Source organism: Oryx dammah, unplaced genomic scaffold (genome assembly GCF_014754425.2).
Source record: "Oryx dammah isolate SB20612 unplaced genomic scaffold, SCBI_Odam_1.1 HiC_scaffold_28, whole genome shotgun sequence".
Lineage (NCBI taxonomy): Eukaryota > Metazoa > Chordata > Mammalia > Artiodactyla > Bovidae > Oryx > Oryx dammah.
In genome coordinates, this window is record NW_024070212.1 from 91517457 (window position 1) to 91661635 (window position 144179).

The 144179-nt window shown below is 42.7% G+C and overlaps 3 protein-coding genes and 2 long non-coding RNA genes across 23 annotated transcripts in view; 2 read left to right on the forward strand and 3 right to left on the reverse strand.

Annotated features, from left to right (window-relative positions):
* Positions 1-2902: 2902 nt before the first annotated feature.
* Positions 2903-10800, reverse strand: LOC120856158. The gene is made up of 2 exons (XR_005719400.1): positions 10059-10800; positions 2903-4925 (listed from the first exon to the last, which is right to left on the reverse strand). It is a non-coding gene; the product is annotated as an uncharacterized LOC120856158 (long non-coding RNA).
* Positions 10801-11825: 1025 nt separating this feature from the next.
* On the reverse strand, positions 11826-41881 carry SHISAL2A (shisa like 2A). 2 transcript variants are annotated; one of them, XM_040231176.1, is made up of 3 exons: positions 41446-41881; positions 27026-27165; positions 11826-12097 (listed from the first exon to the last, which is right to left on the reverse strand). In XM_040231176.1, exons 1-3 carry the CDS (start codon positions 41625-41627, stop codon positions 11853-11855), a joined length of 567 nt encoding a protein of 188 aa, XP_040087110.1. In that variant the 5' UTR covers positions 41628-41881; the 3' UTR covers positions 11826-11852. The 2 variants fall into 2 exon arrangements, with proteins under 2 accessions (XP_040087110.1, XP_040087111.1); XM_040231177.1 differs by lacking the exon at positions 41446-41881 and adding an exon at positions 36183-36356.
* Positions 40666-47206, forward strand: LOC120856153. 3 transcript variants are annotated; one of them, XR_005719396.1, is made up of 4 exons: positions 40666-40752; positions 44835-44966; positions 45247-45293; positions 46110-47206. It is a non-coding gene; the product is annotated as an uncharacterized LOC120856153 (long non-coding RNA). The 3 variants fall into 3 exon arrangements; XR_005719395.1 differs by lacking the exon at positions 40666-40752 and adding an exon at positions 41031-41209; XR_005719394.1 differs by lacking the exon at positions 40666-40752 and adding an exon at positions 41715-41794.
* Positions 47207-57222: 10016 nt separating this feature from the next.
* Positions 57223-64994, reverse strand: GPX7 (glutathione peroxidase 7). Its single transcript, XM_040231178.1, has 3 exons — positions 64676-64994; positions 59697-59958; positions 57223-57991 (listed from the first exon to the last, which is right to left on the reverse strand). Exons 1-3 carry the CDS (start codon positions 64808-64810, stop codon positions 57828-57830), a joined length of 561 nt encoding a protein of 186 aa, XP_040087112.1. The 5' UTR covers positions 64811-64994; the 3' UTR covers positions 57223-57827.
* Positions 64995-127216: 62222 nt separating this feature from the next.
* The window catches only part of TUT4 (terminal uridylyl transferase 4), a 136317-nt gene continuing 119354 nt past the window's right edge, over positions 127217-144179 (forward strand). For all 16 annotated transcript variants that reach the window (XM_040231117.1, XM_040231127.1, XM_040231129.1 and 13 more), the window contains exon 1: positions 127217-127541. The gene's annotated coding sequence lies outside the window, so the exon portion shown is untranslated. The remainder of the gene's footprint in view (positions 127542-144179) is intronic.

The window sequence follows — 144179 nt, forward strand, 5'->3', positions numbered from 1 at the left end:
TAACACATCTCTAGGGCTGCGTGAGAGCCCTGTTGAGATCATGCTCCACTCTGTCATTCTTTATGAGGCTCTCAGGAGAAATTCTTGTCTGACCTTCATACCAAGAATAGTTGTATGTCTCCTAAGGAATACGTGGTTTGTTTTCATCTCATGAACACAATGAACTGTGTAAGTGAACAGGTTTCCGTTTTTGCCTCGGCTCCTGAAAGTCTTAGAGCTAAAAATGTGGGACATGAGTTTAGCTGAATTCGTCCCTAAGTTCTGCACTTTTTGCACCCCAGGCTCCACTTGGTCTCTGTTTTGTTTTTCTCAATCTTGTCTTAATGATCTTGTTTTACTGAAATGTTTTCCTAGATTTTAATATGGGATAAAATTAAACAATTCTTAGAGTCAATGTACCTTGCCAATAGTCATTGAAAATCTGCAATGATCTGCAAAATTTATGTGTACATACTTTTTTTCCCCCCCCTGGGGAGAAGGAGCCATGGATTTTAATTTTCTAAAGGAGTCATTGGTATAAATGAACCAAGAAACAAATGCTTTTACTTGAAGGAGGTTGGAAGATTGAAAGTTTCAAGTGTAATACATAATGGTATTTTAAAATGTTGGAGTGGTGGTTTGGAGGAATGTTAGTGGGGCAGAACATTAGAATGGTCAAAAGAGGAATGCTGGTGGGGTGGAGTGCCCCCCGTAATGGAATGGCAGGGTAAAAGAATGTGGTATGCTGGGATATTAGTGTGTTAGAATATTAGTATTTCTGGAATGTTGATGTGTTTAGGTTCCTAGAACATCTCCTTCTAGAAGTCCTGGCATCCTCCTTGCTTAGTGTACCTTAGGGTTAGGCTTCTCTCTGATTCAGCCTCTAAATCTCCTATGTCCCCTACTCAGTGCCCTACAAGAGGTCAGTGAGGGTTGGTTGCTAGAGCCTTGCACTAACAGGCACCAGGTTGGCTCATGGGGTTCTGTCAATTTTGCACGTAGATGCCTATTCCTTCCTGACTTTGCCTTTCCTTCTTTGAGATATAGCTCAAACACCTTGCAGACTCAGGACCCCAGTAGACCACCTTGTCCATTTCTGTGTTTTCAGTGTTTATCTCAGCGTCTGCCCAGAGGTCACGCCAAGCTTATGGCTACTCTAGGGTAGCCTGGCTAAGCTGCTTCCTGCCCAGTGGTCCATCTGTAGATGGGACTCCTAGGGCTGGAGTTCAACTTCTGGGGATGTTAGTAAAGGCAACTCAGGATCCTTGGAGTTGATCATGAGCAGGGAAAGGCAGGGGAAGCTGTGGGACAATTGAGGCTTCATTACCAGAGAAACCTGATCTAAAGGCCAAATCCGGGATTTGAGCTAGGGCAGAGACTGCTGCCCTTGGCCTGGTGTGAAAGGAAATGGAGCAGGAGTTGGGGTAAGGGTGGGTTCTTAGATGTTCTCTTCTACTTTTTCTCCATTCATTTATTCAATTAGCTAACTTTGCTGAGGCCTCTCTATGAAGACTAGCCTTATCGTACCCTGGAGTTAGACTAGCCTTATCGTACCCTGGAGTTGACAGTCTGTAATGGAGGAGAATGGCACATAGACAGTGACAACCCAACGTGGTCTGGGCTGTGACACGGGGAAGTCATAAGGGCTGTGGGAGTCCAAAAAGATCTTCCTATAAGAATACTGTTTGAGCTGACTGTGGAGTCAGGATGCAATTGAGGGGTATATGCATGGTGGGAAGGCTGTCTCAAGGGCCAAGGCACATGGGACTTCCCTAACATCTAGGTGTGGGCTCAGATCAAGGTGCTAATGATTGCAGACTGTCCAGTTCTTTGGGCTGATGAGTTTGATCTGTCCAGGTCTAAACTAATTGTCTTCAGACCTCTTGCCCCAGCTATTCTAATAACTGACAAATTTAAGTCTCTTGCAATCACTTTCAATCAGGAGGAGGTAATTGGGTCTTAATGTCTGGAGACATTTCCTGATTGTGAGAGAATAGGATGGAGGTGCAAAGCCTCTTACTTCCAGCCGTCCTGCTGCCGTGCCCTTTCTTCTGGGCCCACATCTTAGCCAGGCCCTCATCCCAATAGCTGGGTGGACCATGTATTTGCTTGCTGTCCATCTCTGTTTCCTCCACGAGAAACACCCCTTCCTCATCACAACCACACCTCCGTGTGGCCTTATGCGATTCTATTCAGGGAGGTTTATTTTCTCTTTTTTCTTCTTTCTTCATTGTTGGTAGTTTAACTTTTTGTTCTAAGAAGATTGGAACATGTTCTGACTAAAGCTAAACCGAAAGTCCATCAACTTTAAAATGAGCTCCATGGTGGGGTGGGGAATATCCACTAAACTGGAAGGCAAGGGAACTGCATTCAAACCCTGGCTCTTGAATAAGACTTCACAGATGGCCCTGTGTGAAGTTCCGAAGGGCACTTCTTCCCTCCAGGCCTCAGCTTTGTCATCAGTGAAAGGAGGGAAAGGACGTGCAGATCACTAAGACCTCTTCCTGGCCTGACATTCTGAGTCTCTGTTGAATCAGTGTTCTGCTTTCAGCCTGTTCCTTTGACACAGAGGCCATTTGACAGAGAAGACTCTGGAAACAGGAGATCTAGACATGATTCATGTTCTGACTTGCTCTGTGAGCTTGGAACAATCACTAAGCCTCTCTGAACCTCAGTTTCCTCATTTGGCAAACTGGGGCAATACCTACCTCCCCAGGTTTTGTGAGGCTTCTATGAGCTAAAAGCACTATGACGACGATGACAGTGGTCATGGTGATGATGAAGATGGTGATGATGATCTGTCTGCAGAGCCAATCTCTTGGCATCCTGCCTGAGGTCACACAGCAAGGCCGCAGTGTGGTATGGGACTGACCATGAGCACCTTAGTAGTACAGTGTATTTATATATCATTTGCCATCACACATTATTGTTGAACAGTTTATTGTTGATACACTGGTTCAAAAGCCCACAGGACCAGAATCCTCTCTTTAGATAGAGAGGAAGGTAATACCTCAAAGTAACCGTATAAACAGTAGTGGCCCGTACCCCAGGACCGGTGTTCTGGTGATGTCCACACACATGAGGTCACATGTACATATGCTGCTGCACCCTGTGAGCAGCCCCATGTGAATATGTGAGTACCTGGTACATTGGCCACCTGGGGTGAGTCCGTAGCTGCCTGTGAAGCCAGCAGAGAGGGAACACCATGTACCCGAACCTACAGAAAGGACTACTCCTTAAGCCACTATGCTGATCTGGGGTGTGAGGGAATTAGGGTGTTTAGGGTATAGGGTGAGGAGTTGGGAGGTGGACTCACCCTAAATTGGGGCCTCCTCTGCTGGGCCTAATAATCAAGGGAGGCTTTTATTCCTGCAGTGTTGGTGAAATGGTTTAATTGAATCTAATGGGAGAATATTTGTGATGAAAATGGATAATACAGGCAATGAGCCTCAACAAAAGCTGGCTGGGGGAAGGCTGATGAACTGGAGACAGGTCTGATGGGAACTAGGGGTAAGGCTTCAGGGGTGAGCCCAGAAGGCTGACCTGGGTCTCCATCCTGCCCTGGTCTAATACCTAAACTTCATGCTTATATGGAATCAGAGAAAGTGAAACTCACAGAGTTCTGGGATTCGAATCAGGATCAGGATTCCAGAATCATAGACTTTAGCATCACATATGGTAGTTATAGAAAATTTTGGAAACTAATCATTTGACAATTGGAGACCCTTGGGAAAAATTTACACTATCCTTCTCCAATCTTCTTTTAGTAACAATAAATAATATCTTTGCACATGTCATACCTTCCAAAGTACTTTTACATCACCCCATCACACTGGAGTGGGTGGTATTCTACCTTTAGGTTAAGTAATGTGTAGTTCAAAACGAGCCAGTTGGGACTGGAACTCAGCTTTGCAGAATAAATTCTATTTTTCATATGCCAAAGTTTTTATACCCTTGTCTTCAAGAGTTGTAAAAACACTTTTAACTATTTGGTATAATGTGTCCAAATTTTTGGAAGTTTGTTGAGTAAATTTTGCACGTTCATGTACTGTTTTCTTAATGTCTTCTGGCAAACTGCAGTGCTCTAAAATGTGATTATCCTCGTTGCATCAGCATAATCAGGGCTGGTACATTCTGCGATAGCTTTTTGGCAGGTTTTATCATCCAGCACTATTTTCAGTGAACAAAGGACTTAACATATCCAAGAATAGATTTAAAGTCACTAACGTAAAGACTGAACTTCAAGTCGCTCTAGGTTTAGTCAGAACATGTTCCAATCTTCTTAGAACAAAAAGTTAAACTACCAACAATGAAGAAAGAAGAAAGAGAAAATAAACCTCCCTGAATAGAATCGCATAAGGCCACACGGAGGTGTGCTTGTGGTGAGGAAGGGGTGTTTCTGGTGGAGGAAAGCTTTGTTTATGATGCTGCTGGTAACGTGGGGCAAATCCCTGCGCTTCTCTGGGTCTCAGTTTTCCCCAGTTACAAATGGGATAATAATTCCTGTCTTGGGAAAGTTCGGGAGTTTATCAGCCCTGGGGGAGAGGGGCAGCCACAGAAGAAACGGCTTAAAGACGAGGTGAATGGGGGAGGGGTGCGGAACAGCAGGGAGCTGCGAGGGGCTTACGGTCTCCATGGTAACGCGCGGCAGCCTGGAGAGGAGGCGGGGCTTGGGAACCGGCTGCCTCAGGGTTTGAAATTGAAGGTTTCACAAAGAAAGCTCCCTTCTCCCAGGAGAAAGGTCTTCTCGGAGAGAGAGCTCTGCACTCGGGCAGGCCTCTGCGCCGAGTGCATTCTGCTTTTTGCCTCATATTATAGACACGGAGAACAGGTCCACAGAGAGGTCGAGAGTCTTCAGCAAGTCACTGGCAGGGCAGGCATTCCTGACCTCTGATCCGCGCTCTGGTCTGTACCGGAATGCTGTTTCTCTGACCGCTGGTCCCCGTCTGTACAATGAGACAATTGAAAGAGTAGGTTTCCAAGGACCCTTTGCGCCCTGAGAGTGTTTGATCAAACTATTAGCAAACACAATGGAGGTGGTGAATACTAAGATGAGGATCATGCAATCTGTGAGGCATGGGCTGATTTGTCTCTGGGTCCCCCACCCCAACACGTGGCGAGGCACAGAGGGGACATCTGGTATTTATGGAATGAATGTTTGTGTCAATAGACACAGTCATTCTTTTGTTCCAACAGGTTTAAAGAGCACCTACTAAGTGCCAGGTTAGTTCAGAGAAGGGCTCACTCATTGAGAGCTGAAGCCCTGCTGGCTAAGGAAGCCCTGAGTGCAAGAAATGGCTGCCCAAGCAGGTGCAGGTGAAGGAGAGGATGTCTAGTACCTTGGACTGCCCTACAAATGCGCTGCATTCATGTCCTGGGGCTTCCTGGCCAACCGTGATTTCTCCCAATCCCCAGGCTCCGGAAGGGCAGATTTCATTCCCAAGGATCTTGCTAGACAATGAGGAAGGCAGCCAGGCCAAGACCTTTTCTTGGAAAAGCTCAAAAATTTCTGTGGAAGAAAAGGCTGGGGCAGATGGCCCCTGCTGGCTTCTCCTAGGAGTGCCCATTTTGTTTTTTGTTTTCTTTCCCGACTGGCTTATAGGGCAGAAGGAGGGCATGCCTCTTCCTCACCTGTAGGGCAGAAACAGCACTGCACTGGGAGTCCGAGACTTGGATTCAAATTCTGACTCTACCTCCAGCTCAATGTGTGGGCTTGGGTAGGTTGTTTTTCTTCCTGGTCTTACTTTGCTTAAAAAAACAAAAATATATGGGGATAGTGATCTTCATAGTGGTGTAGTGAGAATCAAATGAGAAAATGGTTATGAAATCCCTCTTAGCTCCCCACCAAAGTCATATTTGTCATTTACTGTGATCCAAAGATTTTACAAACTTTATCTATAATCCAAGCAATAATCCTGCAGTGTTGGTGTTTGTTATTTAGCATATGAGGCTCAGAGGAGTGAAGAAGTTTGCCCGAGCTCACACAGTTAGGAAGCCACAGAGCCCAGATGCAGACCTAGGTCTTTTTGACCAAAGTATAACTATATCAGCAGATCCCTTGGAATCTCATTCCTTCACCAGATGATATTTATTGAGCACATCCCATGAGCTAGGTGGCAGCTGGGGTGGGTCAATAATACACGATCAATCAGGATGTTGGGAGGAAACAGATGGCATTTCTCAAACTGGATACTTTGAGAAGGGTTTTGATAAAGGGATTATGTAATGCAGGGAAGGGGAATAGGGCAGTACTGCAGGGCAAGTAATACTGAGGCATTAGTTACCACCCTTAGGCTTAAAGGAGCAAGGAGGGAGCAGTTACAAGAATCTGGAGTCAAAGAGAGCTGTGGTAAGGGCAGTCTGACAGGAGCTATGTTCTTGGTATAGAGATCAGCCAATCCATGATGTAACCTCAGGGAGGAAGCTAGGGGAATTTATACTCTGCTTGGACTTTAGTTGGCCAAATCCTACTAGAATCCAAGGGCACAGTAATGCCTTAAGGTAAACCATACAAATCCTCCTGTTAAGATATGGATCAGGGTCAAGAAAGGAAGAGAGTGGGTCTAGAGTAGCAAACAGAAGATAACACAAAGACCTTTTTTTAACTCTAAGGAGGAGCTCACCAAATAATGGAGAAGACAGGTATATTCACAATTGTAATGAAATATGTGAAAAGAACTATATCACTAATCTATCCTTGTGTAACAAACTATACCAAGACATATGGCTTAAAATAATAACCATTTATTAATATTTGCTAGTGAGTCTATGAATTGGCTTTGGGCTGGGCTTAGCTGGTGATTCTTCTGCTGATCTCACCTGGGATCACTCAGTAGCTGCAGTTAACTGGTAGTTCAGCTGGGTGCTGGTTGGCCTGGGAGCCTCAGTGGAGAGCTTACATATGTTCAACATGGTCTCTTCTACCAGCAGGCCAGCCCAGGCTTCCTTACATGGTAACACTGCATTCCAAGAGGGTGAGAGAGGAAGCTGCAAGGTCTTTTGAGGCCTAGACTCAAAATAGCACAGTGTAACTTCTGCCACTTGCTGTTTGTCAAAGCAAGTTGCAAAGTCAGCACAGAAACAAAGGATGGGAAAATACATTCCACTACTTGATGGGAGGGGTGGCAAAGTTACATTGCACTAATGTAACACCATGTAAGTTTGTATAACCTATCTTAATGGTAAGCCATCTTTCAACCATTGGAGAAATAACAAAATCATAGCACTTTCCAAACTATTCTAATTGTGTATTAACCTATCAGTCTTCCCCCAATAGCCTAAGAGCTCCCCAAGGATGTGAATTGTGACTGATTGATTTCTTTGTTCCTAGAGCTCAGGGCAAGGCACCCCAAACATATTAAATGTAGTTTGTTAAATGACTATGGCTGGGCGGGGGGGCTGGTGAATGGTCTACTTGTCCAAAGCAGTGGCTCTTCCCCAATAGATGAAGAGCTCCCCAAGGATGTGAATTGTGACTGATTGATTTCTTTGTTCCTAGAGCTCAGGGCAAGGCACCCCAAATATATTAAATGTAGTTTGTTAAATGACTATGGCTGGGGGTGGGGCTGGTGAATGGTCTACTTGTCCAAAGCAGTGGAGCCACAAATGGTACTCTCTTTAAATATAAAGCTGACAATATAGAACACTTCCCTTACCTCACTGAGACCCTTTGAATATTGCCATGGTCCACCAGGGTCAGATTCAATCCCCATATCCTCCATAAAGGTGTTCAAACTACTTATTTCCTCCTGTTTCAGAATCTCTGCAACTCTCATGGTCTATACACCACAGCTTGACATCTGCTTTCAAAATCTTATTGCTCTCTAGGGGTCTCATGGGTCAACCCTACTTTTCGTCTCTAGTGAGTAAATCCCTAAGGGCAGGACTGCATCATGCATCCTTAAGAACTGCTCAACATGGTGGGCCCACAGTGCATCCTCAGTCAACACTCTCTACGTGGATCATGCACTCTGGGCAGGCTAGACCTTATGAGGTATGTAGAAGGCATGTAGGGGGTCATTCACACCCTTGCAAGTGTTCCCAGATCTCTGGGATAGAGCAAGGCACGTTTCCCTTGGCCTCTGACCTGTGGCCTGGGCTTTGTTTGTCCGCACTCTGGCCCCTGGGCTAACTGGACCCAGACCCAGAGGAACAGTGTCCCAGTTGGCAGTGGAATGACCTCCTCCTGACAAGAGGAGAGATGTCCAAGGCTTGAGCCATTTCTTACAGGCAAAAGAACCATCACTATCTGTCAGACTTCTGACATTTCAGGAACCAAAGGGGCAGTTATTGACTAGGTCCCAAAAGCAGAGCTCCTGGGTGGCAAATTTCACTTCAGTGTCACAAAGAACATAAAAAGCTGTCACATAAGGTACCGAGTTCCTTCCAATGCTTTAAATTCTTTCCCAAGTCTCCCCGTTGCCCACAGGATGAAACCCAAGCCCCTCGATATGGCAAGACTTCAGGACTTGGCCCATATACCCCTTTAGCTTCATCCCTTACCATCTCCCACATTATAGTGTCCACCAAACTCAACTACTGATTGTTTCCTTGAAATCATCATTTGCTCTCTCTTAGCTCCGGGTCACTGTGTTTCAGTTCCCTCTACCTTGAATGCTGTTCTCCATCTTGTACCACAAACTCCCTTTCCTTCAAGACTTAATTTACACATCAATTTCTCCAAGAAGCCTTCCCTGAAGCCCTTGGCTTGGTTAGGGATCTCTTGTAGATACCATAGCCATGAACTCCTTGAGGATGGAAACTGGGACTTCCTTTAGCCCAGATTGTGGCAGAGAATCATTGTCAGTGATGCTGAAGGAACAAACAAATGTACATGTTTGAGGAGAGGCTGGAAAACCACCTGACAGGAGTGCTATAAAACCAAGTGGAAGGTTCTAATATTTCCACGTTGTAAGATTCAGTACCTCCTAATTCTTGGTCGAAGATTCAGACTTGGGCTCCACTCCATCTGGAGCCTCCCCTCCCCAGCAAGCCACCTCCACCCCGTGCCCTCTGAGTGTTTGTTCTCAGGTAGGCACACACACGTTTTCTGAACATAACCAGGAAAGCAATTTACGAGAAATAATTGCCAGCCGGTCGATGTGTGCTTGAGAACAGCGGTGACCTCAGACTATTTCTGTCTGTGCGTCAGCCCACCCCGCTTCCTTCCTCTTTGGCTGCCCTGAGGGAGGGGGTTCCTGCTGCACAGGTTAGGCAGCTTGTTTCCAACCCAGGACTGAGGCAGGCCAACACCAGTGTGAGCCAGCTCTGGGGGCTGATTGAATTCAAATGAGAGATGCTGAACAAGGGCGATGGGGAGGAGCCTTACGGGGGCCTGGGATGTGTAGGTCCGCAAAGGCAGCACACAAATCTGTTTTCCACCTATCCCCACCCCACCCACACAGGCTCTGCTGGGGAGATTCCACTAGGCCTTGGGGCCCTGCTCAGTGTGAGGTCTCCTTCTAGCCTCCCCAGCTCTGAATTCTCTTTGTTCTTCCTGGCCAGTCATTCTCAAAGGGTGGTCCCAGACCAGCACTGCCTGGAACTCATTAGGAATGCAAATTTTGAGGACTTACTCCAGATCTACCCAATCAGACACTCTGACGGCAGAGGGGAGGGGAAGAGGGGGGCACGGATCTGTGTTTTAAACTAGCCCTCCAGCTGATTCTGACCTTGTCTGAGGTTTGAGGACCACCACTTAGGCCACTGATGACCATTTGAATTTTTAGAATTTACAGATCCTCTCCCCCTAACAGACCAAGAGCAGTCTAAAAGGAAGGTCCTTATAGGATTCTTCCTTTAACCTGCCAGAAGGTGCTCTGAGAAAAAATCTCTGAGGATTTTCCTGATGTGGATACCAAGGAGACAGACAGGATCTGTCCTATGAAAGGTCACAAAGTCCATCAGTGACTATGCCCCCTACCTGTCACCCATTCCCACCACACATGCGTGCACACATACACACCCTAAGCTCTCTCTACAACAAATGACTTGCAATGCTTAGGCTGTGCTAGGCTTTTGTCTTACTGTTTTTGAACAGATTGTACTCTGGCCATAATTTCTAATGATTCTGTCTTAACCTGGAAACTGACTCATCTCTGATGATTCAGCCCAGACATCGCTTATTCCTCCCTCAAGCTGCATGAAGGGTCCCAGGGGGTCCGTTGCTCTTTTGTGTGCCCATCTCACCCATCATTTGGACTCCCTGAGGGGAGAAGCTGTGGGTAATTCCCTGTTGTTTCTGGTAACCTGAACAGGATAAACACCACAGAAAGTACAATAAGGGGAAAAGGTGCTGGGTTTAGAGTGCTGAAAATTACACATACACGTGCCACATAAGACCACAGATAAAGCAGGACCAGAGCTGAGATCTCTTGGTTTGCAGCCTAGGGCACTTCTGACGGTGACTCACCTGGCCTTTCCACCTGTCATGTGTCCTTGGCTGGTTCAGGCCCCACACACAGAGGTCTAAGAGTGACCATTTCACTGTTGCCAAATCCAGCGGCAGATCATGTCAAGGTCAAAAATGTCAAGAACCGCTTTCCGTGGCTTCTGAGTCTCCCCATCCTTGCCTTACACCCTCAATGAAAAGCCTAAAGCCACTGACAAAATGAAGATAAGCAGCGCAGCTGGGAGAGAGGGGCAGCAGTAGCATCCTACCCCCTAAGGTTCCTTTGTCAGACTAATAATATTTTAAAACCTAATAAGAGCTAACGCAAGGCTTTCCATTTGCCAACCTTGTTCTAATTACATGGTTGAAGTGATTTAGTCCTCCCCCAAGTGTTATGAGGTAAATATTACTGTTATCCCTGCTTGTACAGATGATTAGGTACAAATGTCACTTAGCAAGTAAGGGCAGGGATGGGATTTGGACCAGGCATTGGGCTCAGAAGTCCCTGCTCCTAATCACTATGTTACATTGAAAAATACTCACCTATAATTTTTTAAGTCTTTGTAGCACTTTCAAGTTTAGGAAGAGAGTTCATATACATCATCTCAACACTCACCATAACCCTGCAAGGGAACTGAGGCTCAGAGACTAGGGGACTTTACCAAAGCCATGCTGTGGAGCCTATTAACCATTCATTCCCTCACTCGATTATTTACTCTCTCATTCACCTGAGGAGCTGAACGATATTGAACATGGCTGGGTCCTGTGTATGTTCTCTGTAGTAATATTAATGCTATGCTCAGTCACGTCCAAGTCTTCGTGACCCCATGGGCTGTAGCCCGTTAGGCTCCTCTGTCCATGGAATTTTCCATGCAAGAATACTGGAGTGGGTTGCCATATCCTCCTCCAGGGGATCTTCCTGACGCAGGGGTCAAACCCATGTCTCTTGTCTCTCTTGCACAGGCAGGTGGATTTTTTTTACCCCTGCACCGCCTGGGAAGTCCAGTGAGTATGCTCTATTCCCTCTTATTCCGTTCCTTGGCAAGGGACTCACTCCAGGAGCAATGCTGAGCTGTTGGAGAGGCAGAAGTCCTGCCTCTGAGCCCCAGTCATCTTCCCTGGATTTCCTAAGTACATCTGCTCTGTGGCAGGAAGACTAAGTCAGAATGCCCTGACTCCCCGGTTTAGGTGAGGGGTTTCTCGGAATCTCCACGGGCCCCAGACTTCTCCCTGATCACATGGAGTTGTCATGACCATTTTACTGGGGACCCATGTCTAAACTCCCTTCAGCCCACAGTGGGCCAGGCAGAGCACTGTAGCTGGGTTCACAGTGGAACCTGAGCGGGTTTGCTAGGAAAAGATTGATTTATCCCATTAGGTTTCCAAAGTCCCTTTGATTATCCCCACTCCCACCCTTTTTTTCCTTTTTTAACACCAAAAAGAGACTCCAGAAGAGGATGGTGTAGAGACATTTATTGGATGTTTATGGGGCTGGGTATAATAGGCTGGGGACAGGAACTTCCTCAGGGCTCCCTGGAAGGTCACCAGTGGTCAGTGTAGCCATGAAGCAGGGCTGGAGGAGGCATTTGGGATCCTTAGCCTGCTCCTCATTGCAGTCCAGCCATGAGTTCAGGAAGGGGTGACTCTGCCTGAGAGGGCTCACTCCTGGCACCTCCACCGAGTTGCCCATGTTTCCACCTTGGCAATCAGGGGGTACCTCATCAGGGTCTGGAAAACAGCAAGCCAAGGGCATGGGGCTTCCTCCTGTAAGCCCTTCCTTTCCATCAGGATCATATTATACACGTTGGCTAGCTTCCCTGAGTGCTTACCTTGGACAGGGGTGGGCTCAGAGTCTTAAATGTATCATTCATTTAAACAAATATTCATTAATAATATACCACATTGTGAACTATGAGCTATCAATGTTTCTCATGAACTTAAAGTTTAATGGAGGGGACAGACAATAAACATTTGCTAGCAGATATGAAGACTTCACCTTTACCATAAACTCATAGGGTGCTGCTACTGCTAAGTCACTTCAGTCGTGTCCGACTCTGTGTGACCCCATAGATGGCAGCCCACCAGGCTCCCCTGTCCCTGGGATTCTCCAGGCAAGAACACTGGAGTGGGTTGCCATTTCCTTCTCCAGTGCATGAAAGTGAAAAGTGAAAGTGAAGTCGCTCAGTCGTGTCCAACTCTTAGCGACCCCATGCACTGCAGCCTACCAGACTCCTCCATCCATGGGATTGTCCAGGCAAGAGTACTGGAGTGGGGTGCCATTGCCTTCTCCGAAACTCATAGGGTAGGTACTATTAAAAACTCACTTGTTAAATAAAGATTCAGGCTGACTTCACAGCTAGCCTGCGGGGAAGTGCAGTAATTTAAAAAATACATATTGTTCTTTACTTTAAGAATAGATTTCATGACCCTCTTCACCAACTGCTTGATCTTCTCCTCGTTTTATACCTGGACTTGATAGGAAGCTCACTTGGCTGTATTATTTCCCACTTCCCATTCATGACATTCTGCTGCAACCTACTTGGTTTCTGCCTGTAACACAACTTAAAACTTTTTGTCATTAAATCCCATGGTTACTTATAAATCATCATCTCCTTTGACTTATTAGGAGCATTTGACACAATTAAGCACTCGCTTTTTTTGAATAAAAGGTGTATCAAGTGTTCAAGCTAGAAATTAAGTGTATCAAGTGTTAACTCTCACACCTTCTCTCCCTACCTATTTCCAAGGTCAAGCAATTCACTCCAGGTCCTGTTAATTCCACCATATCACTATCTGCTGTACCCACCCATTCTCTCCATCCTCAAGGCACCACACTAGATCTGGTTTTCATTTTCTTCTGCCCTGACCAAAAGACAGCCTTTGGTTGGGCCATCTTCCAGAGAGATCTTTCTAAGGTTAGGTGAGTCCCTGTACTACTCTTTCTCAAAAGCACTCAGTGTCTTCCCATGACCTGTGATACTTGAGGTGGCATTCCAGGTTCTTTAGGTATGGGCCCCAACCCTTCTATAGCCTTTTCACTACTACTCTTCTCTGAAGAACTCAATGCTTTACTACACCAAAATTTTATTGTTCCCTGAATGGATCCATTCCTTCATATTTCTGAGTTTCTGCTTTTACTGTTTCTTCTGTCTGGAATGGCATTTTATACCTTCTTTATCTAGAAACTCCTATGCTTTAAAACCCATTGATGGAAGAGACCAAGGATGAATGGTGCCTCTGAAAACAAGGAAAGAGGGAATTTCAAGAAGGAAGCTGTGTGGGACACTGGAGTTGGCTACGCAATATCCATTCCACCCTCTTTCCACCCAGCAATTATGTTTGGTTGGGATTGACCCCATCTCAGCTCCAGCAGAGGGGCTTGACTGATATGAGCCTGTCAAGTAATCCTGTTCCTTTGCTACAGGGGTGGGCATTCAGTGTATAGCATTTCCCTGGATATAGTGATTGGGCACATGACCTGAGGTGGTACAATCAGAGTCAGGCCTCCTCCTCCCCCAGGGGAGGGATGAAGGAAGAGAGCACTCCTTCTTTCTTCCCCTGGCTAGATGGGAACAAAAAGAACACAGTCCCACGGACTTCTGAAAGCCAACTTACTACCATGGGAAAAATCAGTCTGAGGAGAAAGCTAACACAAGAGGGCAGAGTTGTGAGAATCTCAGAGGATGGAGCCATAACCCTGAGGACACTGAACTTCCACTTAAACCATTCCTAAAGCTCACCCTACTTTTGGACTTCTCATTTACAGAGCCAATAAAATTTCTTGTTTGTTTTGAACTCTCTGTTTTTGATAATTTAAGACTCACAAAAACTTACAATATAGTAGAGAGTTCCATTGTACCCTTCACCTAGCTTTCCCCAATGATAATATCTTATATAATCATGGAGTAATTTCAAAACTAGGAGACTGACATTAATATAGTATAACTGACTAAACTACAAATTCTATTCAATTTTACCCATTTTTTTAATATTGACTTTTTTGGGGTGTTCAGTGCTATGAAAGTTTATCACATGTATGCGTGTGTGCATGCATGCTAAGTCTCTTCAGTCATGTCCAACTCTTTGTGACCCTGTGGACTGTAGCTTGCCAGGCTTCTCTGTCCATGGGACTCTCCAGGCAAGATTATTGGAGTGGGTTGGTTGCCATGCCCTCCTCCAGGATATCTTACCTACTCAACCATCGAACCCGCATCTTTTACGTCTCCTGCGTTGGCAGGCTCTTCTTCACCACAGCGCCACCTGGGAAGCCCTATCATATGTACAGCTTTATATAATCACTGCCGCAATCAAGACAAAGAACTGTCCCATCACCACAAAGAAACATTTCCTTATGCTACCCCTTTCCGTGAGAACGTCCTCCTAAACCTAACACTGGTAACCACTAACTCCTTCTCCATACGTAACTTTGTCATTTAAGAAATGTTACGCAGATGAATTATACAGTGTACAACCTTTTGAGATGGGCTTGTTTCACTCTGTTTAATACCCTTGCAATCCATTCAAGCTGTTATGTATATTGATAGTTCATTTGTTTTTATGACTGCATATATTCCATTATATGCTTGTACCATTTGCCCACTAAAGAACCTTTGGCTTGTTTCTAGTTTTTGTCTATTAAAAATAAAGCTGTTATGAGCAGTTGTTTATAGGTTTTTGTGCAGACATATATTTTCATTTCTCTAGGATAATAATAATATTGTTTTGAATGGTATAGTGGACTGAATGGTGACCCCCAAATATATTCTGGAACCTGTAACTGTTAACTTCTATGGTTTTTGCAGATGTGATGAAAGTAAGGACTTTGAGATGAGATTAACCTCAATTATCTGGATGGGCCCTAAATACCATCACAAGTGCCTTTAATAGGAGAAAGGCAGAGGGAGATAGACACTCACAGATAGTGATGTAAAGACAGAGGTAGAGACTAGAGTGAGCTACAAGCAAAGGAATGTTGGCAGTCACCAGAGACTGGAAGAGTCAAGGAACAGACTCTCCTGTGGAGTCGTTGATTTCTGCCCAGCAAAACTGATTTTGAATTTCCAGCCCTGAGAACTGTGAGAGAATACATATCTACTATATTAAGCCACCAAGTTTGTGGTAATTTGATACAGTGGTCATAGGAAACTAATATATATAGTGAGGATGATTAACTTTATGAAAACACTGTCTTCCAAAGTGGCTATATATCATTTTAATTCCCACCAAAAATGTGTAAGAGATCCAGTTGTTCTATCCTCCCTTGGAATTGTCAGTATTTTTACTTTAATATTCTGCTAGGTGAGAAGTGGTATCTCACTGTGGCTTTAATATGTGTTTCCTTAATGGCTAATGAAGATGAAACATAGTCTCATGTGCTCCTTTGCTATCTGTATCTCCTCTTCAGTAAAGGATCAGTTCAAGTCTTCTAACAGCATTGTTTGTTTTCTTATTTTTCTGGTTTTTAATTCTAATTAATTAATTTATTTTTGGCTGTGCTGGATCTTCGTTGCTGTCTGGGTTTTTCTCTATTTGTGGCGAGCAGAGGCTACTTTCTAGTTATGGTGCGTGGGCTTTCGCTGCGGGGGTGCTTTTTGTGGAGCAGAGGCTCTGGGACATGCAGGCTTCTGGAGCTGCGGCATGTGGGCTCAGGAGGTGTGTTTCCCAGGCTTTAGAGCACAGGCTCAGTAGTTGTGATGTGGGAACTCGTGTGCACACCTAGTTGCTCTGCAGCATGTGGGATCTTCCTGCATCTGGGATCGAACAAGTCTCCTGAATTGGCAGGCAGATAGATTCTTTACCACTAAGCCACCAGAGAAGCCCTGTTTGTTTTCTTAATGTTGAATTCAGGGGATGCTTTATATGTTCTGGGTAAAAGACCTTTGTCAGATATGTGAATATTATTTCCCAGTCAGAGGCTCTTCTTTTCATCTTCTTAATAGAGTCTTTATCAGCACAAACATTTTGAATTTTGATCTAGATCAATGACTAACATATTTTTTTGTGCTTTTGATGACATGTCTAAGAATTCTTTGCCTAACCCCGGGTCATGAAGATCTTCTCCTGTTTTCTTCTAAAAGTTTTATAGTTGTACAGGTTACATTTTAGTCCATGATTTATTTGGGGTTAATTTTTATATAAAGTATGAGGTTATGTAAAAGGTGTTTTTTTAATCTGTGGAAGTCTAGTTGTTTGAACATTATATATTGAAAAGACTATTCTTCCTCCATTGCATTGCTTTTATACTTTGTCAAAAATCTTTTGGACATACATAGGATGTGGGTCTATATCTTTCATAGGAACAAAGTAGATGATTAAATAGTTAATCTCCCTAGGGGACCGTAAGTAGAAAATATATGAGAGACACCTATAAGTTAATGATCACTCAAGAAAGCAGGTTTGCTTAACCACAAAAATTACATGGTGGATTTAAAAAATATGGGAGACCCCTGTAAGTTAATGATTACTCAAGAAAGTGGGTTTGCTTAACCACGAAACGAAGCAGTCTTGCTTAGCAACAAAACCATGCCACAGAAAGATGAGACATGCCCCGAAACAAGGAAACAAGGGTGGCATGAGCCCCACATCCTGCCCAGTGAGCTCAGTAAGTTAATGATCCCTCGGACATGCTCTCTGCACACATAAAAGACAGTAATTTGTAGACCTAAGCTTGACCATGTGCGGACAAAAACCTCCCCTGCCCAAAGGAGGAGAAGATGATGATGGGAGCGTGACATCTACTCAAGACAGACAAAGTTCTCCCCCTCCCCACTTTTCCTTTGATTATAAAACTGTAGCCCGGTAGGTTCTTGGGGTGAGGCGTTTCTCACCTGCTGGCTTGTAAACCTCACAAGCTTCCTATTCTAATAAATCCCTTCTTATCTACCATTTTGCCTCTTGCTGGATTCTTTTCTGCACTGAGATATAAAGGCCTACGGTACCAGGGCTCTTCACCCCTGAAATGGCACTCAGTCAGTTTTATCTTGATCTAGGTGTCTGTCCCTCCGCCATACCACACTGTCCTCATTACTGTTGCTCTATAACATCTTAAAATCAAGGAGGGTGATTTCCTCCAACTTCATCTCTTTCAATATTATTTTAGCTACTCTATTTCCTTTGTCTTTCCATATAAATTTTAGAATCAGTTTGTCTATGTATACCAAAGAGCTGCTATGGTTTTTATTCTTTACTATGTTGAGTCTTCCAATTTATGACAGTGTGTGTGTGTGTGTGTGTGTGGCTCAGTCATGTCTGACTCTTTGCCACCCTTTGGACTGTAGCCCGCCAGGTTTCTCTGTCTGTGGAATTCTCCAGGCAAGAATGCTGCAGTGGGTTGCCATTTCCTCCTTCAGAGGGTCTTCCTGACCCAGGTATCAAACCTGTGTCTCCTGCATTGGCAGGCAGATTCTTTACCACGGAGCCACCAGGGAAGCCCATGATGTAGTGTATCTCTCCATTTATTTAGGTCTTCTTTGATTTCCTTCACTAGCATTTCGTAGTTTTTATTGTATAGATCCTATACATGTTTGTTAGCTTTGCACCTTATTATTTCATTTTTTAGAGTGACTATAGATGATATTTTATTTTTTAAAGGTCTGTCTTTTTAGAAAATATTTATTTATTTGGCTGCACTGGGTCTTTGTTGCTGCACGCAGCCTTTCTCTAGCTGTGGCAAGTGAGAGCTACTCTCTCGTTGCAGTGGGCAGGGTTCTCATCACCGTGGCTTCTCTTGTTGTGGAGCATAGGCTTTGGGGAACAGGCTCAGTGGCTGTGGCATTAGAGCTCAGGTGCCTCGAGGAATGTGGAATCTTCCCAGAGCAGCAACTGAACTCCTGTTGTTCCCTGGATTGGCAGGCAGATTCTTAACCAGTGGACCTCCAGGGAAGTCCCTATATTTTAAAATTTAGTCTCTAGTTGTTTGTCGCTGATACATATATCAATATAATTGATAGTTGGTTCTGACCTTACGTACTATGACCTTGCTAAGAGCATTCATTAGGTTTAGAAGGTTGTTTCCTGTGTCTCTCTGTGCGTGTTTTGTAGATTCTTGGGGGGGTTTTGTTATTTAAGCTTGCATTTTAAGGCATTCCATTTGGCACAAGGATTTAGTTCAGTTTTCTATTCAGTGCAAGAATCTCCTTCAATGAATCCCACATTTAGCCTTTTCCTGGTTACCTTCCAGGCTTGGGGGTGCTTTTTAAATGGAGAGTTACAAATTGGTGAACCAAATATAGCCCTCATGTAATTTTGAGGGTGCACTTTACGAAAGAATTTCAGGTCTTAGTCTAAGAAAGACCTAGCTTTTTTGAATCAACATCTGCCTCCCTATGGCTTCTCCCACTGATTCAACTCTGTTCTCTGACATCTCATAAAATGTTTCTTCCTCATGCCCCAGGATAGCCTTGCAGAGGCCTGGCGTCCTGGGGTGTGAGCCCTGAGCCTATTTTGCTCAGGGCCAAATGTCCCCAGCTCTTCAGCTATATGCACATAATCTGGTTCTCAGACCAAGCTGGTCACTCACCTCTGATCACCTTCTGACTAATTAGTCAAGGATCCTCTTAAATGGTGGGGCTCTGAGCCACAGGCAGTCAGGGGTTGGGAAGAACCCTTGGGCTTTTAGGAGTTATAAAACCTTGGCTTAAATCCTCATCCTGATATTAAATTATTACACTACCTTGGGCTAACCCCTTCTCCTCTCTGGATCGCAGTTACTATTCTATCAAATGGGGTAGAAAGTAGGGCTGGCCTCATTTTTCTGTTTTCCCTTGAATTCCAAACTGTAAAGAATTCTGTCTCTTTAATGGACTGCCTTTATTAGGTACTAGCCTCCTCACTCTCCATGACCATTTTCTGTTAATCAAAGAGTTCTGATTAACAGGAAAGAGCCCATGCTAATTACCCTCCTTCAGTTCAGGCGCTCAGTTGTGTCCGACTCCTTGCGACCCCATGAATTGCAGCACGCCAGGCCTCCCTGTTCATCACCATCTCCCGGAGTTCACTCAGACTCACGTCCATCGAGTCAGTGATGCCATCCAGCCATCTCATCCTCAGTCGTCCCCTTCTCCTCTTGCCCTCAATCCCTCCCAGCATCAGAGTCTTTGCCAATGAGTCAACTCTTCGCATGAGGTGGCCAAAGTACTGGAGTTTCAGCTTCAGCATCATTCCTTCCAAAGAAATCCCAGGGTTGATCTCCTTCAGAATGGACTGGTTGGATCTCCTTGCAGTCCAAGGGACTCCCAAGAGTCTTCTCCAACACCACAGTTCAAAAGCATCAATTCTTCGGCGCTCAGCCTTCTTCACAGTCCAACTCTCACATCCATACATGACCACTGGAAAAACCATAGCCTTGACTAGGTGGACCTTAGTTGGCAAAGTAATGTCTCTGCTTTTGAATATGCTATCTAGGTTGGTCATAACTTTTCTTCCAAGGAGTAAGCGTCTTTTAATTTCATGGCTGCAATCACCATCTGCAGTGATTCTGGAGCCCAAAAAAATAAAGTCAGCCACTGTTTCCCCATCTATTTCCCATCTAATACAATTCTAGCTCACAACAAAGAAACTTGGTCCCAGTAAAACCTTTGAAATATTGGAAATTGCCCAAGAATCCTCATTGCTATATCTGGGGACCCTTGAGTGATATATTTGGAACCCAAAGTTGTGAACCTGTGGAGTGGATGCTAAAATGTTACTTCTGAGATGTGATGGCCGATATGTTCTAATTCAATTGGGGGTAAAGAAGGACCATCATTCTCTTGCTTCCAGACTCTGTAATTCTGTTAACATGACCTGAGATTTCACTCATATTTTTTTTGGCAGATACATCAAAATGCAGGTTCACACTGAACTTGTGGGCCCAATATGCCTTTTTTTTTTTTCCCCAGATGCCACGGATTCCCTCACATGAGTATCCCAGGGTCTTCAAATCCACAACTCTTCAATCCCCTTCCAGGGAAACCAGCAAAATAGGCAGTTGTCCAACTCTTGAGCACACTGTTTCTGCATCTTCCTCTGGCTGATATATAATGAAAGTTATTAAAGTCCCTCACTGGTGCCTGAAGCCTGGGGGAGGAAGAACCATCTTATAAAGGTGCTAGCCAAGAGGAGAGGAGGATGCCTAAAGGCACATATAAAAGATTCAATTTTCAAGTTACAATAAGAAGATTCATGTTTGGCTAAAACACACTGGCACAATCATCTTATTCGATTTTTCTAACGATTCTCTGAGGTGAATGTTATTATTTCATGTTCTAGACAAACACAGACAGAGAAGGTTACCATTGACACAGCTATTAGTACTGGTCCAGGATACACTTTCAATTCTACTTGATTCCAAAGCTTGGGCTCTTTCCACAGAGCAAGTCTACCCTCAGTATAGGTTAGGAAATCTGCTAGGTGCTGGGGACCCAAAGGCGTTTAAGACACGATTCCTATCTTTGACATATCACAGTCTGAGGCGACTAACGTGTAAAAATCTAATGCCTAACAATAATAAAAATGAGGGTTATTCATTTTTAAAAGCCACCATGTATTAGAAACCGAGCTCCATTGTACACATTTTACAGAGTAAATTAAGGTCCAGGGAGAAGTGACTCACGTAAGGCCACACAGTGAGAGTAACAAAGCCAGAATCAGAGCCAGGTTCTCTGACATCCCAGCAGGGTTGTGCTTTCCCATCTTTTTTCAGGGACCTTTTGGCCAGTCCCCCCCATTGCCTGGGGTCTTAGCCTGTGGTGACCAGCAGGAAAGGAGTTCTCAGATTTTCTCCCTGATTGGAGATGAGTCAAGACTGACTCGGAGAAGGCAATGGTACCCCACTCCAGTACTCTTGCCTAAAAATCCCATGGATGGAGGAGCCTGGTAGGCTGCAGTCCATGGGGTCGCTGAGGGTCGGACACGACTGAGCGACTTCACTTTCACTTTTCACTTTCATGCATTGGAGAAGGAAATGGCAACCCACTCCAGTGTTCTTGCCTGGAGAATCCCAGGGACAGGGGAGCCTGGTGGGCTGCTGTCTATGGGGTTGCACAGAGTCAGACACAACTGAAGTGACTTAGCAGGCAGCAGGCAAGACTGACTCATCTCTGAGGCTTGTTTGGGTCATAGGTACCACCTCCCCAAGTGTGGTTAAGTAAAAAAGCAGTGGGCTCTGAGGAAGTACAACACTTCCTGGAAGGTCAGAGGGCCTGCTATAGGAAAAGATCTTTGGCCCTGGAAGCAAAGTCTTGGCCAATTGGATGGGTGACCTTGGGCATATCACTGTCACTTTCTGGGCCTCAGCAACCCATTGATAAACTGAGAACATCAGGCTCGATTCCCAGGAGCCCTAAGAGTTAGAGGGACTTCCCAGGTGGTGCTAGCGGTAAAGACTTCACCTGCCAAAGCAAGAGACCCAGGAGACCCAGGTACGGTTTCAATACCTGGGTCGAGAACATCCTCTTGAGTAGGAAATGGCAACCCACTTCAGTATTTTTGCCTGGGGGAATTCCACGGACAGAAGAGCCTGGTTCACTACAGTTCATGGGGTGGCAAAGAGTCAGACATGACTGAGCATCAGAGCCACAAGCTAATTAATGCCCAATAGTTCTCTGAGGTGGTTGTTAACTGTATTCAGGTGAGCAATGAATGAGAGAGGTGAGAGATGAGTTAGTGAAAATGATTGATTAATGATATCCCCACCAACATTTTTCAGAGGAGGATGAGTCCCCCCACCTCCCATTTTTTATCTCTTATTAAAGGTACCTAGGTTAGAATACTTACCTCACTCACCCCATCTGTAAAATAGAGTTGATAATAACCTAAAGTAGCTGAACAGGTTAAATGGGATAATGTGTTTAAAGTCCTTGGCATAGTGCCTAGCACAAAAGTAGGTGCTTGGTCAGTCTCTGATCAAGCTAGTTCCTCACAAAGTACAAGAATGAGAAAGCTATGGTCTTCATTGCATCCCAGGTTTGAGGGATGGGTGGGATGGGGTTGATGGGACAGTAGAGAATACCTGGGAAGCAAAAGGAGCCTATCTTCAGAAACTGTTCTATTTTCACTCTGCTCTTGTCAAGGAACTCCCCACTCCACCCTTGCCCCCAGGCTCAGAGATTAGGATCCAAGGTACGGTGTGTAATGATTGTGGGTTTTAGAGTAGGGAAATCGGGGTTGACATCCCCGCATCACAAGCCCACTAGCTGTGTAGACTTGGGCCAATTCCCTTCTCTTGGGTGAGCCTTGATTTCCTCTCCTGTAAAATGGGGCTAATGATCTCTCTATGGGCTTCCCAGGTGGCGCTAGTGGTGAAGAACCTGCCTGCGAATGCAAGAGACATTCGACTCAGGTTCAGTCTCTGGGTTGGGAAGATTCCCTGGAGGACGGCATGGCAACCTACTCCAGTATTCTTGCCTGGAGAATGCCATGTCAGACAGAGGAGCCTGGCAGGCTACAGCCCATAGGGTCGCACAGAGTTGGATATGACTGAAGCAACTTAGCACGCGTGCATGCACACACGATCTCTCTACAGGTCCTACTGTAGAAGGAGACAAAAACAGATGAAAGTCTGTGTAAGGGGGAAAGCTCTGATGAGTGTAAGGTAGTGGCCTGTAAACGTTGATGCTGGGTTTGATCAACCCAAATGTTGGGTTGATGCTGCGGGTTCTGAGGAAGGAGAGGACAGCACTTCATGAAGAAGAAAGGAAGGAACTAAGAGCTGAGTTTAGGCAAAAGACGGAGAGAGCTGAAAGCTGTTACTTAATAAACAGGAAGTGCATTTTCCATTTTAAAAATAAGAAGCAAAAAGCAAGAACACAAGCTGTATCAAACCCTGGTGATTGAATAAGCAAAAACATCTAGCCAGTGGCTGAGCAGTGAAAAGCAGGAGGGTGGTCTTCATTCACAGGACTGCTAGGTGAGCTGTGTTCCATTGATTTGGAAAGGCTGCAGGTGATCGGGTAGGGGGAGATGGGGGGGCAGGGTCCAAGCACCCTACACGCCTGGCCTGGTGAGGTAGAAAGAATAGGACTTCGGAGGCAGAAAAACACACACATTTGAATTACAACTCTGCAATTTACGAACTGTGACCCCTGTGGGCAAGTCATCTGACCTCTTTGAAACAATGGTTTCACATCTGTAAGATGGGCAATAATAATACCTACCTCACTGGGGTAGTTTGGAAAATTAGACAAGATAGTGCATGTAAAGTTTCAAACAGTGTCTGGCATCAAGTAGGGACTTCCCCTGCTCAGCACAGGGATAAGGAGAGGAAGGAAGGTGGAGATGGAGTTGGCTCTATCATTCACTCACTAGGTATGTGGGCCTTAGTCTCCACATCTGTAAAATAGATTTTAATAAGATCCATACACTGCCTGGTTATTATGAGGAGCTGCCGGGAGCCAGCATGGGAGATCCCACCCATGACAAGGTCATGCGGAGGAGACCTGACAGGCAAGGCGGATCAGGACTTGAGGGACTCCCTGGACCTGCTCAAGCATCGACCCCAAACCAAAATCTGTCTGTCTATTGTCTATTATATTATGCCTTTCACCAACTCTTCTGACATTAACAGGGGGCTATCCCCAACCACCTTTCTCTGGAGAAAATCAACTTAGGGCTCTAGTTGATAAGTCTCCTGGGCATGAAAGGAGCATTTCAATTCAACCCCCCCTGTTAGCATTCTAGCTTGCTTGGCAGCTTTATCCAGACTCTTGCAACTACGCATATGATTGTTCACAAACCATGACACGGGAAGCCTAAGCATTCTAAAAATATAGAGCCCTTCAAGGGGTGAAAAGGTTTTATTAAAATAATACTAGTGAAGGGTTTCATTGTTGAGCCAATACTTGCTGCCAAGTTCCCATATCCCTTATCCATTGTGTGCCTGGGAGTGCATTAGTTAATATAGTTGGAATGTAAGGAAAAACAAGTAGTAGCCTTGGTATTAACCACATCAGAACTTTGAGCTAATAAGTTCTTTTTTGTAACCCATTGCACCTTTGCTCCATGAGAATGTAACTCTGTTTAGTACTTTCTGAGGCTGACATGGATTAGAGGTATAAAGAAAAAACACTTCAAGGGAAAACAAGTTTTCTGGTTGAACAACCTTTATCAAAAAAGGGTCATAAAATGTCAACAGGCCTCCAAGGCCAGAAGATAATGTACACAACATAAGACCCTTGTTTATGGGAAAGGTATGCAGAAAAAATCCTGGTTTCAATAAGGGTAAAACTGCTGAAATGTTTGAGCTGACTCTGCATGACCTTGCATCTTTCATTTTCCTCTATGTACAAGTCAGGGTATAAAAGCTCTTTTTGAAAATAAAGTTATGGGCCTCGCTCACTGAAGCTTGGTCTCCCCGGGTCATTCATTCATTCGCCGACGCCATTCATCCTGAGGGTATCCCTGGACTCTCCTGAGGCTGGACCCCAGCAAGGAGCAAATGGAATTGTCTATTTAGAGTTAATGCATTCCTTTTAACGACAGTATTATTTTTCATTCCTCCTGTGTTGATGAACATTTAGTTTATTTCCAGTGTGACAAATTGTCATGGTATCCATCTTTACAAGTCCTCTCCTAGAGCAACTGTCTCTAAGGCAGATAATTAGAAGTGGAATCACTAATAGGCTATATACATTTTCAGTTTAAATGGATAGTGCCACAATGCTCTACAAGTGGTTTTGCCAATTTACCCTTACCAGTGGTATATGAGATTACCCATTCCCCCATGTAACCTTCTCACTATCAATGTGATCCATTTTTTAATTTTTGCCAATGTAATTGCTTTTTAAATCATTTTTTGAAAAGGTATATCATTCTTAAATTGCATTTTCCTGATTATTAGTAAGGTAGAGTATCTTTTTATGTGTGTTGGGCATTTGTATTTTTTGATGGATTATGTTTTTCTCATGTGTTTAAAGGTGCACTTATATATCCTGGATATCAATCTTGTCTCTATTTTATATACAGTTGATTCTCATTATTTATTGTGCACGCATGCTCAGTCACTAAGTCGTGTCCAAGTGTTTGCAACCCCATGGACTGTAGCCTGCCAGGCTCCTCTGCCCATGGATTTCCCAGGGAAGAATGCCTGCCAGGCTCCTCTGTCCATGGATTTCCCAGGCAAGAATACTGTAGAGGGTTGCCACTTCCTTCTCCAGGGAATGTTCCCAAGCCAGGGATCAAACCTGCTATTCCTGCTTGGCAGGCAGATTCTTTACCACTGAACCATGAGGAAAGTGAAAGTGAAAGTGAAAGTTGCTCAGTCGTGTCCAACTCTTTGCAACCCATTGGCCTATACAGTCCATGGAATTCTCCAGGCCAGAATTCTGGAGTGGGTGGCTGTTCCCTTCTCCAGGGGATCTTCCCAACCCATGGATTGAACCCAGGTCTCCGGCATTGCAGGCGGATTCTTCACCAGCTGAGCCACCAGGGAAGCCCATTAGTCACTATTATTTTGTTCTATTAAGTTACCATTAACACTGAGTTAGCAAATACTGAATCAATTGCTCCTCAGGGAAATACAAATTTAGGTTCCTGTGAGCCTCTGATCACATTTTTGTCAACCAATCAATATATAACTTTGCTTTATGTATGTTTCTGCATAATGATACCTTATTTAATATATATTACTAATTGATAACATTTAACTCATGTGTATTGAACACATGTATTTTTTCCATAAGGCACATGACAGCCTTTTTATGTTGAAGAATACTAGAGAGCACTTAAACGTTATATTTGGGGGCCATTTTCAACAATGAAATTGCCAATAAAAACACAAAAAATGCAAAAATGTGACACTAAATATACCATGAAAAGGACACTTGTTCATAGTATGAGAGCTGAAACAAAAAGGCAAGCTTGGCCTTGTGCAGCCTCAGCTGGGCAACCTCAGTGTAACAGGGCAACTCAAAGTTTTTGTTGCTCTGTGCACATCCACGTCTGCAAATGACCTCAAAAACACTGAAAGTATTGATTTTTGAAGTTACAAATTAATTCTAGCAAGTAGACAAATTCACCAATATGGAATCTGCAAATAATAAGGGTTGACTATGCATCTGTATTTACACTATCTTTGCAGTCCACCACTTGTTTTTTTAATTTTATACATAGTCTCTTTTGTGTTATTTGCATCTGTTGGAGGCAAATTTGCTAATATTTCTCTTATTTAAAAAATTAAACATTTTATTCATGTTACTATATTTTAATTAGTCTCTTTCTGGAGGCTTTTTCTTTTCTAAGGTTTCTCAACATCAACAATATTGACATTCTAGGTCAGATAACCTTTTATTTTTTTAGACCTTGTTATGCAGCCTGTGAGACCTTCCTTAACCCGAGATAGAATCTGTGTCCCCTGCCCTGGAAGCACAGAGTCTTAACTGCTGAACCACCAGGGAAGTTCTGAGTCAGATAACTCAGTTGTAGGGTGCTGTCCTCTATATTGCAGGATGTTTAGTAATATCTCCCTGTAACAAATATAGAATTATTTTGATTATCAATGAGCACATGAAGAGTTTGTGATGGAAATGTTCATATCAGAACCTCCTGCAAAATGTGCTGGTGCTTCTTAATATTCCAGAAACACATGTGAGGCAAATAGTCCAAACATCATTTCTAAATATCTCCCCTCTGAAAAGGTGCTAGCCTGCTGAATACAAGGAAATCACATGTCCTCTTTCTTACCTGTAGTCTGTAAGTTTAAGCCTGGGTCCAACTTTGTGTGGGGTTTTGAGCTGATGAACAGGTAACAAAGCACACAGGCAGTGATAATGAAGGCCAGGAGGACCACTGCTGCTATGGACAGGCCCACAAGAGCACCAATACTGGGGACAGAAAACCACAAGGAAGCAGTGTCAGGAAAGGACTTAAAAGGCAGCATGTTACAGGAGAAATGTTGTAGGTGTTATAGGAATCAGCCAGCCTTAACTTTTGTTCTGTCTCTGCTTCCCTTAAACAGACTTTTGGGGCCTAAGCCTGAGAAAGAGCATCAGCTATGTGGCAAGTCCTCACCACGTACATAACTTGATGTGGCTTTATCCATATACATATACAGTGCCATCATGTAGTTGAGACTGAGTTTGTGTTCCCTTTCTTCTCCTCTCCTTTCCTCAACCTGCTGCCACCCCAAGAAGTGAGAGATGATCTTTTTCAGTAATTATTTTTTATTTATGTATACTTCATTTGGCTGCTCCATGTCTTAGTTACAGCATGTGAACTCTTAACTGTGGCATGAGGGATCTGGTTCCCCAACCAAGGAGCAAACCTGGCCCCCGGCATTGGGAGGGCAGAGTCTTAGCCACTGGACCACCAGAAAAGTCCCTAAAGATGATTTTAAAGAGCCCTCCCCATACTGCCATTTCTTAAAAATCAAGACACATAGCAAGCCTCAATTTAATATCAACTGTCCTTCCACCCTCAAGGTAATTTCTGACCCAGACTCTAGTGGGTCATCACTCCCAGGGGTTCCACATCTAGAACCCCTTTTCTGCTGCTGGTCCCTCCCCCCTCAACCTCATTGCCTCGGCACCAAGTCAGGCCCTGGTCATCTGCTCTCCAGACTACTACCTTCTGGCTTGTTCAGGGAGCCACCGTCTTTCTGTTTCACATGATCCCTCCCATCATCTCCCCACACTGGAATTTTACCTGTCCTTGAAGGCCCATCTCAATGTCTCCTCCTCAATGCTTTCCTTGGTCCCCTTTCTCTTTCTTTTCTTCTCCCAGGCCAGGCCTACCCACCTAGAACACCTTACTCGGGGTCATTAGCACTTTCCGCTTGGTCAGGGAGTCTGGTGTGGTAGGGAAAGAGCAAAGAGCTTTGGAACTCTCACAGACCCACCTGGTAAATTTAGGACCCAGATCTGTAACTAACTTGATATGACACCTTGATGAAATTATTCAGCCTGTTGAGTCTCAGCTTCTTTGCCTGAAAAGTGAGAATGATCAAAACACAGCACCTCTCAGGTGGTAGTGAGCCTGAATGGTATCTATAATATTCTTGGCACATAGTAGTTCAACATATTCCTCATGCGTTCTTTGTAGCATACTGAGGCCATGTTTAACCGGCTCTGTTCTCCCCTTGTACGAGCCCTAGCACACAGTGCGCAGTTAGCAATAGTTACTGAGTACCTAATTTGTGTCAGACACCGTGGGATGTTCTCCCAGTGGTAGGACCAGGCTTGGCTGTGTGCCCCTTTTGCCTACGACTCCTTCTGCAGCTTTTCTGCCTTCCCTAGCCCAACCCTGACCCCAGCCTCAGATTCCTGCCTTTGCCATTTCTGCTGGATTTCACTCCCAGCTAGCTGATGGTTATGTTCCAGTAAACAGAAACACCTTAGAGCTTTGGAGAGTCTGCTTTCCCAGGGCTAAATAAATTATTGGTTATCCCTACAATGGAATAGCATAGAGTCATTAAAAACATGTTTTCAAATAAAATTTAAGATCAAGGATAAATTCTGATGAGTTAATGTGAAGTGAAAAAGGCAGGACCCACTACTAAATATATAGTGTAGCCCTAACTTAAATACATAAATATAACATGTACATATATAACATAACAAGGTTATATAAAATTCCAATGTGGGGAGATGATGGGAGGGATCATGTGAAACAGAAAGACGGTGGCTCCCTGAACAAGCCAGAAGGTAGTAGTCTGGAGACCAGATGACCAGGGCCTGACTTGGTGCCGAGGCAATGAGGTTGAGGGGTGAGGGACCAGCAGCAGAAAAAGGGCTCTAGATGTGGATGGAAATACACTAAATGTTAACGGGCTGTCTCTGGGTATAGCACAGGCTGTGGATGACCTGTCCGTGTCCCACTGGATTTTAAAAGTCTGGAATATTCTGGCCAGGGTTTCAATGCCAGCATATGTATCTCTTTGCCTGAAAGCTTTCTTGGGCCCAGAAGAATCTCTGCACACTGAACAGATCAAAAGTATAGGAAAATGGATGCTTCCCTTCTCCCTCCAGCATACAGCCAATGACTAAAAGAAACTGATATGTAAATACCCAGCTTCCTGGCCCTCAGGTGGGATGACTCTGAGATGCATCTTCTAACCACAGTGGCTGGCACAGGATAGCAGTTTAAACGCTGGTGGCCCTTGGTGGTGACTTGCTTGGTAGCACACCATCATTAGCTCCTTCCCTTTCCCATCTCGCTTCCCCACCCTGTACCAATATTTTCTAGGATCGTCTGTCATGTAAACTGCTTGCCTTAAGAGCTTTTGTTTCCCAGTCTTCTAGAATCCTAGAAGACACTGGGGATCTCCCATGATTGCTTTTCTCTTTCTCCTGTCTTTTCTCTTTTTTCCCCCACACTGAGCATGTAGTACTTTGTAGTTCTTTAGTATTTGTTTAATATTTTTTAGTTTTGTATTTTAATTAAATATTATTTCCTTTCTTTAGATCACTCACTGTTTATAAGGCTGTTATCTGTGGCTCAGATCATGAACTCCTTATTGGCAAATTTGGACTTCAGTTGAAGAAAGTAGGGAAAACCACTAAGCCATTCATGTGTGACCTAAATCAAATCCCTTACAACTATACAGTGGAAGTGACTAACAGATCCAAAGGGTTAGATCTGATAGACAGAGGGCCTGAAAAACTATGGATGGAGGTTCGTGACACTGTACAGGAGGCAGTGATCAAAACCATCCCCAAGAAAAAGAAATGCAAAAAGGCAAAATGGTTGTCTCAGGAGGCTTTACAAACAGTTATGAAAAGAAGAGCAGCAAAAGGCAAAGGAGCAAAGGAAAGATATACCCATTTCAATTCAGAGTTCCAAAGAATAGCAAGGAGAGATAAGAAAGCCTTCCTCAGTGATCACTGCAAAGAAATAGAGGAAAACAATAGAATGGGAAAGACTAGAGATCTCTTCAAGAAAATTAGAGATACCAAGGGAACATTTCATGCAAAGATGGGCTCAATAAAGGACAGAAATGGTCTGGACCTAACAGAAGCAGATGATATTAAGAAGAGGTGGCAAGAATAGACAGAAGAACTATACAAAAAAGATCTTCACAACACAGATAATCACGATGGTGTGATCACTCACCTAAAGACAGATATCCTGGAACGCAAAGTCAAGTGGACCTTAGGAAGCATCACTATGAACAAAGCTAGTGGGGGTGATGGAATTCCAGTTGAGCTATTCCAAATCCTAAAAGATGATGCTGTGAAAGTGCTGCACTCAATATGTCAGCACATTTGGAAAACTCAGCAGTGGCCACAGGACTGGGAAAGGTCAGTTTTCATTCCAGTCCCAAAGAAAGGCAATGCCAAAGAATGCTCAAACTACCCCGCAATTGCACTCATTTCACACACTAGCAAAGTAATGCTCAAAATTCTCCAAGCCAGGCTTCAATAGTACATGAACTGTGAACTTCCAGACATTAACTGGATTTAGAAATGGCAGAGGAATCAGAGATCAAACTGCCAACATCTGTTGGATCATCAAAAAAGCAAGAGAGTTCCAGAAAAACATCTATTTCTGCTTTATTGGCTATGCCAAAGCCTTTGACTGTGTGGATCACAACAAAGAAATTCTTAAAGAGAATTACACCCTGTGTGGAAAATTCTGGAAGAGATGAGAATACCAGACCACCTTACCTGCTTCCTGAGAAATCTGTACACAGGTCAGGAAGCAACAGTAAGAACTGGACATGGAACAACAGACTGGTTCCAAATTGGGAAAGGAGTACGTCAAGGCTGTATATTGTCACCCTGCTTATTTAACTTATATGCAGAGTACATCATGAGAAATGCTGGACTTGATGAACCACAAGCTGGAATCAAGACTGCCGGGAGAAATATCAATAACCTCAGATATGCAGATGACACCACCCTTATGGCAGAAAGTGAAGAGGAGCTAAAAAGCCTCCTGATGAAAGTGAAAGAGGAGAGTGAAAAAGTTGGCTTAAAACTCAACGTTCAGAAAACTAAAATCATGGCATCCGGTCCCATCCTTCATGGCAAATAAATGGGGAAACAGTGGAAACAGTGACAGAGTTTACTTTTGGGGGGTTCTAAAATCACTGCAGATGGTGACTGCAGCCATAAAATTAAAAGATGCTTGCTCCTTGGAAGAAAAGCTATGACAAATCTAGACAGCTTATTAAAAGGCAGAGCAACTACTTTGCCAACAAAGGTCCATCTAGTCAAAGCTATGGTTTTTCCAGTAGCATGTATGGATGTGAGAGTTGGATTAAAAGAAAGCTGAGTGCCAAAGAATTGATGCTTTTGAACTGTGGTGTTGGAGAAGACTCTTGAGAATCCCTTGGACTGCAAGGAGATCAAACTAGTCCATCCTAAAGGAAATCAGTCCTGAATATTCATTAGAAGGACTGATGCTGAAGTTGAAACTCCAATACTTTGGCCACTGGATGCGAAGAACTAACTCATTGGAAAAGACCCTGATGCTGGGAAAGATTGAAGGTGGGAGAAGGGGATAACAGAGGATGAGATAGTTGGATGGCATCACCGACTCAATGGACACGAGTTTGAGTAAACTCTGGGAGCTGGTGATAGACACAGGGAGGCCTGGTGTGCTGCAGTCCCTGGGGTCACAAAGGATCAGACACGACTGAGCGACTGATTGACTGACTGATCTGGAAGATTCGTGCTCAGGTTGGGACCACACCCTTTACAAGGGACATCTATGGGTACTTGGCTGGAAAAAACCAGTAAAAGTAGGATCCTTTGAGGAATGGGTGAGAGAGTTGGGGGGATGCATTCCAGATGAGCAGACAGTCAGGTAGTAGGCACTGCACTGAACATCTTCCAGGGGACAGGGGAACCAGCTTCAAGGACAGAGCTGGGAACAACAGGGGAGGGTCCAAGGGGGCAAAATCTGTCCTTAGTATAAGATGAACTCCAGGGAGTTCCCTGGTGGTCTAATGGTTAGGATTCTGGGCTTTTGCTGTCATTGTCTGGGTTCAATCCCTGGTCAAGGAAAGGAGATCTCATATAACATATGATGTGACCAAAAAAATATAAGTTCAAAAAATGAACTTCAAATGATCAGAGTTGTCCCATGGTGAATGTACTGTTTCAAGAGGTGATGAGGGTTTTATTATCAGACAGGTTTGCACAAGACCTGGATCAATCCACCTTTCAATGAAGTTAAAGATTCTTGCTGATGATGGGTAACTGGCCTGAAGAGCCACTAGCCTTCTAGAATTTCACAGACCTACAACTCTGAAAGATAGGTAACCCACTGTGACTTCTGGGAAAGAACTGGAGGGGTGATCTGACATTTGTTAAGGTTTTTGAGTCAGGCAGTTCTAAGTTTGAATCCTGGCTGTCTCACATATAAGCTAAAAACTCCTTCACCTTTTGATCTTCATTTTCTTTCATTCGTAAAAGTCACTATCTCACCAGGTGTCCATACAGATTAAATGAGATAATGTATCTACAGTGCCTGAATGCCAGTTCTGCCCTTCAGCAAGGCTGCAGCCCTTGGGCTCACATCTTAATCAAAAACAGAAACTACTGATAACAGGTGTTTGGAAAGTCTACCGGACACGTGATAACACCAGCTGCTTCCGCACAGGGAATCTTCATTTCCTGAGACATGCTTTTAAAACAGCAGTTCTCCTCTATCACTATCCAAGGAAACAGTCTACCTGAAAATTTTTTAAAGGCCAGCTTTCATGAAAAGGGCCAAATGGAGTCCAGAGCAAAACAAGGTCTCCACCCTGCAATGGTGGGGCTCGACAGGAACATGCCAGAAGGGTTATTTCAGGGTCTGGAGTACGCTGATCACCTAAATGTCCTGAGGACCCCAGTTTCCCTTCTCCACTTGGAAATCGTCTGTGATGTTTATGAACCATGTTCTAGCCAAGCCTAGGGGGCTTCCCTTGTGGATCAGTGATAAAAGAATCCACTTGCAGTGTAGGAGCCACAGAAAACATGGGTTTGATCCCTGAGTTGGGAAGATCCCCTGGAGAAGGGCATGGCAGCCCACTACAGTATTCTTACCTGAAGAATCCCACAGACAGAGGAGCCTGGCGGGCTATAGGATATAGAGTCACAAAAAGTCAGAAACGACTGAAGCGACTTAACAGGCACCCAGGAAAAGTCAGCCCTGCAGGCTGCCCTTGGGGTCATAACCTTTGAAGCACACTGATGTGCAATGTGACCTCATAGCTCACTTCATGCAACCTTCAACCTCACTGTCTGAGCCACTAAAGCACTCCATGCCTCAAGAGGGTTCAAGGCAAGGAGAGGAACCACAGGGGGTGTATGGGGAATCGGGTGGTAGGAGTGGAATGGGATTCTGACTGGGTGCTGAGGGGTTTATTCATTTCTGTATCCCCAAGTGCCACAGCAGTGCCCAGAAGACAGCAGAGTCAGCCAGTGACTTTTCCAGTGATCTGAGTAGAGCAGGTTCAGTTCAGTTCAGTTGCTCAGTTGTGTCCAACTCTTTGTGATCCCACGAACCACAGCACGCCGGGCCTCCCAGTCCATCATCAGCTCCTGGAGTTTACTCAAACTCATGTCCATTGAGTCGGTGATGCCATCTAACCATCTCATCCTCTGTCGTCCCCTTCTCCTCTTGCCTTCAATCTTTCCCAACATCAGGGTCTTTTCCAATGAGTCAGCTCTTCACATCAGGTGGCCAAAATACTGGAGTTTCAGCTTCAACATCAGTCCTTCCAATGAACACCCAGGACTGATCTCCTTTAGGGTGTACTGGGTGGATCTCCTTGCAGTCCAAGGGACTCTCAAGAGTCTTCTCCAACACCACAGTTCAACAGCATCAGTTCTTTGGCACTCAGCTTTCTTTATAATCCAACTCTCACATCCATACATGACCACTGGAAAAACCATAGCCTTGACTAGATGGACCTTTGTTGGCAAAGTAATGTCTCTGCTTTTTAATATGCTGTCTAGGTGGGTCATAACTCTCCTTCCAAGGAGTAAGCGTCTTTTAATTTCATGGCTGCAATCACCATCTGCAGTGATTTTGGAGCCCATAAAAATAAAGTCAGCCACTGTTTCCACTGTTTCCTCATCTATTTGCTATGAATTGATGGAACCGGATGCCATGATCTTCGTTTTCTGAATGTTGAGCTTTAAGCCAACTTTTTCACTCTTCTCTTTCACTTTCATCAAGAAGCTCTTTAGTTCTTCTTTGCTTTCTGCCATAAGGGTGGTGTCATCTGCATATCTGAGGTTATTGATATTTCTCCCGGCAGTCTTGATTCCAGCTTGTGCTTCATCTAGCACAGCATTTCTCATGATACTCTGCATAGAAGTTAAATAAGCAGGATAACAATATACAGCCTTGACATACTCCTTTTCCTATTTGGAACCTGTCTGTTGTTCCATGTCCAGTGCTTCCTGACCTGCATAGAGGTTTCTCAAGAGGCAGGTCAGGTGGTCTGGTATTCCCATCTCTTGAAGAATTTTCCACAGTTTATTGTGATCCACATAGTCAAAGGCTTTGGCATAGTCAATAAAGCAGAAATAGATGTTTTTCTGGAACTCTCTTGCTTTTTCCACCATCCAGCGGATGTTGGCAAGTTGATCTCTGGTTCCTCTGCCTTTTCTAAAACCAGCTTGAACATCAAGGAGTTCACGGTTCACGTACTGCTGAAGCCTGGCTTGGAGAATTTTGAGCATTACTTTACTAGCGTGTGAGATGAGTGCAATTGTGTGGTAGTTTGAGCATTCTTTGGCATTGCCTTTCTTTGGGATTGGAATGAAAACTGACCTTTTCCAGTCCTGTGGCCACTGCTGAGTTTTCCAAATGTGCTGACATATTGAGTGCAGCACTTTCACAGAATCATCTTTTAGGATTTGAAATAGTTCAACTGGAATTCCATCACCTACACTAGCTTTATTCATAGTGATACTTCCTAAGGTCCACTTGATTTCACATTCCTGGATGTCTGGCTCTAGGTGAGTGATCACACCACCGTGATTATCTGTGTTGTGAAGATCTTTTTTGTATAGTTCTTCTGTGTATTTCTTAATATCTTCTGCTTCTGTTAGGTCCATACCATTTCTGTCCTTTATTGAGCCCATCTTTGCATGAAATGTTCCCTTGGTATCTCTAATTTTCTTGAAGAGATCTCTAGTCTTTCCTATTCTATTGTTTTTCCTCTATTTCTTTGCAGTGATCACTGAGGAAGGCTTTCTTATCTCTCCTTGCTATTCTTTGGAACTCTGCATTCAAATAGGTATATCTTTCCTTTTCTCCTTTGCTTTTCACTTCTTTTCACAGCTATTTGTAAGGCCTCCTCAGACAGCCATTTTGCTTTTTTGCATTTCTTTTTCTTGGGGATGGTCTTGATCCCTGTCTCCTGTACAATGTCATGAACCTCTGTCCATAGTTCTTCAGGCACTCTGTCTATCAGATCTAGTCCCTTAAATCTATTTCTCACTTCCACTGTATAATCATAAGGGATGGATTTAGGTCATACTTGAATGGTCTAGTGGTTTTCTCCACTTTCTTCAATTTAAGCATGAATTTGGCAATAAGGAGTTCATGATCTGAGTAGGTTATGAGAGTCATTTAGCCTTAGACATTCGTGGAGCAGGTCAAGCCAGGGCTTGGGACCAGACAGCCCTGAGTTTTCATCCTAGTTCTGATACTTCTTCTCACTGAAGTAATCTAAGATAGTAACTTAACCTCTTACAAGTTTCCTCATCTGTAAAATGGAGAGCAGAAGTGGCAGGGCTGTGAATGTGTAAATGCAGCTAGCCCTAAAATGGTGTGAAGTAATGTTCTTTTACCACCAGACACATGCACAAGTGAGCATTGTTTCCACTTTGGCCCAGCTCTCTTTCTGGAGCTATTTCTCCACTCTTCCCCAGCAGCATATTGGACACCTACTGACCTTGGGGGCTCATCTTCTGGTGTCATATCTCTTTGCCTTTTCATACTGTTCATGGGGTTCTCCAGGAAAGAATGCTGGAGTGGTTTGCCATACTTTCCTTCAGTGGACCACATTTTTTCAGAACTGTCCATCATGACTGGTCCGTTTTATGGATGTCGATGTGGTTATGACTGGTGATGAAAGTAAAGTCCTGTGGTGTAAAGAACAGTATTGCAAAGGAACCTGGAATGTTAGGTCCATGAATCAAAGTAAATTTGATGTGGTCAAACAGGAGATGGCAAGAGTGAATATTGACATTTTAGTAATCAGTGGACTAAAATGGATGGAAATGGACAAATTTAATTCAGATGACCATTATATCTACTACTGTGGGCAAGAATCTCTTAGAGGAAATGGAGTATCTCTCATAGTCAACAAAAGATTCTTAAATGAAGTACTTGGGTGCAATCTCAAAAACGACAGAATGAGCTCAGTTTGTTTTCAAGGCAAACCATTCGACACCATAGTAATCCAAGTCTATGCTCCAACCACTGATGCCGAAGAAGCTGAATAGTTCTATGAAGACCTACAAGACCTCTGGAACTAACACACACAAAAAATGTCCTTTTCATCATAGGGGTTGGAATGCAAAAGTAGGAAGCCAATAGATACCTGGAGTAACAGGCAAGTTTGGCCTTGGAGAACAACAATGAAGCAGGGTAAAGGCTAACAGAGTATTGTCAAGAGAACACACTGGTCATAGCAAACACCCTCTTCCAACAACACAAGAGACAACTCTCCATATGGACATCACCAGATAGTCAATACTGAAATCAGATTGATTATATTCTTTGTAGTCAAAGGTGGAGAAGCTCTACACAGTCAGCAAAAACAAGACCTGGAGCTGACTGTGGCTCAGATCATCAGATTCTTATGGCAAATTTCAGACCTAAATTGAAGAAAATAAGGAAAACTACTAGGTCATTCAGGTATGACCTAAATCAAATCCCTTATAATTATACAGTAGAGGAAATGAATAGAATCAAGGCATTAGATCTGGTAGACAGAATGCCTGAAAACCTACGGATGGAGGTTCATAACACTGTATAGGAGTTGGTGACCAAAACCATCCCCAAGAAAAAGAAATGCAAGAAGGCAAAATGGTTGTCTGAGAAGGCCTTACAATAGCTGAGAAAAGAAGAGAAGCAAAAGGCAAAGGAGAAAGGGAAAGATATACTCAACTAAATACGGAGTTCCAGAGAACTGCAAGGAGAGATAAGAAAGCCTTCTTATGTGAATAATGAAAAGAAAGAGAGGAAAACAATAGAATGGGAAAGACTAGCGATTTCTTCATGAAAACTGGAGAAAGGGAAAGTTTCATGCAAAGATGGGCTCAATAGAGAACAGAAATGGCAAGGACTTAACAGAAGCAGAAGAGATTAAGAAGCGGTGGCAAGAATACACAGAACTATATAGAAAAGGTCTTAGTGACCAGGATAACCATGATGGTGTGATCACTCACCTAGAGCCAGACATCCTGAAGTGTGAAGTTAAGTGGGCCTTAGGAAGCATCACTACAAACAAAGCTAGTGGAGGTGATGGAATTCAAGATGAGATATATCAAATCCTAAATGATGATGCTGTGAAAGTGCTGCACTCAATATGTCAGCACATTTGGAAAACCCAGCAGTGGCCACAGGACTGGAAAAGGTCAATTTTAATTCCAATCTCAAAGAAGGGCAATGCCAAAAAATGTTCAAACTACCATATAATTGTACTCATTTCACTTGCTAGCAAGGTAGTGCTCAAAATCTTTCAAGCTAGGCTTTAGCAGTACATGAACTGAGAACTTCCAGATGTAAAAGCTGGATTTAGAAAAGGCAGCGAAACCAGAGATCAAATTGCCAACATCCACTGGATCATAGAGAAAGCAAGAGAATTCCAGAAAAACATCTGCTTCATTGACTACACTGACTCCTTTGACTGTGTGGATCACAACAAACTGTGGGAAATTCTTCAAGAGACGGGAGAAACAGACCACTGTCTCTTGAGAAACCTATATGTGGGTCAGGAAGCAATAGTTAGAACTGGACATGGAACAACAGACTGGTTCAAAATTGGGAAAGGAGTACCTCAAGACTGTATATCATCACCCTGCTTATTTAACTTATATGCAGAGTACATCATGCAAAATGCCAGGGTGGATGAATCACAAGCTGGAATTAAGACTGCTGGAAGAAATATCAATAACCTGAGATATGACACCACCCTAATGGCAGAAAGTGAAGAGAAACTAAAGAGCCTCTTGATGAAGGTGAAAGAGGGGAGTGAAAAACCTGGCTTAAAACTCAACATTCAAAAACCTAAGATCATGGCATCTGGTTCCTTCACTTTATGGCAACCAGTTGGGGAAAAAGTGGAAACAGTGACAGATTTTATTTTCTTAGGCTCCAAAATCACTGCTGATGGTGACTGCAGGCATGAAATTAAAAGATGCTTGTTCTTTGGAAGGAAAGCTATGACAAACCTAGACAGCATACTAAAAAGCAGAGACATCACTTTGCCAACAAAGGTCTATATAGTCAAAGCTATGGTTTTTCCAGTAGCCATGTATGGATGTAAGAGTTGGACTATAAAGAAAGCTGAGTGCCAAAGAATTGATGCTTTTGAACTGTGGTGTTGGAGAAGACTCTTGAGAGTCCCTTGGACTGCAAGGAGATTCAACCAGTCCATCCTAAAGGAAATTGTGGGGCCCTAAATGGGAAACCTTAAAAAAAAATGGGCTAGCTTTGCAGTCAGAAACTAAAATGGCGCCTGGCGGAAGAGATAGGGGCGTGGTCTATGTTAAAGTTTTTGATTGGCTCTCTTGATTTCCATGCACGTGGACAGCACGTGATCACCATACACTCCTGTTATAATGAAGGCACATGGCAATTTGACCTTTAACGTGATTGGTGCAACTATGGAAAGTCCCTGGCAAAACCCCCCTGCTTGCCTATATAAACCAAGAGCTTGTGGCAATAAAGCGGAACTGCTCATATGGAACCCCTGTCGCGTCTGATCCTCTCTCACCTCTCCTCGGGACCCCTTGGCTTTGCTGAGGGAAGTTCCACTGCCTCTCTCTTTCTGCGGAGCGCCCCCGACAGAAACCAGTCCTGAATATTCATTGGAAGGACTGATGCTGAAGCTGAGACTTCAATCCTTTGGCCACTGGATGCGAAGAACTGACTCACTGGGAAAGACCCTGATGCTGGGAAAGATTGAGGGCAGGAGAAGGGGACGACAGAGGATGAGATTGTTGAATGGCATCACCAACTCAATGGACATGAGTTTGAGTAAACTTGGAGTTGTTGATGGACAGGGAAGCCTGGCATACTGCAGTCCATGGGGTCGCAAAGAGTCAGACACGACTGAGCGACTAAACTGAACTGAACTGATGGTTTTTTCAGTAGTCATGTATGGATGTGACAGTTGGACTATAAAGAAGGCTGAGCGCTAAAGAACTGATGCTTTTGAACTGTGGTGTTGGAGAAGACACTTGAGAGTTCCTTGGACAGCAAGGAAATCAAACCTGTCAATCCTAGAGGAAATCAACCCTGAATATTCATTGGAAGGACTGATGCTGAAGCTGAAACTCCAATACTTTGGCCACCTGATGTGAAGAGCCAGCTCATTGGAAAAGATACTGATGCTGGGAAAGATTGAGGGAAGGAGGAGAAGGGGGTGACAGAGGATGAGATAGATGGCATCCTCAACTCAGTGGACCTGAGGGAGATAGTGAAGGACACACTCAGGAAGATAGTGAAGGACAGGGAAGCCTGGCTTGTTGTAGTCCATGAGGTTGCAAAGTGTTGGACACGACTTTGCAACTGAACTGTGCCTAGCATAGCACCTGGCACAAAGACAAAGCTATAATCAACGAACGAAAATATGGATGAACAGAGAATATATGAATATAATTCTGTAGGTGACAGCTGCCAAATGTGCAGGATTTGAAAACCTGGCCATTTAAAAATCCTTTGAAATTACAAACCGAGCTGTCTAGAAAAAGCAATGATATCTGTAATTGTTAGTGGCATATGCCAAGCTGATTTTACCTTGATCTTGATCTCATTTGGCCCTTGCCCTAGTCAGCATCATCATCCCCATCTGATAAGTGAAAAGACAGTGGCTCGAGAGGGTTTGAGGCACTCAGAGGGCATGCAGCCTCCAGTCACATACCTCCAGGGACAGGAAGATCAGGGTCTACAGAGACAGCCCACCCCATTTTTGCTGATTCCTGTTTTCCAGAGCAAACTCAGGATCAAGTCCTGTTTTGTGGGTGAGGCCTTTGGAGACCCGGAGAGACTGAGATCTATTATCTGTTGCCCTCTCAGCTCCACACTTAGGTTCCAGGAATGTCAGCACTGGCCTTATCATCTCCTTCTCTGAACAAGTGAGGAGACTGGGGTCGTGTGGGTGGGGGTTCCCCACAAATACACTGATCTGGCTTCTGCTGAGGCACTATGTCATTGTTTACTAATGAACTTGAAGGCAACTCTGACCCTCTGGTCATCTGCCTTCGCTCAGAACTCACCACAGGACCTGACATGTAAGTTCACAGGCAAGGGTGGCTGAAAGAATGACTACATATGAGCAGACTGAGGTTGGGCTGAGACTTGGGTTGGGCTGAGACTTGGGTTGAGCTGGGGAATAGCATCTGATGAGGTATTAAGGCTTGTGAGTGAGGTCTAGATAATGTCTGGAGTCAGGGTGGGGAAGGAGAGCTAAGGTGGGGTTGCAGGGAGGGTGAAGGAGGAGATCAGGGCTGCTGATAGAGTAAGGGCTTGGATAGTACTGGGGAGTGGGTAAGGTCAGGGATGAGGCTGGTGATGCTATCAGGAAGGGAACCCTGCTGGGCCCACAGATAAAGGAGGAGTTATCCTGTGAATGGTGCAGGATAGGAGTCTGCTGTTAGGGTGGGGGTTCTTATGTAATTTGTGTTGAGGGTGGTGGATGAGGACATTTGGAGTGGGGAGGAAATGAAGCTTTTCCAGGGTGGAGTTGCGGTAAGGTTCAAGGATGGATCTGAATAACGGTTGAGTTAAAATGGGGGAATGGAGCAGAGAAGCGGCTGCAGTGGGGATCTGGGCTGGTGAGAGCCTGAGGGGGTAAAGGCGGGGTGGGGGTCGATGTTGACTTTGGGGTGCGCACTTGGATGAGGACTGAGGGTTGGGCCGAAGATGGAGCAAGGGGGCTAGGACAGGAGCGGGGTTTTAGGTGGGGTGAGGGCCAGGGCTGGTACCTGAGCCACCACATGTAGCTGTGCTCGTAGGGGAAGAAGCTGTGCGGGTCGTCGCAGCAGTACTTGTGGTCGCGGAAGCCGCAGCAGAAGACCGCGGCCGCCTCGCCCCCCGGCCGCGGGCAGCTGAAGCCACGCACCACCTCCTGCTCCGCGCTCACGTAGCTCGTGCAGGCGCCGCTCATCGCGACTCGCGCGCGGCCCGCCGCCACCCCGGGTCCCCAGACGGACTGATGGACTGACGGACGGAGACAGCAATGAGCCCGAGAAACAGGCACACAGAGAGGCAGAGATAAGCAGACAGAGACTGACGCAGAGACGGAGAGGCACGAAGATGGGCGCAGACGGAGCGGTGAGACACCCAGAGCCCCGGAGACTCTAGAGAGGATCGAGGGAGGCAATCGCGTGCGCGGACAGGTCTTGCCAAGAGGAGGGACTGAGGAGGGAGAGAGCGGAAGGAAGGAGGAGGGCCGAGGAGCCGTGGGAGTGGAGAGGGGCGGGAAGGCGGGCGGGGGATCGCGCCCGAGCGCGGGGCGGGGGGCGACTCGCGGAGCCGGGAGGAGGGAGTCGCCGCTCGTCGGGGCCCGCGTCTCCCACCGGCCCCACTCCATTCCCGGTGGACGCACTCGGGCGCTGGGTGCTCAGAGAGACAGCCCATGTCCAGAGTGGTGAAATCGAAGTCACCGGCTTGGATTCCACACCTGTGCTGAGCACCAGCCATTGTGCTAGGTACGCACTGTGAGGGTCACTGGGAATCCCGGGGCAGTTCCAGGCTAGTGTAGGACACGGTCGAGGGACATGTCATCGACCCCACAGTAGGGTCAGTACAGGTATGATTAATACACGATCTCACTTAACCTTCACAACAACCCAGAGAACCAGGGATTTTCAAACTTGTTTTATAAATGAGAGCTAAGGGTGAGATGAAAGTCATTTTCCTGAGCTCTTAAGCCCATGGGATTTTAACCTGGGTCTTTCTCGTTGCCAAGCCCTTGATCTTTCTGGCGTTCCCACAGCGCCTCTTTTTCAGTGACTTTTACATGTTGTCATCCTTTGGCTTCCCTGCCTGCAACTTCCTTTCTCTGAGCAGCTAGCTCATGCACTGACATGTTCACACTCTCTTTTTTCCCACACTGGCCTAGGATAAGGGGGCTAGTGGATGTTCAGATGGTAACTCCACCTACCCAGGAGCAAAGCCAATAGACCTGACCATTCTCACATAACTTTTCCAGATCACAAGGTTAGTGTTCTTATTAGGATCAGAAAAAGCTCCTTCCTACAGTCTGAAGGAGCTATAGGAAGCCTTTGCAGATTGTCTGTCTGGTCAGGGTACACTGGGGAGACCCAGGCTCTAAGTTAAGGTGCACACTTTGGCCCAGTTACACTGAACCAGGACTAGGGACTGTTGGGCTTTAGTTGTCAGTAATTCCTATTCAGTCATCACAGAGTGCTTAGGCTGAGAAGGACCTGTGAGTCATGTAATCAGTGGATGAGTTACAGCAAAGAAAAAGTATAGTGCAGATAGTAAAGCTAAGTATTCTTTCATAAAATGTTTCAGTTACATATGTCTGTATGTACTGTGGTCCAGATCACAATGTCAAAAGGATTTCTCATTTTGAGTCAGGTCAAAAAGGTTTGAAAGCCACTGAATCTGACACCTCCCATTGTTCTGATGAGCAGGGACTCGCACATGATTACAAAATCTTTAGCTCTCCTGATTTCTTACAGCAGTGGGGAGAGTAGGAAATAGCTGATGTGATGCCTTGGGAGTCCCCAGTTCCTCTATCTCTTGCTTTCGATGTGAATGGGATAAATAATGGGCCTCAGGGGATCTCAAGCCCTAGCTCTACTCCTTCTCTGCTTTTTTTCTCTCTGTGCTTCAGGTTGCGTTTCTTCATCCAGGCCAGCTCCTCAGATGCTGAGATGTGCCATGCCCTTGACCTGGGCACTGGGCCCCGTGAGAGATCAGATCTGGGTCTGCCCAGAAACACAGTACAGAATGGGAGCCAGACAGATGATCTAGGACAGGGCAGGGAAAGGGGAAATGCAGGGACCATGGCCACAGAGGGATCACCATCTGAAAGCGAAGGGAGGAGTTTGGAGGGGGTAGTACCTTCAAGGGCCACTGTAAGGTCAAATATGAAAGCTGGAAGGAATTGTTTTATCCTCTAGAAAATTCTTCCTGTGAATCTCTGGAAACTGGAAACTGGATGACACACTCTAAGGGAGGTGCACTTTGGCCTCTTTATCAGGTAGAGATTAAAGAGGAAGGATTTGGAATCCTGTGGAAAGGAGCAAGGTCTCCTGAAGACATGAGATTCAGCTATGAGATACGAAGCACTCTGCTCTGGCTTTTGGCAAATTGGGAAGCTGCCAACAGTTTCCAAAGCCCTTTCCTGCCAAGAATTACTTTCTCCAGCAACCCTGTGGAGTGAACCAGGTAGGGATGATTATGCCCCCAAGAGAGATAACAAGCCCAATGTTACAAAGCAGCCAATGGCCCAGGAGAGACTAGTACCATGTCTGTCTAGCCAACAGTCTTCTTTGGCACTGATGAAGACTATGGTCCCCTATTCAGAAGAATATTTTTAACTACAAAAAGTAAATTAGAATTACAAAGTATACCAATTATATAGAATCATTATCGAAATAGTTATTTTGTGAATTAGTTCTTTTTTAACATATTAAATAATAAGATATAGAGATTTATTTATTAACTATTGTTAATTTTGAGGTGGTGAATGAGTATAAAAACAATATTTCAAGATATTGCTACTGTAATGCAATACAAAAATAACTATGATTTCTATTGGTGACAGGTCTTCTCTAGTGGCTCAGATGATAAAGAATCTGTCTGCAAAGCAGGGGATGCAAGAGATGTGGGTTCGATCCCTAGGTCAGGAAGATCTGGAGGAGGGCATGGCAACCCACTCCAGTATTCTCTCCTGGAGAATTTCATGGGCAGTGGAGCCTGGCAGGCTAGAGTTCAGTCAAAGAGTTGGACATGACTGAAGCGACTGAGCTCACATACACCACTGGTGACAAAGTCACAGGTTCTGCTAATACTATGTGACATTGCTTATGTGCATGATAGAAGGAAATGCTAAGTTTGACTTAGAGGTCGTAAAAACAAGGATGTCACTTTTTTCAATCCAGGTTCACAGACCTCTCCCGTGCTGAGCTCTATCTGTGGACCCCTTGGGCTCTTTGGAATCTATGCTAGAATCTTTGATCTCTTCTGGTCTAGAACCTACTGTAATGCTTGTTCCTTTATCATGTGCATCATGTTCCTTCCTACAGACACTGCAGACCTACTGTATGCCAGGCAGTTTCCCACCTTGTATGTCATGTAGTCCTTGAAAACTTCCTTTGTTTTTCTTCCCATTCTGCAGACAAAGTAACTGAGACTCAGAGAGGTTAAGTGATTTATCCAAAGCTACACAGCTAATAAATAGAATTCTGTACCACCACACGTTCTTCCCAACCTGAGGTCTGGGGGCCAGAGTCTCCAACCAGAAGGGCAGGTAAGTGTAAGAGGGAAGAGTGAGCAGGGAGAACTCACATTTATGGGACACGCTGTGAACTAGGAATTGTGCTCAGTGCTTTTCACGGTCTCTTTCAATGCTTACAGTTCTGTGCTGTTGCTCTCTTCATAAAAATAACTAGATACATATGTATTCATTATGAAACAACAAATTAGAAAATAAGGATAAACCAAAACCTCACCATGTAGAAATATCCACTGATACTTTGGTATGGAGTCTTCCAGATACACACACAACTTTTTACCCACTCTACCCATAGGAAAACTGGACCCAGAGAGGTGAAGTAACTTGCCCAAGGATATACAAGTATCAAGTTTCAATCACCTGCGGTGTGACCTTAGACTGGTCACTTTCCCTCTCTGCTTTAGGGCAGTAGTTGATGGTACCAGGCCAACCGCGCAGTAACTGGAAGCCTCTTGTGCGTGGTTCTCCTTGCTCCGGAGCCCGATCCTCAGGGGTCTGGAAAGACATGCCCCTTGCTGTTAAGGGCTGCGCAGCTCAGTGACTGAAGTCCACAAGGAGGCTGAGAATCTGGGCACAGCCCGCGGTGAGGGTTCGATTCTGCTCTCTGGGTGGTCCACTACGAGTCCCTGGACTCTGGACACCGCGGAGCAGCCCCATCCTCTAGCCCTACTGCCTCCAGCTGTGCCGGCCCGACACCCCTCCCCCAGGGTTCCCCCATCCCCTACCCAGTTCCCCTTCAGCTTGCAGGTCACTGCATTGGAGAGGCAAAGAAAGGATGCCGAGAGGGCGAGGGTGGGATGATTTGGGAGAATGGCATTGAAACATGTATATTAACATATGTGAAACGAATCGCCAGTCCAGGTTCGATGCAGCATACAGGATCCTGGGGGCTGGTGCACTGGGATGACCCAGAGGGATGGTATAGGGAGGGAGGTGGGAGGGGGGTTCAGGATGGGGAACACGTGTACACCTGTGGCGGATTCATGTCGATGTATGGCAAAACCAATACAATATTGTAATTAGCCTCCAATTAAAATAAATAAATTTATATTAAAAAAAAAAAAAGGATGCCGACATGCATTAATTCCCTTTGAGTGCTGGTTCTAGGCACGACCATTCTTCTGATGCCCACGATGGATTCTTACCCTTTGTTTCCAGCATGAGGCTCCTGCCTCTCATCCTGAAAGAAGTGGCTTTGCCAGGTTGGAACATGAAGTCCGAGGACAAATTGGACCAAAGCTCAGATCTCCTGATACCAGCTAGACGCTCTCCCAGCTGGAGGTGGGCTTTGGGTTTAGGTTTTTGTTAGTTTGTTGTTTGTTTTCCTGTGAAATCTTTAAAGCACACAAACAACATAAAGAATCATACAAGAACTGCCCATGCACTCTCTACTGGTAAGAAATTGCTTCCACTCACAGTTACTCTCCTGAATTTGGTGTTTATCATTTCTACGTTCTTCTTCACGCACTTGTCATGTACGTGTGGATCTTTGAGTAATGTATAAAATTGCTTTACATGTGATTATATCTCAAATAACATCACATTAATGTATTCTTCTGTGATCTCCTTTTTTTTTTTAACTCAATCTTATGTTTTTGAGCTTTGTCCATACTTATGTGTATGCTCAATCTGGTTCATTCATTTTTACTGCTGTATAGTTCCCCAGTTACTGAATATATGATGGCTTATTATCCATTTCTTTAACATTTATATTCCTTCCAATTTCTTTTATTACTATACAACGCTGTTTCTCTTGAGATTTTTTTTTAGATCAATTTTACTGAGGTGTATTTTACAAACAATAGAATATACACATTTCAAGTGTACAGCTTGGTGAATTTATACTCATGGAGCTACCACCGCAGTCAAGATACAGAATATTTCCATCACCTGTCACCGTCCGTTGGGGTGCAATCAACCCTCCTCCCCACCCCTAGCCTTGCCTGAGACAACCTGCTTGCCCTCCCTGTAGATTAGTTCTATCTGTTTTTGAGTTTTTGTCTTAATAGAATCAGATAGTATGCCCTCTTTTGTGTCTGATCTCTTTTGCTCACCACAACGCTTTTGCGATAAACAGAAACTGTTGCATGTAACAGTAGTTGCTTCCTTTTTATTGTCAAGTACATGGAAATATACTCTTTATATGAAAAACTGAAATTTGTTCATTCAACAATTCTTGGGCATTTGAGTTGTTTCCAGCTTGGGACTATTGTGAGTAAAGTTGCTATAAAATTTTTGCATATATGCTTTTTTGGGGTGCCTATGGTTTCATATACCTTGGGTGAATCCTAAAAGTGGAATTTTGAGGTAATAGAATAGATGTATGTTTAACTTTGGGCTTCCCAGTGGTGCTAGGAGAAGGCAATGGCACCCCACTCCAGTCCTCTTGCCTGGAAAATCCCATGGACGGAGGAGCCTGGTAGGCTGCAGTCTGTGGGGTCATTAAGAGTCAGGCATGACTGAGCGACTTCACTTTCTCTTTTCACTTTCATGCACTGGAGAAGGCAATGGCAACCCACTCCAGTGTTCTTGCCTGGAGAATCCCATGGACGGAGGAGCCTGGTGGGCTGCAGTCTGTGGGGTCGCGAAGAGTTGGACACAACTGAGCGACTTAGCAGCAGCAGCAGCAGTGGTGCTAGTGGTAAAGTGCTTGCCTGCCAGTGCAGGGCGCGCAGGAGACGGGGGTGCGATCCCTGGGTCAGGGGGTCCCCTGAGAAGGGAATGGCACCCACTCCAGTACTCTTGGCTGGAGAAGCCCGTGGACAGGGGTGCGATCCCTGGGTCAGGGGGTCCCCTGGGAAGGGAATGGCACCCACTCCAGTGTTCTTGGCTGGAGAAGCCCGTGGACAGGGGTGCGATCCCTGGGTCGGGGGGTCACCTGGGAAGGGAATGGCACCCACTCCACTATTCTTGGCTGGAGCCTGGCGGGCTACAGTCCACAGGGTCGCACAGAGTTGGACATGACTGAAGCGACTTACCGTGCGTGCATCCTTGGCACATCACACAGTTCTCTGATCAGAACTCAGGCATCCGCACTGTAAGCACCAAATCCTAACCATTAGACCACCTGGGAACTTCCTTATCTTTTCTCTACTGAATTAACATCTTTGGTAAAACTCAGTTAATCATGTATGGATGGATTTATTTCTGGATTCTCTATTCTATTTCATTGAACTTATCTGAATCTATCCTTATACCAGTTCCACTCTGTCTTAATTACTGTAGCTTTCTAAGTGGGTCTTGAAATCAGGTAGCATAAATCCTCTTTGTCCTTATTTTTCAAAATTGTTTTAGTGCTTCTGAGTCCTTTGCATTTCCGTATCAATTTTAGAATCAACTCATTGATTTCTGCTCCCCCAAAATCCTGCTTGGATTTTGCTTAGGATTACATTGAATCAATAGATCAATTTGAAGAGAATTAACATCTTAATATTGAGTTTCCCAATCCATGAACATGGTATATATCTCTTCTTTTATTTTGTTCTTAATTTCTCTCAGCAGTGCTTTATAGTATTCTAGGTACAGGTCTTGTACACATTTTGTAAAACTTTTCCCTTTTTCTTATTTTTGATGCATTGTACATGATATTTTTTGAAAATGTGATTTTCCAATTGTTTGTTGCTAATTTATAGAAACACAAATTATTTTCATATATTCATCTTGTATTCTTATCTTGTATTCTGGGATCTTGTTAAATTTACCTATGAGTTCCAGCATTTTTATAGGCTGCTTAGGATTTTTTTTATGTTAACATGAAAAAATTTCCTCACAAGCAATATATTTTAAAGGCAGTTTTACTTTTCTTTTACAGTTGGTGCTTTTTCTTTCCCTCTTGTTCTGTTACACTCTCTAGGATTTCCAGTATAATGTAGAAGAGAATTCATTTGACTTTTGAGGCAGAGTTATATGATTCTTTTTTCTCTGCATTTTGATTCTCTCCCATCACACACTTATCAACAGAGAGATCCTCTGAAGGCTTGACCTGAGCTGTTTAAGCAGCCCCAGTGGCTCTAGTCTGACCTCTAAAATATGAAACTGTCCATACCTCTCCAACTATACCTGCCTCTTCTCTCCTACAGGAAGCCTCTGTTTCAGCCAATCTGACCTGGGAAAGGGGCCTCCTTTCCTAAGTTTTGCCTGTGTTGTTCCCTTCTTCTGCTTATCTTATTCCTCTATACTCTCCAAGGTCTGTCTTGAAGACCACCCCCACCCTATCCCACAGAAAGCCCTTCTGTGACCAACACTCAGAGTACTGTTCTTTTTTTTTTTTTTTTTGCAGTATCTGCTGTTCTGTCTGCCATTCATTGAACACTTCCATGTGCCATCATCATATCACTTAGGAACCACAGCTTCAGACTATGGGCTCCTCTAGTATAGAAACTGTACCTGCTTCAGGTCTGGTTTCCCCACACTTAGTCTAAGGCCTGGTTCTCAATGGCAGGGGTGCCATTTTGTGTCACCTGGTTTTTTATGTGCTTTTGTGCAAATGAAGAAAAAAAAAGTACCCCTTCCTCTGGCCTGATATAGCTCTATGCCAAAGGCAAAGCTGGGTAACTAAAAATTCAGGCTAGATTTCATCTCCTTCTTGTTTCTTCTGCTGGCCACCTTCAAAATCTGCATAGCCATATGGGTTAAAGGGAGAGGAAGAATTAATAAATTCCCCTTAATAAGAGAACAAATGATTCTATATATAGGTATTTTATACATAAAGATATTGAGTCTCAGCAAGGTTTGTCTCACCCAAGGACCCAGCCAGGAATGGTAGAAACTAGGATTTGGCTGTATATTGTCACCCTGCTTATTTAACTTATATGCAGAGTACATCATGACAAACGCTGGGATGGAAGAAGCACAAGCTGGAATCAAGATTGCTGGAAATATCAATAACCTCAGACATGCAGATGACACCACACTTATGGCAGAAAGTGAAGAAGAACTAAGCCTCTTGATGAAAGTGAAAGAGGAGAGTAAAAATGTTGGCTTAAAACTCAGCATTCAGAAAACTAAGATCATGGCATCCAGTCCCATCACTTCATGGTAAATAGATGGGGAAACAGTGGAAACACTGGCAGACTTTATTTTCTTGGGCTCCAAAATCACTGCAGATGGTGATTGCAGCCATGAAATTAAAAGACGCTTGTTCTTTGGAAGGAAAGTTATGACAAACCTAGACAGCCTATTAAAAAGCAGAGACATTACTTTGCCAGCAAAGGTATGTCTCGTCAAGGCTATGGTTTTTCCAGTAGTCATGTATGGATGTGAGTCAAGTTGGACTGTAAAGAAAGCTGAGCGCTGAAGAATTGATGCTTTTGAACTGTGGTGTTGGAGAAGACTCTTGAGAGTCCCTTCCAGTCCCCGAGAGACTCTTGAGAGATCCAACCAGTCCATCCTAAAGGAGATCAGTCCTGAATACTCATTGGAAGGACTGATGCCAAAGCTGAGATTCCAATACTTTGGCCACCTGATGCGAAGAGTTGACTCATTTGAAAAGACTCTGATGCTGGGAAGGATTGGAGGCAGTAGGAGAAGGGGACAACAGAGGATGAGATGGTTGAATGGTATCACCCACTCGATGGACATGAGTTTGGGTAAACTCCGGGAGTTGGTGATGGACAGGGAGGCCTGGCGTGCTGTGATTCACGGGGTCGCAAAGAGTCAGACAGGACTGAGCGACTGAACTGAACTGAACTGAGCAACTGAACTGACTGATTGACTGACTGAGGATTTGTCTTGGGTCTTCCAGTCCTCACAGTTCAAGGAAAGAAACCCTGCCTTTGTCTACGTCCTTCTTTGGTTTTGACATGAGTCCAGCACTCTATTTGTTTTCAAGCATTTTTCATATTCACAGTTATTTTTCAGCCTGAGAGTAGCCACCTCTGCAATTTACTTCAAGACTGCTGTACCCTGGAGTGAATGGCTTTCTCTCAGAATAAAAGTCTCCAACCTTAGACCCTCCCCATCCCTGCTGGAGTGTTACCAGAGCCTAGAAAGCAGAGAATAGAGGGAGAGGGCAAGGACTTTGGTATCACGTCAGCCTGAATTTTTTTAAAAAGTTGGTCATTAATAAGGACAGTGAGTTTATTAAAAAATATATTTTTTAAGTCTTTACTGAATTTGTTACAATATTTCTTCTGGGTTTTTTGTTTTTTTCTTGGGCTACGAGACGTGGGACCTTAGCTTCCCAACCAGGGATCCAACCTACATCCCCTATATTGAAAGGCAAAGTCTTAACCGCTGGACCGCCAGAGAAGTCCAAGCCTGGATTTCAATTGCTGCTTGGCAATTGACTTGCAGGGAGACTTTAGACTTCTCATAGTCTCATCTGTAAAAATGGAAATAATAATACCTATCTTAAGATATTAGATATAGGAATGTGAACACTCAGTAAAAGTTCTCCTTTTCCTTCCACTTTCCTGAGAGCAAGCTTGGTGTCTCATCTTAGGTCCACACACAAGAAAACTGCAGCCTTTGTCAACAGAAGATTCTTGGTGATGTTTGTCAATCCCATGAGTAGAACTGCTTTTTCTCTTGACCTTAGGCAAGTCTGTTCCTCTTTCTGAGTCTCACTTTCCTATCTTTTAAACGGGGATATGTGTGCGTGCATGCTAAGTTGCTTCAGTTTTGCCCAACTCTTTGTGACCCTATGGACCATAGCCCGTAGGCTCCTCTCTCCATGGATTCTCCTGGCAAGAATACTAGAGTGAGTTGCCATGTTCTCCTCCAGAAGAACTTCCCAACCAAGGGATCAAACTGGCATCTCTTACATCTCCTGCATTGGCAGGCAGGTTCTTTACCTCTAATGCCACTTTGGATGCCCTTAAATGGGGACAGCAGTACCCAAATAACTGTAAGAACTATGATTTACTGAATGTTTACTAGGTATCAGGTACTCCAGTGATTTATGGGCATATTTTCATTTAATCATCATAATAGGCCTATGAGGCCAGGGCTATTAATATCCCCAAGGTCTCAGAAGAGGACACTGAGGCCCAGAGAAGTAAAGTCCACGAGTCAGCCAGCTGCTAAGTGGCAGAGCTGGGATATAAATTCTGTTCCTCAGTACTCCAGACTATGATTTCTCAACCAGATGACATTTTAAGCCAGGTAATTCCTTGCTGTAGGGGACGGTCCTGTGTACTATAGGATGTTTAGCAGCATCCTTGGTTCTACTCACCAGATGCCAGCAGTACCATCACCCAGTTTGACAACCAAAACTGTCTGCAAACATTGCCAAATGTCCCCTGTGAGCAAAATCACCCTTAGTTAAGAATCATTGCCCTAGACACCAGACCCCAGACAGTGTTTTTTCTCTACAATAACAGCAAGCCAGGGAAGCTTCTTTCCCTTCAAGTTTTCAGTAAAGAAAATCAGCTGCAGATAGCTATTACACTAATGCTAATACTATTTCATATTTTACAGTCGACTTCCACTTCAGTTCAGTTCAGTTCAGTTCAGTCGCTCAGTCGTGTCCGACTCTTTGCGACCCCATGAATCGCAGCACGGCCAGGCCTCCCTGTACATCACCATCTCCTGGAGTTCACTCAGACTCACGTCCATCGAGTCCGTGATGCCATCCAGCCATCTCATCCTCTGTCGTCCCCTTCTCCTCCTGCCCCCAATCTCTCCCAGCATCAGAGTCTTTTCCAATGAGTCAACTCTTTGCATGAGGTGGCCAAAGTACTGGAGCTTCAGCTTTAGCATCATTCCTTCCAAAGAAATCCCAGGGCTGATCTCCTTCAGAAGGGACTGGTTGGATCTCCTTGCAGTCCAAGGGACCCTCAAGAGTCTTCTCCAACACCACAGTTCAAAAGCATCAATTCTTCGGCACTCAGCCTTCCTCACAGTCCAACTCTCACATCCATACATGACCACTGGAAAAACCATAGCCTTGACTAGGTGGACCTTAGTTGGCGAAGTAATATCTCTGCTCTTGAATATACTATCTAGGCTGGTCATAACTTTTCTTCCAAGGAGTAAGCGTCTTTTAATTTCATGGCTGCAGTCACCATCTGCAATGATTTTGGAGCCCCCCAAAATAAAGTCTGACACTGTTTCTACTGTTGCCCCATCTATTTCCCATGGAGTGATGGGACCAGATGCCATGATCTTCGTTTTCTGAATGTTGTGCTTTAAGCCAACTTGTTCACTCTCCTCTTTCACTTTCATCAAGAGGCTTTTTAGTTCCTCTTCACTTTCTGCCATAAGGGTGGTGTCATCTGCATATCTGAGGTGATTGATATTTCTCCCGGCAATCTTGATTCCAGCTTGTGTTTCTTCCAGTCCAGCGTTTCTCATGATGTACTCTGCATAGAAGTTAAATAAGCAGGGTGACAATATACAGCCTTGACGTACTCCTTTTCCTATTTGGAAGCAGTCTGTTGTTCCATGTCCACTTCCACTTAGAAAGTGCTTTTTCAGACACTAGTTTGTCTGAATATTCCAGGGGAGACAGCACACACACAGAAGTGTCTAACACTGCATCCAGCACATATTATGTGAAATCTTGGTTTTCTTTTATTGGCTAGATGAAATAATGGAGGTTCAGGGAGATTAAGTGACTGTCCCAATGTTACACAGCTAGTAAGGGGATACTGTCATTTGTTATATTGATTAGCCAGTTAACTGTATACTCAATTCTTGGACTTTCATTCTGAGTCTGCTTTCATTGGGAGTTACAAGGTAGATCAGAAGGCTATATAGTTCAACTTCCTATTGTGTGGTATTCAATCCTGGATTAGCATTGCCAGATAAAATGCAAGATGGCTAGTTAAATCTCAATATCATATGAAAAATTAGTAATTTTTAAAATATAAGTATGTCCCATGCAACTGTTACTAATACCAGGGATGAAATGGCCCTGGGACCCTCTCTGGAGAATAAACTGCAGGGTGCAATTGGTCATGTGCTCAGAGGGGAGCACTCGTATTCCAAGATATTAGAGGAAAGGTCTTCTGACCAGGCTTTCCCATCTAACTGAGACTGGTCAGCTCTCTCATGGGAGGACTTGAGACTTTTACGGGGAACCCAGCTGAGGCAGGGGTTGAGACAGTCTCTAGGACATTCAGAAATAGATGCAGATGACGACAATGAGGCCTAATCAGGCAATATATGCCTTTTGAACACCTACCATGGGCCCAGCTGCAGAGGTAGGGGTGCCTCAGATGGTAAAGAATCTGCCTGTAATGCAGGAGACCTGGATTCGATCCCTGGGTTGGGAAGATCCCCTGTGGAAGGGAATGACCACCCATTCCAGTATTATACATGGTCACAGTTTCTTGTACTTCTTCCTAGTGCTCATCATAATTGTAATCGTATAATGATTGGTGTAATTATTTAATGTTTGGATTTTCTTTTATTCTCTTAGCACATGACAGCTGGGACATGGGTGTTTTGTTCACTGATGTACCCCTAAAACCTAATGCAGAACTTGACACACAGGCAATGCCCCAGAAGTATTTGTTGATGAACAAATGTCCCTTCCAACCATAATTTTATAGAAATTCCCCTGGCACATGCTTTCCTCCCTCCATACTCTAGCCCAGCTCAGAGAGGTAAAAAGCAGTCAGGAGGGGTCCACTTTTTCTCTGAAACCTGGACCAGTTGATAGTGAATGAGAATCATCCGAGGGTGAAAAGAGAGTTCAGCAAAAGACAGAGGCCCTTACTGTATCCACAGCCAGAAATGAATCCTTCTCCAACTAAACTGTGAAGTGCAAAGATATAACCTAATAAATACAGTATTTGGCTTACAAGTAAAGTGTTACAAGATAATGAAGGCATTAGTAGAAAATCAAATATTAACTATTTAAGTGTTAGCTGATAACCAGGGAATTAATTTAAAACTAAGTTGTTAGCAGATATTGATTAACCAGTGACTGAGGTAACAGTTGATAACTTAAAATGAGATTTTTCCTAGGGGCACCCTTGCCCATTGGAGGGGGCTTGGGAACAGCAGAAAACTGACAAAACCTAGGAATGAAGGTCTAGTAGGGGCTGCAAAATCCTCAGCCGGACTCTAAACTTCTGCAGGAAACTGTTGGCTCATCTGTGGTTTTCCAGATAGGGTCTAGGCAGAGACGGCATGGAGCCAGTGCTCAAAATGCTTCCCATACAATTAAGTTTAACCTGCTAAGGGCCAAGCACTGTGCTGAGGAGAGAAGGGAAGGCAGTTGCATAAAGAGTGAGACTGCGATAAATGAGCAAGTGAGTGATGTGTGAAAGGAAGGGCTTAAGGGGTTCATGAAGGCTGTGGAGAAGGGAGAGAGGTGTGTCAGGGAGAGGTGATGACCTTAGTTCTGGAGACACTGAATTGAGGTGTCTCTGGTCATGCCCAACAGGCGAGTGGCTATGAGTCCAGCGTAGATACAAAGTAAAGATTTAGGTATCATCAGGGTGTGGATAGGAGAAGGCAATGGCACTCCACTCCAGTACTCTTGCCTGGAAAACCCCTGGACGGAGGAGCCTGGAAGGCTGTAGTCCATGGGGTCGCTGAGGGTCAGACACGACTGAACGACTTCACTTTCACTTTTCACTTTCATGCATTGGAGAAGGAAATGGCAACCCACTCCAGTGTTCTTGCCTGGAGAATCCCAGGGACGGGGGAGCCTGGTGGGCTGCCGTCTATGGGGTTGCACAGAGTCAGACACGACTGAAGTGACTTAGCAGCAGCAGCAGCAGCAAGGTGTGGATGGTGGTCAAGATCTTGAGAAAAAATGAGATGGCTGTGGCAGAGCATATGAAGTGAGAAAAGGGACCAGCCTAGAAACCCAAGGAAGACCAACGGGAAGGAGTGGGCAGCGGAGGAAGAGTCACCAACAAACATCCAGAAGGAAGGAGCACCGGGAGAGATGGGGGAAACCAAGAGAAGGCAGGGGCAGGAAAGCTGAGGGAAGAGAACGTGTCAGGGAGAGGAGCAGTACAGTCAGCAACGTCAGATGCGACCGACAGGTCAAGCAGGGTGAGGTCAGAGAGATGTCCATTGAGAATGTGGTTCTGAGATGTTCATCACAAACATTTCTGTGATAGCTGGGTTGCCCTGTGTATGTGTGTGTATGTGTGCCCGTGTCTCTACAGAAATGATCACGTGGCAAGCCAGAGCATGGAGAACAATATGCAAGGACAGGCTGGAGGCCACCACGGGGTGGTTTGTGGTCAGCCCACAGAAAGCCTTCATTTACTCTAAGCTTTGGGGAAGGAATATTAAAGTAGGCTTTGAGGATTGTGAGCGCAGATCAACCCTTTCTCTGTCCAGTGGTAAAATGGAAGACAGCAGAGAGGGAACCATTTGCTCAGTCTGTGAGTCAAGGGCACAAGCAGAACTTGAATCCGAGTCTCCTGCTTCTAGAAGAGTGACTTTGGGAGAACTGTACATGAAATCCTCATTGGCCAATAAATTATAGATCAGTGACTCTGCTCATCACCTCAGTTTTTAGATATCTCTTTTTTAGATTTATATAAAAGTGAAATACATATTTTACATACAAAATGTACACATTAAAAAAATACCTAACAAAGAAAGCGAATGACTCCTGTTATCCCACCCCATACCCTTAGAGACAACAACAATTAACAGTTTTGTCCATATCCCTCCCTCCCTCTCTCACACGCTTAACATTGAAATTTTTAATAAAAATATTATTCTTGTTTATGCTGGATGTTGTTTTGTGTGTGTGCACCTGTTCATTACAACTTGCCTTTTTTCACTTTTGGACAACTTTCAGCATAGAAATTAATTTATTTGAACAACCGTGCTAGTGGATCGTTTGGTTTTGTGTCATAATTTGCTACAAAACCATACTGATAGACACAAGGTTGCATAAAATATTCACTATAATGAACAATGTGCATATATATTATTGTACATACATATCTGCACAGTTTGGGAGTCTTCTAAAAGGAGAAATGATGGAGCAAAGCATGTAGACATTTTGTTTTAAAAGATACTGACAAGTCATCCTCTAAAAACCTGTACCAGTTTGTCCCACCAACAGCTTATGTGAATGCCCATTTTCCCACATCCTTACCAACAACAGGTATTATCATTTAACAAAATCTTTCCAACTTGAATGAAGCTGAACATCTTTTCATATCTTCATGATCCATCTCTATTTTTCAGTGAATTACCTATTCCTATCCTTTGCCTGTAATTGAAGTGTATTTTTGGTCAGTGAATTCTTATCAGGCAATAATGATTGGTTTGATTAAAATACGTCTGAGAAGACTTTGCACCAAATTGCTAAAAGTTTACCTCCAGGGACCAAGAGTACAGAAAATGAGGGAGATACTTTCATTTTTTATTTTGTATAATCTTGTATTATTTTACAATGAATTGTGTTACTTTTGTAATTAAAAAAAAATACATAGGAAAACAGTTAACAGCTACAAATGTTTGGCCTGGATTCTCATGGCTATAAATTCATGTTGAGTTCAAGTTTTTATTGATCACAACTTAGTTTTTGGTACATATGTAAAAACCACTTATTGAATGCCTCCTGGTTAGCTGGCACTGCCCTTGGCACTTTCATAGGCTTTTCATCCTCATCCTCACAACAGCCCTGTGAGGTAGGAATTGGTCCTGCTTTATAGGTAGGAGATTATTGCTTGAAATGCTTCTATTTGCCACACATTTTCATGGGCTAGAGGTTCTTATCGGCTGGTGAGTCATTGGTCAAGAACTCTCACTGGTCAGGAGTTCCTAGAGGTTGCTCTAAGATTCAAATAATCAAGCTACGAGAATTCTCCCCCAGTAGGAGTGATGGGGTAGAGGGGACGAGAGTGGAGGAGAGTCAGTGGTCTCTCCCTTTGTAGCACCATTTCATTTTGCTTTGGTCACTCATGCACGGTCGGGGGAGGGGATGGGGGAGAGGAGGGAAAGTGGTTATAAGTCTTCTCGCTTCTTCAGGATGAGCTTCCTCACAAGTGCTGTAACCTGGGGCCTGATTTCCTCCACCGACACGGTTGGGTCCCAAGCTCCTACCACCTTTCCATCTGGGGCCACCAGGTACTTCCAGAAGTTCCAGGTAGGCTCCTTCCCAGAAGTCTCTAGAGAAAAGGAAGGAGAGCAAAGTGTGCTTCTCTGTGTCCCGTCTCTTAGAAGTCCATTAGCGGTAGCCATCCCTCCCTTGAAGCACTGGTTCTATTAGTTAGAATGAACTGCAGAACTTTTAAAGGTCCTGATGTCCAGGCCATAACCACACACCACTTAAGGAAGAATCTCTGGGGGTAAGACTCAGGCATCAATATTTTCTAAAAGTTTTCCAGGAGATTCCAATGTGGTGCCTAGGTTGAGAACCATTGCTTTAGAATTCCGTCAAGTGCCTGATAAGGCAATATCTGACCTTCCTTTATTAATGATCTCAGAGACTTCCCTGGCAGTCTAGTGGTTAAGATTCTGCCTTCACTACAGGGGGCACAGGTTCAATCCCTGGTTGGGAAACTAGGATTCCACATGCTGCATGGTGTGACCACAAAAAAACAAAAAGTTCTAATGATCTCAAACTACTGCATAGTCTATAACCTCCTCTCTGATTTAATCCTTTTTTTAGGAGTATTTTATTTAACTTATTGTAACACTGTTTCATGTTTTGGTTTTTTGGCCAGGAGGCATGTGGACTTTTAGCTTCTCTCACCAGGGACTGAACTAGTGCTCCCTGCACTGGAAAGGGAAGTCTTAACCACTGGACCACCAGGGAAGTCCCTGATTTAATCTTAATGGTTCCCGTATATTAGTCCTTGGACTGGCTGCACCTGAATCATGGTGGTGGTGGGGGGGCGGGTGCTTATAATTAAACAGGTTCTTAGGTCCTGCTTCACTAGGTCTCAGGCTAATGTATTTTAAAGAGCTCCCCAGGTGCTTCTAAAACACGGCCAGGTTTGAGCTATAACTATGGGAACTGGGAAGGAACTAATAAAAACACACAGAGGGGGAAAAATATTAGGACTGACCCACAGAGCAAAATTCAAATTGCCTCAGTAAGGGACCTTTGGTTTGCAACACTGCTGTTTGTCATTTACTTTTCCAGGTGAATGGGTTCTGGGGGAAGGCAGTGAGGGATATGAAAGCAACCAGAAGCATGGAGTGGGAGGTGGGAGAAGGCAAAAATGGAGCCCCCAAAGGAAGGGAAAAGCCTGAGAAAGGAAACAGGATTTAATGACAAGATTGGCTAATGACCCCGTTTTGTGGTTCTCAGGCTTCTCGGAAGGGATCTGTTTCTCAAATACTAAGATCTGTTCTTTTTGTGTGTATTTTGGAGCTTTTTTTTTTTTGGCCATGCCTGACAGCTTGAGAGATCTCAGCTCCCTGACAAGGCACTGAACTCAAGCCCTGGAAGGCAGTAGAAGTGCTGAGTCCTAACCACTGTACTGCCAGGGAATTCCCAAGAGCTGGTATTTTAGCTTTCCCTCCTGTGGTCTACAGACTGACTGCCTCTGCCTCAGGACAGGAGATACCTGTCAGCCTTCTCCAGGAATGTGGTGCCATCTGTTTGAAGCTAAAATCTGAGAGTCCAGTTTCCTTCTAGGAGCCCCTGTGGATGGTAACAGGAGTGGAGAGAAGCCTGCAGAGTGACTCTGGGGGAAACTGCAAGGCAGTAAGGGTGGAGATATTCTTAGGCAGGAATATTCTTCAGTTCATCCTCACAGATTTGTGCTAGAATAGACCATCAACCCAGCTAGGGGCATGAAGAAAGGGCCCCAGGTCACCCAGCCAGCCAGTAGCTTCTGCTGCCCAGCCAGCTGAGGGACTCACCAGTCAGGTACTTGAAGGCAGGGTGGGCACCAGTGCCGGTGACGGCAATCTTGCTAAACATGGGGAAAGAGACACTGTACGTGCGCCGGGCAAAACTCTCGATCTCCTTGTTGCTGTCGGGCTCCTGCTGGCCAAACTGGTTGCAGGGGAAGGCAAGCACATTGAAGTGGTGCGGCCCCAGGTCCCGCTGTAGCTGCTGCAGGCCCCGATAGTGCTGGTCTGTGAAGCCGCACTCACTAGCCACATTTACCACCAGGGACACCTGGGCAGCAAAAACAAAACCCAAACACATACACAACGCAGAGAAGAGGCACATGCCCTGACATGCCCACACGTGTGACCCCTCAACAATAAAAGCATTCTCTCACATATGCAAGAACACAACGTATGCTCATGTAAGCAATGCTCTCACATATACACAAACTCAGATACACAGGCACAAGTGAAATCAGACACGCAGGGGCTTACAGATATGTGTGCATACACGTACATAAACACTCAGAATAAGCACACAATAGACATCAATGGGTCTGCCTATGGCCCAGGACGCAAAGATACTTTAGCACACATCACTCATGCCCACAAACACAGAAAGAACATCATCACAGAGAGAGGCACACATACTAGTGAACTCCCATCAGGAGGTGATACAGGAGACAAAAAAGGCAGACCTGCGTTTAATTTCTGGCTCAGTCAACTAGCAGTCATCATTCTATATTGGAGTTGCCTATATACCTGTTGGTCCTCCCTTCTAGAATGTGAACCTGCTGAGGGCAGGAGCTATGTTCACTTCACTGAGGCTGACACATGGAAAAGTCTTAGAATGTATGTGCTGAGTGAATGAGTAAGTGTGCATATATAAATGATTGCCTATGTAATGGGTACATAGACAGACGTGGTTTTCTTGATAAAAGGATCTCAAGAACCTCGGGGTAATCCTTTTTTGCCCTTCTCCCTCCAGCAAAAAAATACCACTTCCTTCTGTCACTAGACTAACCTTTAAATGTATAATTGCCTTATAACACATTTATTCATTGCCTTCAGGTGATAAATATAAAGCTGGCTGATGGAACTCGACTATATGACTGCAATTACAATTTTGGCACCAATGCCCTATTTTTCAGCTTCTAGTTACATATTATTGCAGGATTTAAAATCTTACCCTGTATCTGGGCAGCCAAGTCCTATCAATCTGGCCACCTGTTAATACAAGTGGCGGGATTATACCAGTTGGCTCCGTAGAGAGCCAGGGGCAGCTCAGGGCACTAGACATGCTCAGGCTGGGCAGGGTTTCTCGACCTCAGCACTACTGACATTTAAGGGAGGGTAATCTGTGTTGTGAGGTGGCTGCCCTGTCCACTGTAGAATGTTTAGCCACATCCTTGGCCTCTACCCACTAGCTGCCTAGTCTTACTAATCAAAAATGTCTCCTCCAGACATTCCTGAAAGTCCCCTGGGGAGAAAGATCACCACCAGCTGAGAACCACTGGGCTGGATGATGAGAACCATTGAGCTGTAACTCCCTCACCCATTTCTTGGGGCCCCAGCCTGTGGCCATTTTGTCATCATATGGCATATTGTGAGACCCCTTTAGCTCCCTTCACTAGTTAGAGGTCTTCCTGTTTCTTCTCTGCTGGATCCCTGGGGGTGCTGAGAGCATTAAAGGTTGTTTATTTCTAACCTACATCTTGTGTGCCTGCCCATACTTTTAGAGAGAGGAAAATTCCACTTCTATTTCTATGCCTGAATCCAAAAAGCTTATCTTTAAGTGACCAAAACACAGACATGCCTATGTACTCAGTCACGTCCAACTCTTTGTGACCCCACAGACTATAGCCCACCAGGCTCCTCTGTCCATGGGATTCTCCCAGGCAAGAATACTGGAGTGAGTTGCCATTTCCCCTTCCAGGGGATGTTTCCAACTCAGGGATTGAATCTGTCTCCAGCACTGGCAGGCAGGTTCTTGACTATTGAACACTGGGGAATTTCGAAAATACAGATACACCCAAATACACACAGTTAATTTATATATATACATATATAAGTACAGATGCAAACTCACATGTGTATGCAAAATAAATAAACCGTTTACACTGGGGGGGGTTTCCCTGGTGGCTCAGGTGGTAAAGAATCCGCCTGCAATGCGGGAGACCTGGGGGTGATCCCTGGATTGGGAAGATCCCCAGGGGGAGGGCATGGCAACCCACTCCAGTATATTCTTGCCTGGAAAACCCCCTTGGACAGAAGAGCCTGGCAGGCTACAGTCCATGGGGCTGCAGAGTCAGACATGACTGAGTGACTAAGCAGCACACATACAGTATACTCAGGCCTACATGTACATAACCTCACAGCACAGGCGAGGGCATTCCGAGTGTCACGCATTCATCTGCACTCCACACTGGTCTAAAGGACTGTCTCCCAGCTTGTGCCTGAGGACACAAGCCACTCAACTTTGCCCATGGCTATGTCTCCCTGTGGCAGGCACGTAGTACTTGTAAGGAAGCCAGTGTTTTTTTTTTCTTCAAATTAAAAAACAAACAAAAAAAAACCTGTAGTAAAATACACATAATGAGCCAGTAGCTGTTTGCAGGTGAATGAATGACTATACTGCCAAAGGAGCAGACCAAGCTTGGGTTAATTCATAGTTATCATTTACAGCTTCCTGGCCTGACTGTTCCTGGTTTCCCTCTAAAGCTGGAGATTAAGACATGGGCTCTGGAACGGGACTGCCTGGCTTCAAACTCTAACTCTACCTCAGCAGCTGGGTGAGTTTGTGGATTTTTTGTTTTTGTTTTTAAATATCTTTCTGATTGAATTCTAGGCCTCTCACTCCAATGCTTTTTAGGATTTATCAATGACCTAGAGGATGAAAACATTCAGAATTCTGGGACCACTTTCTGGGTTTTTTCCAGGATTTCTGTTCCTCACATCCTGGATGCCTTATTACTTCTAAAAATAAACAGTCTGTGTCTGTTTTTGCCTTACTACCTTTTACTGTTAGAAATTATATTGTTCGTGTCTCTGTTCTTTTCTTGTCTGTCTCTCTCGACCTCATATAACCTCTATTAAAATTGAAACTTAGCCACTTTGTTCACCGTTGCATCCCCTGTACCTCAGGGCTGGCATGGTACTTAGTATATAGTAGGTTCTCAATAATAAATGAGTTAACAAGTAGCAGAGCTGGTCAAGTGTTAAACCTGGGCTCTCTCTGATGAGCTGCACTAGAGGGAGGGGAAGGCCCGAACGGAACGGGTCCTGCTCTGACTGGCTATTTCCCTGAGTCCTGGATGAGATTTCTGCTGGGGCCCAAGAAGCGCAAGCACACAGCACTCTACCAAGGGTTTCCACACTGCACGTCATTTGAACCTCACAGTACCTTGGGGGGGGGGGACCCTGGACAAGGGCTACTATCCACAGGACTCCCAGCATAATTGAGAATTTCAAGGGATAGAGAGTACTTTCTTCACTGAAGATGGCCTTGCTCCTGGAAGATTGCTAACAGCCATTTTCTTGTGTGGTTCATCCAAACCTGGAGGCTGGGCCTACCGGTCCATTAGAGACCAACTCCTTATCCTTTTCACACACAGCCCCCGGTCTACCTTGAGAAATGACCTTGGAGGGCTCTTCGTTTCACACAGTGAAACATTTAGGTCCCTGAATAAAGTGTTTAAGGCCCCTTTTGATCATTCCCTACCCTCTTCAGCCTCATCTTTCAGCGTCATGCTTTATACTCCTTCAAGCAGAACAGCTTGAGGACTTCACTACCCCTCGTCACCATTCTTGCTGTTTATTTCTGAGCCTTGCTTCCCTGGTGGCTTAGATGGTAAAGAATCCGCCTGCAATGCAAGAGACCTGGGTTCAACCTCTGGGTTGGGACAATCCCCTGGAATAGGGAGTGACTACCCACTCCAGTATTCTGACCGAGAAAATTCCATGGGCAAAGGAACCTGGCAGGCTACAGTCCATGGGGTGGCAAAGAGACCGGCTGAGGGACTCCCACTTGGTACTGACAGTTCTCTTTGCCTGAAATGCTCTTCTTGGTTTTGCTAAAACTCTCTCTTGTTTCAAAGACTCACCCAGGCACACTTCCTCTCTCAAGTCCTCTCTGAGCTGAGATGCCCCCTCTGTAAGGAGGTAGCGATTTTACTGGATGACTTCCATCTCAATCTGAGCTGCCATCTTAAAAGTTTGCCTAGAGGAGACCACGATGGATGGGCGGTTCTCCTCCAGGCTCCCTGCTTTCTAGCGCTGTGTGACCCTCCATCTCTGGGTCTTAGTGTACTCTCTAAAACTGGGCTCCCCAAGTTTTAGAGAGTACTCTAAACTCTGCACTCTCCTCTGAGCTCTACTGCCTGATGACCTGAGGTGGAGCTGATGTAATAATAATAAAGTTCACAATAAATGTAATGCATTTGAGTCATCCTGAAACCACCCCACCCTCCCCACCCTCTGAAAACATTGTCATTAATGAAACCAGTCCCTGGTGCTAAAAAGGTTGGGGACCGCTGTTCCAAAAGACGATGTGTAAGGTCCCGGAGCATCTGAAGTGATTACTTCCTCTGCACCGAGCTTTCATTTCCACAGTGTTCTCACTGCACTTAATATCGCCAACTGCCTCTGTTCCGGTCGCGGAAACTGGGGATGGGAGAGGCAAAGGCTGCTACTGTTAATTTTTAAACGGGTGCGTGACTGGCTGCGCCCCACTGCCCAAAAGCGCTGGGAGGGAAATCGGCGCGAGCAGCTAGAGTTTCGGGTTTCACCGCGCACGCCGGGCCCTGCCACGTAGTCATGGCACAGACCCGGCCGAGGATCTGGGGGCGCCACGCCCGGGGGGGATGCCTGGGTGGGGGCGGGGAGCCAGGGCTGGGTGACCGAACGCCCCGAGACCCACGGAGCCCCATCCGGCAGGGTCCTGGGCGCTCGGCTCCCCGGCCTGGGTCCGGCGGGGCTGCGCCGAGGCCCGGCGGGCGGACACTCACCGAGCCTCGGTACTTCTCCAGCGACACCAACTTGCCCCGGATGTTGACGGCCTTGAAGTCGTAGAAGTCCTGCTCCCGCGGCGCGCAGGCCGCCGCAGCCAGGAGCAGCCACGCCGCCGCCCGTGCCGCCACCATGACTCGCTCCGCAGCAGGCGGCGTGGCGAGGGCAGAGGCAGGGCAGGGGGCACAGGCGCAGCGGGGGCGGGAGGCAGGAGGGGGGCGGCCCCGGCGCCACGCGGCCCTCCAGGGAGGACGCGCCCCCTTCTTCCCCGCGGGCGGTGGAGCGCCGGGCTCTGGACCTCCGCCTCCCCATCTGTACTGCAGGAGTGAGGGGCTCCGCGCCCCTTCCCCGACCCCAGAGCCGCGGTTTCAGGATTCTGACCACTGAGATCCGAATTCGTTTCAATGAGGTTTCTTCTTGTTCCAGGATGCACGGAAAGGGAGTGGGGAAACTGCGTCTGGGAGCTCCCCTTCTGATTAGTGCCCTTTGGCTGGTCGCTTCACCTTTCTGGGCTCCAGCTTCTCGTCCGTTCCCTTCCTCGCACACCTAGACAGGACAGAATCATAGCAATAGAAAAATGGATGTGAAACGTTCTGAATGGTGCCTGTGAACTTTGGGTGAATGAATGAACATTCCCTAAAAGTGATGAGACAAAGAAGACAAGCTGCTGCTGCTGCTGCTCAGTCGCTTCAGTCGTGTCAGACTCTACAGACGGCAGCCCACCAGGCTTACCCGCCTGGGATTCTCCAGGCAAGACCACTGGAGTGGGCTGCCACTTCCCTCTCCAAAGCATGAAAGTGAAAAGTGAACGTGAAGTCGCTCAGTCGTGTCCGACCCTCAGCGACCCCGTGGACTGCAGCCTACCAGGCTCCTCTGCCCATGGGATTTTCCAGGCAAGAATACTGGAGTGGGGTGCCATTGCCTTCTCTGAAAAAAGACAAGACAGAGGGCGAATTTCAGGTTGGATTCCTGGGAAGCAGATTCTGAGATGGAGATTTGCAGTGCAGGGTGTTTGTGGGGGAGTGCCCTTGGGGTGAACACCTGTGGAGGGAGGGGAGGAAGTGAAGTGGGCAGAAGCCCAGAGGGCCATGCAGGCTCAAGGACAGTCATGGCTGACCCCGCAGGGGCTCTGGAGCTAGAATGGCCGGTCAGAGTTGTCCCCAGGTGAGCCAAGATGACCAGACCAGGCCTTTATATCCCTGCCTTCATCGGACTAAGCACTTCTGCAGTCATTCAGCAAATGCTTCTTCCGGTTCTATACCGGGTCCTGCTCTAGGTTCTCTAGGTGCCTCTCATACAAAGGATAAGAAGAAAAGACAGAGAGGCAGGTACGTGAGGTCACACAGTCCCGACAGGCCACAGTGAAAATTATGATTCTTAAGCCAAGAAATAAAGCTGCTTTTTCTCAGGCCCCGTGGGTTTGGGTATTTTTTATTCCCTGACCAGGGACTGAACCCGGGAGCTCAGCAGTGAAAGCCGAAGAGCCCAAACCACTGATCCTCTAGGGAATTCCCTGAAGCTTCTTCCTTTTTTTTTTTTTTTTTTTTTTTTTAAGCAGGGGAGAGACGGTGAGTCCTATGTTGCAGAAAGAGTCCTCTGGATAGAAAGGGGCAAGAGCAGATGTGCTCCACACGCTGCAATAGAGGAAATTCTGGGGTTTTGAGACCATCGCTAACCTAGCCACCAGGGAAAGCCTCCTGGAGGTGGTTAACACCAGGATCATGTCTTCAAAGAAGAATGGGAATTCTCCAGCTTGGAAAGGAGGAGGGGAAAGATGTCAACCGAGGTAGCTGTCTGTGGAGACACAGAACCCAGAAGAAGTACTTGGCTGTTAGTTGAGAAGGGGTAAGCGACAGATGAGGCTGGAGGGGTCATCAGGGGCCAGAAGAAGAAGGGTCTTGACAGCCAAGGAGCTTGGACTTCATGCTCTAAAGTATGGCTGGCAAAGGTTTTGAAGCTGGGCATAAGGTTATACAGCTGATAGGACTCAGACCCGGGCCTTCAGATTCAGAACATGAGCTCTTTCTGTACACCAGGGCAGCTTCTCTCAACATTTTAAGGAGGTGTGGAGAATAGGAAAACAGCTGCTCTAGGCAAGGGCCAAAGCAAAAATAAAGTACTCCTGCCTTCATACTCCTCCTTCCCCATGTCTTGTGGGAGTCTTGAGGCTGTGATGGGTCCTGTGGAATAAAATGATCCCCTCTTCTCTGCCCTGCCCTTGTGAATCTTTTGGTCTCACTTCCTGCCATCCTTCCCTTTCACTCAGCCTTTCCTTGCATGTCCCAATCACCAGGAGTTCTCAAATTATGCCCCACAAAACTTGGGAGTTTTGCAAGCTTGGCCAACCTATTTCCTGTTACAATCCAGATACCTAGGCATTTCTAGTAAGCAGAGAGGGGGAAAATTGTAGTGAATTTGTAAATTTCGCTTGTAAATTTCTCACTGGGCATTTCCCTCCTTTCTGTTCATGCTTCAGAACCCAGCTCAGATAACATCCGCCTCTGCGGTGGCACCTAATCATCCTGTCCTCTCTGTTGCCTTTGTACTTAGGAGATTTTCCTGTTAGTGAACTGATGATATTATTGTGTAGTTGTCTGTTTCCATGGTCTATCACCCCATCATACCCAAATCATCTTTGTGCCCCGCTGGCACAAGCTAGCTATTCAGTAAGTACTCATTTTTCTTAAATGTTCTGGTGACTTTTCACTCCTTGTCTATACTGGAATCTAATATGAAATGTTGATTTTAGCCAACAGTATATATTTTATCAGGTTTCCCAGGTGGTGCTAGTGGTAAAGAATCTGCCTGCCCATGCAGGAGACATAAGAGATGCGGGTTTGATCCCTGGGTTGGGAAGATCCCCTGGAGGAGGGCATGGCACCCTGGGTTAGGAAAGTCCCCTGGAGGAAGGCAAGGCAACCCACTCTTGCCTGGAGAATTCCATGGACAGAGGAGCCTGGCAGGCTACAGTCCATAGAGTTGCAAAGAGTCAGACACGACTGAAGCAACTTAGCACACACGCATATATTTTATCATTTTATTTTCAGTCCACTGTATAAATTTTTGGTGTTTCTGAAAGAGCACAGCTGTTTCTAGGTTGTCCATTGACACAAACATGAGACCTCCAGGCAGAGACAAATGCACCCATAGTCTCAGCTGAGCATCTGGAGGAGTAGAGGACTCAATCTGGATCCCCCATACTCCTCTTTCCTATAATAAGCTCAAAGAAGCTTTTTATGGGCATTTAGAATACTTACTGGGTTTCCCTGGTAGCTCAGCTGGTAAAGAATCCATCTGCTATGAAGGAGTCCTAGGTTCAATCCTGGGTTGGGAAGATTCCCCCGGAGGAGGGCATGGAAACCCACTCCAGTATTCTTACCTGGAGAATCCCCATGGACAGAGGAGCCTGGTGGGCCCTGTCCATGGGGTCGCAAAGAGTCAGACATGACTAAGCGACTTAGCATAGCACAGCCCAGAATACTTATTAATGTTTCGTTTGTTGGACAAATTGTTGAATACCTGCTATGTACAAGACATTAATTTCATTGCCAGGAATATAGTAGTTAATAAAACAGATTAAAAAATTCTTGAACTTACATTCTAATGGGAGCAGGAAAGGATAATAATTAAAATTTATAATATGGAACATACAGTACATTAGATGGTGACAAGCAAGAGAGAGGGATAGAGAGTGTGGTGGTGGTGGGAGGGGATTACAACGTTATTTCAAAGATCAGGAATCCTCACTGGAAAAGTGGTTTGGGCAAAGATTGCAAAACAAGAGAGCAAACAAGAGAGAAAACTTGAAGAAAAGTGACATTCCAGGTAGAGAAAACGAGTAAAAGGCCTTGAGGCAGGAAATGATGTGTTTGGAAAACAGCAAGGAGGCCAGTGTGGCTGCGGTGGAGAGAGGGAGGGGAGGAATAACAGGGCATGAGGTTAGAGAGGTAATGGGATAGGAGTGGGGCAGAGACTTAATAGCCGCCGTAAAGACATAGGCTTGGAATCTGAGTGAGGTGGGAAGTCACTGAAGAGTTTTAAGCACAGGAATGACATTTCTATTTTAACAGAATCAGTCTGACTGCAGTATTGAAATAAGGAGACTAGTCAGAAGGCTATTGTAGTCATCCAAGAGGGGATGGGGTGGGCAAAATAGTCTTAGACCAAAGTGATAGCAGCAGAAGCAGTGGGATGTAGTCCAGATTCTGAATGTATTTTTGAAAGTAGAGGCAAAAGGATTTCTTGACAGGTTGGATGTAAGGTTTGAGAGAAACAAGAGTCACAGATGATTTTAAAGTTTTTGGTCAGAGGCACTGGAAGGGTGAAGTGGCTATTCATTGAAATGAAGACCTCCTCATTATGCAGGGACAACTGGTTTGGAATGGGAAATCTAAAGTTCAGTTTTGGACATGTGAAGTTTGAGTTGCCTGTTAGTAGTGGAGAAGGCAATGGCACCCCACTCCAGTCCTCTTGCCTGGAAAATCCCATGGACGGAGGAGCCTGGTGGGCTGCAGTCCATGGGGTCACGAAGAGTCAGACATGACTGAGCAACTTCACTTTCACTTTTCACTTTCATACATTGGAGAAGGAAATGGCAACCCACTCCAGTGTTCTTGCCTGGAGAATCCCAGGGACAGCGGAGCCTGGTGGGCTGCCGTCTATGGGGTCGCACAGAGTCTGACACGACTGAAGCGACTTAGCAGCAGCAGCAGCAGCAGGAGTGGTATGCTGGTAAATGTTTAACAACTGGCTCTCTTGGGAAAAAAAGCCATGTGTAAGTGTGTGTGTATGTGTGTATGTATCACATATCAGTTTGTTAAAAGTTTTCTGGTATAATTGATGCCTAGCAAATAATTGACAAATAATAATAAAATATACAATACTCCTTATTGTCAATTCCACATGGCCAATTTATAGTTACAGAATGCTTTATTCAATTTTTGCCAAACTTGTATTGGTAGCCAACTAATGGCCGAACTGCTGAATGAGTATAGTTCTAGGATGAATGTTTGCTGATATTTTCATTTGCATTTATGTTGAGATGAAAGAGAAACAATAAAGACATGTTGGAATTCACTACAGAGACATAAGTGACTTCTATGCTGAATGGGTTAATAGTTTTCCAATACTAAAAAAAATATTTCCTCAAGTTTTGAAGTTATTTACAATGTAATAGCTAGACACAATACACTGTAAATTTATTTTGCATTATTAATATTTTCTTGTCACTTAAAAGTTATGTCTTTACGTTTAGCTGTGCTGGGTTTTCACTGCTGTGCGGGCTTTTCTCTGGTTGCAGAGAGTGGGGCTGCTCTCTAGACGTGCTGCAAGGGCGTCTCTTTGCCGTAGCATCTCTTGTTGTGGAGCTTGGGCTCCAGATCGTGTGGGCCTCAGGAGTTGCAGCACCTGGTCTCCGTAGCTGCAGCTTCTGGGCTCTAGAGCACAGGCTCAGTAGTTGTGGTGCAGGGGCTTAGTTGCTCCACAGCATGTTGGATCTTCTTGGACCATGGATCAAATCTGTGTCCTCCACATTGGCAGGCAGATTCTTTCCCACTGAGCCACCAGGGAAGCCCTTTCCATCACTCTTAAGTCTAGGCAGTCAACAAAGCAATAAACTAACCTCTCACTGGTAGCATTTGTCAATTTCTGTTGTATAATACTCTCACCATTGTTGATTTCAAGCTACCAACTTGATGTCATTGAACATGGAGTTAGGAAGGGATGCAAGACTAGCACACCATTATACAGTATTTCCATAATACAAGGAGAATAGATGAAAATAACCCCAAGAGGATAAACATAATAATAAAATATACTGAAATAATTAGAAAGCAATTAATTTTTATTTTTAATATAATTTATTTTATTTTTAAAATGTACATAATTTAAATTTTTAGTAATGACTATGTTTAATACTCAATAATACTCTGATACCTGTTCAGATCGTATGACTCTTTCACCCTTTTCAAGAGGGTTTGACAAGAGGCTGAAAAAATTCCTTAAAATGTAACAATTGGTATGGGGGGTCAGCTCCAGACACCACTCCTATCTCTAGTTAGGTTGGATATATGAGTCTGAACTTGGAGGAGAGATCTAGGTCAAAGATAGAAACTTACTGGATGATGATGGAGACTTAGTATTGACAAGAGAACCAAAGATAGTCCTTGGGACTCCAAAATTCACCTTCAGGGAGATGAAGACATCAGGAAAATAAGAGAGAACCAGAAGAGAAGACTGAAAAAGAATAGCCAGAGGAAGTTATCGTTTAGTTGCTAAGTAGTGTCCAACCCTTTTGAGACCCCATGGACTGTAGCCCTCCAGGTTTCTCTGTCCATGGGATTTCCAGGTAAGAACACTGGAGTGGGGTGCCATTTCCTTCTCCAGGGGATCATCCCCACTCAGGGATCAAACCCTCGTGAACCTGCATTTCCTGTATTACACGCAGATTCTTTACCACTGCACCACCTGGGAAGCCCTAGCCAGAGGAAAAATAAAAACCAAAAGAGCTCAATGTCATGGAGGTCAAGTGACACATTTGTCCCAAGAAAGAGAGAGCAATAAGTTGGTTAAATGCTGCTGATAAATCTAGTAAGAATAGGACTGAGAATGAAACATTGGATTTAACAATATGTCCTTCACCAATAAAGGGAATTAAACAAAAATATAATATTTTCATGCCTCTTTTTCATTGCTCATGCTGCTCCCTCTTCTTGAGTTTGTTTTTTTCCCCCTTCCTTATCCTTAGAGCAAGCTCCCATCCTGCTTCTAGGCTTTATCAGTCTCAAAAGGAAACAGGTGACAAACTCAGATTAGGATAATTAGACAAAGGTTTATTCACAAGGAGTTCATGATCTGAGCCACAGTCAGCTCCCGGTGTTGTTTTTGCTGACTGTATAGAGCTTCTCCATCTTTGACTGCAAAGAATATAATCAATCTGATTTTGGTGTCGACCAACTGGTGATGTCCATGTGTAGAGTCTTATCTTGTGCTGTTGGAAAAGGGTGTTTGCTATGACCAGTGCATTCTCTTGGCAGAACTCTATTAGCCTTTGCCCTGCTTCATTCTGTGCTCCAAGGCCAAATTTGCGTGTTACTCCAGGTGTTTCTTGACTTCGTACTTTTGCATTGCAGTCCCCTATAATGAAAAGGACATCTTTCCTGGGTGTTAGTTCTAAAAGATCTTATAAGTCTTCATAGAACTGTTCAACTTCAGCTTCTTCAGTGTTACTGGTTGGGGCATAGACTTGGATTACCATGATATTGAATGGCTTTCCTTGGAAACGAACAGAGATCATTCTGTCGTTTTTGAGATTGCATCCAAGTACTGCATTTCGGACTCTTGTTGACTATGATGGCTACTCCATTTCTTCTGAGGGATTCCTGCCCACAGTAGTAGATATAACGGTCATCTGAGTTACATTCACCCATTCCAGTCCATTTTAGTTCGCTGATTCCTAGAATGTTGATGTTCACTCTTGCCATCTCTTGTTTGACCACTTCCAATTTGCCTTGATTCATGGACCTAACATTCCAGGTTCCTATGCAATATTGCTCTTCACAGCATCGAACCCTGCTTCTATCACCAGTCCCATTCACAACTGGGTTTTTTTTTTTTTGCTTTGGCTCCATCCCTTCGCTCTTTCTGGAGTTATTTCTCCACTGATCTCCAGTAGCATATTGGGCACCTACTGACCTGGGGAGTTCTTCTTTTGGTGTCCAATCTTGTTGCCTTTTCATACTGTTCATGGAGTTCTCAAGGCAAGAATACTGAAGTGGTTTGCCATTCCTTTCTCCAGTGGACCACATTCTGTCAGACCTCTACACTATGACCCGGCCATCTTGGGTGGCCCGGCCTGGCATGGCTTAGTTTCATTGATTTAGACCAGGCTGTGGTCCATGTGATCAGATTGGCTTGTTGTCTGTGATTGTAGTTTCAGTCTGTCTGCTCTCTGATCCCTTAGCTGACTGTGGCCTGGATCATAAACTACTTATTGCCAAATTCAGACTGAAATTGAAGAAAGTGGAGAAAACCACTAGACCATTCAGGTATGACCTAAATCAAATCCCTATGACTATACAGTGGAAGTGAGAAATAGATTCTTAAATCTAGAGACTAGATCTGATAGACAGACTGCCTGATGAACTATGGACGGAGGTTCGTGACATTGTACAGGAGACAGGATCAAGACCATCCCCAAGAAAAAGAAATGCAAAAAAGCAAAATGGCTGTCTGAGGAGGCCTTACAAATAGCTATGAAAAGAAGAGAGGCGAAAAGCAAAAGAGAAAAGGAAAGATATTCCCATTTGAATGCAGAGTTTCAAAGAATAGCAAGGAGAGATAAGAAAGCCTTCCTCACCAATTAATGAAAAGAAATAGAGGAAAACAACAGAATGGGAAAGACTAGAGATCTCTTCAAGAAAATTAGAGATACCAAGGGAACATTTCACGCAAAGATGGGCTCAATAAAGGACAGAAATGGTAGGAACCTAACAGAAGCAGAAGATATTAAGACGAGGTGGCAAGAATACACAGAAGAACTATACAAAAAAGAGCTTCATGACCAAGATAATCACAAAGGTGTGATCACTCATCTAGAGCCAGACATCCTGGAATGTGAAGTCAAGTGGGCCTTAGAAAGCATCACTACGAACAAAGCTAGTGGAGGTGATGGAATTCCAGTCGAGCTATTTCAAATCCTAAAAGATGATGCTGTGAAAGTACTGCACTCAATATGCCAGCACATTTGGAAAACTCAGCAGTGGCCACAGGACTGGAAAAGGTCAGTTTTCATTCCAATTTCAAAGAAAGACAATGCCAAAGAATGCTCAAACTACCACACAATTGCACTCATCTCACACGCTAGTAAAGTAATGCTCAAAATTCTCCAAGCCAGGCTTCAGCAATACATGAACCATGAACTTCTAGATGTTCAAGTTGGTTTTTGAAAAGGCAGAGGAACCAGAGATCAAATTGCCAATATCTGGTGGATCAAGGGAAAGCTAGAGAGTTCCAGAAAAACATCTATTTCTGCTTTATTGACTCTGCCAAAGCCTTTGACTGTGTGGATCACAATAAACTGTGGAAAATTCTGAAAGAGATGGGAATACCAGACCACCTGACCTGCCTCTTGAGAAACCTCTATGCAGGTCAGGAAGCAACAGTTAGAACTGGACATGGAACAACAAACTGGTTCCAAATAAGAAAAGGAGTACGTCAAGGCTGTATATTGTCACCCTGCTTGTTTAACTTCTATGCAGAGTACATCATGAGAAATGCTGGGCTGGCAGAGGCACAAGCTGGAATCAAGATTGCCAGGAGAAATATCAATAACCTCAGATATGCAGAGGACACCACCCTTATGGCACAAAGTGAAGAAGAACTAAAGAGCCTCTTGATGAAAGTGAAAGAGGAGAGTGAAAAAGTTGGCTTAAAGCTCAACATTCAGAAAACTAACATCATGGCATCTGGTTCCATCACCTCATGGCAAATAGACGGGGAAACAGTGGAAACAGTGGCTGACTTTATTTTTCTGGGCTCCAAAAGCACTGCAGATGGTGATTGCAGCCATGAAATTAAAAGACGCTTACTCCTTGAAAGGAAAGTTATGACCAACCTAGATAGCATATTCAAAAGCAGAAACATTACTTTGCCAACAAAGGTCCATCTAGTCAAGGTTATGGTTTTTCCAGTGGTCATGTATGGATGTGAGAGTTGGACTGTGAAGAAAGCTGAGCACCGAAGAATTGATGCTTTTGAACTGTGGTGTTGGAGAAGACTCTTGAGAGTCCCTTGGACTGCAAGGAGATCCAACCAGTCCATCCTAAAGGAGATCAGTCCTGGGTGTTCATTGGAAGGACTGATGTTGAAGCTGAAACTCCAATACTTTGGCCACCTGATGCAAAGAACTGACTCATTTGAAAAGATTCTGATGCTGGGAGGGATTGGAGGCAGGAGGAGAAGGGGACGACAGAGGATGAGATGGTTGGATGGCATCACCAACTCAATGGACGTGGGTTTTGGTGGACTCCGGGAGTTGGTGATGGACAGGGAGGCTTGGCATGCTGCGGTTCATGGGGTCGCAAAGAGTCAGACCCGACTGAAGGACTGAACTGAACTGAACTTATTCACAAGGGGATTAATTTCAAACATAGGATGGGTATACAGAAAGACAAAGGATAGTTCAGAAACCTATCTGGGCTGTTAATACTCCTTGACCTGAACGGTGGGGATAAAGGGGAGAGATTATGGAATCTGAAGAATCCTATTCATCAAGCCATCTTGAGAGTGGAATTACCTTCAAAGGAGGGTCATAGCCAGCCATAGGCACTTACCAGGACATAGCTAGGGAATTACTACCTGCCTGCCTCTCACCAATCTCGTGCTAGGGTGTTGGCTCATACTTAAGCTGAAGCCAGTGAGCAATGGAACCCGTTCACTTACTCTGCACAGTTTCAGTGTATTGGGCAGAGCGTGGATCTAAAGGATCAAACAGAAGGTATTCAGTGCACAAAGTCAGCTCAGAAAACAACTTCTCTTTGAGGCTTTTCTCAATACCTTTAGATAGTTAGATGCTCCTATATTATGCTTCCCTTTAATGTAGCGCTTATACTTTATTGCACTGATCCTCAGACCAGTTTCACCTTAGAATCACCTGTGGAGCTTTTGAAAAATACCAATATCCAGGGAAATGGGAGGAATTGGGAGATTGGGACTGATACATATACACTATTAATATTACATGTAAAATAGATATCTAATGAGAACATACTGTATAGCACAAAGAATGCTATTTAATGGACCGGGTGATCTGAAAGGGAAGGAAGTCCAAAAAGAAGGGGATATATGCATATGTATAGCTGATTCATTTTGCTATACAATAGAAACTAACACAACATTGGAAAGTGACTATATTTTAACAAAAACTAGGTAAAAGCAAAACAAAATTAAGCAATGAGTGTATAATGAGGTTCAGGGTCCACTGGAAGTCTATTACTTCACCATCATGGATCTACCTAGTTGATTCTCACTAGTTTACATCATATCCTATGGCTGTGCCCTGCCTCCCTCCCTCCTGTTTCAACTCTGGAACCCAAGAAGTAAAAGAGTTTCCAATGTGTTTTTCCCTCATAATGTTCCCTGTTATCAATATACGTGCATGTCTAAATAGCAAAAATAAATAAATAAAAATATAAATATCCAGGTCCCATCACAGACCAACTGAATCAGAAAGTCTGGGAACAGAGACTCAACACTAATTAGTGCTTTAAAAACAAATCTTCTGAGTGATTCTAAGATGCAACCAGGATTGAGAACCACTGCTGGCTGTCTTTGCCTACGCACCTATACTTAAGGAGGCTGTGAATGGTTTGAGTGCAGGACTGTGTCTGATTCAAGCCTATGTCTTTAACCTGCAGCATGGAACCTGATACGGGGCATTAAAGAGTATGACAACCTCACATTTTGTGCAGTTTTGTTAGGGCTGTGGTATATATGTTGACTAGGGCCTTGTTTTTCAAACTATGTGTTTCAAATCATTAGTAGGTCCTAGAATCAATTTAGTGAGACGGCAATGGCAACCCACTCCAGTACTCTTGTCTGGAAAATCCCATGGACAGAGGAGCCTGGTAGGCCGCAGTCCATGGGGTGGCTAAGAGTCGGATATGACTTCACTTTCACTTTTCACTTTCATGCATTGTAGAAGGAAATGGCGACCCACTCCAGTGTTCTTGCCTGGAAAATCCCAGGGACGGCAGAGCCTGGTGGGCTGCCGTCTATGGGGTCACACAGAGTCAGACACAACTGAAGCGACTTAGCAGCAGCAGCAGTGGCTCAGAACAGCATGAAAACAAAACAAAAAAAAGAATAGAAAGTGTTGAGTGTGTCCCCCATAGTAAGGATTAGTATAATATTGTGAAACAGGTATGTGTAATCTAAAGTATAAGGTAAACTATGTTTCTGCTATGTTCGGTTCAGTTCAGTTCAGTCACTCAGTCGTGTCTGACTCTTTGTGACCCCATGAACCGCAGCATGCCAGGCCTCCCTGTCCATCACCAACTCCTGGAGTCCACCCAAACCCATGTCCATCGAGTCGATGATGCCATCCAACCATCTCATCCTCTGTCGTCCCCTTCTCCTCCTGCTCTCAATCTTTCCCAGCATCAGAGTCTTTTCAAATGAGTCAGCTCTTTGCATCAGGTGGCCAAAGTATTGGAGTTTCAGCTTCAACATCAGTCCTTCCAATGAACACCCAGGACTGATCTCCTTTAGGATGGACTGGTTGGATCTCCTTGCAGTCCAAGGGACTCTCAAGAGTCTTCTCCAACACCACAGTTCAAAAGCATCAATTCTTCGGTGCTCAGCTTTCTTCACAGTCCAACTCTCACATCCATACATGACCACTGGAAAAACCATAACCTTGACTAGATGGACCTTTGTTGGCAAAGTAATGTTTCTGCTTTTGAATATGCTATCTAGGTTGGTCATAACTTTCCTTTCAAGGAGTAAGCGTCTTTTAATTTCATGGCTGCAATCACCATCTGCAGTGCTTTTGGAGCCCAGAAAAATAAAGTCAGCCACTATTTCCACTGTTTCCCCATCTATTTGCCATGAGGTGATGGAACCAGATGCCATGATGTTAGTTTTCTGAATGTTGAGCTTTAAGCCAACTTTTTCACTCTCCTCTTTCACTTTCATCAAGAGGCTCTTTAGTTCTTCTTCACTTTGTGCCATAAGGGTGGTGTCCTCTGCATATCTGAGGTTATTGATATTTCTCCTGGCAATCTTGATTCCAGCTTGTGCCTCTTCCAGCCCAGCATTTCTCATGATGTACTCTGCATAGAAGTTAAACAAGCAGGATGACAATATACAGCCTTGATGTACTCCTTTTCCTATTTGGAACCAGTTTGTTGTTCCATGTCCAGTTCTAACTGTTGCTTCCTGACCTGCATAGAGGTTTCTCAAGAGGCAGGTCAGGTGGTCTGGTATTCCCATCTCTTTCAGAATTTTCCACAGTTTATTGTGATCCACACAGTCAAAGGCTTTGGCAGAGTCAATAAAGCAGAAATAGATGTTTTTCTGGAACTCTCTTGCTTTTTCCATGATCCAGTGGATGTTCTGCTATGGGTTGCACTCAAAATGCTAGAAATCCACTGACCTAGGGCAAGTAATATAACTCCCTTGGCTTCTGTTTTGTTATCTTTAATATGGGGATAATGTTAGTACCTCCTGCTTCATGGGATTGTAATGAAGATTAAATAAACTAACATATGTAAAGTACTTGGTGTCTAGGACAGAGTAAATAATCAACAGCAGCTGTTTTATTGTTCAACACAAAAAACATTTTTGAAAAGCAGAATATAAAGTTGTTTATCCTACGATTACTGCTGTCTAATTAGGCACAGAGATAGATAATGGTATTCTGTCTATTTTAGATCTGTTATTATTGGTACATGCTAGCAATAAATAACCTTTTACAAATAGGAAGCTGTGTACCTAACCTCTTTCCTTTTCTTGAGGCCAGGAATGTTATGGGGCCTGACTGGGGTGATGGAATTACTGCCTTACATTCTATCTGAGGCTCCGTCCTATTAATATCTCTACTGCATCTGACCAGTTCCCACAAGCTATCTCTGCAGCTGCTCTTGGAAAATTAACACAGCTCTGTTTAGAGGCCCTGAGAGGAGGAACTCAGCAGGGCTTATTTATTTAAATATCCGAAGCACTTAGCATCATGTCTGGCACTCAGTAAATATGGGATAAATTGAATTGAACTATTGATAACTATTTTGTGACCTTGATCAAGTCACTCCCACTCTGGACTGGAGTTTCCTGTATAAGGTAAGGAAGGTTGCATGGAAGGTTAGATGTAGAAGGCAACTCTGATTTTATAAGTGAGGAAGCTAAGATTCAACTAGGAAAAGGGACCTGCCCAGGTTCACACCACATGTTAGTAGAGGGGCAGGGGCTATAGCTGAAGTCTCTCCACTCAATGATAAAGCACTTTCTATGGCATTGTATTGTCAATCTAATTCTTTAATTCTAGGAAGACAATAGACTAAAAATAAACATGTAGATCTTGAAAAATATAATGTGGTGTACTGAAGTAAGTTACAGGGACTTCCCTTGTGGTCCAGTGGTTGAGAACTCACCTTGCCGTATGGGAGATGTCAGTCCCATCCCTCGTCAGGGAAATAAGATGTCACATGCCTCTAAGCAACTAAGCCCAAGTGCCACAACTAGACAATCCGTGTGCCTCAACAAAATATCCTACATGACACGGTGAGGATCCTGTGTGTCCCACTGAGGACCCAACACAGCCAAATAAATAAATAAATAAATGTTTTTTTCAAAAGTAAGTTACAGAAAGAGATACATAACTCGGCACCATTTGCCTGGATGTAAAATACGTTCAAAACAATATGAAAACACATATTTGCAATATAAAGTTACACAATAAATACATGAAAGAGTTTACCTATAGGGTTTGGGAGAAGGAAGAGGGTAAAAGGGAATAAATAAGTAGATAAGACAAAGACCAAAGACAACCGAGTAGTATGTTTAACTCAACTGTCTGCTTTTGCAGTCGAAAAATAAAATAACTTCTGCTTTCTCGTGGATCTTATTTCTAGCAGTATGTGTAAAGCTCATAGTCTTTGTCATTGATTTCTAAAAATTGTCCTCCTCTCCCTGGCCTCTACTCTTATGTGGGCCTCGGCTTCTCTCACCGGGACTCCTGGAGCAGCTTTCTTCTTGGTCTCTCTGCCTCCACTCTTGCCCCATTCAACCCAATCCAAGCCAATCTGTAGAGCAACCAGGATAATCCTTGTCACACAAATATTGGATCCTGGGATTTTCCTGTTGGTCCAGTTATTGGGAGTCCACCTGCCAATGTAGGGGACACGGGTTCAATTCCTGGTCTGGGAGGATTCCACATGGCTTGGAGCAACTGAGTCCAGTTGCCACGACTACTGAAGCCCACATGCTCTAGAGACCATGGTCTGCAACAAGGGAAGCCACCATAATGAGAGGCCTGAGCATCACAGCTTCAGAAAGCCATGCGCAACAGCCAAAGCAACAACAACAAAATGATCCTGGTTCACTACTGTTTAAATACCTCCAGTGGCTTAGTCTGTGACCAAACAACCAAGGCAGCGTGGAGCAGTGATCAAGCATGCTGGAATTATCTTCATTGGTGTGTTCTGTCACATTCTGTGGGATTTTAAGCAAGGTAATTAACCTCACTGTGCCTCAATTTCCTCATCTATAGAATAGAAATAAAAGCACCTACTCATTGTGTGGTTGGTGGATTAAATAAATGTAAACATGTAAAGTATTCCAAACAATGTCTGTCATACCACAAACATTTAGGTATCATGATTGTTACTCTCAGGCCCTTGACAGTTTGGGCCCCATGTAACCCCTCAGTCTCATTTCCTGCCTCTTTCTTCTGGTTTCTGATGCCTGTAAGGCCTTGCCTCCTCTCCCTTGCATGGTAGACTCCCACTTGATTAGAAATCGCCTTCTCCAGGAAGTCATGCTTCAGTCACTCCGGAAGCCCTGCTCATGCCCCCTTCTAGTCACTACCTCCCAAGTCCTCAATCTTGACTTTTGGCAGTATAGATGACTTCTTCCTGTTTTTGTACTTTAAGTGTAATCACACAGAATGTACTCTTTTCTGTCTAGCTTTTTTCACTCGTCATATGTTTCACTCAGTCATCAATATCTCATATCTTTGTGTATAGCTGTAGATTGTCCATCCTCTTACTGTGTGCATACTATTAAGTTGTATGAACATGCTACAACGTTATCCATTCTACTGTTGCTGTTGATGGGCACTCAATAAATATTTCATGAATAAATGAAGAAATCTGTCCATTCTGCTACATTATGAATTACTTGAGGAAAGAGACTAGGTTTTATTTATTTCTAAGTCCCCAGTACCTAGCACAGGGCCTGGCACTTGGTGGGAGCCCAGTGAATATTTAAGAAATGAACTGATGCATGATTCCCCTGAGAATTTGTAATTAAACTGGTCATTTCCACATCCTCTGTGGGGCCCCAGCTTCAGATCCCTGGGTGATGCAGGTGAGTTGCTAGGCAACAGCATGAGGTTGGCTCTGGGGTCACAGTGGAGAGTGTGCTGCGGGGGAGGCTGAGGCCGAGGTAATTGGAAACACTTCTATTCAGCAGCCTCGGAACTGTCTCTGGTTTCACCCCTCCAGCCCATCCCCCACACAGCTGCAGGAGGGATCTTTCTAAAGTGGGCATGGACACAGCACTTCTCTAATCCAAGAACTTTGGGGTCTCAGTTGAGGGAACTAAGGTTCTGAGATTTGAAGTAACTTGCCCAATGCCCACCAAATAAGTAAAGTGCAGAGCTAAACCCAGGTTTGTCTGATTTTAAAGCCCAAATTGTCTCCAGTATTTTGATTTTGGACAAGTTGGATCTGGATTGTCCGCAGATCTTCAGGAGGAGTGATTCAAGAGTTTGTGGGTCACACTGATGCCTTCCTCATGAAGGTTTCAATGGGGTAAGTGCTTCAGCAATAAGCAAGAACTAGAAGGCTGGGAGATCAGTTCCATGTAGGAGAGAGATGACCTTGATGGTTCCCTCCAACTTAGTACTGGGGGTCCCAGTTGGTGGACTTTGATCCAGAGAGCAGCAACATCAGAACCCCAGAACTCTCTGCCTAAACTCTCTGCCTAAACTCTCTGATGCCAGAAAGGCACAACAGAATGGTAAGTACTTGACCCAGACTGAAAGGACAGAGGAGGGCTGCCGGAAAAGGATTCTGGGACAAAGGGAATTCCCTGGCTCTTCAGTGGTTAGAACTCTGCACTTTGACTGCTGATGGCCTGGGGTTCAATCCCTGGTTAGGGAATTAAGATCCCACAGGCTGTGTAGTCAAAAATAAATAAATAAAGTTCTTACAAGCATTCATTCATTCATCCATTCCACAAATATTTCTTGGTTGAGCCCTGTGCCCTATGCTTTAATCATCCTGAACTTCTCACTGCTCCTAACACAATAAACAAAAGCTCTATCCTCATCCAACCTTAACATATATACACAGTTCTATCGGAAACCATGGCAATAAGTCAGTTTAGGTGTGGGATGGAGAAAGGGCTTGTGAAGGAAGGCTTCCAGTAGGAAGTGTTAACTGAGCTGTTACCAGAGACATGTATAGAGTTAATTGGGTCAGGAACAGGAAATAGGGAAGTGGTTTAGGTAGAGGAACAACATGTGTAAAAGTTCAAAGGCAAGATAGCATGGTGCGTTTGGATAACTGGAAGAAGCCTCTCACAGCAGATTCTTACATGTTCTTCAAATATGTCCTCTCTCCTTATGGAGCTGTTCCCAGTTATTCCAAGGAGACTTGCGTCCTCTACTGTTTCCTGAAGATTTACAATGTCTCTTCTTAGTGGACTCATTATATTGTCATTTATCTGGATTGTAATATTTTGTGTGTACTTGTCTTTTCTCCTAAAGACTATAAGTTCCTTGAAGGCAGGGAACTATGTCTGATTCTGCTCTGCAACAGCAACTAGTAAATACTGCTACTATCCCCTGCTGTTGCCAAATGAAAGCGGATATTTTTTCTGCTCAAAACTGAGAGAAGACTGGAGTGCTGTCCCTTCCACTCAGGGACCCCAAATTATAATTTAGACCCCACTATCTCAGTGTTACATGCTTAGTTTCCCTTAGACCTTCCCACTTTCCCCTTTCTTTTGTTCACTCCCTTGTACCATCTGTGAGTACCTGTCCATCTCCCCAGTCTGGAAGTCCTGGGAGAGCATGAATCAGGATGGATTAATACCCTGGCTCCTCAGGGTCCTAGTACAATGCCTGGCACATGAGGAGTGCTTCTCCTTAATCACATGGGAAGGACAAATATGAAGAACAATGAATCTGAATAATACTTTCAGGGTGATTACAGACTAATTTAACTCAAAGACATCCCATTAAAAAATTCTTTCCTGGTAGCAATTTTCTATTTGGGGCCAGTGACTTGGTTTATTGAAAGACCTTAAAGTGCTGTCAACTTGAGCCAAAGAAGGTTCAGAAAGCCTTTTCTTGGCAGGGACTCAATCCTTTCCTTCTATTATGTCAGTTGCTTTAAACAAAAAGGGATTTAAAAAATCTTTTTTAATTGATTCTCTTGTAAACACTCAAAGAAAGAATGTGTGTTCTGTGGCTGGGCTGTGATTGACTCGAAGAATAAACTGGAGGTCTCTTAATTGTAAAGACACGAAATGTCTGAACCTTTCCTCCTACATATTGAGTGTAATTGGCAATAATTCCCCCCTCCCCCACTCCCTGATTGAGAGACAGCTCACTTCCTATTAGAAGAAAACCAGATCACTAACCTGGGAACCTGAGTCTTGGAAAGAGTTTACTTTACTAGAGCATGCTTCCAGAGGGAGTAGAAAGCAGGAAGCCTGCATTTTCTCTCTGCTTTAGTTCACCTGGTACCTGGACTTATCACCACACTTAGGATTGGCTTCAGCTTTCCCTCCTCCCTCTTGGGACACTTCACAGCCTTCGAAATATTTGGGCAGATGTTTCCTGTGGAAAATATTCCAGAGGGCTGCCCTCTGTTATGTGAGTTTCTGGTAGAAATATCAAAGGTTTGAAGCTGGGCTGTGTATCGAGATCCTAGGAGGTATATTGTGCTTCTAAAAGATCTGTTGTAATAGTAGAAAATTCCTTCTTAGAAATTTCTTCACATTGCCAACAATCAAACCTCTTTTCTTCAGCAGGCATACTTTGAAATTTGTCATCCTCCTGACCCCACCATTTATTGACTATATGGTTTGGGACAAGTTGCTGAAACATCTCCAAAACTCAATTTCTTTTTCAGAAATAAAAGTTGCTTTTGAAATAACAAAGTCATTATGAGGTGGAGAAATAGGCATGTGAAAAATCCTGGCACACAGTAATCACTAACAAATTATAACTATTATTAGTGTTATACCTTGACACCAAAGGATCAGTTGGGTTCCATATAAACACTTCGACTGGAGTTAGAGTATTCCTCTAGGCTTCCCTTCCTGCCTGCTGCTTTGTACCACCTAGTCTATTCTTTCCTGGGGTCCTGCTTGGCTTCCCATCTTAACTCTTCCTTCTCATCTTGCTCTGTTCACATGTAGTAATCTTGTTCCAATGCCTGGTTTGTAACTGACCAGACAATATTTGATCAATCACTAAATGTATTTAGAGTTTGTATTAGTTTGCTAGGACTGCTTAAGAAAACACCACAGACTAGATGGCTTCAAGAATAAAAATTTAGGGACTTACCTAGTGGTACAGTGGTTAAGACTTTGCTTTCCAGTGCAGGAGGGTCCAGGTTTGATCCCTAGTTGGGGAGCTAAGATCTCACATAGTTTGCGGTCAAAAACCAAACATTAAAAAAAACTCAAAAAAACTAGAAGCAGGACTGTAACAAACTCAATAAAGACTTCAAAAAAAGGGTCCACATCCAAAAAAAAGAACAGAAATTTGTTTTCTCACACTTCTGGAAGCTAGAAGTCCAAGATCAAGGTATCTGTAGGGTCTGGTTTCTCCTGAGGCCTCTCTCCTTGGCTTAGAAGTGGCCACCTTCTCATCGTATCCTCACGTGCTCGTCCCTCTGTCCATATATGCCCCCAGTGACCGTGTGTCCAAATTTCCTTCTCTCAGAAGGACAGATTGAATTAGGCCCAACTTAACAAACTTATTTTAACTTAACCATGTCCTTAAAGGCTCTGTATCCTAATATAGTCACATTCTGAGGTACTTCAACATAGGAAGTTTGACAGAAGACAGAATTCAGCCCATAACAGGGTTCTAAGCAGCAAGCAACAGAAACTGACTCATTGATTTCAGCAGAAAAACAAATGATTAAAAGCACATTAAAAAAGTGGAGGTGGGAGGGGCATTGAGGATTTCACAGAATCACAGCAAAGGCACGGAAAATACACAGCAGCGCAAAAGGTGAGGCAGAGAGTAACTAGCCCAGAGTGCCAACCACATCACCAAGCCAGTCTGGTGAGAGCACTGCTGCTGGGACCAGTGGATCTCTGGATCCTGTGTGCTGCCATGGGCCCCACCCCCAGAAACTCGGCATGCCCGCTGCTGCTCCCAATTTGCCACTAGAATGGATTTTCTGTGGCCCCCCCTCCTCTGGGTCACCAGCCCCGGATTCAAAGTTTGGGGTGACTATGTCTGATTGGAGGACACAAGCCCTTACTTAGTTGCAAATGAGGCTGGGGAAGCAATCATCTTGTGTTTTCTGACTCTCTATAAGGCTCTGCCTTCCACCAAGACTCAAGGAGTCTCCCAATATAAAGAGGAGAATCAGAGGTGAGAAATGGCCTCCTGATCTAAGGACAGAGATTGGACACAAGATTCCACCACACAGAGGCATACCCCCACATACACTGAATTCATTTGTTCCTTCACTGATATTCTCAATCTCTTTTGGAAGTTTTTTAAACTGCCCAGCCCTGTGCTAGGCAGAGGTGGGAGATGAAAAAGGAGAAGCCATGTCTGTGCTCTCTTTCTTTTTTTGCTGCTTGTAGGATCTCAGTTCCCCCAACAGGGATCCAACCCAGGCCACAGCAGTGAAAGACCAGAACCCTAACCAGTGGGTCTGTGTTCTTAAGAAGCTTATAATCTGGCTCTGGAGAAAAAAAGGCCTGCAGTGGAGCTAAGAATGTGGTCCCAGGAAAGGTCTACTGGTCACCTGGATTCATTTTCATGGAATGGTACATTACCAGGGTCCAGCATCCTGACAGGCTCAGGACCTTGATGTTTATGGCGCTTGACAGTGGCTACATCTCTCGGATTAGAGACGTATCTCAGACCCACATTAACAAAGATCACTATAACTGATGCATAAACCAGGAGTCCATTTATTAATCTGCAAAAAGAAAGTGCTATTTTCAAAGCCAATTTAATTCACAAAACAGACCAGAATATTCACATCAGACGATCCATGCATTTTCTAATGGGGAGCCAAGTATTAGAGGGTAGCCTGGTGGTAGGTCTGAAATCAGAGGAAAGGGTGTGAGTCAATCTCAAGAGAGACCTCTCCATCGGTAAGTTAGACACTCTACTCATTTTAGCTGTTTCTCAACCCTGATTGCACTTTAGAAGCATCTGGGGAGATTTCTTAAGCACTCACGCTTGGGCCCTCTCTTCGAGATTCTGATTCAGTTGGTTATGCACTGTGCTGTGCTGTGCTGTGCTGAGTTGTGTTCAACTCTTTGCAACCCCCTGGACTGTAACCCGCCAGGCTCCTCTGTTCATGGGATTTCCCAGACAAGTATACTGGAGTGGCTTGTGATTTCCTCTTCCAAGGGATCTTCCTGAACCTGAAATCGAACCTGCATCTCCTATGTCTCCTGCATCGCAGACGGATTCTTTACCGCTGAGCTACCAGGGAAGCTCTTTCAGTTGGTTATGGCAAAGCCCAAATAGGAATCTTACTTTAAAAGTAGCTGAGGCAAGTCTAACGTGCAGCAAAGGGCTGTTTTCTAGGTCTTGTCAAGAAAATCATATTGTTAACATTGCTTAGCTAAAATTTCTTATCCCTGGGTAGTACCTGGAGAGACACCTGTGACTTTACCTTTTCAGGTTTCCGTAGTTGACCATTCGTGTTTTTCTGTTCACACAGATGTTCTCCAAACAGAATATATTACAGTTGATATGATTTCCACTCATTAAATTGCAGTCAGTTTCTAGGGAACACTTCCAGATCACCTTGGCATCTTGATCTGAGAGTTTTGAGTGTTTCCAAACTTCTCTGACAGTTTTACACACAGGCTCTTAGTTTCCTACAGATGTTTAATTTCACTTATGGAGAGTGGATTTTATTTCAGGGACAACTTTATTCTCTGTCTTTTTGAGGATGCCTCACTGTTTGTCATCAAGTATCCAGAGAATAATCTAAGGCTGTGGAAATTCAAATAGAAAGTTGAAGTACAATGAATTAACTCTGATTATTATGCACATAGTGGTGGCTCAATGGGAAGAATCAGAGAGGTTTTGATCTTTTGGGGGTTTGTAACTTTGGGCAAAAGGCTTTATCATCCTGAGCTTCATCTGTAACCTAGCCTTTAGAGTTGTGGTGAGCAATAAAGATACTGTATGAAAAATCCTTAGCATGATGTAGGCACTCAATTGTGCCTACATAACTTTAGGTACAAAGTTAGGCACAAATTTAGGCGTAAATTTAATACATAATATTAAAATAACTTTTAATATTGATATTATTCGCAGGATCTGTTTTTCAAAAGTTAGAGAGTATTTCCTCAGAACCAAACTCCCTCTCCAGTTTTTTAGAACAGTAATTTTGTCATGATTTAAAAATAGTAATATATGCTTATAAAAAATTCAAGCAATACAGAAAAAACACCAGGAAGAAAGTAACATATCACTCTTAATTCTAACACTCAAAATAACATCTTTAACTTATGCTGAAAATCATTCTGAACATCTCTATATGTATTTATACCAGATAATTGGCATAGAGAAACCATTTTAAAGGGCTCACACTGAGCAAGATGTTTTAAATAAAATATTTAATTAAAAAGCCTTATGGAAGTTAATTTAACAAGTAAAATGACTAATGGATTTATGAATAAGTTATAAAAGATTATGAAAATAATTGGAGTTATGTTTTAAAACTACACATTTTAATGTTAAACAATATTGACTATTGTCTATCATAAAGATGATCAGTAGTCTATGCTTCTCTCATCTCCTCTACTACACCTAATTTTTGTTATTCATTATTTTAACTATGGGCTTTTCTGGTGGCTCGGTGGTAAAGAATCTGCCTGCCGATGTGGGAGACGCAGGTTCAGTTCCTAGGTCAGGAAAATCCTCTGGAGGAAGAAATGGCAACTCACTCCAGTATTCTTGCCTGGAGAATCCCCTGGCAGGCTACAGTCCACACGGTTTCAAAAGAGTTGGACACAACTTAGCAACTAAACAGCAATAATTTTTACTTTACAAATATTCATAATATTTACATTTTAATTTACAACTATAATTCCTCTAATTGTTTAGGCTAAGTTCTAGATTTAAATTTAAATAGATGCAATCTTGGTGTTGGAGAAGACTCTTGAGGGTCCCTTGGACTGCAAGGAGATCCAACCAGTCCCTTCTGAAGGAGATCAGCCCTGGGATTTCTTTGCAAGGACTGATGCTAAAGCTGAAACTCCAGTACTTTGGCCACCTCATGCGAGGAGTTGACTCATTGGAAAAGACTCTGATGCTGGGAGGGATTGAGGGCAGGAGGAGAAGGGGACGACAGAGGATGAGATGGCTGGATGGCATCACCGACTTGATGGAGTGAACTCCAGGAGTTGGTGATGGACAGGGAGGCCTGGCGTGCTGCGATTCATGGGGTCGCAAAGAGTCGGACACGACTGAGCGACTGAAGTGAACTGAATCTTCATCACCAATATTTCATAGTAACTTCTTTTATTTACATTCACGTTTTGATTTGCGGATTTCAGCATCAAGCTTTTTTTTTTTTCAAGAAGGATTCTAGGTTCTTTAAATTCTTTCAATTTTAATAATAGTTTAAACAACTTTAAATTGTTAAAGTACCTGTCATTTTTTTATTTCTCTGACAACATAGTTGGGTAAAATATTCCTGGGGTTACACTTTCCCTCAGAATGACATAAACTTTTGCTGTGGACAAGTCTGATTTTATTCCTCCTTCTAGGTAACTTGCTTTTACTTCTTGAAGAAAGAATTGTTTCTTCGTCTGTGAAATTCAACAATTTGACCAGGATTAATCTCTCTTTTGATAGTATCACTAGAGAATTTATTATGTCCCTGTAATTGGCTGAGTGAACTTGGGTTAAGACCCTGTCACTCTCTGGGCCTCATTTTCCCCAAATGAGGGAGATAATGAGTACTTTCAGCTTTGGCAGTCTATGCTCCTCTGATTGAATTTGTGAATGAGCAAGCAGGTAGTTTTTCTTTTGGGGGCTGTTAGAAAAGAGATATGTAAGAACTGAGTTGAAAGAGCTGCTTCTGGAGGTTATTGTAGGACTTCAAGTTCTTGTGAGAAAATGGACTAGAGCACTAGATGGTCCTTTTCCATCCCTAGGGTGAATACCGATGCTCTGATATGCTTCTGTGACTAGGGGCCAGTTGGCTAAAGTCTGATGTTTCATAGCAGTTTAGAGTAGGAATGTATCTTTAAGCCCTTCTAACCCAATGCTTTCATCTTACGTATTAGCAATCAGATGCTCAGAGTTAGTGGCACAGCAGGGACTGGAACTCAGACTTTATAATTCTCAACCTATACTTTCTTCTCTGCAGTGCAGTACAATGACGAAACTTAGAACAGGTCTAGACCCAAGATGAACCCATGATCTTGACTCTGCCTTGCCATTGTCAACTGACACCAATTGGTCCTCATTTTAGTGGGAACATCTGGATGCTTAGGGGCTCCCCTCATAGTTCAGTTGGTAAAGAATCTGCCTGCAATGTGGGAGACCTGGGTTCCATCCCTGGGTTGGGAAGATCCCCTGGAGAAGGGAGAGGCTACCCACTCCAGTATTCTGGCCTGGAGAATTCCATGGACTGTACAGTCTATGTGTTTGCAGAGTCAAGACATAACTGAGCGACTTTCACTTTCCTTTTCCTTGGAAGAAAAGTGATTTTCACTCACTTCACTTCACCTCTGGACACTTAAAGTGAGGGTGAGGAGAAAGATGAAACTTAAAGATGTCCTTCTTTTTCATCAATTCCTTTCAACTCCTACCCATCCTTTAAACAACAGTTTCCAGGTCCTATGAAGCCTTCTGATACCAGAGTTTGAGGAGATCTTGCCTACATCTCCATCCATCCATTTATCTATCCATCCAACCAGTCATCCATTTACTTAACAGCTACTCATTGAACATCTTCTTGTATAAGGCTGTTAGCTGGGGACTCATCAATGAACCAGTCATATCTACATTTTCATGGAGTTACCAGGGCAAGAATAAAGGTAATTATGATGTATTGCGATAAACAAAACCCCACACTCTCAAAGAAACCAGTTTTTCATTTTGAAGCTTCTCATAGCTACTGTCATCCACACTGAGAGTGATAGATTTTACTAATAGTTAGAATTGTTACTGAAAATGCAAGTCTGTATGCCCAAAGCACAGTGAGACCAAACAATACTAAAACATAGGTATACCTATGGCTGATTCATGTTGAGGTTTGACTGAAAACAAAATTCTGTAAAGCAATTATCCTTCAATTAAAAAATAAGCATATTTTTTAAAAAGATTAAAACATTAGCGTCTGGAACTGAGAAAGGCTTGTTGCAAGGCCCTGTAAGATGAGTGGCTTGTATCTTATAAACCCCAAGCTCCTGAAAGCTTCCAGCAAGCCCCTTTATAGGAAAGGCAAGGGAGGAATGTGGTTAGTTGTTGCAAGCTTCTTGGTGTCAGATCCTTTGTCCTTGAAGTCAGATCACGGTCTGGTAATGATGTTCCTATAAATCTCTACCAAGTGAATGTTATTCTCTGTTATGACAAGAAAGGGCTTCTCTGGTGGCTCAGATGGCAAAGAATCCGCCTGTAATGCAGGAGACCGAGGTTCAGTTCCTGGGTTGGGAAGATCCTCTGAAGAAGGAAATGGCAACCCACTCCAGTATTCTTGCCTGGAAGATTCCATGGACAGAGGAGCCTGGCAGGCTATTGTCCATGGGGTCACAAAGAGTCAGATATAACTGAGCAACTAACACTAAATGACAAGAAAGGGCAAGGTCCAAGACACAACTTTCACCCTCCAAGTTCCTGATCCTGGCTGAGAGGAGGCAGATCTCAGTTGGCGGCTTCTTCAGGACCAGGTTCCCAGACCCTGCCCAGCTGTCATCTCTGAGGGAGCCAGGTGCCCAAGCCAACTGGCCCTCAAGACTCAGGCTGCCCAAACTGAGGGGGTGGGGAACCAGGTCCCACAGACTGTGACCCAGGCCAACTGCCACTGCTATTATGTTGCAGAGACAGAGATGGGGAAAAAGCTCACTGCTGCCTCAAGGCCTGGACCAAGGCTAGTGAGTGGCTTTGCGGGGGGTTCTGGAGCCCTGTAGGACACAGCTCCCAGCCTGTTCCCTGAGCCTCCCAGCTCACCCCTAGCCAGAGTCCAGGAAACAGGCTGGAAGGCCTCAGGGAGAAGGCCAGGATCCACCTCTTACCTCACTCTCCACCTGATGACCACCCCCCAACTAACCACTGGCTAAATCAGTGGGAGGAATGATGCACAGTAATGGCTGCATGCCGAGGACTGCCCTTGATGCATTCTGTTATAGAACCGGGGGTTAAATGTTTGAATAAACAATAAAGTGACAAATTATAAAACTATTAAACTATGAATAGGAAAATGTTGAACTACTGTTTCTGTGGTTCAGTCACTAAGCATGTCCAACTCTTTGCAACCCCATGGACAGCAGCACGCCAGGCTCACCCATCCTTCACTACTCCTGCAGTTTACTCAGATTCATGTCCATTGAGTTAGTGATGCTATCTAACCAGCTCATCCTTGCCACCCCCTTCTCCTTTTGCCTTCAGTCTTTACCAGCATCAGAGTCTTTTCCAATGAGTTGGCTCTTCGCATCAGGTGGCCAAATTATTGGAGCTTCAGCTTCAGCACCAGTCCTTCCAATGAATATTCAAGGTTGATTTCCTTTAGGATTGACTGGTTTGATCTCCTCGCAGTCCAAGGGACTCTCAAGAGTCTTTTCCAGCACCACGGTTCGAAAGCATCAATTCTTCAGTGCTCACCCTTCTTTATGGTCCAACTCTCACATCCATACATGACTACTGGAAAACTATAGATTTGACTAGATCTTTGTCAGCAAAGTGATGTCTCTGCTTTTTAATACACTGTCTAGGTTTGTGACAGCTTTCCTTCCAGGGAGCAAGTGTCTTTTAATTTCATGGCTGCAGTCACTGTGGTGATTTTGGAGCCCAAGAAAATATATCTGTCACTACTTCCAATTCCTCTCCTTCTATTTGCCATGAAGTGATGAACCAGATACTATGATCTTAGTTTTTTGACTGTTGAATTTTAAGCCAGCTTTTTCACTCTCCTCTTTCACTTTCATCATCAAGAGGCTCCTTTCATCAAGAGGCTCTTTAGTTCCTCTTCGCTTTCTGCCATGAGGGTGGTATCATCTGCATACCTGAGACTGTCAATGTTTCTCCTGGCAATCTTGATTCCACCTTGTGACTCATCCAGCCCAGCATTTCACATGATGTATTCTGCATATAAGTTAAATAAACAGGGTGACAATATAACAGCCTTGACCTACTCCTTTTCCAATTTTGAACCGAGTCCATTATTCCGTGTCCTGTTCTAACTGTTGCTTCTTGACCTGCATACAGGCTTCTCAGGAGGCAGGTAAAGTGGTCTAGCACTCCCATTGCTTTAAGAATTTTCTGAAGTTTGTTGTGATTCACACAGTCAAAGGCTTTCATGTAATAAATGAAGCAGAAATAGATGTTTTTCTGGAATTCCCTTGCTTTCTCCAGGATCCAACCAGTGTTGGCAATTTGATCTCTGGCTCCTCTGCCTTTTCAAAACCCATCTTGTACATCTGGAAGTTCTCCGTTCATGTACTACTGAAATCTAGCTTGAAGGATTTTGAGCATAACTTTGCTAGCATGTGAAATGAACACAATTGTATGGTAGTTTGAACATTCTTTAGCATTGCCTTTCTTTAGGATTGGAATGAAAACTGACATTTTCCACTCCTGTGGCCACTGCTGAGTTTTCTAAATTTGCTGTCATATTGAGTGCAGCACTTTAACAGCATCATCTTTTTAGGATTTGCAATAGCTCAGCTGAAATTCCATCACTTTCACTGTTTTTGTTTGTAGTAATGCTTCCTAAGGCCCACTTGACTTCACACTCCAGAATGTCTAGGTGAAAACCCCACTATCATGGTTATCTAGGTCATTAAGACCTTTTTTGTAGTTCTGTGTATTCTTGCCACGTCTTCTTAATCTCTTCTGCTGCTGTTAGGTCCTTACTGTTTCTGTCCTTTATGGTGCCCATCCTTGCATGAAATGTTCCTTTCATATCTCCAATTTTATTGAAGAGATCGCTAGACTTTTTCCATTCTATTGCTTTCCTCTATTTACTAGTACTTAAATTTCTATAATATGTACTAGATTTACTGTTTTACCTTAATTATTTTCTGAATAAGGTCTAAATTTAGAAAATTCAGAGTGAATTTGAAAAATAGCAAATGGCAAATTTCTCAAACGGCAAATAAAACTTTAGGGATGTTAAAAGATTACCAAATGACCTCAGAAGTAAGTAACTACAAAGGACAATTATTTTTAAGCAGGTTAGAAACTAAGAAACATAAAACTGGAATAAAGGAATAAACTAAAAGAAGACAACTCACCATGCCAATGCAGCTACAAAATATGCAGGTATAATCCATAAAGAACTGTTAATAGAAGAATAGAGTGGCTGGCTGTTCAAAAATAGTCTCCTACTGTGCTCTTCAAAAAAGAGTCACCACAAGAATGTAATAGTTATAAAGTGCCTAAAATGTGAGCTAGGCAATCAGCTTTGCTTTTTCATAAGTAAACTGCCCACCATCTTTAAATAGCTATATGCCTGTATGCATGCTTACTTAGTCATGTCAGACTCTTTGTGACCCCATGGGCTGTGTGGCTCACCAGGCTGTTCTGTCCATGGGATTTCCCAGACAAGAATACTGGAGTGGGTTGCCACTTCCTCCTCCAAGGGATCTTCTGGACCCAGGGATCAAACCCATGTCTCCTGCATTGACACACAGATTCTTTACCACTGAGCCACCAGGAAAGCACATAAATAATTACAAATGACTGACAATAATCTTACAGTTGGCAACAGTCTATGACTCTTAGCAAAAAAATGCACATGATTTATCATACAAAAGGCTACTATTAAGATAAATGTTGAAATGAACAAACCAGAACTATACATGTCAATATGATTACATCTCAAAAATAATAAAATTGGGACTTTCCTGGTGGTCCAGTGGTGAAAACTTTGTGCTCCCACTGCGTTGGGCATGGGCTTGTTCCCTGGCCAGGGAAATAAGACACTGCATATTGGTGGCACGGCCCCCCCAAAATGTCGAACAAGAAAACTCAAATTGTAGAAATATATTTTATATGACACTATTTATATAAAGTTAAAAAACATGCAAGTTATCAGTATCAACTCTTGTTTTTAAAAAATATGTATCAAATAGATATATAAGTATAAATGTGTATATACACATGAGTTAGTATACATACAAATATTTCCTAGCTCTGTCTGCTTAGAGGGCCTATAAACAATGATACCCCAGTAGCAATGATCATATCCAGTACCCAGATCTTGGTTTCTAATAATTGCCAGTGTTTAATAAAAAGAATCAGTGCTCCTTCGAGAAGTGACTGATTCCAGGGCTGGGAAAATAGAAGATGAGCCTGGAGCATCTTGTGGTACCAAGACAGAAACATGTCAAAAAGACACTGAAGCCAACCAAAAGAGCTTCCAATGGCCAAAGCTTAAACAACTTGAGCAACAAAATAAATATTCACAGTTTGGATTATAATCCAAACAATGAAATAAATATTACTAAGTCCTTGCTCATATAAATAAATGAATAAATAAAAATGAGTAAGAAGTAAAAAGTCTTCCTTACAGAAGAATTTCAATGAATAAAAATAGAAGGAATTAGGCTTCCCTGGCGGCTCAGTGGTAAAGAATCCGCTTGCCAGTGCAGAAGACACAAGTTCGATCCCTGATCCGGGAAGATCTCACATGCCGTGGAGCAACTAAGCCTATGCACCAGTTATTGAGCCTATACTCTGGAATCTAGGAGCAGCAACTACTGAGTCCACATGCTGCACTTCTGAAGCCCTCACTCTAGGGCCCATGCTCCACAACAAGAGAAGCCACTGCAATGAGAAGCCCTCGCACTGCAACTAGAGTGTAGCCCCTGCTCACTACAACTAGAGAAAAGCCTGTGCAGCAACGAAGACCCAGCACAGCCAAAAATAAAATCTAAAAATGTTTTTAAAAAATAGAAGGGGGGCTGGCCATAGCTCAGCGGTTCCTTCGACTACAGAGTGATCAAATTACCTTCTCTGAGGCTAGTTCGAGACCCTCAGGCGCTCTCCAGTCCTTAAAAAATAATAATAATAAATAAATAAATAGAAGGAATTAGGGAATTAGAAAATCAGCATTAGAACATCATAATATTAATTGTATCAGGCAAGATCTACCTATAAATACTATAATTAGTGAATGAAGATTTAAGATAAAATAGGATATTTGCATAGTTTCAAATTATATCTCCCCAAATATTATTTTTACAAAAGAAAAAACAGTGTAATTTCACACTGGAGAAACCTGGCAGCCCCACCTTAATCAAGTGATCAAGATAAATATTTTAAGTAATAAGATGTATCGGTGTTGTGTATGACTGAGCAGATGCATTGAAAAGGGCACATAGCTTCTGTGATACTTTTCCTCCAAATCCATAGACTTAATCAAATCATAAGAAAACCTTGGACAAACAAATTGAGGAACATTCTACCAAATACCTGTCAAGTACTCTTTCTAAGTGTCAAGATCACGATGGAAGAGGGAAGGCTAAGGAACTGTTACAAATAGAAGGATACTAAGGAGACGCAGTAACTCAGTGCCACGGGGTCCTAGACTGGATTCTAGAATAGAAAGAGGACATAATGGAAAACCTGATGAAGTCTGAATAAAGAGTTTAGTTTAGTTAATAGTATTGCATTCATGTTAATCTCAGTTCAGTTCAGTTCAGTTTAGTAGCTCAGTTGTGTCCAACTCTTTGCAGCCCCATGGACTGCAGCATGCCAGGCCTCCCTGTCCATGACTAAGTCCCGGAGCTTACTCAAACTCATGTCCATTGAGTTGGTGATATCATCCAATTATCTCATTCTCTGTCATCCTCTTCTCCTCCCACCTTCAATCTTTCCCAGCTTCAGGGTCTTTTCCAATGAGTCAGTTCTTCGCATCAGGTGGCCAAAGTATTGGAGTTTCAGCTTTAGCATCAGTCCTTCCAATGAATATTCAGGACTGATTTCCTTTAGGATGGACTAGTTTGATCTCCTTGCAGTCCAAGGGACTCTCAAGAGTCTTCTCCAACACCACAGTTCAAAAGCATCAATTCTTCGGCACTCAGCTTTCTTCACAGTCCAACTCTTAGATCCATACATGACCACTAGAAAAACCATAGCCTTGACTAGACGGACCTTAGTTGGCAAAGTAATGTCTCTGCTTTTCAATATGCTATCTAGGTTGGTCATAACTTTTTTTTTCTTTTTTTTTTTTTGGGTCATAACTTTTCTTCCAAGGAGTAAGCATCTTTTAATTTCATGGCTGCAATCACTATCTGCACTGATTTTGGAGTCCTGAACTGAACTGAACTGAACTGAACTGTGATTGTGCAGTATGTTAATATTAAAGTTTAGTATATATAATTTTCTATTCCATTCAGCTATAAATTTAACTTAAAATTGGACTTTAAATTAGACAGTTAAAATGAAAAATAATACTATATATTATTTATGGGCAAAAATATGCACTGAAAATATAAAGGAGTGAAAAACACCAAAATCACAGTGGTAAATACCTTGAGATGCTAGGGGAGGAGATGAGAGAAGTAGGCAACTGAGGAGTATATAGGGGATTCAGTATTTTATTTCTTAAATGGGCCATGGGAATACAAGTATTTGTTACATTGTTTTCCTATAATTTTTTGGTATATTTGAAATATTTCATTAAAAATGAAATATATAGTTCAATGTCAAATTGAACAACTGTGATAAGGACTTACCCTCTTCCTTTATGATCAGGAACAAGACAAGGATGCCCACTCATGCCACTTTTATTCAACAGAGTTTTGGAAGTCCCAGCTTAAATATCAGACAATAAAAATAAATAAAAGAAATCCAAATTGGAAATGAAGAATTAAAACAGTCACTGCTTGCAAATTACATGATACTATACATAAAAAATCCTAAAGGTGCCACCAGAAAACTATTAGAGCATTTCAGTGTATTCAGTAAAGTTACAGGATAAAAAATAAATATACAGAAAACTGTTGCATTTCTATACACTAACAATGAACTATCAGAAAAAAAAATTAAGGAAATTATGTCATTTACCATCTTATCAAAAAGAATAAGATACATAGAAATAAATCTACGTAAAAAGGTAAAAGACCTGTACTCAGAAAACTATAAGATGCTGATGAAAGAAGTGAAGATGACATAAACAAATGGAAAGATATATTAAGTTCTTGGATTGGAAAATTAATACTGTTAAAATTGCCATACTACCCAAGGTTTTCTACAGCTTCACTGTAATCCCTGTCAAAATACCAATAACAAATTTCACAGAACTAGAACAAATAATTTAAAAATTTGTATGGAAACACAAAAGACCCTGAATAGCCAAAACAATCTTGAAAAAGAATAACAGAGCTGGCGGAATCACACTCCCTGACTACAGATTCTCTCACAAAGCTATATAACCAAAACGGTATGGTACTAGCACAAAACAGACACATAGATCAATGGAACAGAATAGAGGGCCCAGAAAGAAACCCATGAGCTTATGGTCAATTACTCTGTGACAAAGAAGGCAAGAATATGCAATGGAGAAAAGAAAATCTCTTCATTAAGTGGTCCTGGGGAAACTGGACAACTACATGTAAAAGAGTGAAATAAGATCATTCTCTAACACCATACCCAAAAATAAGCTAAAAATGGATTAAAGACCTAAATATAAGACCAGAAACCATAACGCTTCTAGGGAAAAACATAGGCAGAGCATTCTTTAACATAAATTATAGCATTTTTTTTTTTTGGATTGGTCTCCAATAGCAAAGGAAATAAAAGCAAAAATAAACAAATGGGATCTAATTAAAACTTAAAACCTTTTGCACAGCAAAAGAAACCATAAACAAATTGAAGACAACCAACTGAATGGGAGGAAATATTTGCAAATGATATGACCATTAAGGGGTTAATATCCAAAATATATAGACAGCTCATACAACTCAACTTAAAAAAAAAAATCTCAATCCAATTTTGAAAATGGGCAAAAAAAGAGAGCAGGAGAACTGAATAGACGTTTCTCCCAAGAGGACATGCAGGTGGCCACCAGGACCATGAAAGGATGCTCAGCGTCACTATCATCAGGGAGATGCAAATCAAAACCACACGGAGATATCACCTCACATCTGTTAGAATGGCTATTATTAAGAAGAATATAGATACCAAATATTGGCGAGGACATAGAGAAGAGGGAACAGTCATACACTGTTGGTGGGAATGAAATTGGTGTAGCCACTGTGGAAAAGAGTATGGAGGTTTCTCAAAAGACTAAAGTTAGAACTACCATATGATCCAGCAATTCCATTCCTGGGTATAAATTTGAAAGACAAAAATACTAATTTGAAAGGATACATGCACATCAGTGTTCACGGGAGTGTTATTTACAGTTGCCAAGACATGGCAGTAAACTAAATGCCCATCAACAGTTCAGTTCAGTTCAGTTCAGTCGCTCAGTCGTGTCCAACTCTTTGCGACTCCATGAATTGCAGCACTCCAGGCCTCCCTGTCCATCACCAACTCCTGGAGTTCACTCAGACTCACGTCCATCGAGTCAGTGATGCCATCCAGCCATCTCATCCTCTGTCATCCCCTTCTCCTCCTGCCCCCAATCCCTCCCAGCATCAAAGTCTTTTCCAATGAGTCAACTCTTCGCATGAGGTGGCCAAAGTACTGGAGTTTCAGCTTTAGCATCATTCCTTGCAAAGAAATCCCAGGATTGATCTCCTTCAGAAGGGACTGGTTGGATCTCCTTGCAGTCCAAGGGACCCTCAAGAGTCTTCTCCAACACCACAGTTCAAAAGCATCAATTCTTTGGCACTCAGAACTTCTTCACAGTCCAACTCTCACATCCATACATGACTACTGGAAAAACCATAGCCTTGATTAGACGGACCTTTGTTGGCAAAGTAATGTCTCTGCTTTTGAATATGCTATCTAGGTTGGTCATAACTTTTCTTCCAAGGAGTAAGTGTCTTTTAATTTCATGATTGCAGTCACCATCTGCAGTGATTTTGGAGCCCCCCAAAATCAAGACTGACACTGTTTCCACTGTTCCCCCATCTATTTCCCATGAAGTGATGGGACCAGATGCCATGATCTTCGTTTTCTGAATGTTGAGCTTTAAGCCAACTTTTTCACTCTCCTCTTTCACTTTCATCAAGAGGCTTTTTAGCTCCTCTTCACTTTCTGCCATAAGGGTGGTGTCATCTGCATATCTGAGGTTATTGATATTTCTCCTGGCAATCTTGATTCCAGCTTGTGCCTCTTCCAGTCCAGCGTTTCTCCTGATGTACTCTGCATAGAAGTTAAATAAGCAGGGTGACAATATACAGCCTTGACGTACTCCTTTTCCTATTTGGAACCTGTCTGTTGTTCCATGTCCAGTTCTAACTGTTGCTTCCTGACCTGCATAGAGGTTTCTCAAGAGGCAGGTCAGGTGGTCTGGTATTCCCATCTCTTGAAGAATTTTCCACAGTTTATTGCGATCCACACAGTCAAAGACTTTGGCATAGTCAATAAGGCAGAAATAGATGTTTTACTGGAACTCTCTTGCTTTTTCCATGATCCAGCAGATGTTGGCAACTTGATCTCTGGTTCCTCTGCCTTTTCTAAAACCAGCTTGAACATCTGGGAGTTCACGTTTCACGTATTGCTGAAGCCTGGCTTGGAGAATTTTGAGCATTACTTTCCTAGTATGTGAGATGAGTGCAATTGTGCGGTAGTTTGAGCATTCTTTGGCATTGCCTTTCTTTGGTATTGGAATGAAAACGGACCTTTTCCAGTCCTGTGGCCACTGCTGAGTTTTCCAAATTTGCTGGCATATTGAGTGCAGCACTTTCACAGCGTCATCTTTCAGGATTTGAAACAGCTCAACTAGAATTCTATCACCTCCACTAGCTTTGTTCATAGTGATGCTTTCTAAGGCCCACTTGACTTCACATTCCAGGATGGCTGGCTCTAGATGAGTGATGACACCATCATGATTATCTGGGTCTTGAAGATCTCTTTTGTACAGTTCTTCTGTGTATTCTTGCCACCTCTTCTTAATATCTTCTGCTTCTGTTAGGTCCACACCATTTCTGTCCTTTATCGAGCCCATCTTTGCATGAAATGTTCCCTTGGTATCTCTAATTTTCTTGAAGAGACCTCTAGTCTTTCCCATTCTGTTCTTTTCCTCTATTTCTTTACATTGATCGCTGAAGAAGGCTTTCTTATCTCTCCTTGCTATTCTTTGGAACTCTGCATTCAGATGCTTATATCTTTCCTTTTTTCTTAAGCAAGGTGTGGTGTATGTATACACAACAGAAATTTGTTCTTGTGTTGTTTTTCAGTCATGTGTCCGACTCTTTGCGATCCCATGCACTGTAGCCTACCAAGCTCCTTTGTCCAGGTGACTTTCCAGGCAAGAATACTGGAGTGGGTTGCTAGTTCCTTCTCTAGGGGATCTTCCTGTGTTTCCTGCGGCTCCTGCAGGGCAGGTGGATTCTTTATCACTGAGCCACTGGGAAGCCCACTACAGAATACTATTTAGCCATAAACAATAATGAGAATTTTGCTATCTGCAACAACATGAATGGACTTGGAGAGCGTTATGGTAGTGAAATAAGTCAGATAGAAAAATGCAAATACTGTGTGATCTCACTTCTAGGTGGAATCTAAAAGTACAACAAACTAGTGAACATAACAAAAAGAAACAGACTCACAGATATAGAGGACAAACTAGTGATTATAGGTGGGAAGAAGGAAGGGGGTGGGACAGTATAGGGGTAGGGGATTCAAAGGTACAAACTACTACATATAAAAAAAGTTATATAGGTATATTGTACAACACAGGGAATATAGCCAATATTTTATAATAACTATAAATATGGTACAAACTTTGTGAATCACTATATTGTACACTTTTAACTTACATAATATTGTATATCAGCTACACTTCAACAAAAAAAAACTAATCATAGATAAGGGGAAAAAAGAATATGATTCTGGCTACAATAGAGAATGAATTGAATGGGGGTTGAGAATAGAAGCAAAGAGATAAACTGGGAGGCTGTTACCATAATCCAGAGGAGAGTATATGGGGTCTAAACCAAGGCGATGGTGGTGGGAAAAGTGAGAAAGGGAAATATAGAAGACCTATCTTAGAAGAAGCTATCCTAGAAGAAGGAAATAAAAGGAACAATACTTGGAATATGATCAGATGTGTGGTAAGTAAGAAGGAAGATTCAAGGATGATGACTTCTCTGAACTATCTCACAAATGCTCTCTGTACATTCACATTATTTGACATTTAAGCAAATACAGTATGCTATGGTTGTTTTGCTTTTTGTGTTTATCTTTGTCTCTTCAACAATCTCTTCTGTGGCTCAGATGGTAAGGAATCTGCCTGAAATGCAGGAGACCTGGGTTCAGTCCCTGGGTCCGGAAGATATCCTGGCAAAGGGAAAGGCAACCTACTCCAGTATGCTTGCCTGGAAAATCCCATGGACAGAGGAACCTTGTGGGCTACAGTCCAAGGGATCAAAAAGAGCTGGACAAGACTGAGCAACTAACACTTTGTCTCCTCAATAGACTGGGAGCTCATTGAGGGCAGAAACTCTTTTCTTTGACTCTTCCACACCACCCAGTCCTTTACCTTGTGCCAGAGCTTTTGAGAAAGGCTTGGTAGGAGCTGGGGAGGTGCTGAATAGGATGGTTTGGGGCCAGAAGCAATAACATTCTGATGCTCTGGGCAAGGCTGTTGAGGAAACAGGAATCCTCTGGCTGGCTGGAATCAGATGAGCCTTTGAAGAACCAGGAAGGAGAACTTGGATCAAGAGATGAGTTGAAATCTAGTATAGGAAAAGAAGCTCAGGAGATTTTGATAGCAAGGAAGGGATTACTAGAAATGATTCAAGAGCAGAGGGGAAAAAAAAGTGGTGTGCATAGAGGTCCCTGTAAATTGTCTTGGTTAAGACTTTATTCTTCAACTGTTTGCTTGGCAGAGCAACAACCCTGATTCTTAATGGTGCATTGGAATTATGAGTATTATAATACTAAAGGGTTATTTGATCAATTCTAATCTATCATAGAGCCTCCTGAAAGCTAAGCCACTAAAGTGAAGCAAAAGTCACGAGTCGAGTCTGACTCTTTGCGACCCCATGAACTATACAGTCCATGGAATTCTCCAGCCAGAATACTAGAGTGGGTAGCTGCTCCCTTCTCCAGGGGATCTTCCCAACCCAGGGATGGAACCCAGGTCTCCCACATTGCAGGTGAATTCTTTACCAGCTTAACCACCAGGGAAGCCCAGGACACTAAAAAATCATATTAAAAATGAATTATAGCACTTTATTCATTTATTCAGTAACTTATTCAAAAGAGTTTTTTTGAGCACCTGTTATCTTATATATTCTGTTCCAAGTGCTGAATTATGAAACTTCTGCTCCACTGGAGAGACAATGATTAAGTATTTACAAGTGTGATAAATGACACTAATGAGAAATTTACCATTTTATAAGACCATATAACAGGAAGGTCTAAACTTGTCTCTGGGCCCTGGGAAGCTTTTTCGGGAGTGATGTTTAAGTTGAAGCCTCAAGGATGAGTAGGAGTTAGCTGGATGATGAACTGGAAAAATGAACATGAAGAGACAGTGGGAGTGCCATTGGCATGTGGGGAGGTCCACAGACCTTAAGAGCCTAGTGTTATTAAGGGAACTGAAAGGTATATATTGACTGGAGCATGTAGTATGGGACATGAGACAAAGCTGAGAGACTGCTGGAGGTCAGCTCATCTAAGACTTCATAGTTGTGTTGTATTCATAGACCTTCTTGCTGGAATGGCTTTGTTCTGGTACTGGGGAATATACAGAATTGAATCAGACTTTTAAAGGACTTTAACCCTAGGCCTTAAATAGCTCATCACGTGGGTAGAACCACTCTGCTAATGACAGTGCAGCGTGATAAATATGATGATAGCGGTAAAAAGAGATTTTCATGGGGATTCACAGAACAGCCACTTAAAGAATAAAAGTATCTCGTCATATTGCCTTTTATGTTATGGCATATTGTCTCCAAACTCATATTAGAACAACCAGTTGTAGAACTAAGTTTAGTTTAGTATTCTTTTCAGACACACAGAAAAAATGGTTTAGCCACTTAGGCAAGCAAACAATTTATACTATAGTTTTTGCTTATGACCTATTTCTTTCCTTTTCATAAACTCTCACTATTCCTTTAAGACTCTGCTGAACTGTCCCCTTTCTGGTTTACTCTAGATTGAGTCAGAAATCTTTCCCTCTGTGTCCCTGAAGGATCCTGGTATATAATTTATTATAATATATTCTTTTCATTTTCTGTATCCCCACTAGACCCTTTTTACCCCAAGTAAACTTCTTAAGTATAGAGATTTTGTCATGCTCATCCTTAAATTGGTCATTCGACAAATATTTATCAAACACCTACTATGTGCTGGTCATCAGGTTGAATGCTGCATATTCAGTGATAACTCAGATAAGACTCAGTCCTTGGTCTCACAAAGCTTCTAGTCTAGTGCAGAAGGCAGATAAGTAAAGGGGCAAGAACAGTAAGTATACAAACGCTATGATAAAAAAAATGCAAAGTGCTGTGGGGAGCTCAAAGCAAGGGCATGTAAATTACTTGAGGTGGGGATGGGGGGAGGCAGGGGGCGGGGATAACATAAGGTTTGCAGAAAGAAGGGCTTTCCAGGTGGTTCAGTGGTAAAGAATCTGTCTGCCAAGGCAGAAGATGCGAGTTCAGTCCCTGGGCTGGGAAGATCCCCTGGACGAGGAAATGGCACCCCACTCCAGAATTCTTGCCTGGTCAATCCCATGAACAGAGAAACCTGGTGGGCTACAGTCCATGGGGTCACAAATAGTGGGACACAACTACGAATGCACACATGCAAGCACGCAAACAGAACTGAAGGATAAGCATGAGTTAACAGGGCAAACTGAAGTCATGGTTCCAAAGCTGAGACACAGAGAGTACAACAAATTCAAGAAACTGAAAGAAGTTCGTAGAACAGTGGAGTTTCGGGGCAGATAGAAGTGATTAGGTGGAGGGGTGATAGGGGAAAGGAGGGAGCAATTAGAGATAGGTGCTCAACATCATGGGTGTACACATAGAAAGCACTATGTAAATATTTGCTAGATGAACGTCTCGTTTGCCTGAAAAAGTGAGACCTTTGGGAAAGCCAAGCTTGCAAGCAATTATTTGTTCTCTTGTTCTCTAGGAGACATTGTACTGGGTGAGTTAAAAGCCTGGTTTCTGATACCAACTACTTAGATTAGTATCCTGGCTTTGACAATTTGCCTGTCTAGGCAGAGGTGACCTAGACAAATTACATAAACTCTTTTGAGTCATTTATTCTTATCTGTAAATTAGAGATGATAATAATACTTCATATGATTGTTGTCAAGATTAAAGTTAATATTTGTAAAGCATTGGAACAGAGCCTAGAACTAAGCACTGTGTGTTGGCTGTTATTATTCCTCCATTCATCAAAACATTTATTGAAGGACAGAGGCGGTGAAAATAAGATGTGGCTCCAGCCATGGAGGAGGACCATAAGTCTGGTAAGGGGGAAGATTCATAAATAAGTAATTACAATACAATATGATCAAGCAGGGTGATAGCAGTAAAGTGCTGAAGAAGACGGAGTGACTCATTCTCTCCAAAGAAGCCCCCCAAAAGACAAGGGAAACTACAGAGAGGGAGGATGCATTTAAGTTGGGTGAAGAATGAACAGTTTGCCAGCAAAGAAAGGCAATAGAGTTTATCATGCCAAGGAAGTACCATGTTGCAAAGGCTTAGTAGGATGCAAGCCTAAGGTATGTTTAACAAAGGAAAAGGGGCACTAGAAATCTTTTCTATTCCAAGGTCTATGCCTGACACTTTTTAAAAGTTACTTCTTTTACTTTTCATAAGAACTATTACCAGTGTACCCACTCTACCTGATACTCATATAGTACCGACTGCTGCGGTCACTTTATGTATACAAACCTTATGAAAATTGTATGAAATAGGTACTATTATTATCCCTGTTTTACAGATGAGGAAACTGAGGCAGAAAAAGGTGAAGTACCTCAATCAAAGACATACAGCTAGGAACTGGCAGAGCCAAAATTCAAGCCTGTAGTTTGACACCAGAATCTGTACTCTTCACCACTGACCTATTCTGCACCCCCAACTCCCACCCACTAGTTGATGATTTTGATCTGCTATAGTTATGGAAACTAGATATCCAAACGAGTTGGAAGTGCTTGTAAAGTAAGAGTTGAAGGTCACTTCTGGGAGAAAAGTGTGTGAACTCTCCAGTATGTGCAGTCTACACAAGACTGTACATAAAATTGCTTGAACATAACTCCTTCTCCTCTCTGACTCTCACATTTGCTTTAGCCAGCAAATATGGGTTAAGGGTAGTGTGGATATTCATTGAATTACACAGGATGCCTCAAGCCATACATGTTTCTCTGGGGGTCCATTTTAAACTTGGATCCTCCAACCAGCAAGTTGCTCTCCCTGGAAACAAAAATGTTTAAAATGCCCCCTTCACTGTAGGGGTGGACAAAAGTGCACAGAAAATGCAACACAGACAAGAAACATGACAGAAAGTTAGGATTTAATCTAGAACTAGGCAGAGCCATATTAATTCACAAAGAGTAACATCTCACGGGACAATCAAGAATAAAAAGAGAGAATTTTGCAGGCTTATTGGAGGAAGCAAACTTCCTCAGGAATATGATCCATTAAGATTGTACTTAAACTGAACCTTGAGCCAGCACAGTTATGGAGATTTAGATGAAGGGCTCCAGGCAGAAGAGAATTTATAAAATTTGGATAGTGCCAAAAGGAAAGTCTAAACTGAACCTGAGGAATTCACTTTGATTAATAGTTTCCCCTAATTTTCTTAGAAAGGAGGAGCTGAAGTTTAAACCAGAACCTACTAAACCACCTTTGAAGATCATTAAATAGATTTATCTGTATAAGTCAATGGGCGATAAACTGTACATTTCCATTTCAGAGCATGGACTTGGTCTTTGTCAGTGAACCCTTTTGTGACCTTTGTAAAATCTCCAGTTAAAGAATCCCTCTGTGTATGTCCTATAAAAAGCCATCTTGGAAGGTTAGACCTAAGTTGACGTGTAGTCAAAACTCTATCTTCCAGAGTGGACGAAAAAGAGAACACTTCTTTTTAGTCTGAGTGTAATATATAGAACACGAACTTCCAGACAACTCCGAGGATGTTCAGGTTTCTCCGTGTGTGTGAAACTGCTGGAGAGCTGGGTACTGCAGAGGTGGAATTTATAGCAACATTATGTCCCAGATTTTTGAGGACAGTTCAGATTTCAAATATCCTATCTTGTTGCAAGTGTAAGTATGCTTATAAACTTGCACTCTCATGTATCCTAATTTGAATAGAGGAAAATATGAGCATAATGTGATTCCTTCTTGGACTTTATAGTCAAAGCTATGGTTTTTCCAGTAGTCATGTACAGATGGACAATAAAGAGTGGCTCGGATCATGAACTCCTTATTGCCAAATTCAGACTTAAATTGAAGAAAGTAGGGAAAAACCACTAGACCATTCAGGTATGACCTAAATAAAATTCCTTATGATTGTACAGTGGAAGTGAGAAATAGATTTAAGGGACTAGATCTCATAGATAGAGTGCCTGATGAACTATGGACGGAGGTTCATGACATTGTGCAGCAGACAGGGATCAAGACCATCCCCATGGAAAAGAAATGCAAAAAAGCAAAATGGTTGTCTGGGGAGGCCTTACAAATAGCTGTGAAAAGAAGAGAAATGAAAAGCAAAGGAGAAAAGGAAAGATATACCCATTTCAATGCAGAGTTCCAAAGAATAGCAAGAAGAGATAAGAAAGCCTTCCTCAGCGATCAATGCAAAGAAATAAAGGAAAACAACAGAATGGGAAAGACTAGAGATCTCTTCAAGAAAATTAGAGATACCAAGGGAACATTTCATGCAAAGATGGGCTCAATAAAGGACAGAAATGGTATGGACCTAACAGAAGCAGAAGATATTAAGAAGAGGTGGCAAGAATACACAGAACTATACAAAAAAGATCTTCACGACCATGATAATCATGATGGTGTAATCACTCATCTAGAGCCAGATATCCTGGAATATGAAGACAAGTGAGCCTTAGGAAGCATCACTATGAACAAAGTAGTGGTGGTGATGGAATTCCAGTTGAGCTGTTTCAAATTCTGAAAGATGATGCTGTGGAAGTGCTGCACTCAATATGCCAGCAAATTTGGAAAACTCAGCAGTGGCCACAGGACTGGAAAAGGTCAGTTTTCATTCCAATCCCAAAGAAAGACAATGTCAAAGAATGCTCAAACTACTGAACAATTCAGTCATCTCACATGCTAGTAAAGTAATGCTCAAAATTCTCCAGTTCTCCAGAGTACATCACGAGGAATGCTGGTCTGGAAGAAGCACAAGCTGGAATCAAGATTGCCGGGAGAAATATCAATAACCTCAGATATGCAGATGACACCACCCTTATGGCAGAAAGCGAAGAAGAACTAAAAAACCTCTTAATGAAAGTGAAAGAGGAGAGTGAAAAAGTTGGCTTAAAGCTCAACATTCAGAAAACTAAGATCATGGCATCTGGTCCTATCACTTCATGGGAAATAGATGGGGAAACAGTGGAAACACTTTATTTTGGGGGGCTCCAAAATCACTGCAGATGGTGATTGCAGCCATGAAATTAAAAGATGCTTACTTCTTGGAAGGAAAGTTATGACCAACCTAGATAGTATATTCAAAAGCAGAAAGATTACTTTGCCAACAAAGGTCCATCTAGTCAAGGCTACGGTTTTTCCAGTAGTCATGTATGGATGTGAGAGTTGGACTGTGAAGAAGGCTGAGCGCCAAAGAATTGATGCTTTTGAACTGTGGTGTTGGAGAAGACTCTTGAGAGTCCCTTGGACTGCAAGGAGATCCAACCAGTCCATTCTAAAGATCAGTCCTGAGTGTTCTTTGGAAGGACTGATGGTAAAGCTGAAACTCCAGTACTTTGGCCACCTCATGCGAAGAGTTGACTCATTGGAAAAGACTCTGATGCTGGGAGGGATTGAGGGCAAGAGGAGAAGGGGACGACAGAGGATGAGATGGCTGGATGGCATCACGGACTCGATGGACGTGAGTTTGAGTGAACTCCGGGAGTTGGTGATGGACAGGGAGGCCTGGTGTGCTGCAATTCACGGGGTCACAAAGAGTCAGACACAACTGAGTGATTGAACTGAGCTGAACTGAGTGCTCAAGAATTGATGCTTTCGAATTGTGGTGTTGGAGAAGACTTTTGAGAGTGCCTTGGACTGCAAAGAGATCAGACTTGTCAATTCTAGGGCTATGGTTGCCGCAGGCCAGCGTGAGGAACTCCACCCATGGCAAAGGTCATGAGGAAGGAGGCTTCAGCATACGCAAAGGCGGGATCGAGCCTCAGGAAACACTCCGTTCCCGAGCATCTACCCCCACAACCAGAGTCTGTTTTATGCTCTCACCTACACCTCTGACTTTACAGGGGCTCTCCCCCATCACCATTTCTCTCGCAGAAGGGGTTAACTTGCAGCTCCAGTTAATAAAAATTCCTGGGCGTGACAAGAGTGTTTCAACTTACAAACTCCTCTGAAGGTTCTCTAGCCTGCCTGTAAGGATTCGTCCGGCCACATGTGATTGTTTACAGCCTCCCAACTGTGAGAGGCATGAGATGTTTTAGACTTACTAAAGGCAGATTCTTTTGGGAAGTTAGAAATTATTAGTATAGTGCGTTGGTTAGGAATTATATTGGTGAAGGGTTTTTCATTTGTTGTGCCAACAATTGCTGCTAATTCCCTGCCCTGGGTGTGACAAGGGTGTCTCAGGTCAAACCTCTCTGCAGACTAGCTTGTGTGACAGGATTATCAATACTCCTGCCACTACAACATGATTGTTTACTACCTCTCAACCATAAACAGCACAGAGAGTTTGGAGTATTTTGAAAATCTTAATTAGCATAGGGCTTTTCTCATTGTTGAGTCAATGATTGCTGCCAGGCCTCCATATCCTTAGGCATCTGGGAATATATTAATGTATTTGGAATATAGAAAAGGAAATATAGTAGTTTTTGATGTTAGCAATACTAGACTCTTTGAGTTAATGAATTTACTCTTTTGTTATAGATCACTGTACTTTGTTATAAATCACTGTGTCCTTGCTATGTAAAAATGTAACTTTATCACTATCTTAAGACTAAATAGATCTTAAGGGGAACATTGGTGAAGGGTTTTCATTTGTTGAGCCAATATTTGCTGCTAAATCTCCATATTCCCTGCCCTTATAATGAATATAACTAGCATATAGGAGAAATAAGTATTAACCTTTAAGAGTAATCATGTTCAACCTTAAGCTAAGTAAATTCCTTTCTTGATTGTAACCCACTACACCCTCACCCTATAGGAATGCAACTTTATCAGGAGGGTGGCTCTTGGTTTAAGAAAAAATCACCCCTGGAAAAAATAAGTTTTCTGGTTGACTGACCATTATCAGAAAGGGCCATAAAATGTCAGCATGCCTCATGGCTAGAAGATGATGTAAAACCCCTAAGACCTTTGTATAGTTTTACATGAAGCTCCTGACTGTGACAAGGGTCAGGTCTGCTGACCCCCGCATGACTCTGTATTCATCCCTATGTATAACAAAAAGTATATAAGCAAACCTGAAAAATAAAGAAATCGGATCAGTTTCTGGAAAGACTGATTCCCCCGTGTCATTCTTTCTTTCCCCTTCTGGCTGAATTCCCATCTAGAACGTGGGTACTCACCAAGCCTGCTAATTTTGCCTGGGCTTCTAAGATCGGACTGGGGAGGCCTCAGTGCCTCCTCTCTTTCGGGAGAACAGAAAGACATCTGTGGCCTACGTAAGTGGTGATTGGTATTCCATGTAAACCAATTTATTCAGCCTCTTTTTCTCCACTAATTTTCCTACTACACTATCCGTTTCTAATCTCTCTATATATCTGTAATTAAATAAGTTTTTTCCTAGGACGCTGACTCCGTCTCCCCTTCAAATTACCCTGGATCCACCGGGGCTGGACCCCGGCAAGGGTTTTTCTAGTAGTCGTGTATGGATGTGAGAATTGGACTATAAAGAAAGCTGAGCACTGAAGAATTGATGCTTTTGAACTGTGGTGTTGGAGAAGACTCTTGAGAGTCCCTTGGACTGCAAGGAGATCCAACCAGTTCACCCTAAAGGAGATCAGTCCTGAGTGTTCATTGGAAGGACTGATGTTGAGGCTGAAACTCCAATACTTTGGCTACCTGATCCGAAGGGCTGACTCAGTGACAGCTTGAAAAGACTCTGATACAGGGAAAGATTGAAGGTAGGAGGAGAAGGGGATGACAGAGGATGAGATGGTTGGATGGCATCACCGACTCAGTGGGCATGAATTTGGGTAAACTCTGGGAGTTGGTGATGGACAGGGAAGCCTGGCATGCTGTGGTCCATGGGGTCACAAAGAGTCGGACACGACTGAGTGACTTAACTGAACTGAAAGGAAATCATCCCTGAATATTCATTGGAAGGGCTGACAATGAAGCTGAAATTCCAATACTTTGGCCACCTGATACAAAGAGCTCACTTGTTGGAAAAGACCCTGATGCTGAGAAAGATTGAGGGCCGGTGGAGAAGGGGGCGGCAGAAGATGAAATGGTTGGATTCATTGACTCAATGAACATAAGTTTGAGTAAACTCCAGGAGATAGTGAAAGACAGGGAAGCCTGGTGTGCTGCAGTCCATAGGGTTACAAAGAGTCGGACATGACTGAGTGACTCAACAACAACAATGATAAGTATAAGTAGCAGAAGGAGGTCATCTTTGGGTTAGAGGGATAACAGTGCTCTTCAAAGAGTATTTCTTGGTAACAAGGTGAATGAAAGCTGTCTTAGGTGTGAAAGAGGCTGGGAGAAACTCCTGCAAAACTGAGACTGTGTATGCCATTTTGAGAGAACAGAAAAGTCGAGGGAGAGAAGTCAGGGGACAAAATAGAGAGAGGCGGTTCCTAGTTAAGGTCAGCTGTGTCCCTGTTGAAGAGGAGGAAAGGGCTGAAAGTTTGAGAAAACAAGGACAGAGAGGGAAAGGGAGAGCATTAATAGAGAAGTTTAGAGAGAAACTTAAGACTCAGGAGAGTGAGGAGAGAGAAGGAAAAGATTAGGAAGATCAAGAGCACAAAAATGGAGTGAGAATGGGTAGAAGGGAACTAGAATAAGCAAGCATACGTGGGCCAGAGAGACAAAGGGAAGTCTCAAGATTTCTCTCAAGGTTATAGATATCTGGAGGGCCTTCGGAGGAATGAGTGTAGGGAGAGATCTAAGGCTGGGCAAGGATTCTGGAACTGGACCCAGGGTTGTCTAAACAAGAAAAATTCAGAGCTGCGTATAAGATCTGCTTGAACTGCTAATCCCTCCAACGATCTCTTTAACAGTCTCCTCTCTAAACTGCAAGTGATCTTGGGTCATATTCTCTGGGGAACTTTGGAAATGCAGCAAGATGTTTCATTGATGTTGCCTAACCTTTAGGTAATCTCTGTCTAAAATATTGTTGGCTTGCAAGGTAGGGGTACTTCACTATTTAGAAGGTGTGTTTTCAGACTCCAGGAGGACGTCAAAGTAACAAAAGTGTGACAAGTCCCGCCTCCCCAAAGCTGGCACTCCTGTGTTTTTAGTCAGTATTTTTTTTTTTTTAAGGAAACTGTTTGTGGATACTATAGCCTTTATTCAGAGATTCTGAGAAACCTGTCATTTTTAAAGCTTGAAAATATTTAGTTTGTTTTCTCTCTCACGTAGTAAGGAAGTAGAATTTAGGACAGATCTTTTAAATTAATTTGGTAATACACATCAGGAAGCTTTAAAAATTTCCCACTACTTGATATAGAAATCCTCCATCTTAGAATTTTCTCGGAGGAAATATCTTTTTTATTTTTAATTTTATTTATTTTTGCCTGTGCTGGATCTTCGTTGCTGTGTGGGCTCTTCTCTAGCTGCAGCAAGCAGGGGCTCCTCTCTAGTTGCAAGGCACGGGCTTCTCATTGTTGTGGCTTCTCTTGTTGCAGAGAACTGGCTCTAGGGGGCTTGGGCTTCAGTAATTGTGGCAGTGGAGCTTCAGTGGTTGCTCTGTTGCATGTGGGATCTTCCTGGCCCAGGGACTGAACCTGTGTTTCCTGTATTGGCAGGCTGATTCTTTACCACTGAGCCACCAGGGAAGCCCTGAGGAAATAATATTATAGTACTTTATACATTAATGCAAAAAGCATTATTTAGAATAGAAAAAAATTAAAAGTGACTTACATGCCTAACAATAAGGGACTGGTTAAGCAAACTATGGCACCTTTTATATAAAATTTTACAGCTGCTAAAGCTGTATTTACAAAGAATTCTTAATGATGTGGAGAAATACTTATGATAAAAGCAGTCAATAAAGGAAATCAATCCTGAATAGTCCTTGGAAGGACTGATGCTGAAGCTGAAGCTCCAATACTTTGGCCACCTGATACAAAGAACTGTCTCATTGCAAAAGAGCCTGATGCTGGGAAATTCTGAGGGCAGGAAGAGAAACGGGTGACAGAGGATGAGATAGCTGGATGGCATCACTGACTCAGTGGACATCAGTTTCAACAAGCTCCAGGAGATAGTGAAGGACAGGCAAGCCTAGCAAGCTGCAGTCCATGGGGTCACAAACAGTCAGACACAACTTAGCAACTGAACAACAATGACAAAACATTAAACAAAAAATATATTATGTGCAAAGTGTGATCTCAACTGTTAAAATGCATTAAAATTAAAAAAAAAAAAGGCTGAAAGGAAATATGCCCAAAAGTTGTTTAGATTATCTTAAGATAGTGGGGTATGGTCTATTGCTATTGTTATTTTCTTCTTTGTATGCTCAGTCACTCAGTCTGATTCTTTGTGACCTGATGGACTGTAGACCTCCATCCTCCTCTGTCCCTGGAATTCTCCCAGGCCAGAGTACTGGAGTGGGTTGACATTTCCTTCTCCATTTTCTTCTTTATTTTTTCCTAAAATTTCCAAATTTTCTGAAAAGAGCATGTAATTCTATTATAATCAGAAAAAAAATTTTCATTTTAACAGTTTAAGAAAACAGGGAACTAAATATTGGGTTGGCCAAAAAGTTCATTGGGATGAAATTTTAACTTTTCACCCAACCCAATATTTACAAACATAAAAGTCATTTATTAGAAAATAATTTTAGGAAAGATTTAGGAGTTGTAAAATACACATTAAAAGAAATAAAGCAATATTGTTAAAAGGAATAAAATAAAACTTTTACTTTAAAAATTTATTTTTAATTTTTATTCTATGAAAAATAAAACTTAACCTCTGAAAATGCAAACAGTTATGAAGACTATATAGCAACATGAAAAATGCATATGATTTATGGTTGAATGAAAATAAGACAAAATTATTAAGATTACAACTATCAAGCAACTACATACAGCTCACAAAATACAGTAGGCACACAGTCAAAGGAACTTCTGTACACATATAGTGGCTAACACTTGAACCTTTCCACCTTTGCACTCTAGCCCTTTGCTGTTTTGTTTTAGATATGTATTTCTGACGTGGTTTACTTCTAGATTCTGCCTTGCTCCTGCCAAAATACATTCAGAGACAATTTTTCGTTATGCTTTTCCAAATCTGACCTAGTCTCTGGTACTGGACTTATCTTGAAGAGCTGTTTTGTTTTTTTTTGTTTGTTTGTTTTTAAAGAAGAAAGACTGTTATGAAATCCATATATGAAAATGCTAACAGTACTGTAGTAGAATTATCCACAGTTCATGTCCCCTTTCTTTAGGTTTGAGACTTTGCAATGTGGTTATGTGAGGTCTATAATAAAAAATATTCAAAGTTTGAATTAAAGACACTTGCCAGGTACTTTCAGAGGTAATTGGATTCTCTTCCCTTTTATGATTTCCAAGGATGGATATAAAATTGATAAACCGTTAGCCAAGAGGATACTGGCTCTGAGATCCAAGCTGGGTCAGAGAAACTGTTCTTCACCTTTTTCTCTCCAAAGGAGACTGTGCACAGCCAAAACAGAGATATGGGAATATCCAAAGCTTTATATACTCCCCAAAGGGTGTAGGAACAAGTCCAAGCTCTTTAATGCGTGTGTGTGTGCTCAGTTGATTCAGTCGTGTCAGACCCATGGACTGTAGCCCGTCAGAATCCTCTGTCCGTGGGATTCTCCAGGCAAGAATACTGGAGTGGGTTGCCATGCCCTCCTCCAGGGGATCTTCTTGACCCAGGGATGAAGCCCATGTCTCCTGTGTTGCAGGCAGATTCTTTTACTGCTGAGCCACCGGGGAAGCCCACACTCTAAAATGGTCCTCCAAACCCTTCACTATTTATTGCCATTCTATTATTTCCCCAACTTTATCTCCCAGTAATCTGCTAACCTTTTTCTTTCTTCCTTACCCTATACAACATCCAACTATTTGCCATTCCTTAAACACATATTCACTTTTTTCATTTTTAAAAATTGATATATACAATTCATATAGTAAGAAGCACAAAACTTAAGTGTACCACTTATTGGTTGTTCACAGATGTATACACATGTGTGACCACCACCCAGATCAAGATCTAGAAGATTTCTAGTACTCTAATAGGCTCCCCTGTACCCCTTTCCAGTCCATATCTACATCCTCACACAGAGATAACAACTATTTTGACTTCCATCAACAAAAATTAATTTGGTCTGTTCTTGAATTTAAAAAAATGGAAACACACCATATGTATTCTTTAAAACACTCAGTGTATCTTAATGTTTCCTCTGCCTGAGAGTGGAATGTTAAATATCTGTCATGTGCTAGTGCTTTCCCATTCAGCAGACATTCCTAATTCATCATTTAAAAAAAAAAAACAAACAATGTTCTATTTATTTGGCTGTGTTGGGCACAGGATCTTTAGTGTGGCATGTAAACTCAGTTGTGGCATATGGGACCTAGTTCCCTGATCAGGGATCAAACCCAGGCCCCTGCATTGGGAGAGCAGAGTCTTAGCCACTGGACCACCAGGGAAGTCCCCATCACTCTCATTGTCCCTAGACTGAGTTTTTAGGCTCACTTTCTAAACTGCATACCAGCAGTCGCTACTGGTTGTTCAGAGCTGGTGATAGTGAAACCTCCCTGAACAGGAACAATCTCTTCTACATGAGAACTTTTGTCTGTACCATGAACAACACATTTAATAAACCATTTGGGTCTTGTTATTCTAACACTGTACACGTTACATCTTCCTGATCTGTCCCTTTATTCTGTCCTACTTCTTCTGCTTATTTCAAGCTTTCATAATCTCTCACTTGATTTTCTACAACAATCCCTAACTGTTTTCCCTGCCTTCAGTTTTGGCTCCTCTATTCTTATCTATGCATTGCTAATTAATCTTTTCTAATATCCAAGTATGACTACATCATTCTCCTGGTTGAAACTCTTTAAGGACTACCTTTCAGGTACAGCCAGGTGCTCAGCCTGGTACTGCAGTCCTCATGATCTGGCCCTCCAGTATCATCTGTACCCTGCTCTCCAGTGTGCCAACTAGTTGTAGATTCCTGTAACATGCCCTACACTTTTTCTTCTCTATATCTTGAATGCTTTTCCTCTCCTTTAGATGGCTATTTCACTCACCTTTTAAAGGTACTTCAAGAATATTTATTTTCCAAAGTTTTGTTGATCATTCTTTTCTAACAAATTAATATCTCCCAGACAAAATTAGTTATCCCTTATTGGTGTTTTCATAATGTTTATACATACCATTATGGCAATTATTACATTCTGTTAGTATTGGTTTATGTTTCTGAGAGCTCCTTGAGGAAAGAGAGATTTGCAGCTCCAGAACTCATCAGAGCATGTCTTTTTTTTTTTTTACAACTTTTTAAAAGTTCTGGTAAAGTACACATAACATAAAATTTATTATTGTTACCATTTTAAAGTGTACAATTCAGTCAGCATTAAATGCATTCATAATGTGCAACCATCACCACCATTCATCTCTGCCACTCTTTTAATCTTGTAAAATTGAAACTCTTTCTTCATTCTCCCCTCCCCCAGCCCCTGTCTTTCTACCTTCTGTCTATGATTTTGACTACTCCAAGTATATAGAATCACACAGTATTTTTTTTTTGTAACTGGTTTATTTCATTTAGCATAGTGTCATCGAAGTTCACCCATGTTGTAGCATATGCAGAATTTCCTTTCTTTTTAAGGCTGAATAGTATGCCATTGTTTGTATATACCACATTTTGCTTATCCACGCATTCATCAGTGGATATTTGCATTGCTTTCACTTTTTAGCTATTGTGTGAACAATGTTGCTAAGAATATGGGTGTACAAATATCCCTTTGAGATTTAGTTTTCAAGTCTTTTGAGTATATGCCCAGAAATGTAATTGCTGGGTTATATGGTATTATAATTCTATGTTTAATTTTTTTGGAGGAACCACTTACTGTTTTCCACAGCAGCTGTATCATTTTGTATTTCAACTAGCATTGCACAAGGGTTCTAATTTCTCCACATTCTCACAAACACTATTTTCTAGTCTTTTTTTGTTTATTTGTTTGTTTTATGGCAGTAGCCATACTAATGAGAGTGAGATACAATGATATCACATAGGTTTGATTTGCATTTCTTTAGTGATTGGCAACGCTGAGCATCTTTTCATGTGCATATTGGTCATTTGTATATTTTCTACAGAGAAATGTGTATCAGGTTCTTTGCCCATTTTGAATCAGGTTGTTTGTTTTTTTTGTTGTTGAGTTTTATCACTTCATGGGAAATAGATGGGGAAACAGTGGAAACAGTGTCAGACTTTTATTTTTTTGGGCTCCAAAGTCACTGAGGATGGTGATTGCAGCCATGAAATTAAAAGATGCTTACTCCTTGGAAGAAAAGTTATGACCAACCTAGATAGCATATTCAAAAGCAGAGACATTACTTTGCCAACAAAGGTCCGTCTAGTCAAGGCTATGGTTTTTCCTGTGGTCATGTATGGATGTGAGAGTTGGACTGTGAAGAAAGCTGAGCGCCGAAGAATTGATGCTTTTAAACTGTGGTGTTGGAGAAGACTCTTGAGAGTCTCTTGGACTGCAAGGAGATCCAACCAGTCCATTCTGAAGGAGATTAGCCCTGGGATTTCTTTGGAAGGACTGATGCTGAAGCTGAAACTCCAGTACTTTGGCCACCTCATGCGAAGAGTTGACTCATTGGAGAAGACTCTGATGCTGGGAGGGATTGAGGGCAGGAGGAGAAGGGGACGACAGAGGATGAGATGGCTGGAAGGCATCACTGACTCGATGGACGTCAGTCTTAGTGAACTCCAGGAGTTGGTGATGGACAAGGAAGCCTGGCGTGCTGTGATTCATGGGGTCGCAAAGTCCCATGTGAAGTCCAATTTGTCCATATTTTCTTTTGTTGCCTGAGCCTTTGGTGTCATATCTAAGAAGTCATTGCCAAATCCAATGTTGTGAAGTTTTTGCCTTATATTTCTGTCTAAGAGTTTTATTATTTTAGGTCTTACACTTAGGTATCAGATCCATTTTGAGTTAATTTTTTATAAGTTATTAGGTAAAGATATCACTTCATTCTTTTGCAATATGACTGTCCATGCACTATTTTCCCAGGCAAAAAGACTTTTTGCCTTTGAATAGTCTTAGCACTTTCATTCGGAGAAGGCAATGGCACCCCACTCCAGTACTCTTACCTGGAAAATGCCATGGGTGGAGGAGCCTGGTAGGCTGCAGGCCATGGGATCGCGAAGAGTCAGAGACAACTGAGCGACTTCACTTTCACTTTTCACTTTCATGCATCGGAGAAGGAAATGGCAACCCACTCCAGTGTTCTTGCCTGGAGAATCCAGGGATGGGGGAGCCTGGTTGGCTGCTGTCTATGGGGTCACACAGAGTCGGACACGACTGAAGCGACTTAGCAGCAGCAGCAGCAGCAGCACTTTCATTAAAAATCATTTGATCATATATTATCTGGGATGTATTTCTGGACAGAACACATGACATTTTAGAGGATTCAAAGATGAATCAGAGTATAGATTGTCCTCAGTTCAGCTGAGTCGCTCAGTCATGTCTGACTCTTTGTGACCCCATGAACCGCAGCACGGCAGGCCTCCCTGTCCATCACCAACTCCTGGAGTCCATCCAAACCCACGTCCATAGAGTTGGTGATGCCATCCAACTATCTTATCCTCTGTCGTCCCCTTCTCCTCCTGCCCTCAATTTTCCCAGCATCAGGGTCTTTTCCAATGAGTCAGCTCTTCACATCAGGTGGCCGAAGTATTGGAGTTTCAGCTTCAACATCAGTCCCTCCAATGAACATCCAGGACTGATCTCCTTTAGGATGGATTGGTTGGATCTCCTTGCAGTCCAAGGGACTCTCAAGAGTCTTCTCCAACACCACAGTTCAAAAGCATCAATTCTTTGGCGCTCAGCTTTCTTTAGAGTCCAACTCTCACATCCATATGTGACCATTGGAAAAACCGTAGCCTTGACTAGACGGACCTTTGTTGGTAAAGTAATGTCTCTGATTTTGAATATGCTGTCTAGGTTGGCCATAACTTCTCTTCCAGGAAGTAAGCGTCTCTTAATTTCATGGCTGCAATCACCATCTGCAGTGATTTTGGAGCCCAGAAAAATGAAGTCAGCTAACACACCAGAATTGGTCATAGGGAGATTATTAGAATGGGAGTCGGATCTCATTTTTGTTTTGAAGGAAAAGGGAAAAAGATATGATTTAGAGGAAGTAAAATAGCTGACTTAAAGGGAGTTTATATCAGAATTATAGACCTTTAGACTCCTATTCAGCTTTAGTTCATCTAGTTCACATCCTTGTTTTTATATATAAAGAAAAAGAGGCCTGGTGTTACTCTTGAGGTAAGAACTACAAAAAATCAGACATTATAGTAGAAAGATTTCATCTCAGTAAAGGAAGAATTTTTAACATATAGACAAACATGGGAAGAAATGAGCTCTGTATTAAGTACAAATATTCAAACAGAAGTTGTGTTACTGAATTAGAAGCAAGGCCCCCTCTTGGGACCCTAGCTGAACTGAAGATCCCCTGGCTCACTCAGGGAGTTCTTTCTCAATCAGCTTTGCACTGCCAATAATGGCTGAGTTTGGTACAAGCAGGGCAGGCTTTTATTCAATGGCCAGAGAATGGAGAAGGGGAGTCATGCTCTAAAAGCACTTTTTAAGTGAACAGGTCAACAGGGCTCTAGGAAAGGAGCAGAGATTTTCATGGGCAGCCAGGGCATGCACAGTCTATCATGTTCCTTTGCATGCTGCACCAGTTGTGCCTAACAGAGTACAAACCTCCACTATGGGTGGAGATCTTAGCAAGGTAATGAAGCAAAGGTAATTTTCAGATACCTCTGGTTTCATCTGAGCAGGAACATTCCTGTGATCACGTCAGAGCTGGTTGGGGGTAGTTGACCATTGTATATTTCTCAAAGCACTTATCTCTTAAAGTACAGCTGCAAGGCATCTCTGCCAATACTAGGAGGTAACTTGAAACAAACACAGAGATAAATCAAGGCAAGTGTATTTCAGCTTTCAGGGGTTGGTATGGAAACAAAGAGATAAATCAAGACAAGGAAAGCAATGACCTTTAGCTTACTTTATCCACCATCTTGGATCTAGTTGTTTCAGTCTCATTTTATCGTGGTCCTTTGTGGCATCCTGTTGATAAAATACAACTTACAGTACCTATATAGTAAAAAAAAAAACAAACAAAATACAATACCTATATAATAAAAAAAAAAATCAACCAACAGTTTCTATGCCTGGGACCTGAGCTGTGTAGCATGTAAGTTTTGCTGTAGCAGGTAGATCTGATGATCTCTCTACCTTGCTTGCAAATGTTTTGTGATATTAACTTCATTTTAACTTTCATTGTAAAAAGGCTGCCCTTTAAAATGGCACACATGGCCCTTATGATATGGTCCTAGGTTACAATTGCAGCACCATCTCTTGGTCTGTATTTAAGTATTTGATATATACAACTATATGAATTCCAATGTCTTTTCTAATTCTCACTTCTTATTTACATTAAGGAAGAAAGCCACCCTGAAAAAAAAAAGAAACATCATTTTAACACACTTCAAGCAAGTACACTAAAGGGTGTGGCTGTAGTTAAAAATTCCACACGTTGAATCTTCCGAACAAATTCATTTCAGTTCAGTTCAGTTCAGTTCAGTTCAGTTCAGTCGCTGAGTCGTGTCCGACTCTTTGCGACCCCATGAATCGCAGCACGCCAGGCCTCCCTGTCCATCACCATCTCCAGAGTTCACTCAGACTCACATCCATCGAGTCAGTGATGCCATCCAGCCATCTCATCCTCTGTCGTCCCCTTCTCCTCCTGCCCCCAATCCCTCCCAGCATCAGAGTCTTCTCCAATGAGTCAACTCTTCACATGAGGTGGCCAAAGTACTGGAGCTTCAGCTTCAGCATCATTCTTTCCAAAGAAATCCCAGGGCTGATCTCTTTCAGAATGGACTGGTTGGATCTCCTTGCAGTCCAAGGGACTCTCAAGAGTCTTCTCCAACACCACAGTTCAAAAGCATCAATTGTTCGGCCCTCAGGCTTCTTCACAGTCCAACTCTCACATCCATACATGACCACAGGAAAAACCATAGCCTTGACTAGACGGACCTTAGTCGGCAAAGCAATGTCTCTGCTTTTGAATATGCTATCTAGGTTGGGCATAACTTTTCTTCCAAGGAGTAAGCGTCTTTTAATTTCATGGCTGCAGTCACCATCTGCAGTGACCTTGGAGCCCCCAAAAATAAAGTCTGACACTGTTTCTACTGTTTTCCCATCCATTCCCCATGAAGTAATAGGACCAGATGCCATGATCTTCGTTTTCTGAATGTTGAGCCTTAAGCCAACTTTTTTGCTCTCTTCTTTCACTTTCATCAAGAGGCTTTTTAGCTCCTCTTCACTTTCTGCCATAAGGGTGGTGTCATCTGCATATCTGAGGTTATTGATATTTCTCCCGGCAATCTTGATTCCAGCTTGTGTTTCTTCCAGCCCAGTGTTTCTCCTGATGTACTCTGCATAGAAGTTAAACAAGCAGGGTGACAATGTACAGCCTTGATGTACTCCTTTTCCTATTTGGAACCTGTCTGTTGTTCCATGTCCAGTCTAACTGTTGCTTCCTGACCTGCATACAGATTTCTCAAGAGGCAGGTTAGGTGGTCTGGTATTCCCATCTCTCTCAGAATTTTCCACAGTTTATTGTGATCCACACAGTCAAAGGCTTTGGCATAGTCAATAAAGCAGAAATAGATGTTTTTTCTGGAACTCTCTTGCTTTTTTGATGATCCAGTAGATGTTGGCAATTTGATCTCTGGTTCCTCTGCCTTTTCTAAAACCAGCTTGAACATCAGGGAGTTCATGGTTCACGTATTGCTGAAGCCTGGCTTGGAGAATTTTGAGCATTACTTTACTAGCATGTGAGATGAGTGCAATTGTGTGGTAGTTTGAGCATTCTTTGGCATTGCCTTTCTTTGGAATTGGAATAAAAACTGACTTTTCCCAGTCCTGTGGCCACTGCTGAGTTTTCCAAATGTGCTGGCATATTGAGTGCAGCACTTTCACAGCATCATCTTTTAGGATTTGAAACAGCTCCACTGAATTAAATGGAATCAATGGATAGCAAGTATTCACATGTGCTAGTGTGAGTCTGGGGCAGATGAGAAGAAACTTGATTTTAAGGATAAAGGGAATTAATTTTCATTGAATGTTTACTAAGATAGGCATTTTAACATATTTTAGCTTATTTAATTCCAAGAATGCAAAAAGATAAAAAGAAATCAATTCTTTACACTATCTTTGAGGTGAGCATTAGAGGCTCTGGTATTGCATGCTGCTTTTAAGAATCACAAAATTTTAAACTTTGAACCTACCTTCTGCTTTACAGATGACTTAGAGTGTCAACAAGCAATTTCTAGGTACTTTCTGAGTATCAGAATTGTTCTGGGTGCTGGAATACACAGGTGAAGAGGACATATTAGGACCATATCATGGGACTCTTTTTGACTTGAGAGTATCATCAGCCAGAGTCTATAAAAGGTTACCAAGCACTGAAGTCTCTCTCCTTGAAGAAATCAGGTTATTTGGGAGAAAAAAAGGAATCTTAGGAAAAAACTTTAGCAGATCTGATTGTATCTTTCTCTTACTTATGAATGTTCAGTAAGTTTCCATTAACTACAGGATAAAACCTGTTTTTTAAAAATAACATACATGCATGGCCTGTTATGATTTGTTCTCTTTATGATTTACCAGTAGATCTTAGTTTTAGCAGACTTATCTCTAAGGAACCTTTCTTGTTCTGATATAATTTACTCATCAGATCACCTTTTCACTCAATATGATGAATGATTTTTGCATTGGGTTTTCCTGTCACCTAGGAAACAAGAATACACAGAAGAACAATATAAAAAAGATCTTCATGACCCAGATAACCATGATGGTGTGATCAGTCACCTAGAGCCTAATATTCTGGAAAAGGAAGTCAAGTGGGCCTTAGGAAGCATCACTACGAACAAAGCTAGTGGAGGTGATAGAATTCCAGTTGAGCTATTTCAAATCCTAAAAGATGATGCTGTGAAAATGCTGCACTCAATATGCCAGCACATTTGGAAAACTCAGCATGGCCACAGGACTGGAAAAGGTCAGTTTTCATTTCAATCCCAAAGAAAGACAATGCTAAAGAATGTTCAAACTACCACACCATTATGCTCATCTCACACACTAGCAAAGTAATGCTCAAAATTCTCCAAGCCAGGCTTCAGCAGTACATGAACTGAGAACTTCCAAGCTGGATGTAGAAAAGGCAGAGGAACCAGCAATCACACTGGCAACATCTCTTGGATCATAGAAAAAGCAAGAGAGTTCTAGAAAAACATCTACTTCTGATTTATTGACTATGCCAAAGCCTCTGACTATGTGGATCACAACAAAATGGAAAATTCTTAAAGAGATGGGAATAGCAGACCACCTGACCTGCCTCCTGAGAGATCTGTATGCAGGTCAAGAAGCAACAGTTAGAACTGGACATGGAACAACAGACTGGTTCCAAATAGGGAAAGGAGTCTGTCAAGGCTGTATATTGTCATTCTGCTTATTTAACTTCTATGCAGAGTACATCATGTGAAATGCTGGGCTGGATGAAGCACAAGCTGGAATCAAGATTGCCGGGAGAAATATCAATAACCTCAGATATGCAGATGACACCACCCTTATGGCACAAAGTGAAGAAGAACTAAAGAGCCTCTTGATGAAAGTGAAAAAGGATAGTGAAAAAGCTGGCTTAAAACTCAACAGTCGGATACCATCACTTTACGGCAAATAGATGGGGAAACAGTGACAGACTTTATTCTTCTGGGCTCCAAAATCACTGCAGATGGTGATTGCAGCCATGAAATTAAAAGACACTTGCTCCTTGGAAGAAAAGATATGAGGAATCTAGACAGCATATTAAAAAGGAGAGACATTGCCAACAAAGGTCCATCTAGTCAAAGCTATGGTTTTTCCAGTAGTCATGTATGGATGTGAGAGTTGGACCATAAAGAAAGCTGACTGCCGAAGAACTGATGCTTTTAACTGTGGTGTTGGAGAAGACTCTTGAGAGTACCTTGTACTGCAAAGAAATCAAACCAGTCAATCTTAAAGGAAATCAGTCTTGAATATTCATTGGAAGGACTGATGCTGAAGCTGAATCTCAAACTTTGGCCACCTGATATGAAGAACTGACTTATTAGAAAAGATCCTGATGCTGGGAAAGATTGAAGGCAGGAGGAGAAGGTGACGACAGAGGATGAGATGGTTGGACAGCATCACCAACTTGATGGACATGAGTCTGAGTAAGCTCTGGAAGTTGGTAATGGACAGGGAAGCCTGGCATGCTGCAGTCCATGGACTCATGAAGAGTTGGATATGACTGAGTGACTGACCTGAACTGATAACCTAAGAAGATAATAGAGTATGAATATTGATCCACTGGGCAATTATATTTCTAATTACTTATGATGAAATAAGACTTTTGCTGTAAGTAATTTTCATCTGAGTTTGGGTGAAACTGAGCTCGCAGAACTTCCGAACTGGAGACTTAACCACAAGCATGAGGTCTTTCTTGCAAATATCAGATGTAAGTCCTTAGAGTATTTATATAGAGCAGTTAGATATTTACCATTTAATTTCTCATTAAATGGGTGATTCAATGGAAAGGACACATAATTGGTATTCTAGGACTGCCTGTGACTTCCTGTGTGACCCTGGCCACTAATGAAGTCTCTTATACCTTAACTTCCCTCATTTTTCACATAGAAATACCTGTGTTATATGTGTTTTATTGTAATGATAAACAGGAATATAGTTGCCAGAGGTTTCCTTCAACAAGTATGTAGGCATTATAAGGAATACAAATGTTAAGTATTTGCACTCAAGCTTATAACTTATTGGAGTCTGACTCATAAAAGCAATGTGTAAGGATTCAGAGAACAGAGGAATCTCATTCAGTGGCTTGTGGGGGTGGTGCTGATGATGATTTAATAAAGGAGGTAGAAGTTGAACGGATCTTGAGTAATAGGCAAAGTGTTACAAGAGAGTTATCTGGAAGGGATAAGAGCAGAGAGGCACTGGGATTCTGAGTCTGGCCCCTACCTTTGTTTTCAGAATCATTATTTCCTTTCCACTCCAGACAAAACAGTGTTCTCAGGATCACAGATATGTGTCTAGCACATAATAAGCAAACTTTTAGGGTTCAGCTTCTACCTCTTCCATTAAAACTTTACGCAAGTGGGTATTAGTCCAGCTCTTGATAAGACCTGTTGCCTTTATTGTAGCGCGATAGTAAACTTCCTTGCTCAATGGTGAACTTTTTTGGAGACAGGAATCTGGTTTGGCTTTGTATAACTCTTAGTGTTTTGCTCTTATTAAGTAATTGGGAAATTTTATTCAATTGAACTTGCTCCAGGGAACTTGATATCACTTACCAAAGAGAAGGGCATGTTAGTATCATCTTAATGTCTCTACAGGTTTTAAATTTGGAATCTGCTATTTTCCTTACATTATCTCTGTGAAGTAGCTATTTTGTCATTGAAAACTTACATATAAAGAAACACAGAGAGTATTTGGCTAAAATCAAACAACTGACAAGTGTTGAAGCTAGGTAGAGTTCTTTTAACTTGAAACGGTAACCCCCTCCAGTATTCTTGCTGGAGAATTTCATGGACAGAAGAGTCTGGCGGGTCGCAGTCCGTGAGATTGCGGAGTAGGAATGAGTGAGTAACACACTTACTCTGTGCACTATATCTGGGCACCTTGGCATGAAATGGGGCGTGGGGGATAAAATGTATTAATATTTAATTCTCAGAGATCTGGTTTTCTCATTTATAAATGGGACCTCATGGGATTGTTATAATTTTTTTGCTGGGGGGCTGTGCCGCTTGTGGGATCCTAGTTCCCTGACCAGGGATCACACCTGAATCCCTTGCATTGGACGCTCAGAGTTCTAACCATTCATCAGCAGAGAGAATTCTCTGTTATATGAATTGAATGGAAAAACATATGAAATCTCTAGCTCAATGACTAGCACTTAGTGGTCTCTTCTCATCAAACTTCAGATTCATATACATATAAACAGATAAATAAGAAGTAAACAGTTTTGGAGTGCAAAGAAGATGGATCCTGCAGAGAGGAAGGCCCCCTCTGTAAACTTTTATAGGTTCCAGCCTCTAAGTCACATCATGAGAAATTTTATTAGGCAATATCCGAGGTGGCTCAGTGGTAAAGAATGTGCCTGCCAATGCAGGAGATGCCAGTCCATCTCTGGGTGGGGGAAGATCCCCTGGAGAAGGAAATGGCCACCCACTCCAGTATTCTTGCCTGGGAAATCTCATGGACAGAGAGCCTGGTGGGGTTCACGGGGTCACAGGATAGTCCGACACGACTTAGCAAATAAATGACATCTTGTAAAGACTTAAGATTTTGCATCTTCCCTCAGGTCCACCCTATCATATCCTTTTCCTGCCTTAGCATGTGTCACCTGCAAGCACTATAGTTGTGTGATTTGTCCAGCTTTGAGGTTAGAGGTTGGGTGAATAATCTCCAAGGCTGGGACCTTAAAAAAATTAGGACCTGGGCTTCCCAGATGGTTCAGCGGGTAAAGAATCCACCTGCTATGCAGGAGACATAGGAGACGCCGGTTCAATCCCTCCGTGGGTAAGAGCCTCTGGAGGAGGAAATGGCAACCTATTCCAGGATTCTTGCCTGAAAAATCCCGTGGACAGAGGAGCCTGGTGGGCTACAGTCCAAAGTGTTGCAAAGAGTTGGACACGACTAAAAAAATTAACCAAACCATAAATCCTTTCCTATCGGGACTTTAAATAACTACGTGGAGGAACCTATATTAAAAGCGAAAGGGGGAGGAGGCTCAGGGATGGTAGTTGGTTCTAAAACCATGTAAAACTAAATAAGTGATTTCTAAAATCTTTTCCGGGCGGCGCGCGGAGCCGGTGGGTACTCTTGAAATTTCTCTTTGGCTCCTAACTCCAGAAACTGGCTGCATTGTAAAAGAAAAGGATTCCAGCTTTGGTGGGCTGGTGGCAAAGGTGAATGAATAGACGGGGAATGGTGGAGGAGACCCAGAGGATTCGATTCCTCTGTCTGCCTACTCGCTGGTGGTCAGAAGCTCGGGCTAACCGCCAAGGGTCCGCGGCGGCCGGGGCCAGGCCAGGTCAGTACACAGGCCGGAGGGTGCATGTCCAAGGCCGGGGTTTCCGACCCCCGGGGGTTGGCTTTCGGGCCCTCTTCACGCTTGGGGGCCTCCGCGGGGAGGTCCACAGCCCAGGAACCAGACCTAAGCAGGGCGGTAGTGCCCGAGACCCCGACCTCCGCAAGCAAATAGAGGTCCTCCCGCCGCTCTCCGGCGGGGCCCCGGCGGGGAGCTAGACTTAGCGACCCCCGCTCGGGGTCCCGCCCCGCCCCGCCCCGCCAGCCCGCGGTGACTTCAACCCTCCCCCAACGCTGAGGGGCCCCGCCCCCTCCTCGCGGGCTAACGAGTGTCCTCGCGCGCTCGCCCCTTCCCACAGCGTGAGTGTGAGTGAGCTATCCTCCCACCTCGGCCTCTCACCATTGTTTCCCGTCTCCACCACAAGCCCCTGAATGTAGCACTTCTCCCATTGGTGTTTACTACCTCCCGCCCCGGTTTAACCAGTGCCCTGGGGCCCCTAGAACGAAAGGAAGGGGCACCCCCAAACCCTCTCCTCCGCGCCTCCTACCCAGAGTCTCCTGTGCGTTTGTTCCCTACCCCCGCCCGGGTCGGGACTCCATTCAGCGCTCTGTCCCTCTCTCCCCTCCCCCCTCCCCTGGCTCCCTTTCTCCCTCGGCCCCCTCCCCTCAGCGGGTCCTCCTCTTTCTCTCCCCCTCTCTCCTCCCCCTCCCCATCCCTTCCCCCCCACAATGCAGTTCGCGGCGCGGCGGACATGGCGGTGGAGCCCTGAGCTCGTCGTGTCCTGGCCTCCAGCGGCGGCGGCGGTGACGGCGGCAGCGGGAGGCGGAGGGGGAGCGGGAGCCACTGAGATGAGGAGGCGCCGCGCGCGCCTGTAGCTCGCGGGCCTCGCAGGTACGGAGGTTCCGGCCGCGGCATCGCACCCGGCGCCCGAGGGGGTGTGCTCGAGGCAGGCCGGGCGGCCCCCTCTTCGCCCTCAGGTGCCGCGCCTCGCAGGTGTCGCGGTCCCGGCCCGAGCGCGTATCAGCCGCCCTCTTGGGGCCTGACACTTCTTTCTTTGCTGGATTGGGCATCGGGTGTCCCAGGGGAAGGCGGAGATGAGGGAGGTAGGGGCGGCGGCCTGGGCTTCCTGAGCAGGGCACCGGGGCGCTTTGGGACCGAACTCCACGGTGAGGTTGGGGCTCTCGGCCCCGAGCCGAAACCTGTAGACCCAGGCGGCGGATTTTGAGTTAACGGGATAGGAGTGAATATTCTCTGGGGTTCAGTAGGATTCCCTGTCCTGTGTGCCTTTTCTTTCACCCTGGCTTTGATATAGACTACGTATATAACTTATAGACACACACACGCATATAATACATAATAAATATTTATTCCGGGATCGCCCTTGTCGGGAGGAGAGAAGGCAGAGGTGTCTGTGAGGATTTCGTTTCTTGCTTGCCCGCCTTCTCTCTCCCCCGCCCCCCAGTCGAATGGTGGTAATGAACGCTTTTGACGTGGGAAACTGTGAGATTCGTATTTGTAAACAGATAGCACTCGCCGAGTGTGTTGTACGCCTCCGCGAGAGGTTTCAGGTCCTTTTGGTATCCGGATTGCAAAAGAATGAGATATTTAGACCTGAAAGAAAGACCTCATCGGGATTTCAAGTCGTATGTGGATGGGATGAATTACTGTTATTTTAACAACATTGATTAAATTCTTTTTAGATGATCAACTTTTTAATCAAATAAATTTTGTACCTTGCGCGAGATCTTAGTTTCGGTGTACCATGTTTCTTCGTTTTGATATATTTTTAACACAAAAGTAGTTCCTTGCACATTTGACGTTCTACTCCCTTTGTGATCTTCTTAGTGTCCAGAAGTGCAATTCGAATTTTGTATTGTTGGTATGCATTTAGTAATTAGCTGGAATGGATCAGGTTACCTTTTGTTTCCAAAGATCGGCGCCGCCCCCCCACAAGTCTTGTAGTCCCGAAATGTGTAACTCTGGGTTAAACAGAACATACACTGTTTCTGTTTTAAAGTGATGAGAACTATTAGTTATTAAGCTTGGGTAATCCCACCTGGATATGATAATTTAGAGAGAATGATATATCAGGGTGGTGAATTGTGGGATAGTTTTTTAAAAAATTTTTTTGGGGGGGTTACTATCAGCATGTTCTGTATGTGAGTAAACATACGTTCAAATTTTCTTTAGGCTCAGAACCCTTGTATATATGTCTGCTTAGAAATTGTTGCACTACACTGCATCCTAGTATTGATCAGTCACAACTTGTAAAATTATGAAATATTGATTCATTTAGAAAACTGCTTAAGACAATGAATTTACTAGTATCTAGTGTACTGTGATCCTTTTATAAACAGGTTTTAGAGTACATCTTAAAAACCGTATACTTTGGGGCAGATAAGAATTTTAAGTTGTTTTAGGCTTTAAAAAGATGATATTTAATGAAAAAAGAAAGCTTCCTTGAAATAATACAGAAAAGGAAGTGAAAAGTTTTAACATTTAATGTTTTAAGTCTAGCAAAATCTAAATACAAAAAAGAAATTAAAATGTGCCCATTGCCCTAGGTTGTTAGTAACAGATAAACTAACAAGATGTTATCATGCACATAAGTTTAGTTCAGTATTGTAAATGACTTCTAACATTACATTTAATTTTAATTAATGTAACTGGAACAGAACAGTGTCTATATTATAATTTTAGACTTTTTAAAATAAAAATTTATATTTGTAACTATAAATGTCTCTGATTAATAAAAAGCTGTTTAAAGAGAATTTTTTTTAGTTTTGAGTAATGGCACCCCACTCCAGTACTCTTGCCTGGAAAATCCCATGGACGGAGGAGCCTGGTGGGCTGCAGTCCATGGGGTTGCTCAGAGTTGGGCACGACTCAGTGACTTCACTTTCACTTTTCACTTTCATGCATTGGAAAAGGAAATGGCAACCCACTCCAGTGTTCTTGCCTGGAGAATCCCAGGGATGGCGGAGCCTGGTGGGCTGCTGTCTATGGGGTTGCACAGAGTTGGACACGACTGAAGCGACTTAGCAGCAGCAGCAGCAGAGTCATTTTAGTAACAGTAATTGGAGAACTTTTTGACCTTAAAGTTAACCTTGACATGCATAATAAGCAGGATTAATTATGTTGTATTCTTTATATAATGTCAAATCAGGATCTTTGGGTGGGAAAGGTTATGAATTTTATTTTTGCAGCAAGTTTCTGGTGTCAGAAAAGCTATAAATAAGACTTACCTATGAATGCTGATGTCAATAAATTTTATCCTTTTTCTTTAAAAAAAGACCATTTTGATAAATTCAGTGAGATATATTACTTCCTAATGTAAACTGCAAATGGTTGAATTAAGTTGTTACTGCAGATAGAAATATGTTCTAAAAAAGAACAATTCTAGAAAGACTAACAGGCAAGGGGAAGGGATACTGTAGTAAAGCAGGATGTGTAGACTTTTTCTCGTCTTAATGTTCGAGGAATTAAGATTGCTTTTGTTGAACTAAGTAAATTAGAATTTTTTTCACACTAAACTAAGTTTATACCTGTTTTATTTCAGGCATTGTGCTAGACATGTCCATGTATTTTTTTTATTTGTTCTATGTAACACCCCCATGAAACCTGTTTTCTTTTTTTTTTTTTTGAAACCTGTTTTCTAAATGAGGAATCTCTGACTCAGATGTTGGTTAATTTGCTTAAGATCATAGAGTTAGAAAGATTGAAAGCAGCTCTGCGTACTTTTTTTATAACATATGCCATGTTGCTTCTCAGATGTTTCAAGTGTTCTCCCAGTTTTATAGGAGGAACTGCCTCAGGTTGCTCATTCATTCATCATTTAATCATCAAACGTTTGTGTTTGTACTTTATGCTAGACATTGCTACATTTTAGAGGTATAAACTTATTGAAGATAGTCTCTTGCTTCAGGGAATTCATTCATATAATCAGTTCAGTTGCTCAGTCATGTCCGATTCTTTGCGACCCCATGGGCTACAGCACGCCAGGCTTCCCTGTCGATCATAGCTCCTGGAGTTTGCTCAAACTCATGTCCATCGAGTCAGAGATGCCATCCAACCATCTCATCCTCTGTCCCCTTCTCCTGCCTTCACTCTTTCCTGGCATCAGGGTCTTTTCTAATGAGTCAGTTCTTTCCATCTGGTGGCCAAAGTATTGGAGTTTTAGCATCAGTCCTTCCAATGAACGTTCAGGACTCATTTCCTTTAGGATTGATTGGTTTGATCTCCTTGCTGTCCAAGAGTCTTCTCCAACACCACAGTTCAAAAGCATCAATTCTTCAGCACTCAACTTTCTTTATAGTCCAACTCTCACATCCACACATGACTACTGGAAAAACCATAGCTTTGACTAGAGGGACCTTTGTTACAAAGTAATGTCTCTGCTTTTTAATATGCTGTCTAGGTTGGTCATAGCTTTTCTTTCAAGGAGCAAGCGTCTTTTAATTTCATTGCTGCAGTCTCCATCTGCAGTGATTTGCAGCTCCCCAAAATAAAGTCTGTCACTGTTTCTACTGTTTCCCCACCTATTTCCCATGAAGTGATGGGACCAGGTACCATGATTTTTGCTTTTTGGATGTTGAATTTTAAGCCAGCTTTTTCACTCTCCTCTTTTCACTTTCATCAAGAGGCTCTTTAGCTCCTCTTAGCTTTCTGCCATAAGGGTGGTATCGTCTGCATATCTGAATTTATTGATATTTCTCCCGCCAGTCTTGATTCCAGCTTGTGCTTCAAACAGCCCAGCATTTTGCTCGATGTACTCTCCATATAAAGTAAATAAGCAGGGTGACAATATTACAGCCTTGACAAACTCCTTTCCTAATTTTGAAGCAGTCTAGTGTTCCATTTCCGGTTCTAATTGTTGCTTCTTGCTGCTGCTGCTGCTGCTAAGTCGCTTCAGTCGCGTCCGACTCTGTGCGACCCCATAGACGGCAGCCCACCAGGCTCCCCCATCCCTGGGATTCTCCAGGCAAAAACACTGGAGTGGGTGCTTCTTGACCTGCATACAGATTTCTCAAGAGGCAGACACATAATAGTCTGGTAGTTTTAAATGGGTATTTGATTTATAATGATAATAAGTAACTTACTGCATAGTTACTATTTGTTAATTTCTTTCCAAAGATCTTAGACTATTAACTCAGGCCTCACAACAGTTTATAAATTATCAGCATTTATAGGTGAGGAAAGTAGCTGCAGAAAGACTAAATAGCTTGGATAAGATCTAGTTTGCTGCTGAGCCAGGAATTGAACTCTGGGTGTCTAAGTCTAGAGTTAGAGCTCTTAACACTATGCTGTGTTGCACCTCAAGCTTAGGTTGTAGTATGCAGAGAGTGTTAAATTCAAAATAGCCACATGGGTTGTCAAAAACTATCTTTTAAGAACATAAGAGTGTGAATTATACATGACAATGAAATTTAATTGCATTTTGTTAGTCTTAGCTGTACATTGTAGTTTAAATAATTTAATTATCATTAAAATTGATTGGTCATTAACTATTTAAGCTCAATCTTGTGCTGAGTGTTAGGTTTAGGTCAGTGGTATTCGAACTATGTGTTGGGAATCTTTGGAGTTTCTGAGTCATAATTGTTTTCATAGTAATGTTAAGAAGATATTTCCCTTTTCCCTTTTCATTTTCTCACCTGGAATGTAGAATGATAGAAACATATGAAAACATTATTGCTTTGATGGCTATTGGAATGTGTAATTGTGGTTTTGTTTTGTTTTTTGCTTTTGCTTTGAGATACAATTTTCAGTAAGGTAAAACTCACCCTTTTAAAGCATGTAGTTCAGGGACTTCCCTAGTGGTCTAGCAGTTAAGATTTCATGCTTCCAATGCAGGGAACACGGGTTTGATTCCGGGTTGGGGAACTAAGATCCCGCATTCCACGAGGTGTGGCCAAAAAAAAAGCATGCAGTTTTCAGTGTATGTTCATAAGCTTATGTAACCATCACCGTTATTTAATTCCAGAACATGTTCATCTTCCTCCAAGAAACCCTGTGCCCTTTAGCAATCACCCTGCATTCCCCTCTACTCCCACCCCCTCAAGCTTTTGGCAACCACTGAACTGCTTTTCTGTCTTTGGAATTGCCTACTTTGGACGTTTCATATAAGTAGAATCATATAACATATGTATAATCATATGTTAGTAGTATAATCATATAACAGGCTTTTTGTGCCTGGTTTCTTTCACTGAAGCATAATGTTTTCAAGATTCATCCATAATGTATTGTGTATTAGCACTTCAGTCCTTTTTATGGTTGAATAATACTACATTGTATGGAATGTATTCTATGGAGATACCACATTTTGTTTATCCATTCATCATTTGATAGACATTTGGGTTTTTTTCCACTTTTTGGCTGTTACAAATATTGTTGCTTTGAACATTCATGTGTAAGTTTTTGTGTGGATATGTTTTCATTTCTCTTGGATATATACCCAGGAGTGGAATTGCTGAGGGTTTTGGTACATTTATGTTTAACTTTATGGAGGACCTGCCGAACTATATTCCCGAGAGGCTTCACTATTTTATATTTTCACTAGTAATATATGAGGGTTCTAATTTCTACCCATCCTCACCAATACTTGTTATTGTCCATCTTTTAAATTCTAGCTATCTAACTGGTGAAGTGGTATCTCATTGTGGTTTTGATTTGCAGTTCCTTAATGACTAATGATGTTGAGCAGCTCTTCATATGTCTGTTGGCTTTTTGTATATTTTATTGGGAGAAATGTCTATTTAAATTCTTTGCTCATTTAAAAAATTGGATTATTTGTTTTATTGTTATAAGAGTTCTGTATATATTCTGGATATTAGATCCTTGTTAGATAAATGATATGCAAAAATGTCCTCTTTTGTGAATTGTCTATTCATTTTCTTTTTCAAATGTAAGAATTGTGGCAAAAGATGCATAAAAGTTACCATTTTAATCATTATTAAGTGTATATTCAGTGATACTAGGTACATTCAGTGTTGCACACATCATCACCACCATCCATGTTCAGAACTTTTTCCTTTTTCCTGTTCTGTGCCCACTAAGCAATAACTCCTTATTCCCTCTTCCCCTCAACCCCTAGCAGCCATCATTCTACTTTCTGTTTCTATGACTTTGACTACTGTATGTAATTAGAATCATATAATATCTGTCTTTTTGTAACTTGTTTACTTCATTTAGCAGTGTCTTAAAGGTTCTTCTATGCTCTAGTATGTATCGGAATTTCCTTCCTTTTTAAGGCTGAATAATTATCTATTGTATTTATGTATAGACCATATTTTGTTTTTCCAGTTATCTGTTGATAGACACTTTGGTTGCTTCTGCCTTTTGGCTTTTGTGAATAATGCTGCTGTGAATATGGGCATACAAATACCTGTTTGGTTCCCTGCTTTCTGTTCTTTGGAAATATACCTAGAAGTGGAATTGCTGGATCATGTGGTAAATCTTTGTTTAATTTTTTGAGGAATTGCCATTTTGTTCATTTTCTGGAGTGTGTTTTTTCAAGCACCCAAGTTTTAGGTTTTGATAAAGTTATATTTTTATAACATATATTTTTCCTTGTGCTTCCAGAGTCATATCTAAGATAAGCCAAGATTATAAAAATTTACACCTATGTTTTCTTCTGACAGTTTTGTAGTTTTAGCTTTTACATTTAGTTCTTTGACCCATTTTTAGATAATTTTATATGTGCTGTGAGGTATAGGTCCAACTTCATTCTTTATCATGCGGCTGTCCAGTTGTCCTGGCATCATTTAGTGGCAAGACTGTTATTTCCCTTGTTGAATGGTCTTGGCATCATTGTTGAAATCAGTTGACCATAAATGTCTCTGTTTACTTCTGGATTCTCAATTGATTCTGGAGTCTCCATTGATTTGTATGTCTGTGCTTATGGCAGTACCACCCACCCAGTCTTAATTACTATAGCTTTGTAGAAAGTTTGAAGTTGGAAAATCGAAGTTGAAGTTCTGAGTTCTCCAACTTTACTTTTCTTTTTCAATATTGTTATGGCTGTTTTTAGTCCTGTGCATTTCTGTGTGAATTTTAGGATCTGTTTGTCAGTTTTTGGAGAAAACCTTGTATTTCTTTTGTTAAATTTATTCCTGAGTATTTTATTCTTTTTGAAGCAATTGTAAATGGAATTTTGGACTCTACATTGCTAGTATATAGAAATACAATTGATTTTTGTATGTTGATCTTGGATAGCACCCTTGCTAGGCTTATTTATAGCTCTAATTACTTTTTTGTAGATTCCTTAGGACTTTATATATGAGATCATGTCATCTGCAAATATAGATTGCTTTACTTCTTCCTTTCTATTCTGGATGCCTTTTAATTTGTTTTTCTTCCCTAATTGCCCTGGCTAGTACAGTATTGAATAGAAGTGAAGACAGTAGGGAATTTCCTGGTGGTCCAGTAGATAGGACTTGGTGCTTTTACTTCCACAGACCAGGTTTAACCCCTAATTGGGGAATTAAGATCCCACAAGCTGCACAGCCTAAATAAATAAATAACATTAAAACAAAGTGAAGACAACAGACATCTTTGTCTTGTTTCTGTTCTTAGAGGAGAAAACATTTAGTCCTTCACTGTTAAGTGTGATGTCACATGTGGTTTTTCTGTCAGATTGACGAGAGTTTCTTTCCATTCCTAATTTGTTGAGTTTTTTATTATAAAAGGACATTAGATTTTATCAGATCCTTTTTTTGTGTCAGTTAAAACAACTGTATAGTTTTTGTCCTTTATTAATATGGTGCATTACATTGATTGGTTTTCATATTGAACCAAACTTGTATTCCTAGGTTAGAATACACTTTATCCTGGTATATAACCTTTCATTGCTGGATTTGGTTTGCTAGAATTTGTTGAGGATTTTGCATCTATTTTCATAAGAGACATTGGTGTATAGTTGTCTTGTAATTTCTGGATTTGGTACTAGGGTAATACTGGCCTTATAGAATAAGTTAACAGTGTATTCTTGTGTTTTAAAAATTTCTCAGTTTTAATATCTAATGATGTAAATATCAATAGCTAAATACACAAAAACAAAAGTTCCTTGGATTCTTGGTAATTTTTTGAAGCATAAATGCATCCTGAGGTCAGCAAGTTTGAGAACTGCTGGTTTAGGCTAAAGACATACCCTAGAACCCAGGCAATGAACCAAAAAATATATCTCTTCTTTCTTCTCATAAACCAATCCCATTTGTGTCATTTTACTCAAGTCATACACTCAAGGTGTCTCAAGAAATAAAGTGAAAACACTATCAGACTGTGTTAACTTTACAGATTTGAAAAGATAAATGAATGGGCATATTAGACATATATATGTTAGCTAATGCTGTATCTTCAAAAATCTTTTTTTAAACTGAAAAATTTGTAAGAGCTGCTGTACTTTTATAGCCACTTATGGTATTGTTTTGAGTGTCTTGTATTCTGTCATACAGGTAAAAAATGGCTAGTTTGTGTTTGTAAATTGTATTTACGCTTTCTGTGATAGTACCAGTTTTAAACCAATGATTCTCGCTATATGAGAGGTACAGTTCCTTAGGAAGGTATTTCATAATTGCTTTGGAAGGTCTTTTAAACCACTCACAGCTAGCCTTTCCCATCTCCCATTCTTGTGTTTCTCTTTCTTCTATTGGACATGTATTCTATTTCTTGGATGTGTTAGAAAAAAAAACAACTGGGAACTGTTATTCTAAATTCCTCTGAGGAGGTGTGTAGCTTGTTTTCCTCACACCTGCTTCCTTAAAGCCAGAAAACCAGACCCATGTTTTTCTAATTAGTGTCTGTTTATTCTTCTATCTTCCTCTACAGCTTCTCTTCTTTTAAGATTGGTACCCTACTGGCTGTTTCTTACCTGACTTTGTCATTTCAATCTAGGAACTTCTGTGTCACTCCCTTGGATTCACTGATATATCATTGGTATAATCCTTCATATCATATCAGGCAGTTGGAAGGGTAACATTGAAGGTTACTTAATATCTTAAGTTTATTTTTCCTTAATTTCTGTATTCCAGTGGTATTCAACTTTGTTTGACACGGCTACTCATATGGTTCAGAAATGGTTCTACTTCTGACCAAAATCTCCTTAATATCTGTATACATCTTTCTTACTTCTTTAGCTTTCTCATCTATCCCTAATCTTTTTGTATAACCTCTTTTAAGTTTTATCTCTCCCACTCACCAGTATCATCATCACTGTTGTGTTCAATTCAGTTCAGTTGCTCAGTTGTGTCTGACTTCTTGTGACCACATGGACTGCAGCATGCCAGGCTTTCCTGTCCATCACCAACTCCTGGAGCTTAACTCAAACTCATGTCCATCGAGTCGGTGATGCCATCCAATACCCTGTTGAAATATTCATTATGTTAATCCCCTACCCAGAATGAATTTAAATATCTGCAAATTGTATAAACTAGTAAACAGGTGTGTTTTATATATGTAGTTAGGCCTTTAACCCAGCCTGGCAATATTTCAGTCAGGTTTCTTTCCTGTTTCTCACTTTTGGTATTGTTTTTCTCTGATCGTAAGTCCTCTACTGCCCTCTGCCTTTCTCTCTTAGTGCTGGCCTTCTGTTTCATAGAACAGTGTTATAAAACTTACTTTCTCCACAGTTCTTTCAGATGCTAATAGGTTGTCCTGGCAAATAATGTGTTTTGGTCAAATAAATCTGGAAAATGTTGCAAATTAGATCTTTCTCTTAGATATTTACAGTGCTTACTACCATACCCAAGCATCTTCTGGGAAGAAATCCATTTACCTTCAACACAGCTTTTCCCTCTCCGCAATCCCACCAAAATTGCTTATAGTAAGATCCTAAATAACCTCCTAATACTTTTTAATAATAATTGGTAATTACTTTACGTACTTTAGAAGCATCTCTTTTCCCTCTTATCTCTGTCTTCCTGTTCTGCAGAAGTTAATCTGAAGCAGAAATTGTGCCACTCTTCCGCTCATAATCTGTGGCTTCTCTTTGCTAAAATCTAAACTTGACTCGGTATGTAAATGTGTGTACTAATTTACATTCCCAGTTCATCTCCTGTGTTCATCACTATGCATGCTATTTTGCATCCTAAAAAACTTGTTAAAATTATATAAATGTATTTTGTCTAGTATATACAGATCTTATTCTTTCTTACTCCCTTTCTCAAGTGAAAAATTCTTTCACAGCTCAATTACCTATATGATGAACACTTTTTCTTAGGTTCTTTCCTCAGGGTTTTCTTAACATATGTCATGTAATATTGTCATTATTTGTTTATATGACTGTCTCCTCTTTTATACATGTGACTATTCTATTATTTATCTTTGTATTCCCAGCTTTTAACTGAACACCTTCTGTATTAATGTTGATGATCTTTGTTAAAACACATGCCATGTTTATATTTGTTTATCTGAACAAGTGCAGGCCCAGCTACATAATTTGCAGGACATACTGAGAAATAAAAATACAAAGTCTCTAGTTCAGAAGGCAGGAAAAAGTGCTATTAAAGTTACTAAAACAAAAAGTTTTTTCTTTCTTCTTTGATCTTTCTCTTAGTTTGTCATGTTTATTTACTTTTTAATGTCATTCTAAATAAAGAACAATTGAAATTGTTGAATTATTAATATTAAGAATGAATTTTACTGTTCATCTTTATATTGTACAATGCCAGTTTTAAATGCAAATATATGATTATTTAACTCTTATGTGAAATTGATGCTGTTTCATAGCTTCAGTTCAGTTCAGTTCAGTCGCTCAGTCGTGTCCGACTCTTTGCGACCCCATGAATTGCACCATGCCAGGCCTCCCTGTGCATCACCAACTCCTGGAGTTCACTCAGATTCACATCCATCGAGTCAGTGATGCCATCCAGCCATCTCATCCTCTGTCGTCCCCTTCATAGCTTATACATGTATATTTCATTCTTAGCAGAACAGGGAAAACACTGTGTAAAAACTTACTCAGCTGTTTTTATTTAGTTTCTTGCACATTCTACCAACAGTCTCTACCTTTGGTTTGGCAGAACTGAAAGGTAAAGGACCTGTGGCTTCTTCTTCTGTCTTTCCCTTTCCTTCTGTTGTCACTTTTATCGTAAGAGGTTAGTTAATACAGGGAAATAACATGAGTAAGAAAAGACGTGATAGACTTTTTGGTAATTCATGTTTCTTAGAATCGATTGCCTTTCCTCTGGGAAGAAAGTTATATTTTAATAGAAAATGTGACTTTTCTTGGGCTATTACTACCCTTGCTTATCTAGTTGTAGACAACATGCTTACTTTATATCCCTTTGAATTTTGCTAAACTCCCACACATCATGGATCCACTGAATGTTCACAGGACATCACCAAAGCTGTAAGAATAAAGTAGAAAGGAATGGCAGATAGACATTTTGCATGTATCTCTTCTGCTCCTTTGCCTGTTCCTTTGTCCCATTAGACTTCACTACAAAACACAAATTCAAAGATAAAGTTATTAAGAATATCAAGTTGATGACAGGAGAGCTTTAAATCAAGCATGGTGTCTTTCTGAGTATGGAGCCCTGTAGAACTGCACAGATCACATGACCATGAAATTAGCCTAATCTCACATCCATACATGACCACAGGAAAAACCATAGCCTTAACTAGACGGACCTTAGTCGGCAAAGTAATGTCTCTGCTTTTGAATATGCTGTCTAGGTTGGTCATAACTTTTCTTCCAAGGAGTAAGCGTCTTTTAATTTCATGGCTGCAGTCACCATCTGCAGTGATTTTGGAGTCCCCAAAAATAAAGTCTGACAGTGTTTCCACTGTTTCCCCATCTATTTGGAGAAGACTCTTGAGACTCCCTTGGACTGCAAGGAGATCCAACCAGTCCATTCTGAAGGAGATCAGCCCTGGGATTTCTTTGGAAGGAATGATGCTAAAGCTGAAACTCCAGTACTTTGGCCACCTCATGAGAAGAGTTGACTCATTGGAAAAGACTGATGCTGGGAGGGATTGGGGGTAGGAGGAGAAGGGGACGACAGAGGATGAGATGGCTGGATGGCATCACGGACTCGATGGACGTGAGTCTGAGTGAACTCCGGGAGTTGGTGATGGACAGGGAAGCCTGGCGTGCTGCGATTCACGGGGTCGCAAAGAGTTGGACACGACTGAGCGACTGAACTGAAAAGGACTGGAGGAAAATAGTAACATACATGGAGACAAAGAGATTGGCTTGTTTCACCTTGTACTAATGTGATAAGCCCTGTTGCTACTAGTTTATTTTGAGGTATTCTGGGGGTTCTGTTCCTTATTGCCTTGAAATTAGGTGTAGCCATGTGGCTTTTTTTTTTTGGCAAATGAAATGTGAATGAAGGCCTTCTCCTCTGCTTTGCTAACGTGGGAGGTAAGATAAGATTAAAGCAGCTTGGCAGGCTGAACCAGTGCATGAAGGACAGCTGCCTTAGAGAGTTACCTTAATCCTGAAAGGATTTTGCATGAGTTAAATCAATTTATGTTATGATAAGCATTAGTTGTAGGAGTTCTTATCACAGCATAACCTGGCCCATTCCAAATGGTATGGATTTGAAATTTCAAAATGAGTGTGGTGTTAGAAGCACAAGCATTGGAGGGCCAGCACAACAGTTTTTGGACCTATGGGACAAACTAAGTCTCCTCAGCAAACAACACTTAAAAACTGTTAGCTACATTATTATACATGAATACCCAGGAGCTGCTTGATACTGGAGGAATGAGGAACTTTCTGGTGTATCTAGCATCACAGAACTTTTCCTATAGAGTTCATTCTTGATTATTTGTTTATAAGGAAGAAGAGGAAAAGCTGGCTTGGATAATTAGGGAATCCAGATGATCTCCATGTCTCAGGGGGAAAAACTCAAAAAACAATTGGTGACCTCAGGCTATTTTAATCAACAAATTGCTAGTGGAAAGAAGCGTGACCTCAGCTTCTTTGACCAGTAGCCAAAAAAGCTTCCCTAGGTGAACATGGAAGGAAAAGACTTGAGTAATCTAGAAAACTAAGCTAATGGGGATTTAGATGAGGATTTAGGTAATTTAGTTTAGAAATCCCATTTATTTACAAAACTGAATTTTCGAGAAGGGGGTGTGGTTCTACATACCTTTGATCATAAAATCTCTGTCAGTTGATTTACCCATATAAAAAGTTATGCTTTTTTAACCTTTAGCTATTTTAGAGTTGATTAATGTTTAAAAATTGAGCTTTGTGATACTTTATATAAGCTTGGTACACATTGTTTTGACTTTTTGAGTTAAATTTTTTTTTATTGTGGTAGCTTTACCACCAGAGAAGGCAATGGCACCCCACTCCAGTACTCTTGCCTGGAAAATCCCATGGGTGGAGGAGCCTGGTAGGCTACAGTCCATGGGGTTGCTAAGAGTCGGACACGACTGAGCGACTTCACTTTCACTTTTCACTTTCATGCATTGGAGAAGGAAATGGCAGCCCACTCCAGTGTTCTTGCCTGGAGAATCGCGGGGACAGAGGAGCCTGGTGGGCTTCCGTCTATGGGGTTGCACAGAGTCGGACACGACTGACGCGACTTAGCAGCAGCAGCAGCTTTACCACTTTCAAAGTGAAAGTGGCTCAATTCTGTTCGAATATTGGTGACCCCATGGACTATACAGTCGAAATTCTCCAGGCCAGAATACTGGAGTGGGTAGCCTTTCCCTTCTCCAGGGGATCTTCCCAACTCAGGGATCAAGCCCAGGTCTCCCGTACTGCAGGTGGATTCTTTACCAACTGAGCCACAAGGGAAGCCCAAGAATACTGTAGTGAGTAGCCTATCCCTTCTCCAGGGGATCTTCCCAACCCAGGAATCGAAACGGGGTCTTCTGCATTGCAGGCGGATTCTTTACCAACTGAGCTATCAGGGAAGCCATAACGTGGTAAAGGATACATAACATTAAGTTTACTGTTTAACCTTTTTAAGTGTACAACTCAATGACATTAGTACATTCACGATGTTGTATAACCATCACCACTATTTATTTCCAGAGTTGTTTTTTTTAGTCATCCCAAACAGAGACTCTACCCGTTAAAGAATGACTACCTGTTTCCCACACCCCCAGCCCCTGATAACTTCTGTTCTGCTTTCTGTTCCTATGAACTTACTAATTCTCAATCTCATACAATTGGAATCATGCAATGTCTGTCCTTTTGTAAGTGACTTATTTAGCATGATGTCCTCAAGGTTCATCCACGTTGTAGCATGTGTCAGAATTTCTTTCCTTTAAATGGCTGAGAAATATTCCATTGTATGTATATATCACATTTTGTTTATCCGTTCTTCTGTTAATAGATGCTTGGTTGCTTCTACCTTTTGGCTCTTGTGAATAATACTGCAGTGAACATGATGTTCAAATATCTGAGTCCCTACTTTCAGTTCTTTTGAATATATGCCTATGAATAGAATTGCTGGATTATATGGCAATTCCATGTTTAAGTTTTTGAGGAACTTCTGTTTTCTGCATCAGCTGCATCATTTTAGTTCCACCAGCTGTTGCATGAAAATTCCCACTTGTTTTGTTTTTGCTTTTGTTGCCTTTGCTTCTGGTATCAAATCCAAAAAATCACTGCCAAGGTAGATGTCAAGGATGAAAGTTTAAATTTTGATGAAGTCCAATTTATCTATTTTTCTTTTGTCTGTGCTTTTGATGTCATATTTAGAAAATGTTGCCAAACTATGAAGATTTATAGTTTTTATGTGGTTATATGTTTGTGTAACTTAGTGTATAAGGTATAGTTTTAGTATAGGGGTTAAATTTAGATCTTTGCTCTTGTTTTTGTTTTTATCCTTCCATTGTTTACTTCTGAAAACACAAGTATATACTCTTTCTTACAAGAAATTAGTTTACTATGGATGCCTGTGTATTTTTTTTTTTTTCACTTAACAGTGTATTTTCAGTATCGCTCCATGGCAGAATAGAGATTTCCTTATTTTGTTTCAGACCTGTATGGTTATATATTTTGTTTTATGATAGTTTCTCTGTAATTTTTCAAGTGACTCAAATGGTTATTTGTATTCTTTCCCTGTCTGCTCTTTTTACATTTAGTGTCTTGTCTTATTTGATCCATCCTGAGATAATTTTTGTAACTGGCAGAAGGTCAGGATCCAGCTTAATTCCTTTTAACAGGTGTATTCAGTTTTCCATCACCATTTGTCCTTACTGCTAAGTCGCTTCAGTCTTGTCCGACTCTGTGCGACCCCATAGACGGCAGCCCACCAGGCTCCCCCGTCCCTGGATTCTCCAGGCAAGAACACTGGAGTGGGTTGCCATTTCCTTCTCCAGTGCATGAAAGTGAAAAGTGAAAGTGAAGTCACTCAGTCGTGTGCGACTCTTCGAAACGCCATGGACTGCAGCCCACCAGGCTCCTCCGTCCATGGGATTTCCCAGGCAAGAGTACTGGAGTGGGGTGCCATCGCCGCCTCCGCCATTTGTCCTTACCCCTATTCAATACTATTAGCGTTGTCAAGTTGAATGACCATGTGTGTGATGATTTATCTGTTGGCTCTGTTTCATTGTATGTCTGTCTTATTCAATTACTGGACTGTTTTGATTAAGCTAGCTTTGTGTAGTAAGTTTTGAAGTGTTAACTCTTCCAACTTTTCTTTTTTTAGATTGTTTTGCCTATTTAGAGTCCTTTGAAATTCCATATGACTTTTAGGATGGATTTTTCTATTTCTGCAAAAGCCATTGTGGTTTTGATAATGACTGCATTGAATCTTTAGATCACTTTGGGTAATATTGGCATCTTAACAGTACGGTTAACACCCTAAGTCATTGGCATTGACTTAAGTGAAGGAAACAAATGGGTGAGTGCACAGTGGGCTACAGTTTATATTTGCCAGTCTCCAGCTTTTGGCAGCTCTGGGGACTCTTGACCTTAATTTTGTGACCCCATGGACTATAGCCCGCCAGGCTTCTCTGTTCATGGAATTTTCCTGGCAAGAATACTGGAATAGGTATCCATTCCCTTCTCCAGGAGATCTTCCTAACCCAGGGATCAAACTGAGGTCTGTTGCATTGCAGGCTGATTCTTTACCGTCTGAGCCACCAGGGAAGCCCAATAACAAAGGTAAAGAAAGAAAAAAAGTGAAGTCACTCAGTCGTATCCAACTCTTTGCGACCCCGTGTACTGTGGCCTACTAGGCTCCTCAGTTCATGGAATTTTCCAGGCAAGGGTACTGGCGTGGGTTGCCATTTCCTTCTCGAGGGGATCTTCCCAACCCAGGAATTGAACCCAGGTCTCCCCCATTGCAGGCAGACACTTTACTATCTGAGCCACCAAAGGGTGGAGTATGTAATTCTTCTGAAGTGAATGATAAACATTGTAAAATGTGTGTTTTCCAATCTTCTGCTCCCTTGGCCTGTAGGACACGTGAACTTAGACTTTTCTTTCTTTCTGACTCCTTAGTTACCATAGGTAGTGATCAGAGTTTGAAAAGAGAAGAGCAAGAAAGAGGTAGGCAGGGAAGATAGACTGGAAGGAATATATGAACCTGGGATGTCGCTGCATGTAAGTGTTTAATTTCT

Coding starts and splice junctions, on each gene's coding strand:
- SHISAL2A (XM_040231176.1), bottom strand. CDS start 41,627: ATGAGCGGCGCCTGCACGAGCTACGTGAGCGCGGAGCAGGAGGTGGTG. Junction 27,166..41,445: donor AGCTACATGTGGTGGCTCAG/GTACCAGCCCTG, acceptor TTCTGTCCCCAG/TATTGGTGCTCTTGTGGGCC. Junction 12,098..27,025: donor CTTAAACTTACAGACTACAG/GTAAGAAAGAGG, acceptor GCTGTTTTCCAG/ACCCTGATGAGGTACCCCCT.
- GPX7 (XM_040231178.1), bottom strand. CDS start 64,810: ATGGTGGCGGCACGGGCGGCGGCGTGGCTGCTCCTGGCTGCGGCGGCC. Junction 59,959..64,675: donor TGGAGAAGTACCGAGGCTCG/GTGAGTGTCCGC, acceptor TTTGCTGCCCAG/GTGTCCCTGGTGGTAAATGT. Junction 57,992..59,696: donor TGCCTTCAAGTACCTGACTG/GTGAGTCCCTCA, acceptor CCTTTTCTCTAG/AGACTTCTGGGAAGGAGCCT.